Source organism: Canis lupus, chromosome 4 (genome assembly GCF_048164855.1).
Source record: "Canis lupus baileyi chromosome 4, mCanLup2.hap1, whole genome shotgun sequence".
Classification (NCBI taxonomy): Eukaryota; Metazoa; Chordata; class Mammalia; order Carnivora; family Canidae; genus Canis; species Canis lupus.
Genome location: NC_132841.1, coordinates 21,932,842 through 22,074,582, shown reverse-complemented (window position 1 = coordinate 22,074,582; position 141,741 = coordinate 21,932,842). Strand labels below are relative to the sequence as shown.

The window sequence follows — 141,741 nt, the reverse complement described above, 5'->3', positions numbered from 1 at the left end:
GAACACAAGAGGTGATGATGTGTGCTATCAGACAGCAATGAAAGGCACTGCAGATTCCTTCTTGCCCTCTCCCTGGGATCACCTGCTCAGGGGGGAGCCAGCTGCTATGGTGTGAGGACACGTGTGCTGCTCTACAGAGCGACCCATATGGACAGAACCCAGGCATCCTGCCAACAGCCACAAAAATGAGAGCACAGTAGATTCTCCAGCCCCAGATGACTGCAGTCCCTGCCAACATCTTGACTACAACTTCCTGCAACCCTGTGCCAGAACCATCCTGCTAAGCTGTTTCCCAATTCCTAACCTCCAGAAGCTGACAGAGGTTTGCTCTTTTAAGATTTAAAGTTTGGGGGTAATCTGCTACACAGCAATAGAGAACCAATACAGGTGGAAGAATAAAACTCTGGGCTTCACAGCCCAGCACCAAAAAGCCAGCTGCTCGGCAGTATGATCTTGAGGACATTTAGCTAAACAATACAAAGAAGTGGTGATCTCAGCAAACCATAGTGTAGCACAGACACTTACTTGTACCAAGACAATTGCATGTCTCTTGCTGGAATTTGGAGGGACAAGGTCATTTCTCATTAAGATGGATTGTCCTCAAAGGTACAGAAACATGGTTTCCTCATCAAAAGAGCAAATGATCACTAAGATTTTATGAACCATTTCATGCTAATTGTCCCCTAAGGGTTCTCCCTCCCCATGAGAAGGCCAGGACAGATCACTTTCTTCTGGATGTGGCTCGCCCTAAGAAAAAAAAACATTTTGTGATGCATGGCACAAAGGTGTCATCCATTACAAGTTAATCTGTTGCCTTCTCAAACCATCTTTAAAATGCAGATTCATGCAGGTCACAGTATCTCTCAGCAGTGGCCTCCAGGACAGAAGAGTACCAACCAGTCAGTAGGTCCTTGCAGCAAAGGCTGAAGGATCAGGCCGCTGCTCTATCATGCAGCTGACGCTCGCTCGCCACAAATACTAGAAAAACGGCCTCCGATTAGGGAGCTATGTGGAGAGATTCCCCAAGATGGCAGAAAAGGGGGAAAAGGGCACCTCAATATTACTCAAGCTGGCATGTTTTAAATCCACTCCCCCGCTGCTCAGCGAGGAGGCCAAGTTTTCATGTGTACCGATGAAGATCAAGAAGGGGCAAACCTCTGCTCACTGCTCGACCTGCTGGAGTTGGAGCTGGGTTCCACAGGATGCCAAAGCCAGCTATGAAGGACAAGAAGCTTCATTCCCAAAGAATCAAGCTTCCAGGGGACAGAGGGGTGCTGATTAAGTTTCTCATGCAAATGACAGTGCAACTCAAGTTTTTCCAAGAGTAGGGAAAGCGAAATTCGGAGTTTAATTAAAATCAGAACAAGGATACATTACAAAAAGACAAGAAAATGCTTCTCTGATTAATTTTTTTAGTCTGAAAGCATCCCCCAAATTTTGGAGAGCCAGCTTATTCCTGAGAAACATCAACCATCACAAAAGGTTCACTCTCTGAACTATTCACATTTTGTAGTAGAAAACAGAACAAAGTTCCTCAGACAGCCTTCCTCTCTTCTAAAATGTGTTCATAAACAGGGTCTTTTCAGAGTTCAAAAGAAAAACTAACAGCTCTCTTTCTTAAGCCAATTGGCCTGTTCCTCTCACCCTGGGATGTGATCTCTTAATGAGAGGGTTCAGGGCACCAAATGCAACCAGAAATTCCCAGGACACCAGAGGCTACTTTACTGGTCTAGGAGACAGAGGTGTTAGTCTTTCTACGAGGGGGTCACCGTCCCGGGATTATCGTGCCAGTCAACAGCTGGGAGGGCGTGGCGGGGGGGTACGGGGGACATGAAAAAGCGAGGGGGGGTGAAGAACGAGGCTTCTCGTGAACAACCCACGGCAAGGCATAATGGTCCAGTTTTACAAACCACCCACTACAAATTGCAAACATGCACACCCCAAACGAGAGGGAGAAGCAAAGAGCTCATCAGGGACTGGCGGAGACAAAGGATGGTGACATGGAACAGCAGACTCGCCTGTGGACGTTTCTCACCTCCCTAACACTGGAAGATGTGTAATCAAAAAGTTGCTGTTCAAAATCGTATTGAAAACATATCGAAAAATAGGTCTGTAGTCATCTTAAAAATAAAAGATCACTCCTCAGATAAGAGGAGTGAGATATTATCAGATACCAACACTTGAGGTATCTTTGATGTGTACTTGAAAAATGGCCTGGCAGAGAGAGAGAGAGAGAGAGAGAGAGGAGGGAGGGAGGGAGGGAGGGAGGGAGAGGGAGGAAGAGGGACAACCCCAAGTCCGATGGGGGAAAGGCAAGAGAACTGGGAGGAACCCACTTGCAAGCCCGTGCCTATCTATCCCAGCAGCCTGAGCAGGTCCACAAAGGAAAAGTTTTGTTCTTTCTTAAGAGCATTCTGAAAGTCACCTTTTTAAATTCCAAATATAAGAAACTGCAGGAAGACAGCAAGCATGGCAAAGCTCAGGAGACTAGAAGGCAAGGACTACTGAGACTGAGTACCTGGTTCCGCATACTCCCACGGTCACTCTCCAGTGTCACTGGCAGATTATGACCAGGCCTCCCCCAAAGCACCTGTCACTTGGCCTGTTCTGGGAGCAGCAGAATCACCCTGGTGGCTCAGATACAAGGGCACAGGCGAGCAACAGGACACCAGCAGGGAGGAAGGAGAAGAGGAGAGCCCCGCTGCTTACCGAGGCCTCCCCACTGGGGTAGGGCTCAGACCTTCCCACTCAGATGTGCTAAGTGAAGGACTGGGAAGCTGAACCAGAAGATCAAAGACAGGAGACACTCCTGCCGGAGGAAGAGGGGGAAGGGGACCTCACAAGAGCGTCACATGCTACCAGAGCTTTATAAACTGTGTTCTGCCCCTAGGGACAAACAGCTCAAGGTAAGAGGGAGAGTGGCTCTCTTTTCATTTATCATTTCCCTCTGATGGTTGTGAAGACCCCAAACACGCAGACTCTTGCAGCTCTGAACCACAGGTGGGGGGCAAGGATGGGGAAGGCAGGTAGAGGGTCAGAACACAGATAATGCTGAACCCACCAAAACTTCAATATTGCTTCCCCAGACTTCCCAGCCAGGCGATTGTTGACAGGCTGATATTCGATTGGGGATTTGAAAAAAAAATGAGGGGTGGGAGCGGGGAGGACAGGTTTTTTCCCAAATGTAAAGTGACTACGGAAGCCAGAGTTGTAACTGTTTCCCTCTGTGGGCTGCTTATGTCTACAAAAATATGTCAAGGACTTGGGATCGAATCTGTGTGACTGGGAAGGGGGACAGGAAACAGAGAGGAAATGGTCAGATGAAGTTCATCTTCGCATCATTTGGCACCCAGAGGGAAGGAAGAAGAGGGAGACATGGGGGCTGCATTGGGACTGCTGGCACTGCCCCTTGTCTGTTCATGTTGATCCTATGGGCCCAATCCGGTGCACACAGCCTTGGCGCTGCTGCTTTTCTGCGATCCTGCAGGGCAGTCAGATGTCCATCTCAAACTGAGCATCATCCCCTAGTAAGAATCAAGACAAAGGTTAGCACAAAAAGAGAAAGCCAAGCAGCCCCAACATTCCTCTGCATGAGGGTCAAAAAATAATCCAAACTTTCCCATTCTCTGCTGCCTTAAAACAATTATTTGTTTGCTTTGGCTGGTCTTTTTAATCTGGGGGGGCGGGGGGTGGGGGTGGAGAATGGCATGGCAGCCAAACAACCCACAAGGAGTAGCACCTGGGGGAAGAGATCCAGGTGAAAACTCGCCTAGCATGCCCCTGTCTGCAGATGCCCCAGGGGGAGCTCCTTGCCATCTATCACGTCAGCAAACTCTTCTGGAGGCTCTCAACTTTGGCCCTGCTCTGAATCAACACTTTGTCTATTAAAGGCTCATTTGGAATCTGAGGAGGCAGACTGTTGGCCTGAGCACAGAGGTCGCAGGGTACAACTCAGGGCGTACCTCTCGGGAGCTGGCCATTTCCACCTCCCTCCTTCCACAGAGACAGAGTGGACTCATTACTCCGTGAGTGTGTGTGTGTGTAGGTATCACAGGCAGTCCTGGAGAATGGGGGAAACAAACCACATTTCCCCCTGCACCACAGAAAGGACACTGTTCTTGTAAGAATCAGGTCTACTTCCAAGAGGCAGTGGAAATGGGGCCTCTTCGGTATGTTGCTCTGAGTCCAGGACAGCCCAAGCTAAGCAGGCTCTGAGGCTTGGCTCAAGGACTCATCTAAGGACTTCCTTTGCCCTGAGTCTGGATTTCCCGCCACGCCTGGATTAGATTCGCTTATGATTTAGAACTTAGGATTTCCAGAACATTTCAGTAAACCTTAGTGATGGGAGCTGGGGGAGGCAGGAACTTTACAGACATGTAAATGAATGCTGGTTATAACCGAGGCATCAATTTTTCAACCTGTGATCGACCATTTGAATTCCCAGGGCTACCCACTTGGCCCCCAAACCAGCATTCTCTTACCAACTGCGTGCTTCCTGTCATGATTGTTCAAGTTGTTCAAATTGTTTACTTCTACTTTGGAGTCTTCGATTAAGGTGCCAGGGCTGGTGACCCCTGGGATATTGGGCAGATGGCAGGGCGGGGTCTGAGCCATGGGAGAATTGCGACGATCCAACAGAAATTTCCGATCATAAATGATTCGGGTTCCTGGAAAACAGGATTGAAGAGTCTGAAATCAATTAAGGGGCTATGAACATATATTACCTGAGAATTTATTTTAAATTCCATCTACACCTAACCTGAGGGTTCACAGTTCAAGCAAAAAGGACAAGTTCTACCCTCCTTGCCTGGGACCAGGCTCCTTGCCAGAGGAGTGCCTTTTCCTCTTCCGCTCATCTTTAAGGCTCAATCCCAGCATCATTTCTTTTACAGAAAAAATTAAAAAAAAAAAAAAAATCTTTCCCCCATCTGACTCAATACACATCATCTCTTGTAGGAACCCATTTATCGATCTGCCTCTCCTCTAAAGATTGTGACTTGCTTATGCTGGGCCTGTGTCTTCTTTCTATATGACTTTGGTTCTACCATTTAGAAAGTTTTAAATGAAGAAATAAACAAGTGAAAAAAATCACCAACAGACAGCTGCCTTTAAGTTAAAGGCTTTCCAAAGGCACAGAGACCAACCAACATTCTTCCCCGACAGAGTTGTGGGAGAAGTTGGACTGGGCAGCCCTTCTTTATTTTATGAAAAGATCTGCATACCGTAAGTGCTACCAGAGTGTCTTGCAACAATCCTTCTAAAGAGTGCATTGGACTTGATGAACAGTTAAGAAAACCTGCTACTTCTTCTGTCATGGCTGGCCAAAGTTATGAATTACTATAAATAAGATATAGTGACAAGTTAAAGATGCTTGATGTTGGCTTAATGTAGTTGATGCCTGGGGCTCTACTATTGAACCTAGAGTACAGCTGGCTCAGTGATACAGAACGTGGCCACCATTCAGTGACGTCTGCTGAACGAGGGAGAAGAAGGAATGGTTGCCCAACACACTTGCCACCCCTGCCTACAAACAAAGCAAAGTGGTCAGGTGGAGGCATCTTGCCCAAACTAAGCTTAAAACCAGAGGAGGGAAAGATTCAGGCATCTAAGTTAAAAATAGTATTATATGAAAACTAGATTGTGTACAAAGTTACCCATTTAAAGAGGTAGATAGTATCTGCTGGTCAATGCTTGTGGATTCTCAAGTGAAAATATTCCTGTCATAATGAGTCTGGTTCAGGCAGATTTTCTCAAATACCATGTGACAGCTACATCCCGGGAAATGGAAAAACAAATAAAAACAGATAATAAATCTACCTGAAATGAGTGGAAGCAGGTGGAAAAAAGCAAGGCGTCTACTGCAAGAGGAATGGAAATTCTGGAGTCTTCCCGAAGAAGGAAGGAGATGAATATTTAATCTAAAGAGATGATACCAATATTCTGCTAAATAGCTGGGAAGTAGAATTACAAACTCAGTGTTTTCTTGGGATTCCTATCTGCAGTGGTACCATGACACTTTCATGCAAATGCTAGTAAGTTATTTCTTTTTCACTAGATGGAAAATAAGCGTCAAACTAGTGACTCCTAGGTGAGAAAATGGCCAAGAGACTCTACCCTCCAAACTGCCCCTGCCCCCATCCTTGCTTTTACAACCAGAATCAAGTGCTAAACACACTCTTCTCTCGATACTACAAAACCTGTCACAGGAAAGAATGACTCAGTGTCTCAAAATGGAAGAAATGTTCTCAGGGGGGCATCCTCAAAACACAACCCTTTGGTTTCAAACCAACTCTAAAGGTTATCAATTTTCCCCTTTACTATCTAGTTCTGTTATAGCTACACTGCATACACAATCATATTTACAATTTATAAGAGGTGAAAATAAAGTATCTGGCTCTCAGCCTCTCCAAGATAGAGTACTATGAAAAATGCTGTGCCATATTTGGAACCTATCACAACAGTATTTCTTGCAGGTATCTGCATCTGAATCCTCTGGAAAGCTTGTTTTAAAATGTCCTATCTGAATCAAAATCCCTGGGATTAGAACCTGGAAATCTATATTTTTAAGTTCCTCGGGCCATTCTCCTGTTCATTAAAAAGTGAAGAATCCAACTTCAGGGCCGTCTGGCTGGCTCAGGGGATGGAGCATGTGACTCTTGGGTCTAGGGGTTGTGACTGCGAGCCCTGCACTGGGGTGTAGAGATTACTTAAAAATAAATCTTAAACAAAAACAAAAACAACCTGATTTCAATCTTCTACCAAAAGCCTAGTAATAGTCCATCTGAAAACAGGCAAAATATCAAAGAATTAGTGAGAGAACAAGGGAAGGGGTTACCGGGGTCACCTTGACAGATGAAGCAGACACCCAGAAAGTAACTGAATAGAGCTCACAGAGCAAAGCAGAGGCAAAATCAGAACAGAGGAGCCCCTGGTCTCCAGACTCCCAGTGTAGCCCTCTCTCTACTCTGCCTCAGTCCCCAGGGACATCCACACCAGGGGCACATTGTCTGAAGCCAAAGGACTGGGCAGGTAACTGTCACTTCCACATCAACACCATAGTGAAGGGCAATTTTCATCCAGAGGCCACCTTGCTGGCCCTGGAGCACTGCACTCCCAGAGGGAAGCGTGAGATGGTGGTGCTGTTCCTGGTCCTCGGGAGTGTTACAGAATTGGGGAGAGATGGGTTCTGTTTCTTGGTTTTCCAGTTCACCAAGGCCCAAGGACTTACTTATGTATCTGACAAAGTAGTCATCCCTTCATTTTTGCATATGTAGCAGAAATACGCAATTCTCGTAATTACCTGAGTAGATAGGTCCTGTAATGTAAGTTCGTTTCAGAGCAGCAGGGGGGCCTCGCAGACTACTGGTAGTAAAAGGGGATGCTGGAGGATAATCTCTGAAGGACAGCGTGGCACAAACCTGGGCAGCAGCTCTAATTACTTAAGTGCCAGTTCTTTCATTTTTCCGCCTAGGCGAGAAAGGTAAAGGCTGAGAACTTCACAGACAAAGTCTCTGGGTTCTAGAGCTAGAATTAGCTTCCTTATTTTTACTTGTAGAGTGACAGAGGCAAAGGCCCACAGCCTGTCTGTGACAGGACTCACACCATAAACCTCACCTTGGCAGAGCAGTTCTGTGTGCCTCCCTCCAGCCCCTGGAGGGCACTTGGAAAAGTTGGAAATCCTTCATTCCCAGTTGAAAGAAGCCACAAGTCTTACATCCTGTCTCAAATATTATTTTAGGACAAGGAGAGTACAAAATTTTCTTTGCCTTCTTTACTTTGAAAAATAAGAACTAGAGCGACAACTTTAAAAAAGTGTCTGGAAATTATGATGAAGGTGTCATTTTGGACAGCAGAAAACTTAGTTCAACTTCCAAAAAGTGAAGAATGTGAATTATTTTGGATGGAAAATTTTCTTGTACAGACTTAAAACTTTTTACTTTATTTTTATTTTTTTAAAGATTTTATTTATTTATTCACGAGAGACAGAGAGAGAGACAGAGAGAGAGAGAGAGAGAGAGAGGCAGAGACACACAGGCAGAGGGAGGAGAAGCAGGTTCCATGCAGGGAGCCTGGTGCAGGACTCAATCCTGGACCCCAGGATCACGACCCGAGCCAAAGGCAGACAGACACTCAACCACTGAGCCACCCAGGTGTCCCACTTTTTACCATTTTAAACAGAAAACAATCCAACCCTTTCTTGACGAACTGGGGCTACTATTATAAAGATCACTCTAGGGATCCCTGGGTGGCGCAGCGGGTTAGCGCCTGCCTTTGGCCCAGGGCACGATCCTGGAGACCTGGGATCGAATCCCACATCGGGCTCTCGGTGCATGGAGCCTGCTTCTTCCTCTGCCTGTGTCTCTGCCTCTCTCTCTCTCTCTCTGTGACTATCATAAATTAAAAAAAGAAAAAAAAAAAAAAAAGATCACTCTATAAACTGTTGTGGCTGATAAAGTCTTGGAGCCTAGGCTCTACATTTTCCTTCTACTGGACAGAATTCAAAGAACCTGCGCTTGTCCCTTCCCTCATTCATAGTTTCTTCCCTCACTATTAGGCTTAAGAACCCCCCTTTCTTCCAAGTCTCACTCAGCTTGGGCTGCTACAACAAAATAGCATAGACAGGGTGGCTTAAACAGAATGTATTTTCTCAGTTCTTGAGAAGTCCTAGACCAAGATGACAGTGTGGTCTGTTTCTGCTGAGAGCTCTCTTCAGCGTGTATACACAGTCACATTTTCAATATGTCCTTGGATGCAGCAGGATGGGGGAGCAAGCTCCCTGGTGCCTTTTTCTTTTTTTCTTTCTTTTTTTTACAAGGGTACTAATCCCTCATGAGGGCCTCACGCCCTCATCTAAACCTAATTACATCCCAAGGCCCCATCTGCAAATATCAACACATTGGTGGTTAGGGCTTCGATTTAGGAACTTGGGGATGGAGATGGGGCACAATTCACTTATCCTAACCCGATGCTCCTAACCTTGTAGGGACTCCGAAATCACTGATACACTTATTAGAACACTATGTAAAATAAAAGCAGACGGGCTGAGAAAGGGGCCTGATGGCTTTCCAAGGAACCAAGGGAAGAAGCTTTAGTGGATGGACTTTGCATATTTGCTGTGTCACCACCACTTTTGTTCATGGCTAGGTTTCAAAAGAGTGAAGTTTCACTGTCAGATGTTCTTAAACTAACATTCAACTTGCAAGTCAGAACAAGATTATTCTTCTGCAGGATGTCAAGCTTGGAACTCTGGGGATGAGACGGTAAAAAAAAAAAAAAAAAAGCACAGGATAAAAGCAAGCTTTCTATGTCTAAATTATATATTAGCAATAGCATATGCATTAAAGAACTGTAATTGGACCAACTGGGAAATAAGCAGTAGAGAGCCCACTTAAATATGTGAGGTATAAGAGAAACTCTGAAGAACCTCTATGACTCTGCAGAAACGATAAAATACATATTTTTACAGCTTTACTGAGATATAATTTACAGAGCTGCGCAAACATCACCACAATCAACTTTAGAACACCACAACTATCCAAAAGATAACCCATCTGTATTGAGCAGTCCCTTCCCGTTGTCCTCCAACCCCTGTAGCCCTAGGCAACCACTGTTTTTTGTCTAAAGATTTGCCTATTCTGGACATCTCATATAAACAGAATCATACGTGATCTTTTGACTGCTTCCTTTACTTGCCTCTATTTTCAAGGTTCGTTCATGTTTAGCATTTCTCCAGTACTTTTCTTTTTATTGCCAAACAATATTCCATTACATGTATATGTCACATTTTATCAATTAATCGGTTGATGGATGTGTGGGGTGTTTCTACTCTGAGTAATGCTGCTATAAAAGTTCATGTACCTGTCTTTGTGTGGACATATGTTTTCATTTCTCTTGGGTAAGCAAAGAATTGCTGGATCATATGGTAACTCTGTGTTTAATCTTTTGAGGAAACACCAGACTGTTTTCCAAGGTGGCTGCACCAATTTTCCACTCCCACCAGCAGTGTGTGAGGGTTCCAATGTATACACATTGCAGCCAACGCTTGCTGTTTTTTATTATAGCTATCTTGTGGGTGTAAAGTGGTATCTCATTGTGGTTTGATTTTTTTTTAAGTTTTTATTTAAATTCCAGTTAGTTAACACATAGTGTAATATTAAGTTTCTGGTGTACAATATAGTGAAATTCAACAATTCCATACAACACCTGGTGTTCATCACAACAGGTGTACTTCTTAATCCCCATCACCTATTTCACCCCTCCACCCACCTACCTCCCCTTTGGTTTGTTCTCTATAGTTAAAAGTTTGTTTCTTGGTTTGCCTCTCTCCTTTTTTCCCCTTTGCTCATTTGTTTTATTTCTTAAATTTCATTGTGATTTAATTTGCATTTCCCTGACAGAAAATGGTGTTGAACATCTTTTCAGGCTTATTGGTCATTCCAATGGACATTTTTGGGAAAATATCTTTTTAGATCCTTTGCCCATTTTTTAGTGGGCTGTTTACTATTGAGTTTTGAGTTCTTTATATTTATTAATACAAGCCCTTTCTTCATATATGACTTGCAATATTTTCCCCTATTCTGTGGGTTGCTTTTTCACTTTCTTGTTGGTATTCTTTGAAGCACAAAAATTTTTAATTTTGATAAAGTCCAATTTATGTCTTTTTCTTTTGTTGTTTGTGCTTTTTTTTTAAGATTTTATTTATTTATGAGAGACACAGAGAGAAAAAAAAGAGAGAGAGAGAGAGAGAAGTAGAGAGACATAGACAGAGGGAAAAGCAGGCTCCATGTAGGGTGCCCGAATGTGGGACTTGATCCCAGGTCTCCAGGATCACGCCCTGGGCTGAAGGCGGCACTAAACCACTGAGCCACCCGGGCTGCCCCGTTGCTTGTGCTTTTGGTGCCATACACAAGAAACTATTTGCTAACCAAGGTTATAAAGATTTGTGCCCATGTTTTTTTCCTAAAGGTTTTATAGTTTTAAGCTCCTAAATTTAGGTCTTCAAGCCAGGGGGTCCAACTTCAGTTTTTGTGTGCAGATATCCAGTTGTACCAGTATCATTTGTTGAAAAGACTATTTTTCCCCCATTTAATTGTCTTGGCATCCTTGTAAAAGATCAAGTGCCACAACTGTGAGGGTTTATTTCTGAACTCTCAATTCTATACCACTGTTCTATGTTTATCCTTATGGCAGTTCCGTACTGTTTTTATTTGTAATAATTTTTGAAATGTAAGTCTGCCAACTTTTTCTTTCTTTTTTGGAATTGTTTAGGCTATTTTAAGTCTCTTAAAATTCCCTATTAACTTTAGGATCAGCTTATCAACTTATGCAAAGAAGCCAGCTGGGATTTTGATGGGACTGTGTTGAACGTGTAGATCAATTGGGAAAGTAAAGTCATCTTGACACTCTCACTTTCCAATCCATGAATGTGCAATATCTTTCCATTTATTTAGGTTTTCTTCAATTTCTTTCAACCATGTTTTGTAGTTTCCACAGTGTAAGTTTTATATTCTTTTCATTAAATGTATGCCTTGGGATCCCTGGGTGGCTCAGCAGTTTAGTGCCTGCTTTTGGCCCAGGGCATGATCCTGGAGACCCGGGATCGAGTCCCACATTGGGTTCCCTGCATGGAGCCTGCTTCTTCCTCTGCCTGTGTCTCTGCCTCTCTCTCTCTCTCTGTGTCTCTCATGAATAAATAAATAAAATATTTTTTTAAAAATGTATGCCTATATATTTTATTATTTTTAGGTTATTAGAAATGGAATTGTTTCTATTTTTGCATTGTCCACTGAAAGTATATAGAAGTTACAATTGGTTTTTGTATACCAATCTTGTATCCTGCAACCTTGCTAAACTCAATTAGTTTCAATAGTCTTTTAGTGGATCCCTAAAACACATTTGATTTTGAATGCAAACAAAGTAAATTAATTCAGAAGACAAGACACCCTGAAGAGCTGGAGTCTTAAGTGATGCCATTAATGTTCTCAAGTATGGCCAAGAAAAATAGGAGTACAAAAGGATAGTATTTTAGGTGTTTGAATTTTAGATCAATGCAAGCGAAAAAGTTTCATTGTAGCAGATACAGGGCAAAAATGGGCAATCAGCCTGTCAGTGACTAAGGATCTATGGCATCTGACCATTCAAAAAATCAAAACTATTCAAAGAAAAACATTAAGACTCAACTATGAATAAAATGGCAAGAAAAAAAACCTTTGTTTCTTTGTCCTATATTGTGTTTACCATGAGATTATATTTATTCCAAGACAAAAAACTAAAGAAATCTACAATCCTCAAGGTCTCTTATACATGTGCACACAGAGACATCTATTTTCTGAAGCAAGAACTTCCTGGTGATCCACGTTTCATCCAAACTGCCTGCCACATTTATGTCAGGCCAATTTCATGTCAACCAACACAGCTACAAGTAACTAGAAGTTAATCCTCAATTCCCGAAGAAGGAAAACAAAGACCATAGAAGAAATCCAACCTTGAATATAACATATTAAAATGGGGCGTGGGGTGCCTGGGTGGCTCAGTCAGTTAAGCATCTGACTCTGATTTGGGCTCAGATCATGATCTCAGGGTGGTGAGATCAAGCCCCAGGTGGGGCTCCATGCTCAGCAAGGAGTCTCCCTGAGAGTCTCTCTCAGCCCCTCCCCCAGGTGCTCTCTCTAAAAATAAATAAAATCTTTTTTAAAAATGGACCATGATTTTGATCAACTGATGGACTGTAAAAGAAAAAAAAGTTTTTCTATTTCACCTTGATGATGGATGCTTTTCCTTTCAGTGAGTTAGTTTTCCATTTCCTTTTCTATAAAAATAATCATGCCCCTTGGTTTTATATTAAAAAGTTAAGAACCAAACTATCACATGTGCTATATACTGGTTTCACTGTTTGTGATCAAACTATAATAAAAGTAAAGAATAACTACAAGAGAGTATGTAAATGTTACAGGCCCTAATATTGTAAAAATAATGGAAAAGTTGACCTACCAGGGAAGTAGAGACAAGATGTATTATATAATTTTATACAGCAGAGAGCTAAATTGACAGATTGAGACAGAGGTTTTGACTCTATTATTTTCCATTTTAAAGGCAGCTACCAGAAGAATCAGAACCAGTAACACAATTTACAAAAACTGGTAAATAAAGAGGGAGTGGAAACCAGGGAGAGAGTAATGGAAGTGCTCCAGATTACTCATCTTTCATAACAGGGAATCAATGGTTATCATCTAAAGTTAACAAACCAAGAAACTGTGGTATACATATATAGCAATAGTGGTGACCAATAAAAACACTACAAACTGAAACTGTTAAAAGCAGTCATGTACCGGCATTTTACTTTACATTTCAGGTGCTTCTGTTTTGTTTTTTTTTTTCCATATTATTTTTCAAATGTGCATATATTACCTCAGTCTTCATGTTTAGATTTAGGAACAAAGATGAAGTTTTAAATCTTTTAACAGTAGGTATTTATAAATTTTTCTTTATCCCTTGATTACCAGAGATACTAAGATAAATCTAATACCACGATCCAGTACTTTTTAGATGCTGACATTACCAGGAAAACAGGGGAGTAAGAGTTCTTTTGGTGGAGAATAGAAAGAAGGGGGAGAAAAGCATCTACCCTTTGATCTAAAAACTAGTGATTTTCAAATGGCAAGGAACAAAACCAATAAAAGAGGCTCAAAATTACACTTGCCAAGATGGTTAGGTACATAAACAAGGTCATTCAAGCCTAAGGGTCTCTTTTAAGACCAAGTGGCTTAGTTAAATAATTAACCCAGGAATTAAGCTATATACATTCAAGAAATTGTATTAACCTCAAATTAAACCACCTACAGAAAGAAAGCCCACTGTAATGTGGTTAACTGAAGAGGGTAGTCATTACTGTACTTTCATAGGGTCCCCAGCAGAAAGTTGTTTAACTACAGCTGCTTCCCGTATTAGAATAAAGCACACACTCATGCCAAATGACAGCTTGGAACAAGAAACATCAAGTAACTTGCCTAAATCGCACAGCTTGAATAAGCTGGTGACAAATCCTCCAAAGGCTAAGAGGGACCTAATATCCCCATACAACAGTGTTCAAAGAGGAAGGGAGAATGTGGAGTCAAACAGGGCTTACCTCAGGGCATTCTCTCCAACCAAGAGAAAATCTTTCTCAGCAAACCTTTAGCGACTTGCCCCTCATCTCATTTAGCCAGAACTGGGTCAGATGCACACCAGACCAGACACTAGGGGAAGCCATGACTGGTAACTATGGTATATATCCGGGGGCTTGGCACACTGCCACTTAAAAAAAAAAAAGTCTGTTTAAACATCTGTTCTTTATGGAGACTCTGGATGAAAAGACAGACTCCAATAAAGCTCTATGCTATATAAACCAGAGGAAACTAAAAGCTGCCCAAGCCAGCATCCTCTGGGGAGGTTGATGGTGGTCAGACCACATTCAGTTTGTGCACACATCAAAATCCCTAAAGTGCTAATAAAATCAAGAGAGGGACAACTTTTTTACATCAACTGAAGGTAAAACTGGAACCTGGGGAGCTTATAACTTAGTGACTAAAGTACTATGGCAAATGGGAGACGTCTAAGGTTTGTGAAAAGCCAATCCTACTGTTCTTTGTTTAACTCCAAGTCTCAATAACTGGGAGCAGATTTCCAAGATATTGTCAAAGGATGGCTTCTGGCCCAGTCACTTAGGACACTGCCATCAAAGAACACACGCCTAGGCTGAAAGGGAATGGATAATGACCGTGTTTCTATTCTGAAGGTCTAGTGTTTAGAACAGGCTTAAAGAACATCTGGCAAAAGCCTGTCATTTTAGACTTGAAGAAACTAATATCTAGAGAAGTTAAAAGTATTTGTGAAAAGACACATAGTGACCCAGGAATCAGGAGACCAATACAAATAAGCTAGGTACACTAAGCAAATTTGGTTCTCTTGAGTCTCGGCTGTAACATGATTTGAAAAGATCTTTTTAGCTAGCATCAGGAACAAAATGGTATACAAACCACAACTAATCTTAAATAAATGTCAAAAGTTTTTAAGTCTGTCTAGGCTTGACCATCGGAAAATCTGGGTCAAAATAAAGCATATCAAATGTACTTTTTTTTTTTTAAGAATTTATTTATTTGAGTGAGAGAACGCAAGTGCACATGTGTTTGTGCAAGGAGTAAAACAGAGGGAGAGGGAGTAGCAGACTCCCTGCAGGGAGCCCCAGGCAGGGCTCAATCCCAGGACCCTGAGATCATGACCTGAGCTGAAGGCAGATGCTTAACAGACTGCGCTACCCAGGAGCCCCTCAAATACACATACTTCTGTTTGGGCTTGAACATTCATCTTGAAATAAATCTCTACAAAAATGTCTCGCTCTGATTCCAGGAAAATGTTGATTGGATCTGCCAGGTTGCTAGCTGTGTCCTGGATCAATTCTTTGGAATAGATTTCACAGATGTGGTTCAGCCTCTGTCTGTAATACTAGTAATTAATCACTGCTATTGGTATGGAGAAAACATTCAGATTCAAACCTGGCTTTCATTCCAACTGTATGCTTTCTTCCAAAGTTCACTGCTTGTGGACACTTATTTTAAAAAATAAAAATGATGCCTATCTACTAACATCTTCCACTTTTCACTTACTTTCAAGTAAGGAGCTTGAAGTCTACCAACAAAGTCTGTGAGAGGCAAGAGTCTATTGGAGATCCCTGGTCCAGGTCACTGTTTTCATCTGCTGCCTAGTCATGATTTTAGGAACTTACCTGCCCAGAGAATAGTTTCATTTCAACCTAAAAACAGCCTGACTCTAATATAAATAGTCTCTGGTGGTGACATGGGCTCCTCTGAGGCCCAAATGATTCATTATGACACCCTGAAATGAAGAATCACAAGCCTCTCACACTTTCTGAAAAGTGTCTAACACTAGAGCAATGGTCTACCTTCACCAATAAATAGCATTTCTGCTCTAAATTCAGCAGGCCATTTCTAAAATAATTAGAATTGAATGAGGCCAGTATTATCTTGGTTCTAAAACCAAAGACACCACAAGAAAAAACAGACTAATACGCCTTATGAATAGAGATGCAAAAACCCTCAACCAAATAGTGGCACAACAAATTTAGCAACATATAAAAAGGATTATATACCATGACTAAGTGGGATTTATCCCAAGAATACGAGGCTGGTTCACCAGTCAAAAATCAATTGACCGGGACACCTGGGTGGCTCAGCGGTTGGGCACCTGCCTGTGGCTCAGGGCATGATCTCGGCATCCAGGATGGAGTCCCACATCAGGCTCCCTGAGAGAAGCCTGCTTCTCCCTCTGCCTGTGTCTCTGCCTTTCTCTCTGTGTCTCTCATGAATAAATAAATAAATCTTAAAAAAAAAAAATCAATTGACATAATATGTCATGTCCACAAGATAAAAAACAAAAATACAATACATACAATCAACTCAGTAAGTGAAAAAAAAAAAAAAATGCATTTGACAAAATCCAACCCCCTCTTTCATGACAGAAACACCCAACAGACCAGGAATAAAAGGGAATTTCCTCAATCAGATAAAGGGTATCTATGAAAAACCTACAGCTAACATCTTACCAAATGGTGAAAGATGTTTTCTAACGCTGAAAACAAGTGAAAGGTATCTGTTTGCACTATCTTGCCACTTCTGTTCAGCACTGTACTGAAAGTTCTAGCCAGAGCAATTGGGCACGAAAAAAATAAAAGGCACCCAGATAGACCAGGAAGACAAAACTATCACTATTTACAGGTGACAGGCTCTCGTCTATCAGAAGTCCCATGGAATCTACATGAACTGAATTGCCTTCTCCTGTTCATTTGTCCTTGCTTACTAAGGTTTTTTACTTTCTCAAACCACTCAATGAACTGAACAGCTTCTGTTTGTCAGGGCATGCGTCCTGAAGATCTGAAAGATTATTTACTTAGATGTAAACGCTCAGGGATTTCTGAGCTTTGGCCTAAGAACAGGTGCAGGGGACCTTTAAAAACTAGGCGCCCATGGGACAGACAGCTGCTGTCATTTAAAACACAGGTTCTCAGGGGCCTTCACAAAATGAAGTTCCACCATGAACAAATTGAACATGAAAGTCTAGGCCTTACCTATTCCATAAGTCGAATGACTACAATTCTCAATGGATTTTTGTTCTGTTATACAGTAGCAAAAATCTTTTAAATATTCCCTTACTCATCAAAAGACTTGGAAGCCAAGAAAAAGTTCTGCCGCACACCAACAAACCAGTCTGCTCAGGCTGTCTTCTCTAACCCAATGAACAACTGGCTTACTCCACATTAACTGTACTTTATCTGATCTGCATATTTTTACGCACACATAATCAAGCCTACGGTGCAGCCAACCCATGCAAGACTGCTCCCCCCCTCCCATATTAAGTAGGCTCCATGCCCCACACGGGGCTTGAACTCACGACCCTTATATTAACAGTCACATGTAGGATCCCTGGGTGGCTCAGCAGTTTGGCGCCTGCCTTCTGCCCAGGGTGTGATCCTGGAGTCTCGGGATCGAGTCCCAAGTCAGGCTCCCTGCATGGAGCCTGCTTCTCCCTCTGCCTGTGTCTCTGCCTCTGCCTCTCTCTCTCTCTCATGAATAAATATAATCTTTAAAAAAAAAAATAACAGTCGCATGCTCTACCTACTAAGCCATCCAGGTACCCCTTTGCAAGACCCCTCTTATGAAACTGTCGTTAAGAATCAGTCATCTTTCCTGAGTAACCCTGCAGGTGCTGGTTTTCAGACTGATCACTTTTCCCTCTTCCTATTGTCCACAACAAGCCACCACAAGCTGAAGGAGCTGTGCACATGGCCTTCATACACGCAACACTATTGACTCGTAAGAACCATTCCTCCCTGGTCAGACTGCATCTAACTCAGGACAGGCAGAGGTGTGCCCTTCCATATAATGCATTGCTGTATGCCTTGAGGACACAGACTGCTGCCTCCCCCAGGCTCAGAATTCAATCTTTTGTGAGCAAAAAATGCACCCAATACAAAAACTAGAGTACATCTTCTTTAATAGATACTTTGGCAGCTGATGACTATGAGACCACAGCTGAATCGCCCACAGAATGACAAACATGTGAATAACTTGGGTTACTCTGAGATAAATAAATGCCTTCTTCCTCGAACACTAGGTACAGGGACTGAACACCCTTCATTATGTTTTTCATGGACTTCTCACTTCTCACGTCATAATGAAGTTCGTTGGTTAATAACTGAAGCTGGAGAGCCAAATATGTACATTTGTTGGTTCAGAAGTTTTTGGCCTAGAATAAACTCAACCCAAGGTTATGGAGTTAGAAATTTCACGACAATCAGAAACTGACCTTCTTTCCCCATTATCTACATAGAGCTCTACTTGTCTCCCAAGAAAGGAACCAGATTAAAACTTAGAACTTCCTGCAAATGCTATTATTGTAGCTCACTCCAAGTGGATTATTTTCCCTTCTTCCTACCTTCTCCTTTAATTCCAGACCCTTCCAATGGCCTTCAGGTAATTCTGACCCAATGAACCAATCAGAGGAATACTCCAGCTGGCAGAGAGGAAGCACAGCAGTACAATTTTAGACCGTCAGTTAGTTCCCCTCTGGTGCTCTTGTTATGGCAACAGCACTTTTCCACAGCTGATGAGGATGTTATGCAGGAAAAGAAAGGCAGAAAGGCTGAAAGAGTTCTCTATGTTTCTGCTCATTTCTCAGAGCACAACACTCCCAAAAAGAGAAAGTTCAGAACTTACGAAAGCTTTAGGTTCCTTCCAGCTAACCAGTGTTATAAAAGTGAAGACAACTACAGTCACTTTCCCTTCCACTGAGGATAGATGTAGCTTCTCAAAGAACCAAGTATCATCCTCACTCCTCCAAAGACAGATAAAACAAAACAAAATCCAAGGGCATTATTTTTTTGCCTTGAATTTTACTCAATAAAAATTTCCTCCTCCTTAACAATGAGAACAGGGACTCTTCTAGCAATTTGAGAAATCCAAAGGTCAGAGAGTGTTTCCACCCACCTCTCATTTCCTAAACCACGAGAAGGCAATTTTGAGAAATCTTTCCCAAGGGGTAAGCTGTAACCTCTGATCCCCAATGAAGAAAAAGACTCTCAAAGGAGAAGAAATCATAAGTTCACTATGTTGTGAATGTCCCTGCCCAGTCTGATCATTCAGAGCATTCAGCACATCAACTGCTATTCTGGAATGCTGCAACACGTGTATGACACTCCAGAAGGTTTCCAGAAGTTTAAGACAGGTCATGCTAATCCCCTTCCTTTCCACTAAATAGATTTCCAGTCCAAACTTACTATCATTTTTCTAAATGATTTCACACCTGAAATGTATCTTAGCACTGGATTCTATACATTTTTTTATTCCAGAAAAATCTTTATCAGTCCCCAACCCCCTTTAGGATTTTAAGACCACTGAGAGCAAAGATTCCATTTCCTACTTTTGTCTGTGGTTCCCTTTTGCGCAAAGCAATGAGCTAGGCCCACAGAACTCATTTAAAATACCTAACCATATTACTCAGGTGCCTGGAGGTGACCAAATAACAAACTATCTTACCCTGGCTCAATTACATGGTGTGTGTGTGTGTGTGTGTGTGTGTGTGTGTGTGTGAGAGAGAGAGAGAGGGGAATATAACGAGAGAGATGAACAAACCATCAGAGGGGAAAATTTCCAAAGGGGGAAAATTATATCAGTAAAGTATTGAGCATCTAAACAGCAGAGTTAACAGTGATTAAATCCAATCCCAACAGTGCAATATCCCATAAACACATTATGTAAGTCTTTGTGCTAAAAATCCAAAGACTACAACCTATTCTACCAATAAATACGAGTTCAATATAATCGATGAGCTAAGATGACAAGTATTTAAATCTGAAACAAAGAGCTGTATACAAAAAATATCTGGAGACAGGTTAAGTGGTATTTGAGAAAGCAGCAGTGACTGTAAGTTGGAAGGAAGGGTAAATGAATCAGTATTTCTGGCAAAATCTTTCCAAGCATTTTAGGAACTAATCCAGACTATGAGACAGGCTTCTATCTTTAAAGCAATCCTTAAAGACTATGCCCTTATCCTAAAAGCAACGTAGCTTGGCTGTTAGAAATATGTCCAAAAGGTAACCCCTCTGGGGCTCTTCCATCAGGGGAAAACAAGGACTAATAAAGAGCTGAAAGCTTGATTCCCTCCCCCACATAAATAATAGCTGAGTGCAGTTGTTACTGGGACATATGTTCTCAAATGCTGGGAGTACGGGCATTTACTGACCAGTACCACAAAGACTTCTGCAAGTTATAAACCCCTTTCTATCGCCTTGGGAAAGAATATCCATTTCTTAAAAGCTGTCGGTCCAAAGTTCAGGACAACCTGATCTGGAGCAGATACCGGTCTGCCAAAATCTTTCATGATCAAAAAGCAAGATCACCCACGGCATGCTCCGGGGCTGGCCTTGAACAGACAAGGTCAGGAGGGAGGGTTCTCCAGTGAAGCAAGCTGCCTCAGGAGTCACCATCCCATTGTCCTGCAAAGTTACAGCCTCTCTTAAGCCCAGCTCTCCAAAAATACTGATGGTTTCCTCCTGCTTGGGTCATTTTGAAGTCTTCCAAGGCAGCTACCGCTCCCCTAGACTGGCCTGGATGGATTCCCCTATGGAGCTCTCTCCTAGATTTTTATCCTTTGTTGGCAAGAAGGTCTCCCTACTCTGTGGGTCTTTGCTATTGTGCAACCAATGCAAGGATCACCCGGCCTGACTGCACCGGATTGGTTGTAGTCCACAACTGGGGCGGCCAGCCCACAGCAATGAAACTAGCAATCTCCCAGGGCAAGGGCTGCCAGCAAAGTTCAACCCCCTAGAAAGAGGCCGCCCCATCGCCGAACCAAGGCAAAGTTCCTTAGTTAAAATGAAGCGCGGTCCCCTTTCAATAAGATCCTGCAAGATCGCCCTCCCGCGTCCTCGCTCTGGAGAACCGCCCAGCCAGGGACAGACAACCTTTGAGCTCCCTGGTCTCGTGACCGATTCAACGTGGTTCACCTCTCCCCCAGTGTTCTTCCTTGTAAACAGTTCCAGGTCATACTCGGAAAAGCAATGCTCGGGGAACTGCGCTGCCCCTTCCCCGGGATGGATCCATCCTACCGATTCGGGTGCCCTTCTCCATAATGCCCCCTCCACATCTATCCCCAAAGGCCTCATCGTCAAAATCCGATCCTCAGGGCTGCCAGCGCTGCACTACCCTCCCCCCGTCTTCCCCGGGGGCTATTACTTGAGTATTATCTTATTCTCTCCCCCTAGCCTGTGCCTGGGGACTCCCCCCCCCCCAACTCCACTCGTGGGGCAGCCTCATCCAGCAAGTAAACAATGCTGTCAAAGCAGGATAATGCTGGGCGAGGCGTCCGAACTCTGCATTCCAGCCTCCTCCGGCCGTTCTAAAAGCGGCAAAACAAGTCCTCGCACGGTCCCAGGAGCGAATTACTTTGCTTCCTTTCTAAAAAGGCCCGGGAGAGAGCTCCGGAACCGGGCATCAACGTGCACAAATGCACGACGTGCAAGAGGCAGCAGGCGATGCAGGAGTGAGAGCAACGCCGAGTGCAGACGAATTTGCCCAGGAGGAGGCAGAGAGGGGGGAGAAAAGTGGGTCGAGCGCGGAAGGCTGCCACGAAGCGGGAACAAGGGCTTTTTTTTTTTTTTCCTCCGCCCCAGCGACGGGAGAGCCACGTTCCCAGAGCGGCGCGCTGCTGAGCCGAGGGGCATGCAGCCGAGGGGGACGCGCGAAGTGAGGGCTCCCGACAGCAGGGTCCCCGGGCTCCGGCGGAGCTGGGGGGCGCGGGGGCGGCGGCGCGGCTCGGGCACGACCTGAGTCCGAGGCCCGCGGCGGAGGAGACGGGCTGCGGGCGCTCACCTCCCGGCGTGGTGGAGAAGAGCGTCCCCCCGGGCGTGGTGCAATAGTCATGAGGTAGCTGCGCGGCGTCGCTGATGGGCACGGTGCGCGTGGGGATGGCGCGGCTCTGGCTGGGCTGGTGGCCGCTGCCGGCGGACGAGGACATGGCTCTGGGCGCGGGCTCTCGGGCTTTGTCCGGCGGGCGGGCGGGCTGGCGGCGGCGGCGGCGGCGGCTGGGGGCCCGGGCTGCTCCGGCTGCTCCGGCTGCTCCGGCGAGCGGAAGGGCGGGCGGGGCTGGGCGCGCTCCGCTCGCTCCACGCTTGCTTCCTCTCGCTCCCTCGTCCCGCTCCGCTCCCGCCGCCGCCCTCTCAGCCGCCGCCGCCGCCGCCGCCCGATCCTCCGGCCTCCGCCAGCAGCCCCAGCAGCAGCAGCAGCGGCAGCAGCGGCGACGACGACGACCGGAAGCGGGCGAAGGCGGGAGCCAGAGGGAGTTCGGGGAAGCTGGTCGGCGGAAGTGACGTGAGGGGCGGGGCCGAGGAGGGGGCGGGGCCGAGGAGGGGCGGGGCCACGGAGGGGCGGGGCCGAGCCCCTGCGGGCCGGACGCGAGTTCGCGGTCCTTAGCGCCGAGTGTTTGAGAGCTACGCCAGGGTGGGGGTGGAGAACCCAGTAAGCTTTTTTTTTTTTTTTTTTTTAATATTAATTTATGAGAGAGGCAGAGACACAGGCAGAGGGAGAAGCAGGCTCCATGCAGGGAACCTGATGTGGGACTTGATCCCGGGTCTCCAGGACCACGCTGTGGGCCGAAGGTGGCGCTGAACTGCTGAGCCAAAAAGGGCAGCCCTTTTTTTTTTTTTTTTTTTTGCCAATCGCTGGTCAACACCACTTTACTTGAGCCAACTTCTGTTTTCTAGCCATCTAAACAAAAGTGTAATTTTACTTTTAATTGCCCCATAGTAGGTATAGGCGATGCATGCATAATGCATTAGAAAAAGAATCAGGAAAAAAGAAAAAAAGAAAAAGAATCAGGACTGCTGTCTGGACTGGTTTCCCAATTCCCCTTTCCCGGGGAGAGCCCTGGTACCAGCTGTGCACTTCTGTATACTTGTGTATCCTGCCAGAGACAGTCCCTTCCAGACCCACGTAATGCAAAATCTACACATTAAGAAAACAAAGAGATTAATAGCTACTCATGTCACAAGGGTGAGTATTGTGTTAGAAAGGAACTGAAGCACAAGGAAAGATTAAGGACACAAGGTACCTGAAAAATCTAGTTTTGAAACGCTGGTCTTTCCTCTGAGGTTCTCAAACTTTTCAAAGTTTACATTCCTAAGAATAACTGAGGATTCCCAAGAGCTTTTCTTGGTGTGGGTTATAGCTATTGATAATTACTGTATTCGAAATTAAAACTGAGAATTCTAAATAGGTTGCTTGATAAAATAATGTCATTACATTTAACGTATTTTTATTTTAAAAATTCTATTTTTCAAAACAAAAAGAAATTACTGAGAACAGTGGCATTGTTTTACATTTTGGCAGACATTTTAACATGTGATTCGTAGAAGACAGCTGGAGCCTCACATCTGTTTCTGCACTCGATCTGTTGTGATGTGTTGTTTTGATTCAAGTGCATGAAGGAAAGCCAGATTCACACAGGTAAGTAGTTGAAAATAGGAAACCTCACAGAATCTTGGAAAGGGTCTCAGGGACCCCCCCCCCCCCAGGGATCTCCAGATCACATTTTGAGATCTGCTGCTCTAGGCAGCATTGTCTCTGCCTACAACATACCCTAAATGGAATTGGAAAGAGAATCACAGGTACCACCAACATAGCTATCATTCCCATTTTGCGAATGAGGAAATTGAAGCTAAGAGATATTGAGTGTTTAACCCAAATAAAATAGCTACTAGTCCTCACTACCGAGAGCGCCAATCAATTGCTTAGTAAGCAAGCAAGAAAACAAGCAAGAAAACTTACACAGTGAAGCAAACATTGTTATTGGTGGTCAGGTTGGGCCAGAGCATGACATGGAACTGATTTTGTGATAAGCGTCCAAGAATTCAGAAAGAAGAACCCCTCCTGCCCTGCACCATAGAGGTCCCCAGAGTTGGAGGAGCCTGAGCTCAACCATGAAAGTTTCCATGGCTTTGCATATGTCCTTTGCATATGGCGCCTGGCTGGCTCAGTAGGTGGTGGAGCTTGCAACTCTTGATCTTGGAGCTGTAAATTCAAGCCCCAGGTTGGGTATAGAGATTACATAAATAAATAAATCTTTTTAAAGATTTTATTTATTTTAGAGAGAGCAAACATGAGTGGGGAGAGGACAGAGGAGGAAGGAGAGAGAGAGAATATCAAGCAGATTCCACACTGAGCTTGGAGCCCAACACAGGGCTCAATTCCACAACCCAGATATCATTACCTGAGCTGAAACAAAGAGTCAACCACTCAATGGACTGAACCACTCAGATGCTCCTAAATAAATTAAAAGAGAAAGAGAGAGAGAGAGAAGGGGCACCTGGGTGCCTCAGTAGTTGAGCATCTGCCTTTGGCTCAGATTGTGATCCTGAGGTCCTGGGATTGAGTTCCACATCAGGCTCCCAGTAGGGTGCCTGCTTCTCCCTGCCTATGTCTCTGTCTCTCTGTCTGTGTGTCTCTCATGAATAAATGAATAAAATATTTTTTTAAAAATTCAAAAAATTGGGGCAACCCTGGTGGCTCAGAGGTTTGGTGCTGCCTTCGGCCTAAGGTGTGATCCTGGAGACCAGGGATCGAGTCCCACATCAGGCTCCCTGCATGGGGCCTGCTTCTCCCTCTGCCTGTGTCTCTGCCTCTCTCTCTCTCTCTCTCTCTGTGTGTGTGTGTCTCTCATGAATAAATAAATAAAATCTTTTTTAAAAATTTAAAAATTCAAATTTCAAAAAATTAAAATTAAAAAAGAAAGAAAGAGGCACTTTCTAGAGGAAGGAAAAGGTGAGATACTATTTTACAACTGTATAAAGCTTACAAAGTATATGATTACAACATGCTCCCCTCCTTGATCTCTCTTTGATTATGGATTTTGGGGTGTTCTGGGAAGAACAGGGAGATCTTTCTGCCCAAAGACTGGGTTGGAATATGGAATGAAATAAACTAAATAAGGTTGACAATTTTGAAATCACAAAGACAGGGAAGTATCATCTGTTTTTTAAATTCATTTTGACAGTCAACCTGAAGTACAGAAAGGAGCTCTCCTGTTAACAGCTATGTGACCATAAGCAAGATACTTACACTCTCTGAGCCTCATCCATATTATGGACATAACACTGTTACCTCACTGAGTAGTCCTGTAAGTGAAGCATATAAACTGTTTAACACAGTTAACAGATAATGTTTTTAAAGATTTTTATTTATTTATTCATGAAAGACAGAGAGAGAGAGAGGAGCAGAGACACAGGCAGAGGGAGAAGCAGGGTCCACGCAGGGAGCCTGACACAGGACTCAATCCTGGGACTCCAGGATCACACCCTGGGCAAAAGGCAGACGCTAAACCGCTGAGCCACCCAGGGATTCCCCACAGTTAACAAATAATTATCTTCTAGGAAGGTCATATTGAAATTAATGGAGGTCTAGAATTTTTGTTTTTTAAAAAATTAAAAAATCTTGATCTTAGAGCTGTAAATTCAAGCCCCAGGTTGGGTGTAGAGATTACATAAATAAATAAATATTTTTATTTTTTAAAAAAGATTTTATTTATTTTAGAGAGAGCAAACATGAGTGGGGAGAGGACAGAGGAGGAGGGAGAGAGAGAGAATATCAAGCAGTGTGTCTGAGGAGCTCTGGTGTGTCTTCTTTCCCCAAACAGAAGGCATCATAGTCACCTGTTCTGGTTTCTGGCCTAGAATTAAATGTGTGTGTGTATGTGCACGCATGCATATGGTTGTGTATGTGCATGTATGGATGGATTTCATCACCTCTACACTACCCTAAAAAAAAAAACCCAAAAACTTAGTCAAATAATTTTTCACACTCTTTCTAAAAACGTGTTCTTTACTTGTGTGACAGCTTTATTGGGATATAATAGTTTACCATAAATTTTAGCCTTTTAAAATATACAACTCAGTGGTTTTTTAGTCATTCACAAACTCGTTCAACTGTCATCACCACCATCTGCTTTCAGAACATTTTTTCACCCTGAAAAGATACCCAATATGCACTAGCAGTGGCTCACATTTACCTCCAACCTCCTCAGCCCTAGGCAACCAATAATCTACTTTCTGGTTATATAGCTTTCCTTATTTTGCAACTGGTCTCTTCCATTTCACACATTTTCAAAGTTCAACTATAAGTAGCACATGTCAATACTTTGTTCCTTTTTTTTTTAAAGATATATTTTTTTAAGATTGTATTTATTTATTCACGAGAACACACACAGAGAGAGAGGCAAAGACACAGGCAGAGGGAGAAGCAGGCTCCATGCAGGGAGAGCCAGATGTAGGACTCAATCTTGGGTTTCCAGGATCATGCCCTGTGCTGAAAGTGGCGCTAAACCACTGAGCCACCCAGGCTGCCCTACTTTGTTCCTTTTAATGGCTATTACAAATTGCACTGCTATGAACATTTGTGTACAAGTGTTGTGTGAGTACGTTTTCAATTCTCTTGGGTGAACACTTAGGGATAGAATTGTAAATGTAGATTTAACCATTTGGGGAACTCCCAGGCTGTTTTTCAGAGTGGCTGTGCCGTTTCACATTGCCATCAATGGTGTATACAGGTTCTTTGCCAATACTTGTTATTATCTGTCTTCTTCATTATAGCCTCTTGTGGATGTAAAGAGGTATCTCATTGTGGTTTTGATTTGCATTCCCTGATGACTAATGGTATTGAGCACCCATCAGAGTTCCAGAGTGTATCTTGTTGGAGAAATGTTTATTCAAATAATTTGCCCATTTTATTTTTTTTAAGATTTTGTTTATTTATTCATGAGAGACACAGACAGAGAGAGAGAGGGGCAGAGACACAGGCAGAGGGAGAAGCAGGCTCCACGCAGGGAGCCCGACGTGTGACTCGATCCCGGGACTCCAGGTCACGCCCTGGGCCAAAGGCAGGCACTAAACCACTGAGCCACCCAGGGATCCCCCCTAATTTGCCCATTTTAAAATTGGGTTGTTTTTTATTGAGTTTTAAGTGTTTTTTGTTAATATTCCAAAAACTGGAACCTCATCAGATGTAAGACCTGCAAATAATTTCTCTCATTCTATGGATTATCTTCACTTTTTTTTTGTTTTTTTTTTGTTGTTGTTGTTTGTTTGTTTTTTATCTTCACTTTTTTGATGGTAATCTTTGAAACACAAGTTTTTTATTTCAGTAATGTCCTATTTTTTTTCCTTTAGTTGCTTGTGCATTTGGTATCATATCTAAGAAACCATTGCTTAATCTAAGATTACAGAAATTCATGCCTGTGTTTCTAAGTTTATAATTTTAGCTCTTACTTTTAGATCTTTGTTCCATTTTAAGTTAATTTTTGTATATGGAGTGAGGTAGGGATTCACCTTCATTCTTTTGCATGTGGCTAACCAGTCCACCTGGCACTATTTGTTGAAAAGGCTGTTTTCCCACCCCATTGAATAGTCTTGGCAAAAATTTGCTGCTTAAAGTGACATTCTCTGGTGAAAGCTACTCCTAGATGAGGAATTTAAGGAAGTGGGACCATTCTAGGTCAGCAGAGTATTTTTAGAAGCAACTGAGCAATAACCATGACAGCAACTAATGTCCAATGTCTCACTCTTTTAAATAATTTATGCATACCACCGTTTCATATATTCCTGACAACAACCCTGTACAGTAGCCTCCATTATTATAACCATTTTACAGATGGGGAACTGAGGCTCAAGGAAGTTGAATGACTTGCATAACAAATCACTCCAAACTCCTGGCTTGAAACAATACATAGTTACTATCTCTCAATCTTTGAAGGTCAGAAATGTGAAAGCCAGTTACTCACAAGGTTGCAGTGAGGATGTTTGCCAGGTCTGTCCTCATCTGAAGGCTTGACTGGGGTCAGAGGATTTGCTTCCAAGCTCACTCACATGGCAGGGGACAGGAGGCCCCAATTCTTCACCATGTGGACCTCTCCAGAGCCACCTGAATGTCCTTGTGAGATGGCTGCTGGCTTCTGCCTGAGTGATTGCACTGTGAGAGGGAACAAGGAATAAGCTACAGTGACTCTTACGAACTGGCCATAGAAATCACCTATCATGTTGTTACATCTGCCACATTCTGTTTATTAGAATCAAGTCACTAAGTAAGACCAATATTTTCTAGGGAGGGAATTAGGCTCCACCTTTTGTTTTGTTTTGTTTTTTAAGATTTTATTTATTTATTCATGAGAGACACAGAGAGAAAGAGAGGCAGAGACACAGGCAGAGGGAGAAGCAGGCTTCATACAGGGAGCCCGATGTGGGACTCGATCCCGGATCTCCAGGATCATGCCCTGGGCTAAAGGCAGCGCTAAACCACTGAGCCAGGGCAGCCCCGGTGGCGCAGCGGTTTAGCGCCGCCTGCAGACCAGGGCGTGATCTGGAGACCCTGGATTGAGTCCCAAGTCAGGCTCTCTGCATGGAGCCTGCTTCTCCCTCTGCCTGTGTCTCTGCCTCTCTCTCTATCTCTATGAATAAATAAATAAAATCTTAAAAAAAATAATAAACCACTGAGCCACCTGGGCTGCCCAGGCTCCACCTTTTGAAGGGAGACATCAAGGATTTATGGACATATTTTAAAACCACCACACTTGCCCAAGGTCTCAAAGATTGCAAGTGTTTTAACAGGAGAAGCACAGTGTGAAAGCACTGATAAATCTCTGCTTGCACCACACTTGTTAATGTCCATTTGGCTAAAGCAAATCACATGGCCAAGCCCAGAAGTAATGGTGAAGGGGACAGGATCCCACTTACTGGGAGTTAGAGCTCACTGGGGGCTGCCAATGTAACAGTCTAACACAATGCACTAACTTTCATCTCCTTGAAATATTGGAGTCTTTTTGGAGTTGTCTTTTCCAACTTGCATTGTCTCTATTTCCTTGAATTTGCTTTCTCTGACTGTTTTTAAGCTCCCTTTTTCAGGTTAAAAGCATTCCTCACGTGCCTGATGATCTTCAGCTGTCCATTCATGAGGGGCTGAAATACTTAAAGGAAGCTCTGAGGTGGAGGGGGGGCTAATCTCAGGATGAGATTCTCTGTGTGGTCATCTGATCCAGACCATCTATTTCACTAGGGGTCACCCAAATGTCAGTATCTATAAATATTTTATCTTCTGCTGATCATTGTTCCCCCCAAAAAGCAGCCTACATTCTCCTGCCTGGGGAGTACAAGTCTGGGTCCAGGTTCTGAAAGCCAAGCTGGGGCCAGGCAGAGAGCAGGGACTCTCTCTATTCAGAATGCAGACTTTCACTTTCTTTCAGTATAGCACCTTCCTAAGGCTACACCTGCAGTGTGTCTCTGAAGCCCAAGGGGTCCCCAACCTGCTGTATCTCTTGTTCAACCTGTCTCAAAGATAAACCTCACATCACCTGCTGGTGTCACGGAGGGAAAGGTGGCTGGCTGGGTAGGATAGTGGAAGAGATTTGTGGGTTCCAGCTGTTCCTTTTAAAGACGTTAAGCCAGTCTTTCTCTCTCCAACCACACCTTGCACCCCTGATCGCAGAGGTACCTGGAACCTCTGATCTGTGAGCCTCCCTGGAGTGCTGATAAAAACTGGCCTTTTTCTTGTTAGCTGCTCCGCCCCCACTGTTCCCACTCTATGGAGTCAGTCACCATGAGTCTCTCTGCTTTCCAGCTTCCAGAATGTTGTTGCTATCACTGGTTCTGTGCCATATCCTTTTCTGACTTCTTAGTCCTTATGGGTTTATGCTTAAAAAAAAAAATCGGCTCTCACTTTGGGGGGGGGTGTCTAATGTGAATACACATAAAGAGCTAAATATATGTTTACCTGGTTTTATTTAAAGTATATAACACATCGTTTGTTTATGTATTTATTTGACAGGGAGAGAAAGAGCACAGCAGAGGGGAGGGACAGAGGGAGAGGGAGAAGCAGGCTCCCTGATGAGCCCCAATGCAGGGCTCGATCCCAGAACGCTGGAATCATGACCTGAACCCAAGGCAGACTCTTAAACAGCTGAGCCACTCAGGTGCCCCAACACATTTTTATTTTATTTTTTCTTATTTATTCATGAGAGACAGAGAGAGGCAGAGAGACACAGGCAGAGGGAGAAGCAGGCTCCATGCAGGGAGCCCGACATGGGACTCGATCCTGGGTCTCCAGGATCACACCCTGGGCCAAAGGCAGCACTAAACTGCTAAGCCACCCAGGCTGCCCGCCCCAACACATTTTTAAATAGCCTTTCAGTTAGGAGGCAGAGAAGTAGGTGCGTAAAACAAAGAATGACCCTCAGAACCCTGCAGAACTGACCTAGGAGATCTGCTACCCTGACCAGAGTCAGGAAGCTGGGGAGTAAACAGCTACTGGCCCAGCCACCCGCCCCACCTTTGCCACGATCAAGGATCAGAGAGCTGCTGTCTGATGGGACTTCAGAGCCACGCAGAGCCTGCTGGATCCATCCAGATAGTGGTGCCTGAAACAACACCGCACCCCACTCTCCACCCCCACCTAACTCACTTCTGAATTCAAGTGTTACGTGAAGGCATCTGCTGATATAATCTTGACCTCTGAAACACATCTGGTGGTCTTGCTTTCAGGGAATGTGAAAATGACATTTTTTAGTTTTCCAGCTTCTGTAGTGTGAGAAGGCACAGCAGAAGAAAGTTAGAAAAGGCGTTGAGTGCACCAATCTACCTATCCACCACAAACAGTAAGGAAATGTATATAAACATTTTGTCACTGAACACTAGCATTCATTCCCACTGTTCTCACCTCACTTAATTTCCTTTCTCCTAGTCTGTAATTAAGGGTTAAACTCCACAAGCATCCCCTCCTGCCTTTGGTCAGGAGTTAGCAAACTCTTTCTATAAGAGATCAGAGGGTAAATATTTTACCATTTGCAGACTAGATGGTTTCTGTCACAAGTATTCAACTTCATTATTGTAGCAAGAGGGAAGCCATAGACAATGTGTGAACAAATGAGTATGGGTCCAGTAAGACGTTTGTTTGTTCTTTCTTTTCTTTTCTCTTTCTTTCTTTCTTTCTTTCTTTCTTTCTTTCTTTCTTTCTTTCTTTCTTTCTTTCTTTCTTTCTTTCTTTCTTTCTTTCTTTCTTTCTTTCTTTCTTTCTTTCCTTCCTTTCTTTCTTTCTTTCTTTCTTTCTTCCATTTTTTCTTTTAAAAAGATTTTATCTATGTATCTGACAGAGAGAGAACAAGCAGAGGAAGCGACAGAGGGAGAGGAAGAAGCAGGCTCCTCGCCAAGCAGGGAGCCTGATGTGAGGCTCCACTGCAGGACCCTGGGATCATGACCTAAACCAAAGACAAAAGCTGAACCGACTGAGCCCCCCAGAAGCCCCCAGTAAGACTTTCTTAACAAAAGCAGGCAGCCAGATGTATTTGTCCCACAGGCTATAGTTTGCAGACTCCCATATTGGTCATACTGTCCTTTAACAAATCCTTAATGAACACCTACTATATGTCAGGTACTTTCTGGAGGAGGGGATATAGCAGTACACAAGACAGAGGCGCCCCAGATCCCATGGAGTGAATGAACATCCCACCTGGACAGATGGTCTCCTCCCCCACTTCCTTGCCTAGCCCACACTCTTACTTAATACTCCGTTTAGGTTGACCTTCCTTGACTTTCATTTCCCCAGCCAGGGTTGGTTCCTTCCCTCTGAGCTCCCGCAGTGCCCTGTGTACACTGAGGTCACTTGTACCCACCTTGTGCAGGAGCGTTGTTTGCTTTTGCATCTGGTCCCCTGCAGGACTGCTAACTCTACAAGGACAAGGACTTCCTTGCCTCCCATCCCATGGGGCCTGGCTCAGAACCAGCCTGTGGTCTGTACGTGCCGAACTGACTTTATAAAGCTTTTGTGGAAGCTGAGATATAAACAGGAGACACAGTTGCAGGCAGATTGGTCTGGTGTAGGCCCTCCCTATTCAGATGAGAATTTTTGTTTCTCAGTTGGGTTATGGTGTAATTGGTATGCACTCCTCTCAAGTGTGCTTGCCTATGAGTTTTGACAGATGTCTCCATTCTTGCAAATACCACCATAGTCAAGATAAAGGACATTTCATCACACCAGAAGTCCCCCAAACCTTTTTGTAATCAAACCCCCCCACATCAAAGCCCAAACCCCAGGCAAGAATCATTGATTTGCTTTTTATCACAACTGATTCACTTTATCTGTTCTGAAACTTTATATAAATGGAATCATACCATATGTATTGTTTAATATGTCATGCAGCATAACATTTTGCTTGTATGAGTAGTCCATTCCTTTTTATGACTGAGTAGTAGTCCATTTATGGATATACCACAGTCTATCTGTCAGATGAAAATTTAAAGATATCTCTGCCTCCTCTCCCAGAGCCTACCATGAGGAACAAGGAGGGCCTCATGTGGCCTCAAATATACTATTTGGGTATTATCTCATAATAAGTTTATCTAGGTAGTTGGCGATTGGGAAGCTGCCAGGGCAATTGTGACCCCACAGACACACACCCCTAGGTCCATACCTGATGTCCCGCCATTGAACTTGCAAAGTATGGATTGAATATGCAAAACACACCACATTTGGGCAGCCCTTCCTTGGAAAATTGAACATTTATTGATATAATTGTAGTTGCAAAAAATGGAAGTGGCCTGGGGGTGCCCAACCCAGGGATGCCCTTCCTATAATCTTTTTTTTTAAGATTTTTGTTTATTTATTTGAGAGTGTGTACACACACAAATGGGGAGAGGGGCAGGGGAAGAGGGAGAAGCGGGCTCCCTGCTGAGCAAGGATGCGGGGCTTGATCCCAGAACTCCGGGATCATGACCTGAACCGAAGGTAGCCACTTAACTGACTGAGCACACAGGTGCCCCGCTATCGCCTAATATTTCAGGGATTGGCCACCTAGGCCTTCTAAAACTCATTCCTTCTCCCTGCATTTATCAGGTGCCTGTGTGCCCTCTGTCTCTGTCTTCCGCAGGGGCAATGAGAGGCTGGCCCCACCCTCTGTAATGAGGCCATCCATGCAAAATCTATATCATCAAAAGGATAATCACCCCTTACCTTTGGATAACACTTTTCCACTTTACAAAGCACTTTCAGACCATTATCTCACATAAGCTGACCCACAGCCCTATGATGGAGGCTGCTTATTATTCTCCACTTGATCTTAGCCAAAAGGCTGAGAAGTGATTATTATTATTCTCATCTACATCTCACAGATAAAGAAACTGAGGTTCAAAGAGGTTATGACTTCACTGAAACCATGCAGCCAGGACCCATGGAGCTAGGACCAGTGTTCCTGCTTCTGGCTGGCCATCTTGTACATTTTCTCCTTCATCTTAGGTGAAGGCGCCCCTTGGGTACCGATTCTTTATCATCACATTTCTGAATACATTGGGCAATGAACAGCATCCATTTCCGGAGCGCCTGAAATACAAGAGACAGATTGTGTTCAGAAGGTGATAACAATCATAGATAACTTTTATAGGCATCCAGACTGAGTCAGGTGTTGTATGAGGCTTCTAGAGATCTTATCTGTATATTCCCAGCTGCTATACAAGGTAGGTATTATTATGCCTGTTTTACAGGTGAGGGAGCAGCCTTAGAGAAACTAGCTTGCCCAAGGTCACCTGCTGTATCTCTAGAAATTCTCTAGCCTCTTGCTGTGGTTGGGAACAGTCTACTGTGTATAGGCTTTGACATTCCTTGGTTCAAATGCTGGCTTTCCCACCTGCTTGATGTATGACCATGAGCTTTGAAGCTATTCTGTCCTCTGAAAAATGGGAAGGCGAACCCCTCATACACAGAGTGCTCTTCTAAAGATGACATGTCAGGCCCAGCCAAGGTTTGGCCAACAAGAATGGTGATTAGGCACCAATCCAGATCCAAGAAGGTGCCAGGGGCCATGAGGCTGGGAGAAGAGGAGCAGGTGGCGTAGCAGCATGTGTGACTGTTGAGTATGCCAGAGGGGCCATGCTTCAGCCTCAGCATTTCCTCTTTTGGAGGTTTTGTTGGGTGATGCCAACAGAAGTCGGTAGTTTACTTCAGAAAATGAGGTTTGGTTTGTTCAAGGTTACTTTGGCATAATAAAGTCCTCCATTGAAGCCAGTTTATCATCTGCCTATTTACTACAATTCAACATCTGTCTTTCTCCTTGTCTATCCCAGTATTAAGGAGAAGATTCTTCATGATACAATCTTCCCTGTATTACCCCTGGCCTGCAGGGAGAAAGTGGGCAGTACACTTAATGCCACACCACATCCAGTGGGATGTTCTGGTTTTGATAGCTTGACCTCCAACCAGAGAGAGCACTTTTGAAATGGAAATGTCCTGTCATCCAAACAGTGAATGGTGTGCATGCCCTGTGCTAGCCACAGCCCAAAGGCAAAGCACACAGTCTACAGAGCCTCAGAGCCAAGAGCCAAGAGTGGGGGCTTGCCACACTGAAGCAAGAGGTACTCTGCCCCAGGGAGCTTCTACTCTCTCTTGGGTGGAGCCCAGGGTTTTCAATGAGAATCTTTTTTTTTTCTCTCTCTCTCTCAGTGAGAATCCTTTTTTGATGACTAGGTAGGTGCTGTGAGATTCAGGGTGAAAAACTCTGACTCCCAGGATCTCATTCTCCATGCAGACTCTAAACAAGATACCTGGCTTCTATCTCTCCATCAACAAATTCATTCAGAAATATCTGTTCAGATGCTAGTATAGCCCCAACTCTGGGTTCAGGAGTGAACAAGAACAGACCTCATGGAGCTTCTAGCTATGGGACTTACCTGCCTTGGTGACAATTCCTTGTATCCAGGTCTTCTGGCTGGATTTAGGTGGGGTTATTCATCCATCCACTCTGAATTCAGCTCAGAAGCCCTGGGATAGTACTGACCAGAAGTGCAAATTGGATTATGTCGCCACTCTCTCTTCCATGGCTTCCCACAGAATCTTGAGTAAGGCCCTGCATGGTCTGGCCTCAGCTTCTGTGTTTCTCCCTCTCATTTTCTGTGCTCCTGTTCTTCACATGGACCACACTGTCTCCCATCACAAGGCCTTTGCATGTGCCATTCCCTTTGCCTGGTTGTTCTCTGTGGTGAAGAGATTTTAAGGTGACTGCCATGACACTCCTCTCCTGGCATTCACACCCTTGATGTAAGGGGAACTGTGACTTGTTTCTAACCAACAGATTATGGCAAGGGTGATGGAATGTCACTGCTGTGATTGTGTTTGTAGGACTCCATCTTGCTAGCACACTTACTTTAGAGTCCTCCCCTACCCCAGCTGGTCTTGCTCTTGCTCTCACTGGCTTTAAAGAAACAAGCTGCCATGAATCCTGTTGCCACAAAAAAAAAAAAAAAAAAAAAAAAAAAAATCCACTTCCAAGCCTGAATGAGCTTGGAAGTGGATCCTTCCCCAGTCAAGCCTCCATGTGAAAAATGCAGCCTTGTATCATACCTTGATCTCAGCTTTGCAGAGGATCCAGCTAAGCCGTGCTATTATTCTTGACCCATAGAAACTGTGAGATAATCTATGTCTTGTTTTAAGTCACTAAGTTTTTGTTCAAAAAAATAAAGCTGTATAAATGTGTTACTATTTTCTATATGCAGCATAGAAAACCAATATATTCTCTCATAGTCACCTCGTTGACTTCTACTCATTCCTTATCCCCATCCCCACTCAGATGCATTTTCTCAGGGCAGCCTTCCCTTCCCTATCTAACAGGGCTCAGTCTCCTGTTAGAGGCTCTCAGGTCACCGTGTGCCTCACATGCATATGACTTGTCCAGGCATAGTTGTATGATTAATTACTATCCGGCCCTTCTCTAGACTGTAAGGTCCATAAAAGCAGCCTGCTTTACCCCAGGGACTAGTGCAGTGCCTGGCACATGAGTGTGTTCAGTACTATTTGGTGAATAAATAAATAACTTAGCGGGTGGACTCAGGATGAGTGTAGTGAGAGACAGAGATTGTTCAGCGATTAGACTTGGGAGAAAGTGGTTTCTATAATACTAAGAACTCACTTTTATCATGACATAACTGAACAACTGAAGCTGAGAGTGTATTGGGGGCATCCTTGGTGGGAATAATGTGTCTATACAGCAGTCACACTGAGCCAGACTCAGGGCTTGGAATGAGTGGGTTTCTCTTGGAAGCTCCAGACTCCTTCCTCCTTTCAGGAGAACATCTTGTATTTTGATCACCAGGCAACTCTCTTAGCAATGTCCTCCCTTTGAGTTTCTACTTTGAGGACAGAAAATGCAGGGGGAGAAAGGAAGGGTGAGTAAGGTAAAGGGAGCTCCAGCTTGGCAGTTCCAAGAAGGCCCACAAAATGCCAAATAGCTTGTCCCCATAATAGGTAGGTGAGTACATGGTGCTAGGACCTGGATTGTATCTGCTCTCCTCCGATCCAGGTGTTGAAGTTCTAATCCATGTGTTGAAGTTCTAACCAAATACAATACAGCATTGTATTTGGAGATGGGGTGACTGTATCTGGAGATGGAACCTATAAGGAGGTAATTAAGGTTAAAAAAAAGTCATAAGAATAAGGCTTTAATCCATAAGGCTGGTGCCTTTATAAGAGGAGGAAGAGAGGGACGCCTGGGTGGCTTAGCAGTTGAGCATCTGCCTTTGGCTCAGGGCGTGATCCCGGAGTCCTGGGACTGAGTCCCACATCGGGCTTCCTGCATGGAGCCTGCTTCTCCCTCTGCCTGTGTCTCTGCCTCTCTCTGTGTGTCTCTCATGAATAAATTAATAAAATATTTTTTTTAAAAAGAGAAGGAAGAGATACCAGAGCTCTCTCTGCCACATGAAGATGCAGTAAGAAGGTAGTCGTTTACTGCCAGGAAAAGAGATCTCACCAGAAACCAAATTAACTGGCACCTTCCTCTTGAACTTCCAAGCCTCCAGGACTATAAGACAATACATTTCTACTGTTTAAGTCACCCAACCTATGGTATTTTTGTTATGGAAGCCTGAGAAGATTAAGACATGGGGTTATCTAGAAGGCATTTTATGCTATAAAAATAAGGTTTAGCAACCTCAGAGTTTAGGCTTATATTTTCCTGTCTCTTCAAGTGGACTTTTCCTGTCTCTTCTGATTTTATTTTATTTTATTATTTATTTATTTATTTAGGCATCAGAGTTTAAACATGCCCAAGTCTTTACAGCTTTAAACATCCCTCTCTGGATCCCAACATCCTTCCTAGCTATGGCCATGTTTTCCTCCCTACTTTCCAGCCATGCTTCTGACATCTACACTTGCTGATGTATCATGCTCTCGCTTCTATTTATTCACTCTTCAATCCCTTCAGCTGGGCCTCCACCCTGCAGTAGCTCAGAAGCTACTTTGATGTAACATCCAGCAGACACTTTTTTGGTCCTCATCTGACTGTTCACTTTTTCTCAGCCCTTTCTCATCCTTTGAGTTTCTGGACACTGCTCTCTTCTGAATCCTTTTGTCTCTTCCTGGGATCTCCTTGCTGGTCTTCATATGCCCCCTGCTACCCTACTGCCCCTCATGGAAATGTTGACATTCTCCGAGTTTTGCCTTTGGTCTCCTTACCTTCTCACCCCACATCTCTGTCCACTAAGCTTTCCCACTCCTTTTGCTCCAGCATCTGCTCAGGGCTCCCAAACCCATATCTTCAGCCCAGGTTCCTTGTTGCTGCCTGGATGTCCCTCAAGCACATCTAACTATACATCCTGTGAGTCAGCACACAATGCTGCCCCCTTTCCCCCCTGCATGCCCTTTCCTAGAACGTGGCACCATCAGAGGCTAAAGGTCAACCTCCAGGGGCACCTGGATGGCTCAGTGGTTGAGTGTCTGCCTTTGGCTCAGGTCATGATCCTGGGATCCTGGGATTGAGTCCTGCATCGGGCTTCCTACAGGGAGCCTGCTTCTCCCTCTGCCTATGTCTCTGCCTCTCTCTTTGTATCTCTCATGAATAAATAAAATAAATAAAATAAAGGTCAGCCTCCGTTCCTCTTTTCCTCACTTCTTAGCTCTAACCAGTCACAGTGACCTGCCTTCTTGGCTTCCTAAATATTTATATGCACCCATCTCCTCTGCCTCTTATTCCATATAGAGAGCCTAAAAGACACTGATTTGGCTGTTGCCTCTGTATGGGAATGATTTTAACAGGCAAAGGAAAAGCTACAATGGGTGCACCAAGGAAATAGTCTTTTGCTCTTCTAGAGCTGCTGGAGAAAAGTGGATTGATGTCTGGAGGTGCAGGGTTTAGTGGATTTTTTAATGAAATCTGAGTCAGTGGAGGGGCTCAAGGCAAGGTCTACAGTGGAGGGGCTGTAATGTGGTCTCCTGCTTTGGATGTGATGTGGGGCTGGTGACCACAACTAGCTCACAGAGGCATTCTGTGTGGCTCATACATAGTTCAAAACTGTTTGATGAATTTCCAACATTAAAAGCCTGGAGATTTTGGGCAGCCCGGGTGGCTCAGCAGTTTAGTACTGCCTTCAGCCTAGGGCCTGATCCTGGAGACCTGAGATCGAGTCCCACATTGGGTTCCCTGCATGGAGCCTGCTTCTCCCTCTGCCTGTGTCTCTGCCTCTCTCTGTCTCTCATGAATAAATAAATAAAACATTAAAAAAATAAATACAAGCCTGGAGATTTCAACATAAGAAAATGGATTTCTAGCTTTTCTGGAAAAATCAGATTTAGCGGTTCTGAGCCCAGCACGCGCAGGATCAAGACTGGAAGCTGACTTCCAGCTGCTGCACCAGTGGATGGTTCTCCACAGTGTTCACTTGCAAATTTGCTCACTCATGCTACTGCCCGGACCCTGGAAGCATCTGAGTTTGCTAAACCTGAACTAGATATTCTCCAGTTTGCATCCAGCCTGTGATTTTGCACTATCGTATTTCAGCAATGGAGGAAGTTCCCTTAGGATTTCCTCCAAGCCCTGCCATGTTGCTAATCCTAGAAAATCCCCTTTCCCTCGTCTTCACAGTAACAAGTGTTACTGGACCTGTCCGCTTTTTGCCTCTACCCCCCACTTCCCTTTCCTGTCCACCCTACTCGTCCCCTGTTCCAAAAATTCTTCTGGTTCGGGTCTTCAGTCCTCTGTGGCCTTCTCAGCTCCAATATTGCATCTCTTCAAAGCCCAGCCTCCTCAGGCACTTTGGTGGAGGATGTATGCCTGTGCCTCGCCATTGTTCTGGAAGTTACATGGCTCTCGAAATGAGACATTGGAAGATAAATGAGTGAGGAAGTCCTTACATGAAGTTCTGAATGTTCACTAACAGGTGCAGGGGAACGAACAACCATCTGGGAAGATGCTGGACTGGTTAGGAGTGCTTTCGGCTGCAGATAAGAGAAACATCTCCTCAAAATCCTGAATAAAAGCCATGTGACAAGATGTCCGGAGTCCTGAGGTTACTGGAGTTGGTTCAGGGCCTCTGTCACAGTCAGAGATGGCAGCTGAGGCTACAACGATCATAGTCACATTCAAGGCAGGAAGAAAGTGGTCTCGTTTTATCAGGAAAGTAAACACGTGTCCAAATACCCCCAGCTGAGTTCTGTTTTTATTTCACTTCTGTCATGGATGTCCTTCCAAAACAGATGGGTTGGAGTCCTGAGCACCAGTAGCTCAGAATGTGACCTTATTTGGGGACTGTATCTTTAAAGAGGCGGTCAGAGTAAAAAGAGGTTGTTAGGGTGGGTTCTAACCCCATATGACAGTGTCCGAGTAAAACAGGGAAATTTGGACAGAGCCAGACAGGCAGGGAGGGAAGGCGATATAAAGGAACAGTGGAAGAAGGTGGCCATCTACAGGCCAAGGAGAGAGGGCTGGAGCAGAGCCTCCCCTCGCAGCCCCCAGAAGGAACCAGTCCTGCAGAACTGCAGAACTGTGTGACAATAAATGCCCATTGTTCAAGTGACCCAGTCTGTGGTACCTTGTTATGGCAGCCCTAGGACACTAACGAGCAGACCATGACACATAGCTTCCTCTGGTTTCAAGGGAGGCAAGGAAAGCAGGTTCTTCATTGTCATATGGCTGCCCCAAACAAAATTGGATTCTTTTGATGAGAAAAGGGAAGGGAGTGGATGCTGGAATGGCCACCAATAGCATCTGCCAATATCCTGCAGAGTCAGGAACCGGAAAAACCGATCTACGAGAAAGGGTGAAGAGAATGGACGCATTAATAATTCCCTGGCCCACTGATAAATAAACAGTTTGTTAACAAGCACTCCCTAAGCATGTAGAGTCTCCAGCCCCGTGCCAGGTAGAGGCTCCTTCCGCTGTCAATCTCTGCCCTTCCCTCAAGCAGCTCATAAGTAGACTGCAGACATAAGATCTGTATTAATGAATCATATTTTCCTGGGCCCCAGGAGTCTGAGCATGAGAAACAAGGCTTATTTCTTTGGCTTAGTCCCCACGTACTGAACTGTAGGAAACTCTACCCCAAATCCTTCCCTCAGGCAGACATGCTAATTATTCCCTAGGATCCATTTCCATCTTCTTCTTTTTCATAATAAAATTCACAAGTTTTAACTGAGCACATGATCACTCAGCCATAGATTATAGTCCCAGCCTCCCCCAAGTTAGGTATGGTCACCTGACCAAGTTGGGGCTGTGGCTTTTGAAGGAGAGGGATGCAGGCAATATTTGGGTCATCCCCTTAAAGGCAAAGTGGCTTGCTCTGGATGTTTCCTTTTCTCCAATTCAGAAATTATATAACTTCAGGAGTGGCCTGGGCCCCAGAGGTGGAAGAAGCATATTGAAGATGACATGGGAACTGGCCAGCTTGGTTTTTAGATGACATTTTCAGAACAGAGCTGTCAACCTTCCCTAGGTCACCTGTTTCAGGAGAGAGGGAACGAAATTATTTTATTTAAGTTGAAGTATTTTCTGGTCTTTTTTTACGGTGGGCTCACTGTGTGCTAGTTGATATACTCCCCGAGAATAGAGTAGAGGTGTCCCATGTGTACTTGCATACATAGTGATCTCCAACGCTGTCAGGGGAGGAATACTCTCCACTGTGACATTTCTTCCAAATGCTTTGTTTCCAAGTCCCATAGCAGGCCTGTCTCTGGCTTCCAGTTTTTCAGGAGGAGCCAGGAGCTAGGGGCAGGCCTAGGGCAAGACAAGAACTAAAGAGGCACTCTTAGGCTATGCGAGTATGGGATTGGCAGCAGACAGCGGCTCCTTAAATTTTGCACCCTGAGAGCCTCTGGTACCACCCCCTAGTCTAGGACTGCCAGTAGCCATAGCTTCATTGTGGCTGCCCTCTTTGTCTATGAGGGTTATTCTCCTATCACATGCTTTCAACCAGGGCTGGGGACTGGTGACACTGCCACCTGAGCTCCAGCCCTGGTCTGTCTCTGAAGCTCCTGACTCTACATCCAAGACCTTGTTAGATGGCTCCCAGTAGATGTACCCTTAACTATCTTCTCAACCCTAAATTCTCCTGTTCTTTAGTCACCCCTAGACCCCTATGTCCTTTGTTCCATACAGGGCACAGGCCACTCCCCTGCACTGATCCCTCTCCCACACAGTTTTCTCCTTCATCTCCACATCATTCCAAGTGCTGTCCTGTCTATTCTGGAAGTATCTCTTGCATCTGTTCCTTTTCTGTTCTCTCTCTTTTTTTAAGATTTTATTTATTCATGAGACACAGAGAGGGGGGGTGGGGGCAGAGACACAGACAGAGGGAGAAGCAGGCTCCATGCAGGGAGCCTGACATGGGACTAGATCCCAGGTCTCCAGGATCACGCCCTGGGCTGAAGGCGGCGCTAAACCGCTGTGCCACCCGGGCTGCCCCCTTTTCTGTTCTCTTTACAGCTACCTTAAATCCTTGTCTTTCTCATGTTGCCCACCAACAGGGCTTTGCATGGGACCTTCCAGAATTTGGCCACGATACACGTAGGCTGTGGAATTGGGCTACCTGAGGTTGAATTCTAACTCTACCACTTAGAAGCTACGTGACCTTTGACAAACTCTAACTTCTGTGTGCCTTCATTTCCTAATCTTTAAAATGGGGCTGCTGGCAGTTGAGTGTGTGTAAAGATGGACTAGCAGTTGAGTGTGTGTAAAGATGGACTAGATAATATAAAGCATGTGGTAGAAAAAGTGACATTTTAGGCATGATCCATTATTGTTTCTGTTATTGATATATTTCCAACCATCCTGTGCTCTGTTCCTTCCTTCCAGAGTGTTTCTCTCATCAGGTCACTTCCTTGCCCAGTATGTTTACTCCTCCCTGTGTCTACTCCCTCAGTGGCCCTTCCATGTTGTATCTGGGGTTGGCCCCATTTTGCCAACAGAATGTTTGTACCACTAGCTGGGGCTGGAAAAGTGCTTTCACTATGGGCTTGCCTTTTAGACTGGGCCAGTCCCCCGGGAGGTAAGAGACCATTTGGAGCAGAGGTCCCAGTCTGTTCCCCACTGAGGCCCCTCTGCCAACAGCCTGCTGACTGCCAGATGCAGGAGTGAGGTTGTTCTAGACCATCCGGCCCCAGCTGGGTGCCAGCTGACTGCAGAGCTCAGCCCAGCCAGTTCAGACCAGAACTGCCCAGCTGACCTACAGAATTGTGAGAAATAACACACATTTGTTGCTGTAAGCTGCTAAATTTCAGAGTGGTTTGTTGCAAAGCAAAAGCTAACTGAAATACCCAAGAAGTCAAGTACTACCTTGTCATCCCAGCAGTAAAGGCTCTCACGATGGCTCAATGTACCTTTGCGTACCATTCCCATAGCTCCTTATCCCCTAGGCTGCAGCCAGAGGTGAGCACTTGGCTGTTCCCAGGAATGCTTTATGCTTTCTGGCAGCTAAACCCGTGCTCAATTTGGGCCTCACTCTGGGAGTGCTCTTTCCCTCCCTACTCCTTTCCCTCTCTCATGTCTTCTTGGTCTTCTGTGCCTATTTCAATTCAACTGATCCTTGAAGACTTCTTCAAGTGGTTGGTGGGCCAATCAGGAGCAGCCCATCCTTGAAACCTTTCACTTGATATTGCTGAACTCCTAGTTCTCTGTTGTGGTGGGACAGTTTTTCCCAGAGTGGGACCTATATTCTTGGAGGTCCAAGAGCACTGTTTTGAGAGTGTGATTCCCTTTTTAATTTCTTCCAAGTGTTTTAAATTAACCAAGGCACTGCCATGTCTTTACTATCTGGGTAGCACTTGCTAGCCTCCTTTTTTTTAAAAAAAAAGATCTTATTTATTTGAGAGAGAGAGAGCACAAGCAGCGGAGGGGCAGAGGGAGAGGGAAAAGCAGACTCCCCACTGAGCAGGGAGCCCGGCTGAGAGCTCAGTCCCAGGACCCTGGGACCATAACCTGAGTCAAAGGTAGACACCTAATCTACTGAGCCACCCAGAAGCCCCTAGCCTCCTTTTATTACAAAGAGAACAGCTTCGGGGATCCCTGGGTGGCTCAGTGGTTTCGCGCCTGCCTTTGGCCCAGGGAGTGATCCTGGAGTCCCAGAATTGAGTCCCACGTCAGGCTCCCGGCATGGAGACTGCTTCTCTCTCTTCCTGTGTCTCTGCCTCTCTCTCTCTCTCTCTCTCTGTCTATCATAAATAAGTAAATAATAAATAAATAAATAAATCTTAAAACAAACAAACAAACAAAGAGAACAGCCTCCGGAGCAGGCCTTTAGCAGGCAACAATAATGTTGTTTCATTTTATTCACTTAATTATATTCAAATGTTATTCCAGTTCTATTGGGATATAATTGACATACAGTATTTATTTTTCAGGTTACTTTCTATCTATACCAAATGATATTACTTCCCATTTGTAGTTAGGATATGAAATTTTATTTTTCTTCTTCTTCTTTTTTTTAAGAAAGGAGGGTGTACAGGGGCAGAGTGAATCCCAAGCAGACTCCACACCCAGCATGGAGCCCTATGTGGGGCTCCATCTCACCACCCTGAGATCATGGCCTGAGCCGAAATCAAGAGTTGGACGCTTAACTGACTGAGCTGCCCAGGTGCCCCTAAAGTTTTTTTTAAAGTAAATATTTTTAAGTTAAACCATGAATCAATTTAAAGGAAAACAAAGTAAATGATAGTATCATGTGCTGGTAAATTGTCCAAAAAAAAGTCCTGATTTGGAGCGTGGGCTGATTTCTATGGTATCAACCTTCTAACTGTGCTATTTCCAATGGTCAAGGTGGCACCACTGAATGCAGAGCTGGGAAGAAGTGTGTAGAATGAGCTCTCTGAGTCTGCACAGACAGCTCAAGCTCATCACCAGGTGGGCTCAGGTACAGCAGATGTCAGCAATGACTGAAGCTTGAGAAACATGTATTAAAGTCACTTTTTGTGTGAATCTTTTTTGTCATAGCAGAGTGCTTTTGTGTCTTGAAGGTATTGCCTGCTTCCTGTTCCTTTTTGTGAACCTTGCAGTACTGGAGAGATCCCTACAGTGGGTACCTGTGACCAGGTTGAAAATCTGGAAGAGGGACTGAGTGAATTGCTCTTCTGCATAGGATGACAGTGACTTGGAGTGACTTTGAGTTCCTGCCTGTTGCTAACTCAGCTCCAGACAGAGTCACAGCTCCAGGCGGAAGACTCAGGAGGACACAGGTTGATGCATAGGATCCGGCTCATGCATGTCAATAGGACTTCATATTTTGTTTCTACCCGAATGTACTTTTCCATCAAGGGGTGTACGATAAGGACAAATACGAGGAGACTACAATAGAAAAGGAGAGATTTGGGCAGCCCTGGTGGTGCAGCGGTTTAGCGCTGCCTTTGGCTCAGGGCGGGATCCTGGAGACCCAGGGTCGAGTCCCGTGTCGAGCTCCCTGCATGGAGCCTGCTTCTCCCTCTGCCTGTGTCTCTGCCTCTCTTTCTCCCTCTGAATAAATAAATAAATCTTAAAAAAAAAAAAAAGAAAAGGAGAGATTTAAGGCCTTGTATTAGTTTTCTAGGGCTGCTCTAACCAAGTGCCACAAATGTCTCACAGTTCTGGGAGCTGGAAGTCTGAAATCAAGGTGCTGGCAGGACTGGTTCCTTCTGAGGCTGAGGGAGGATCTCTTCTAGGCCTCAGTCCTTGGCTTGTAGATGACCCTCTTCTCTGTGTGTCTCTTCACACTTCCCTTTACTCATATTTATCTGTGTCTAAATTTCCCCTTTTTACAAGGACACTAGTCATATTGGACTAGAATCCACCTTAATGATGTCTTTTTAATTTGATTACCTCTGTAAAGACCCTATCTTGGGATCCCTGGGTGGCGCAGTGGTTTCGTGCCTGTCTTTGGCCCAGGGCGCCATCCTGGAGACCTGGGATCGAATCCCATGTCGGGCTCCCGGTGCATGGAGCCTGCTTCTCCCTCTGCCTGTGTCTCTGCCTCTCTCTGTGTGTGTGTGACTATCATAAATAAATAAATAAAAATCTTTAAAAAAAAAAAAGACCCTATCTTGAAATAAGATCACAGTGTGGGATCCTAGGGGTTGGGACTCTAACATACCTTTATTGGGGGATATAAGTCAACACACAACAGGCCTTGAGACTGATTCCAGTAATTTTTTTTTCATTCATTTGAAATAGACAGACAGAAGGAGCATCAGCAGGGGAAGGGACAGAGGGAGAGAGAGAAGCAGACTCACCGCTGAGCAGGGAGCCCGATGCAGGGCTGATCCCAGGACCCTGGGTTCATGACCTGAGCCAAAGGCAGATGCTTAACCATCTGAGCCACCCAGGCGCCTCTGATTCTAGTCATTTTTTATGGGAAGTAGACCCCATTCGGGCTCTTAGTCAGTGGAGTTGAGCTGCTGGCTTTGACCACAGGATACTGTCCCTTCCACAAGTATCCTGAGAATTTATCCTGCTTGGCAAGGGGCAGACCCTCAGGAAGTAGCCAGATAACAAGTTGCCATGGCACAAAGGTTTTCCTATTCTGCAGGCAGCTGCAAGGCTTTCAGGAAATCAACAGGGGCTGTGTTCAAGCTCTGGCAAATAAGCTTCTCTCTGTTTATAGGTGAAGGTGTATGACTTCCATCTCATGTGACCAGGCCTCCAAAGATGCTCTGTTTAGGAGCAGGAGCCTGTGTGGAGCCCACAGAACTTCTTCACCGAGAAGCTTCAGTGGGGTTTTCTCTTGCACAGCCCTGTCCTCCTGATCCTCTTGTTTGTTATTCTGAAACTGAAGGTGGCAATGGATATCTTGTGAGTGAGAGAATTTTGCTTGTTGACTATGTTGAATGAGATCAGGAAATATCACGATTGAAAATCTTAGCACCATGTTAAATATTGACTGAGCATCCACTATGTGCCGGGTGTCTTGGGAATACTTATTGAGCACTGCAGTCAGTTGCAAAACTAGCCTTGATTCTCGCTACTCATTCCTGTATTCATGTTCCTTGCGATATGACTTTGCTCCTCCTACCATCAGAAGATGGAGTCTATTTCCCCACCCTTGGACCTGGGTTGGACTTGTGACTTGGTTTAGTCTTGACTATGGAAGTGATGTAGTGCCAGTTTTGAGCCCAGACCTTTAGAGACTTTGTGTGATTCCAGTCTTGCTCTTGGAACCGCACAGCTCCAAGTGAACCAGCCCGGGCTAGCCTGCTGGTGGAAGAGAGACATGTAACCCTGTTACCTCAGTTGGCAGCTATCCATCTCCCCAGAAGCAGTGGCTTCTGGCTGCCTAGCTACTGATGCCAGCTGTATGAGGGAGTCCAGCTGAGACCAGAAGAACTGCCCAGCTGAGCCCAACCTAAAATACTGACCCATAAAATCATAAGCTAAATAAATATCTATTATTTTAAGACACTTCTGGGGTGCCTGGGTGGCTCAGTTGGTTAAGCGTCTGTTGATTTTGGCTCAGGTCATGATCTCAGGGTCATGAGATCAAGCCTCACATTGGGCTCTGGGCTGGGTATGGAGCCAACTTAAAATATTCTCTCTCCCTCTACTCCTCCCTCAGGCCCTTAAATAAATAAATAAATAAATAAATAAATAAATAAATAAATTTATGCACTTTGGGGTGTTTCATGATGCAGGAAAAGAAGGTGCTTACTATGTGCCAAGCTGTGGTTGATCTGAAAAGAGGCAGAGTCTTGGGAGAAAAGACACGTGCAGAGATGGCATAGTAATGGGCACAGTGCAATAAGTGTTCTGGAGAAGCAAACGCACTAGCAACAGTAGATGTGGCATCTGAGCTGGGCAGGAGTCCTGTCTATGTGGAGGTGGGGAATCCAGGATGAAATTCCTGGGAGAGAGGACTGGGTATGATAAGGCGTGAATGTGAGATGCCTCAGGGTGGGGCCGTCAGTCAGTGGTCTTTACTGAGCCCTTACTACGTGTACAGAAGCGTTGGACTGGCGATCTCAAGTCTGCTTATGGCCCGGCGGGGAAGAGAAGTCATCCATCTGTGGAAATTGGACAGAGATATAAGGCTATTTCTTTTTCCTTTTTTTTTTTTTTTTTTTTAAGTAAGCTCTACTTCCAACATGGGGCTGGAACTCACAGCCCAGTGATTAAGAGTCACATGCTGTACTGACCGAGCCAAGCAGGCACTCAGTAAGGGTGGGTTTAAGTGACACAAAGTGGCAGGGTCCACTTTGTCCAGAGAAGGATCTTGGCTTGGGCAGAACAGGGTTTGATCCGTCTGTTATTTATATCTGGTACCTGGTATATATGTGGCAGGGATAGAGCAAAGATGAGGTTAGGGAAAGGCTTCCATTGATAGTCCTCCTGGGAAGGAGTCAGAAAACATGGATGCTCAGACATCCGCCTGAGTGGTAACCCCTTGAGGGCAGGGTCTGTGTCTAATTGATCTTGGAATACCCCAAGACACGGGACGTTGCATAAACGGGGCATTCAGGTTTAAAGACTTTCTTGCAGGTGGTTTTCATCCCCTTCCCTGTATTCCTACTTACCATCATATTAGTTCCCTAGGGCTGTGATAACAAATTGCCACACACTGTGTCACTTAAAAGAAATATATTTTCTCATAGTTCTGGAGGCTGGAAGTGCAAAACCAAGGTGTTTGCGGAGTTGTTTCCTTTCTTGTCTCTGCCTAGCTTTGGGTCCTTGCCTACACAGTCCTTGGGATTCCTTGTGGCTTATAGGCACATCACTACCATCTCTGCCTCGGTCTTCTGAGTCCCTTCTCCTTGTGTGTCTGTGTCTCTTCTCATCAGAACACCACGTACATCCTACTCCAGCATGAACTTATCTCTTTTTTTTTTAAGATTTTTAAAATTTATTTATTCACAAGACACACAGAGAGAGAGGCAGAGGAAGAAACAAGCTCCCCTTGGGGAGCCCAATTCGGGACTCGATCCCAGGACCTGGGATCACACCCTGAGCGGAAAGCAGATGCTCTGCCTGAGCAGACCCAGGTGTCCCTGGTATGAGCTTCTCTCTGCAATGACCGTATTTCCAAATAAGGTCACATTCTTAGGTACTGGGGGTTAAGAGTTCAAGATACCTCTTTTAGGGGAGACCATTCAACCCATAACATCCCTCAGGACCCAGGGGAATGTGTGTTCCTTATCCGACTGCCCTAATACCCAGAGACAGAATTAGGACTCCTGCATATTTAAGACACGCTTCTGTTTATTAGAGCATTAGACATGTTCGTCGTCACGGGCTGAGCCCGGGGCCTGGCCTCTTTTGAGCTCTCCAAAGTGCCTTGGAAAGGGGTAGATGGTGAGCTCTTCATAAATGAAGCAAGCCCTGCGAAGCAGCCCCCCTTCCATAAGCGGACGTGCTCTCAGCACTGTGCGAAACATTCCCTGTAGTAGTCCTCGCAATGACTCCTGTAAAGTATTTATGCGTTGTCACTCCTCTTTTATAGTGGAGAATGTTGGGATTTAGGGAGGCGAGAGAGCTCTAAACCTGAAAAGGCGCCCGAAGGCATCCCATGAAGTTCCCCATCCCCCACCTTCACATCTCCCAAAGTACCCCTGATCTGGCTAATTCGGCTCTCTTCCCTTGAGAACCTGGAGCCCCACTCAGTCCTACTGCCCCCGGGATCTGTGCGGCGCGTTCGGGTCCACACGTCCGCCCTCCCGAGCCGCGTCCGTCCCGCAGCCGCACACAAAGCGGATCCACCCTGCGCACGAGAGCGCGCTGTCCGGTTCTCCGCGCGGGCAGCTCCCGGGCGCGGCGGGAGGCCCGGAGCGCTGATTGGCTGCGCGCGGCCCCGGCCCGATGCTGGCGCGGCGATTGGCCGAGCGGCCCCGCGCGCCCCGCCCCGCCCCGCCCCGCCCCGCCCCGCTCCGGCGCGAGGCTGTTGCATGGGCGCCGCCGGCGGCGGAGGGAGCGTGAGTGCGCTGCGCAGGGCGCTGGGAGGCTTTGTCGCTGTAAGTGGAGCCGAAAGCGGCCTGCATCGGGGCCCACGCTGCGCGCCCCGCAAAGTAGCCGCAGGCTGAGGCCGAGGCCGAGGCTGGAGGGCCGGGGGCGCGGGGATGGCAGCGCCCCGGTCCTGCAGCGGCCCCTCCCCTCCCCCAGGTCACCGGGTGGAAAGGGCAGCGATGCGTCAGCCGCGGCTTCCGCAGCGCCCCGGGGCCCGGAGCCCGGAGCCTGGAGCCCGGGAACGCGCCGGCTCCTGCTCGCGTCCACTGTCGCTGGACCCGGCCGGCCGCGGGGTGGGCGCGGCGGCGGCAGGGAGTGGGGAGCCCGGGGGCGCGGGCCGGGCCTCCGCCTCCGCCCCGCGGGAGGTGCGGCCGAAGCAGCGCTGTCCGGGCTCGCTCCCGCCCTGGGAGCACGTGCCCCGGCCCTCCGCGCTGCCCGCGTTCGCCCCTCTCCCCGCTTTATTGCCCCCAGTCCCCGCCTGCCGCGCGAGCGGAGGCCCGGCGGCGAGGAGCCATTGGCTGCGGGCTCGGGGGTGGGTAGACGCGGGAGGCGGGCCCCTTGCGCGCGGCGCGGAGACCCTGGCCCGCCCCGCCCCGCCCCGCCGCGCCTTCCCGGGAGGCGCTGCCGGGCGCCTGGAGCGGAGGGAGCGGAGCGCGCGGCGCTGCGAACCCCAAGGCCCAAACCCAGGCGCCAGCCCGTCCGCTCGCGCCCCAGCGGCTGCTCTCCCTGGGGTGAAAAAGTGGGTCAGCTCTGCCCAGGTCTCGAGGGCTTTCGGGGCTACTTGGATACCGTCCAGCTTCCGCCGCTCCCCTTCCCCACCTGCTCCCCCCACCTGGCCTGGCCTGAAGGACCCGCAGGAGCCAGCGGTCGGGGAGCTTGCACACATGGCTCGGGAGGCTCGAGTTGCCCTTCGGAGCGGATGCCAGGCTCTAAAGTTCCCAAGGGACCACAACAGTAACTAAATATAGGAGCAGCTGGTGCGGACGGGGTGTCGCAGCAGCTCCTTTGCACAGATCTCGAGGCTCCAGATAAGGTGGAGTTCTCACGAGTGAGGACAGGAGCTCCAGCAGGGGGCTGCAGTCAGGGTTTAGGCAGAAATCACCCCAACTCCAGCCTCGTTTCCGGATGAAACTAGGTTATAGATCCAGAAGGGCCTATCGCCAAGCTCCCACAGAGGAAGGCAGCTTTTCTGGCATTCAGTTGATGATATCCTAACTTACTGTCTGTACCTGTCACCTATGCATTTTGTGGGAAGTGCTTAACATTTGCAAAGACTCTGCTCAAAAGTTCTATATCATTTACTTGTCAAAACAACTCAACAAGGTAGGTGGTATTTCCATTTTACAGATGGCGCTGCTCACAAACACCTGGATAACTTTCCAAACTGGCCTTAGGCTGCTGCCCTCCGAAAACTTCCCCTAGCTGCCGGCAGAGAAACAGAGGACAGAGTTAGGGGAGTGCCTACAGCCCCCTCCCCCAGTAACCTGGGGACAGATTGGCTACCTGTCTGCCTCTTTCTCTCATCTCTTTGGGTCCCTCTGCTCAGATATGTCATATCTGTCCCTTTATACAGAGGGAATACACGCTCCTTCCAGTTGGCATCACAGCCCTACTAGCATCTAGCTCATTCTTTGTCTTGTCACTAAGTTTCTCCTGGTTGGGGGAACCTCATTCTGGCTCATGCCCCATCTCTATAACTCTGCTCCCCTGGGTGGCCCTTCTAGAAGGTGCCCAGGAGATGTTTGTTGGATTTAAACATTTCCTGAGGCTATGATGTCCACTCTGAGGAAAGGGGAGTTGGGGATGTATAGAGAGGGATGTGTTGCTGGGGCAGCAGCAGTGTGAATATGGCTTTGGATCCTGTGCTGAAGGATCTCTAGGATTTGGAGCACTTGCTTTGAAATTAGCTAAGGCTTCCCTGCAGTCCCTTGGGGGACATTCTCTGACTTTCTTCTGCTATGGACTTTGCCTGTGGGTTTGGCCAGATGCCTCAAGGAGCCCAACACTTGCGTCTGTGGTGTTACCCTGGAGCCCTGTAGTTGGCTTCTGGTTCCAGGAGGGCTCTTTCAGGGACCCAATCCAGACTCCTGTCATCCTGTTTGTTCTTCCCTCAGTCTGGCACCCCCCTACCCCATCTTGGGCCTTCTACCCCATGCGGCCCTGCCATGCTCCTCTCTCACTGCCCTGACTGTGCCAGAGTGACCAGCCTTTGTTGTCTGACCTCAGAGAGGGACAGCCAGCTGGACTGTAGGAAGGAATTCTCCCTTGGGAGGGAAGGAGTAGTGTTAGGTGAAGTGAGGTGGTGTCCTGGCCAATTAGTGAGGGTGGCGATTTTAGGCAGAAGGTAGTTCTAGGGGGTCTAGGGCCCATCTGTGAGGTACCCAGAGCATCCTCTGGGATTTAAGTCCGTCTAGTCTGGCTGTCAGATTGCTCCTGTTCCTGCTCTGATGTCCATTCTCTGACCCACACCATAGAGTGTCTTTGCTTGCCACCAGGGGTGAGATTTTTAATTTGATTAGTTATCATCAGTGGGCTCTATCCCTAAGATCCTCCTGCCCTGCTCCCCCTACCCCCCAACCTGGTGACAGCTAGTAGAATTGTAAGCATAGTGCCTGGCTGAAAGTCATCAGCCCAGACAGTCCCACTTAGGGTTATTAAAACAGACCCTGGGCAGCTTGGAGATCTATCTTTCCCTTGTGCAGGGAGGACAGGATTGCCTCAGTGATGTTTCCTAAAAAGCTGTCCATCGGAATCACAAGTCAGAGCTTTTTCCTGTGTTTCTATCCTCTTTATTCTTATATGCCCTATACCTAGTAGCTGCTCAGTACATGTTTGTGGTTATTGATAAGTAATGGAGATAGGGCAAGGAAGGAGCATGGTGTAGTAGGAAGAAGACTAGGCTGGGAGTTAGGAGACCCAGGGTTTTTGTTTCCCATCTAAGCTCATTTATCTCCCCTCTTGGGGTTCAGTTTTCCCATTCACAGGGATAAGCCACCAAGATCCCAGCAACATTGCTGTGCCCTAGACTTTGGGGATGGTCCTAAGGGCAGCATGGTGGAGGTGTTGGGTTTAGTTTGCCATAATCATCACTATTCCCTACTTTCTTATCCTGGCCTACCTCATACAAGTTGTCTACTTAACACCATTAGGCATTTGACTATATGACCCTTCTTATTTAAACGGTATCTTAGATTTATTATGAGAGTCCACATTGACTTGTATTTAGATTTGAAACCCAAATGATGGCTGTTGATCATCATCACCATTGCGGTATCCTAACTAGGCATTTATATTCAGCTTATGGTGTAAAGTGCTGGGAGAAAGCACAGTATAGATCCGCTCCCTGTGCCAAGCTGCCCACAGGCCAATTAGGGAGACAAGTATATTTATTTTAAAAAGCTCATAAACAACCCAAGTGGCTTGTACTAAGTCTGTAAGTGGTGCTGAAACTCAGAGGGAGGAGAAAACACTGAGAGATGAGGCAATCAGGGAAGACTTCCTGGAGATGGCAAAGGAAATCCTAGTCATTCCTTAAAGATGAGTACATGTTCCACTGAGTTATTTGTTTGAAGTCACATGGGTATGAAACTGGGTTCAGGGGCCAGTGTCCTGTCTGCATGTGTACCGTTTTATCCTCCTTTTTTTCTTTTTTTTAAATATTTTATTTATTTATTCATGAGAGAGAATGAGAGGCAGAGGAAGAAGCAGGCTCCCTGTGGGGAGCCTGATGCAGGACTCGATTCCAGGACTCCAGGATCACGCCCTGAGCCGAAGGCAGATGCTCAACTGCTGAGCCACCCGGGTGCCCCCTGTTTTATCCTCGACTAGAATCTGTTGAGACCTACATGTCCTGGGCCCTGGCCTGGAAAGATATAAATATTTTTGTTCAACCCTCATGTGAATTCAGTGAGATGGATATTACTAGACCTCCACTCAGATGAAGAGACTACAGATCAGAGTAGTTAAAAAGCTTTCCCAGGCTCCTGAACTAGCAAATGGCAGAGTTGGGCACTAGGCTTGTCTTCAAAAACCCAGACTGTTTCCACCGCACTGAGTGTCTCAAGTCTTGAGTGTCAGCCTCTGTGGGGAGATACACCCACATATTCACCGCTAACACGCTCAGCACATGGGTGGGTTTGACTAGCCGGGGCAGCCTTGTCTGCCCCACCTGTGTCGTTGAGCACGTTTGGACTTCTACGTGGTATCTATTAGCAGCACCGAGTACTACCCTCACCCCCTTCTTTCTGTCCTCCCGTTCTTTGGCCTCTGACCCTCAGAATGAGCGCATTAGAGCTCCCTGAGCCATTTTTGAAGCTGGGATTGGGATCCAGAGGCAAAAAAGAGTCCTGACCTTGGCCCTAAGTTCATTCTGTCCCCGGGGTGCTGCGGCCTTGTGGGCGACTCTCGTAAAGAGGTGATGGCTGGATATGGAGCTGGGCTGTTAACATTGTTGCCAGTGACTCACTTTGACCTTGGCCAGGTATCTAGTCCCTCTCTGTGCCTCAGTTTCCTTCTCTGTAATAAACAGGGAGTTGGAGACATTTCTAGAGTCCCTCATGTCTTTAACACCAAATAACTTTGATTGTGTTCCTCACCTGTCTTGAAGCCTTTTCTCCCCCAGGGATCCAATTTCCCTTCTCTCCTTTCCTTGCCCTGCCCCCGCCCCCTTCTCCCTCTGGGTCTGGCAGATAAACTCTGCACCAGGCTGATCGTCAGGTCTGCGGCCTAAAACTGTAATCAACCTGTAGCCTTCCCTCCATGTTGACAGGTAGGAAGGGAATTCTTAGAGACCCCCCACCCCTATCCCACCCCTTGCCTGTGAGCTGGCTGGCTGGCTGGATTTGCCTCTGTGCCCCCACTTCCCAGCACACAGAAGGTGCCTGGCAGAGGTGGGTGAGATGAACCGGGGCTGGAGGACTTGTCTGTGTGTGTATGGACAGGGCAGCCGCCCAGAGGCTGTAGGATGGAGGGACACGCATCTCCCCCCTGCGGTTGGCTGTTCTCTGCCTCTTCCCTGCTGCTCCACCTGTTAAGTGAGTCACAGGCGGCACACACCTGAGTCCTCACACACACCTGGCCGCTGTTTGAAGCGCTTGCCCTGAGTCTGGTGAGGTCACGAGTGGATCACCCAGGAAAGTGGTTAGGCTGGGCTGCCCCGACCCTCTGATGGGCAGATTGGCTGCTCCAAAGGCCAAGCTGTACGTGGCCTGGTCTCCGGGCCTCTTGGAAGAAAGTGAGTGGCTTGGGGCTCTCCCTGAAGGCTTCCTGCAGCCTGGGTCCCTGGGGAGGACAGATTCAGGGGCATTTCTCTGGCTGGCGGGTGGGCGCTTCATGGCCCTGTGTCTTCCCCAGGCACAGGCCCCCTTGTGAGCAGCAGACCGGCCTGGTGGCTGGCAGCAGGACCCCCTCGCCTGCATGCTGAAGAAGATGGGTGAGGCTGTGGCCAGAGTTGCAAGGAAGGTCAACGAGACCGTGGAGAGCGGCTCTGATACCCTGGGTGAGTGAGGGCAGGGCGCCCCTCAGGCAGCATGTGATATCAGTGTCGATGTGGATTAAAAGAGAAGAGTGTTGGTGTGTCCCCTCCACACCAGGAGAAGTGTTTTATGGAGTTTTATCGCACTTGTGCTTGGTTTTCGCCTAAGAAAATAGGCGAAACCAAAATAGGCTGCGTAAGACCTATTTCTTATTATGGGTCACAGTCAGAGAGGTTTGAAAAACATTGAGCGAGGGCTTCCATCTGCTGGGAGCCTGTCTGCACTGCCACTGACTCTGAGTGTGTGTGCCCTTGGTCCAGGTGACAAAAGCTGGCACTGCCGAGTAGCCCCAGGTACCAGGCCCTGTGCAGGTGCCTCGTGAGTGTTGCCATATTGAATCTTCAGCGCGGCCTCGTGATAGAGGAGACCCACCAAGCATGACTAACCTTGATCTTCAGATGAGGCGATGGAGGGTCAGAGGCAAAGTGGGCTTTTTCCAGGTCACCCAGCCTGGAGGCCCCTTTTCACTACATTGCTTTCCTTGAATTGCATCCTGTATGTTTTTTGCTTTCACTTGGTCGTAGCATTTTAGCCCATACAGCTATGCCAAGCCTTCAAGCATCTGAGCAAACCATCCTATTTAATTGAATTCAACAGATACTTATTGACCATTCGCATGTGCAAGGATTGCGTGTGTACGTGTGTCTCACCCGCTGGAATGTGTGTACCCCCTTAGAACCATTAGCATGTTGTGGGAACCCAGAGCGAGGGGAGCACCATCTCACCTTGGGGATGATTGCGTAGATAGGGTGGGATTTGAATGGGGACTTTGGCACACAGAGAGGAATTCCACAGGAGGGTAGGGATGTGTGTGTGTGCCCGTGTGCGTTTGTGTCTGTCTCTCCAAGGAGCATTTCCATGGAGGTTATTGCCTGACCAAAGATCCAGAGACTGGGAAGATAGAATATTTCTGTGAACAGCCATTGGTCAGGTGTGTCTGGGGCTACTGGGCAGGGGTGGTGGCCCAGAAAGTGGAGGGGCACTCAGCCTTCAAGATGAGCTTGGTCACCACCTCTTTCAGGAAGCCCTCAGCTCTACACCATTCACCCCTCGCTCCTTTCCTCCTCTATGTAACATTCCCTCGGTGTCCCTAGAGGGCAGGGACTTTTGCCCCCACCCCCCACCCCAAGAGCTGTGTTAGGTACTTTGTAAGCACATAGCATTTGGTGAACTGGGTGGGCTAAAGCGAGAGAAGCATCTTCCTCTGCCAGCGGACAAACTTGAAGGTTGTCTTTGGTTTTGGAGGGAAGTTTCTGGGGGATGCCTTCAGCTGGTGAGCGAATGGCCATGGGCCCTCAGGAAAAGAACTCTGGAATCTTGTGCTGGTTACTGATGTTTTCATGCTTAGCCCAGTGTTCAGAGCTCTCTACCACTCATACGGCCTGGATTCGAATCCCCACTCTGCACCAACTAGGCCACTATCTTAGCAGGTAGCTTAACTTCTAACTGAACCTGGGTTCTCTGTGTCTGTAATGGGGATGGTAACTGTGCCTATCTCATCAAGAGAACGGGGATGTCTGTAAGGCACTGGCCTTCCCAGTTCAGTGAATGGCAGCTGTTACTGTCTCACCTCCAGGGGCTGGGGGTGGCACCGAAGTCCTGCTCTGCCACAAACATACCTCCTCCAGGGTCAGCTGGCCACCTGGCTGGATCTCTTCATGTTGTTTTCAAATGGGGAGCTCAGTGCAAATCAACAAGTCTCTGCAGGGTATAACATACCCCTGCCTTAAAATGTTGCAGGGAGGAAGACACAGGTGCAGCGCGGCCTCGTCCACATGTCTCATGGGGGCAAGGATGGAGGAGCAACATTTTGACCTCCTGGGGCTGTTGTTGCTAGATAAAGGACTCTAGGAGGCAGTAGTGAGGAGGCTGGGGCCCCAGGAAGCTGCGCAGTTGCCACTGTGACATGGAGAAGGGGATGGGGGAATGGGGGATGGCACGCAGCAGGTAGGGAACCTGGAAAGCTGCATGGAGTCTAGACTTAAATGTCTGTGGACCGGAGATTACAGTTCTCTCCAGGCCAGGTGAGGAATTTCTGGAACTGAAGCGGAGCTGCCCTGCTGCCGGGGTGCAGTGTGTAAGGGGTCTAAGGTGGGGTGTGCTGTGACCAGTTCCTTTGTCGTGCCTAGGGCTGTGCCCACTGAAGAACCCAAAGGCAGGCCTCTGTCATCCTGCCTGGCCACTGCTGTACTAGGATTGGAACCCTGGCTGTCCAGTGCCAGGGCTCAGGCAGGCCCTTTCCACACCACGCTGTCCTGGGGTGGGGGCACGGATGGTTGCCAAGCCCCAGGGTTGTGAGCACTGTAAAGCTTTAGCCAGCTTTGGAGAGGAATTCATCCTTTTAGTCCTGGATGTCTTGATTAGAGCTCGAAACTTTCACAGGGACGTCTTTAAAGTTAGAGCACATTGATGGGGGCCTACCTACCTCTTCAGTGCCCAGTGAAGAAGCAAAATGCCAGACCATGCCACTATGGGCACCCTGTAGTCCTGACCCTTTGGCAAGTGGAGTTTACTGAGCTTATGCAATCTGAGGGGTCTGGGGGTCTGAGCTCTCTGTATTGAGCATCTGGTGTGTGCAAAGTGCTGGGGGGCTCCCTTGGGCTATGTGCAATAGAGTTCTGGATGTGAGACCAGCCTACCACTGTGGGATACAGAGCAGTGAGTGACACAAGGTTTCCATGCTGAGCCATGTGGGATACACTGCAGGTGGTCGGAGTTCAGAGGTAGGAAATGTTACGGGTATTAAAGGCATTCTGGAGGAGGTGGGAATTGAAATGGGTCTTGAAAGATGGGCGAAGTAACCCACTATGATTCTCATGTAAAACAGCAAGCAATCTGAAGCAGCCTAAAAAAACCAGGACCAGAAAATTGCTTAAATAGGTTTTGTTAGAGCTGTACAATGCAATTTATGTAGCTATTAAAAGTGGCGCATAAAATTTCATTACATGCTTGAATGAAGACTGGCAGCTTGTTCTGTATAACATGAATTGGAAAAAAAGTAAAGATCCCAAAACTGTATAGGCAGCACGATGCCAGTTAAACGTGTGTCTATAGGGGAACTAATTGAAACAAAATAAAACAAGATACAAATGGATGTTAGAAAATACCATTGTGCACTTTCTGAATGTCCTGTGATAAACATATTACTCTTTTAAGTAGAGAAGTCTAGGGACGCCTCGGTGGCTCAGTGTTTGGGTGCCTGCCTTTGGCTCGGGTCATGATCCCAGAGTCCTGGGATCAAGTCCCACATTGGGCTCCACGTGGGGAACCTGCTTCTCCCTCTGCCTGTGTCTCTGCCTCTCTCTGTGTGTCTCTCTCATGAATAAATAAAATCTTAAAAAAATAAAATAAGTAGAGAAGTCTAGATTTTGGAGAAAGGACCACCTGCCGCTATAGGAGGTGGAAATAACCCTTGCCAACAGCAGAGGAGAGTTTTGGGGCTACCTCCATCTCAGCCCTGGGGTGTGGGCCAGGCTTCTCTGGCTTCTTCCCATCTGCTGGCTTCCCCTCCCTGCTTACCTGGGTGCAGGCCCAGGGTGCAGCTCTAGGATGGCTACTCAGAAGACGCAGGTGTCTTGCTGCAGGGCGGAAGATCCAGACTGGGCTGGGAGAGCTCAGTTACAGGCTCTCACCTTACTTAGGTAAGCATCACGCGCACTCCCCCAGGTGCTTGCGGGTGCCCTCTGGAGCCAGGCTTGCTCCTCCTGCAACCTGAGCTGTGACTCCCAGCCCTGGTCTTCCCACACCAGGCCTCTTCATCCCCCCTGGCCCCTGGTCTGCCCCTCAGCCTGAGCTGAAGCCACTTTCCCCAGCCCCTCACCCCTCCTCAGCCTTTTTGAATGAGCTTGCACAGAGTTGGGAACTCTGCACCATCCTCAGGCTTTCCTCACCCTCCTCTCCTTGTGTCCCCAAATTAGTTCTTTATCTTTGTAAGGATCTCAGACCCATCTGGGCTTCCTGGGTCCTCAGATCCCTGGGGCCCTCTGTCTGACCTTACCGTTCCCCCTGGCCAGTGGATCGGCAGGCCAGGCCGTCCTGCACCCCACTCCTCTCCAGGGGAGAGATTCCCAGGCCTTTGCGGATGACTTGTAAAAACTGATCATGATTGCTGAGGAGCAGGACTTGGAAAGGTCTGGGAGAGTGTGGCTGGCTGGGACAGAGTCTGGCAAAGCTGGTGGGAAGGAGCACCCAGTAAGAGCTACAGAGGAAGGAGCCAGCATTTCCCAGGGCCTGCTGCGTGCTGAGCACAGATGTTTGAGTCCTCTTTTCATTCTTTCTGTGGTCTTTTGTACTTCCTGCCAGAGGATTCCTGTCTGTGTTCATTTCAAGTAAATTCTGAATCAGTAGCTCTAGGCACGTTGCCTTCCCCTCTTCCCTTGGGTTTCTTTTGCCTCGAATTTCTCTTGGGGCTTCCATCCTGTGCATTCGTCGCTCTAGTGTATTTCCTTTATCGTCATCTCTCCAGTACATTCTAGATCCATCTGCCATTTCACTGTTTGCTTCTCCATTTGTGTTCAATCTGCTCCTGAACCCATCGTTGAGTTTTAAGGCTACATACTTAGTTAGTTAGTTAGTTAGTTAGTTAGTTAGTTAGTTAGTTAGTTCAAAAGTTCTGGGGGATCAAAAAAAAAAAGTTCTGAGGGATCAGAACTCAGCCGATGAAGTGATTGACACTTGATCTCAGCTCAGGTCTTGAACTCAGAGTTGTGAATTCAAGCCCCATGTTGGGATCCACGCTAGGTGTGGAGCCTACTTTAAAAAAAGCTCTATTTTAGTTCTTTTAAGAAATCTGACTTTATATACTCTGATTTCTCTTTATATCTGATAAATCTTTTACCTTTTACTAAAAAAAAAAAAATCCTATTTTAGGGAATAATTTCTTGTTCCTTATGTGTTTAAATCTGCTTGTAATTTCTTTAATCTTTTTTTTTTTTTTTAATCTTTTGTACTACCTCTATCACAGGGCGTTCTCAGCAGCCCACGTCTGCTGTTCCTCTTGACTCTAACTCACACTGGGTTGTTCTGGATGAATTTGATGTCATTTTAGGCCCTATGCCTGGTAGAGCCTTGTCTGTGTGACCCTGGGTCAAAGGGGCTATCCTCCAGAGGGGCTGTGGTTGCTTCCAGCAGATACCTGCCTGCAACCAGGTTAGACACCTGTTTTGTTAGAAACACTCTTTCTGGGACGCCTGGGTGGCTCAGCGGTTGAGCGCCTGCTTTTGGCCCAGAGCATGATCCCAGAGTCCTGGGATCGAGTCCCACATTGCGCTCCTTGCAGGGAGCCTGCTTCTCCCTCTGCCTATGTCTGCCTCTGTGTGTGTGTGTGTGTGTGTGTGTGTGTGTGTGTGTGTGTGTCTCATAAATAAATAAATAAAATATTTTTTGAAAAGCCCTAGGGGCTTCTGGGCCTTAGGGGAAAGGACTCTTCAAACCCTACCATGAGGGTGGTGGTTTCAGAACCTGTGATTTCAGAACCTTACAGGGAACTTGTTTTTTTTAATTCAGCGCCCAGGCAAAGACAAAGCAGCATTCTAATTATGAAAAAGCGCGTCTTATCCCTAGTCCGCTCTTCCTCTGAAGTTAGTCCTTCAGAACTCCAGCTCCACGGGGTCTCAGCTTCAGCATCCCTCAGTCAGGCCCAGCACTGCATTCCTCACCCTTCTAGACCATTCAGCCCGGGCTCCCGGTAACCCAGATTCACAGCAGACGTGGTGGGCCGAGAGTCTGTAGCTGCCTGTCGCCGTATCTTGGCGCTCCTCTCTACTTTGGACGCCTGCAGCTCGCTCTCATTAAATGCCAGGCAGTGTTGTCAGCACTTGGCTGGTGTTGCCTCATTGAATCCTCGCAGTGACTGTGTGACAGGGGTGATCTTAATCCCCCCATTTCACAGATGAAAAAACCAAGGCACGGAGCTTTCTTAATCCAGAGTTTCTAAGTGGTGGCACTAGGGCGTTCAGCTTGTCTCCTCTGCCGTGTTGCTTTTGAAGTAGGAGTCTCCCTGTTTTCTAGAAGCTGGAGCTAAGGCTGAGGATGTGACACAGGTATCGAGAGGTGGAGCCAGTTCTGTCCCAGCCCCGGGTGGCCTTTCCCACTGAGGGCCAGGGGAGGAGATGAGAACTTGGAGCCCCTGCTCCCCCTCATGCTTGCCTCTCTGCTCGCACCGTGTCAGAACCACAGTCGGCCCTACCCTGTTCCTTGACAAGGAGGAGAATGATCAGAGCCTGATACCTGCCTGGTCAAGATGTCTCAGGTGGTGGTGAGAACAGCCGCCGTGAGCTGCTTCTGATTACAGACAGATTCATGGAGCCCATTCTAGAGCTTTAAAGGTGAAATCCCAGCATGGGCATGGTGATCTGCATTTGAACATGAACTTGTATGATTCTTCGCTGTCTTGAATAAACTACTGGCTTATGATTTACAGTCTGGAACTTCCTTCTCCTGGTGGGTTCTGGGGGGCTGCGTAGGGAGGGGTGTTGTCTGGGCAGGTCTCTGTGTGTTTATATGCGTCTGTGTGAGAGAGAGAGACAGAGACAGAGAGAGACAGAATGAATGTGAACGTGGGTGTGATCCATCCTCAGGGAACTGAGCAGCTGGGCCAGGAGCTGTGAGATAGGTGGGCAGACCAGAGCTAGTGAGAGAAGAGATGCATCTCCCCTTTGCAACTTACCCTCTCTCCCAGGCTTATCCCCACTTTGCTGGGGTGACTGCTTGTCTCCTCCCACTCTCACCAGCAGATGGTGCCCTGTCACCATGTGACAGGCAGCTGATGCCGGGTCTTGACCACACTGTTGCTAGGCAGGCATGAATGCCCACGTCCCACGTCCTCACCTCCTGTATTCACATTCCTAGCTGACTCCCATGGCAATCTGACTTTGTAGCCCCTTTCTTGAGCAAGGGTATTCAGGAAGCTCAGTATTCAAGAAGCACGTAATGTATCTATATATACTCACTAAATCAGAGTAATATCTTCCCTTGGGCCAGACACGGTCCCTTTTCAAGAAGTAACTACATTGAGCCCCTCCTTTGTGTACCTCACTTAGAGGAAGTGCCCCAGGAGTGCCCAGTCTGGAGGGGGAGGCAGACACACACAGACACGGACTCTCTCAGGCACATGTCAGGGAGGGGAGCAGCCAGGGGCTGTGGTAGAAGCAGTCTTTCTTGGTCCCAGGCAGGGGCCTGCATGCAGTTCCTGACCCTGAGCCCAGGAGGCTGGTGCTGGTGGCAATGACGGGTATGCCATTGCTCGGATGTATCCTGGCATGGGAAGTCCTGAGGTCAGCCAGGCTCAGGTCAGCTCTGAATGTGCGGAAGAGGGAGTGGGTCCTCACAGGGCAGCCCTCAGCCCGCTCAGGGCCACCTGTTCACCATGAGGGCTGGAAGCCTCTGATATGCTGTCCTTAGCTTCCTGCCTTTCAATTGGGAAGGCAGGCTGCTGTAGCTATAAACATTTGATTTAAAAAAAAAAAAAAAAAAGAGGCAGCCTGGGTGGCTCAGCGGTTTGGCACCACCGATCCTGGAGACCTGGGATCAAGTCCTGCGTCAGGCTCCCTGCATGGAGCCTGCTTCTCCCTCTGCCTGTGTCTCTGATTTTCTCTCTCTCTCTGTGTCTCTCATGAATAAATAAACAAACAAAGTGATGCCAAGGTGGCTCAGCAGTTGAGAGTCTGCCTTCGGCTCAGGGTGTGATCCCCAGATGGGGATCGCATCGGGCTCCCTGTGAGGAGCCTGCTTCTCCTTCTGCCTATGTCTCTGCCTCTCTGTGTGTGTGTCTCTCATGAATAAATCAATAAAATCTTTTAAAAAGAAAAACAAAAACTTGGTAGGTATTACATGCACCCGAGTACAAAGCATGAGACTCAGTGGATAAATAGTGGGAAGCCAGGCTTCCTCCTGCCCTGTCCTCTGTGCCCTGGCCCCTTGTCCCTCGCATAGTGTCTTGTGGAAGCAGAGGGTTAGTTATAAGGCCCTGTTGGGGCTAGACTGCCAAGCTCTGGAATTGTTAGGGGTGAAGATAGCTGGTGTCCTGAAGTTTTTCCAGGACTCTTTCTAGCAGTGGTGGGAGAGGATGCCAAAGCCCAACAGATATGGCCCAGGTCTCTCTACTGGGATTCCTTGAATCCCCTCCTGGAGCTTTGAGAACTCCATTGACCACGAGTCCCACCTGCCCCTACTGGAGCCCCGATGTGGACTTTAGACTTCTGGGTGGGAGATGGGGGGAGGTGGGGGTGGGGGTCAGTGCTGGGTGACTTCCAGCACGGCCAACCTGTATCTTGGGTTCCTGGTCACTGCAATGGTGCCCCATGTAGCAGTGTTCAGAAGGCATCTGCCAAGTGGATGGACAGGTACCCTCAGACCACTTAAGGCATTAGCCGTCCCCCCTCGTTCTTCTGTCTGCAGGAAGGAAATTGCTCAGCTGTGAGAACTGGCCCAACCCTGAGTGGTCTCCAGGGAGGTCCTGTGGGAGGCAGAGAGCCCTGCACAGCGAGGAGGCCATTAGCTGGGTGTCAAATACTTGCAGGATGGAAAATGAACCACATGGATGAGTCTGCCTTTACTGTCTTGGGTTCTACATACCCCGGGCATTGTTTGAGTGCCCGTGCTGAGGGGGTGGCACGGAAAAGGGGGCACTGCAGCTGAGCCCCTGAGGATAGAGCAGGTTTGAGGGTGTGGGTGAGGCATGAGGGGAAGGCTGTTCTAGGAGAGGGTGTCTCTGCGGGCAAAGGCATGGCTGTATGCAGGCAGGCTCCTGTGAGGGGTGACCCAGAGAGGAAGGAAGGCCCTCAAGTGTCACCTGCAGTAGTGCCTATAACAAAGTCCTGTTGTCAATACAAAATGAACAAACCTCTTAAAATCTCTTAAAAAAAAAGAAAAAGATTTTATTTATTTATTCATGAGAGACACAGAGAGAGAGAGAGAGAGGGAGAAGTAGGCTCCATGCAGGAGCCTGACGTGGGACTTGATCCCGGGACTCCAGGATCACGCCCTGGGCTGAAGGCTGAGCCACCCGGGCTGCCCCCCTTAAAATCTCTAAAAGCAAGGAAGAGAGTTTTATTAGAGCCCAGGTTAGGACAGCTGCCCAGGAAGCACGGCCTTTGCAGGGAAGAAAGTGCTCCGGAGAATGAGTGGTTTTTATTATAGGGTTATATACTTCTTACATCCTGCAAAATCTCAAAAGATTGGAGGTTTACATATAGGCAGGAGTCACAAGTTTTGAAGGAACGCAGGGAGGAGGAGTACTGATCGCTATCTCCAGGACAGGATGGTTTTTCTTGAAGCTGCTCACTCACAAAGCAAATGTACAGTGTACGCGTGGCAGGCTGTCAGCCCAGCTTTTGAACAAAGTCAGAACACGGTCATGTTGACTTAGAAATAAAAAATGGATTCCTTTGTATATCAGGCCTTTAGAGTTTTTCTCTCATCACTTTGTATGCAGGTTTTAGGTTCTAAAGACAGGTTCTAAAGACAGAAAATCACCTAGAGTCAGGGGCACCTGAGTGGCTCTGTTGGTTAGGTACCTGCCTTCAGCTCAGGTCATGATCTCAGGGTCCTGGGATCAAGCCCTGCATCAGGCTCTCTGCTCCCTGCTTGTGCTCTCTCTCTCTCTCTCTCTCTCTCTTTCTCTCTCTTTCTCTCAAATAAATAAAAATCTTTAAAAAAAAAAAAACCTTGAGTCAAAATGACCCATGAATTATAATGAGCTCACACTTAATTTACAACCCGCTATGTGCTAAACTGTCCCAACTGGTTTTTTTCAAGATTGATTTATTTATCCATGAGAGACAGAGAGAGGCAGAGACATAGAGGGAGAAGCAGGCTCCATGCAGAGAGCCCAATGTGGGACTCGGTCCCAGATCCCAGGATCATGCCCTGAGCCAAAGGCAGACGCCCAACCACTGAGCCACCCAGGTGTCTCCCAGCTGTTTTATATATGTCTCATTCCATCCTCACTGCAACCCTGTGATCTGTTCATCATTTAGCCTTGTGAGGGAGCTGCTGTTAACTCTCAACTTTCAGAGGAGGGAACCGGCTCAGAAAGGCTAAGCCGCTTGCTTCTCCAAGGGAGGGGATTCAAATCCATCACTCTAGCTGCAGAGTCCATGTTCTTACTGCTGGGTTAGCCAACAGCATGGGATAGTCCGCTTTGATGGCTGGCAATCAGGGGAAGTCACTGACTGTGATCAGCAGATCCATGTAGGGAAAGACATCCCATCAGATGCTAGTCACACTCAGCATCTGAGGCCAGTGAGTTCATTGGGACCTGAGTGCCTCTGCCGTGCTTAATCTAGCAGTTTCTTTCCTTCTTTCTTTTTTTTAAAGATTTTATTTATTTATTCATGAGAGACAGAGAGAGAGAGAGAGAGGCAGAGACACAGGCAGAGGAAGAAACAGACTGTGGGGAGTCTGATGTGGGACTTGATACCAGTACGTACCCCGGGATCACACCCTGAGCCAAAGGCAGACGCTCAACCACTGAGCCCCCCAGTCGCCCCAATCTGGCAGTTTCTGAGCAGGGAGTGACATGATCCAGGTGATGTTTAGGAGGATCACCACTAGGCAGAGGATGGATATGAGCACAGCGGGAGGGGAAACCAGGGAAGAGGCATCTTCTGTGGACCAGGCCTGTGCTGGTGTGGCTTTGTCCTGAGAAGGGCCCAGGGTCCAGGGGAGACAGGCTGTGTGTGGGGGTGGGCAGCTGATTGCTTGCGGGAGCATGCAGTCTGAAGCCTAGTGATGCCATAACAGAAAGAGGGAAATCTGGGCCATTTGGGGTAGATAAATGGATTCTGATGAGTTGGGGTCCCTAGGGGACATGTCCCTGAAGAAGTGCATGGCATGGACACTGGAAATATTAGCACAGCCAGAGAGAAGTGGAGATTTCTATGGAAGTGCTGCTGCCTGGGAGCAGTGCTGTCTCAGCCCCCACCCTCATTGTGGGGGGCACTGCCCACCCCCAGAGCACATCCTTCACCTCTCCAGCACAGACCCCTGGCCACCTGGCTGACCTCGTGTCACAGGTGCTCAAAGCAGCATTGTTTTGTTTTGTTTTGTTTTGTTTTGTTTTGTTTTTTGAAGGTGAAGAGAAATACTGAAATCACTTGGATAATTATGCAGCCTCAAAAGATACGTGTTGGCAGATGCCTGAAAATGTTCTGTCTCGGAGAGAGAACCACACAGAGCCTGTTGTGGCATCCAGGCTGGCGTTGCTCAAGTAGGAAAGTGTTAGCCTTGGGAAGGTGATTTAGTGAGACTGGGGAGTTTATGAAAATCAGATATTTCCAGAAACACCTCCGTGCCTCTGGCTGCCGAGACGGTGGGCGCCGGGGGCAGAGTACACAATGGAGGGAGCCTGGCTGTGGGGCTCCAGCAAACCCCACGCCGAGAAGGTGGTGACTGAGTGAAACTAGTGGTCTCTGCCTTCCGCTGCAGGCTAGGAAATGTGGTTCACCCGGAGAGACAAGTGCAGCAGAAGGTCATTATCTTTGAAGATGAGGCTGGATTCAATAGACTTGTCATTGGCGCCTGCCTCGTCTTGGTGGACTGTTTTGCTAAAGCGCCTATTTTTCTCATGCACCAATTTATCCCCAGGATTTCTTAGTCTGTCAAGTTCATTTCAGCAGACCTTTACTCGCTGTGTGCTGTGTCAGGCTCTGGAAGGCTCTGCGGAGGATGGGAAGGTGTGGGAAGGAGGAGGGAGCTGACTACTGAGCCCTGCCCGGGGTCCCTTTACACTGTGTGTGTGCTGGCGCTTGTGTTTCTGCCTGGGTTACCCTTTGTCTAGATCTTTGCATGCCCTGCTCCTTCCTAATCTTGTCTCAGCTAAGTGCCACTTCTTCCAAGAAGCCCTCCCTGACCACCCTAGTAAGGGTTGCCCCTGCGTCCGTCTCAGTCATCTGGTCTACCATCACATGGTCTTGAGAGTAGTACCGCCGCTTGACATTCCCTCAGGTATTCGTCTGTACTTAACTACTCTTCTCCCCGCACTATGGTGTAAGCTCCTTGAGGTCAGGGGCTCTGTCTTGCTCACCACCATCTGCCCGGCCAGTGCTAGCATGGAGCAAGGGCTCAGGAGACTTTGTCAAGTGAATGACTGCATCTGATCTTCTCAACAGCCCTGGACGGGTGGTGTCTTCACATCACTCATAGAAGGGGAAACTGAGGCTCTGTGAGCATCCGTGGTTTGCCAGGATTTTTACAGCCAGCAAATCTTGTGTTGGACTTCACACTTGAGTCTGTCAGGCTCCCATGCCCCCTGTAACCTCCCACTCGCCTCTGGGACTGATCCCCAGGGGAGCTCTCCGTCCAGCCAGGGAGGGTAAGACAAAGACACACATACAGCGTGAGCACCCTGACAGAGGGGGCAGATGCGTTAAGGGACCTGGAGGGCAGAAGACATGAGCAAAGCCTTCTTGGAAAGGCAGCCTTCAGGGGATCCCTGGGTGGCTCAGTGGTTTGGCGCCTGCCTTTGGCCCAGGGCGCGATCCTGGAGTCCCGGGATCGAGTCCCACATCAGGCTCCCGGCATGGAGCCTGCTTCTCCCTCCTCCTGTGTCTCTGCCTCTCTCTCTATGTCTCTCTCTCTCTGTGTCTATCATAAATAAATAAATACATCTTTAAAAAAAAAAAAAAAGGAAAGGCAGCCTTCAGAGGCGTCCTAATATGGTGCTGATGAGGGATGTTTTTGAGGCTAAGGGAATAGCGCCAGCAAAAATACAGAGGTGGGAAAGTAAAGGGAGGGAGGACTGAGGGAGGGAGCACTGAGCAGTCTGGCCAGGGTGGGGAGGGGCACCCAGACTCCTCGTTGGAAATGCAGGGCTGCAGAAGATGGGCTCCACTCATGTGATGTGAGGCGTCCTGGAGGTTCTCCAAGGAGCCAAGGGTATTGGGGGGCAGAGGGTGAGAATGGAAGGGTGGGGGCAGGGTGCAGAGCCAGGGAAAAGGATTCCTTAGTAAAGGACCAGCCACAGTCATTGTCAAGGTGGATTCCAGGATTATAAAGCTGGTTTCAGGTAACAAGCCCACATTAGTTGGGGCGGGGGGGGGCACCTGGGTGGCTTAGTCTGTTAAATGCCTGCCTTTGGCTCAGGTCATGATCCTGGGGTCCTGTAATCGAGCCCCACGTCAGGCTCCTTGCTCTGCAGGGAGCCTCCTTCTCCCTCTCACTCTGCCTGCCGCTCACACTGCTTGTTTTCCTCTCTGTCAAATAAATAAATGAAATCTTGAAAAAAAAAGATCTCACTAGTTGGAATCTTCACATCTTGGCCACAGAAGGCTTGATTCTTGCTGAGAACTCAAACCTTAGACAGATACTAGCTCGTTGTTTTCCTCATTCCCAAAAGGGCCTATGTGCCCCCGTTTTACAAAGGGAGAATCCCAAGACAAACTTCTCAGTGGTGCAGAGTATAGTTAAGTTCAGAAGTGTTTGGCTAGCTGAGTGCCAGGCCTGAGGGATCTTCAGCAGGATGCACATGTCTCCTGCCAAGTTCACCACTCATGCATCCCAGACACAAGTCTGTAGATCTTTAGCAGCTGGGAGAGGATGATCCAGGACAAGTAGTAAGGCAAGTGTCCTGGAGTTGGTCACCCTTCCTGGGGGGAGTTGGGACTGTCCAGCCGGAGGATTTGTGGGGGCTGAAGGGTGTTCTGGACTGTGGGAATGGCATGGACCAAGTCCAGGTGGTGAGTGAGCTCAACAACTGGCAGGTGGACAAGACAGGGTGTGCAGGCTGATGGCCCAGCACTGGTGTTTGACTAAGTCAGATGCTGAGAGCAGATGCTCTCTAGAGGCGTTTGCTGCTGTTCCCTGGTCCCTTCATCCAGCTGTGACCTCAGGAAGCCCAATTACTGCTCAGAGAATGAATTCCTTACAGGCCTGGATTCCTCACTGTTTCAAACCCTGATCGATTCTTGGAGGAGAAAAGGTGAAAATTTAGTCAGGGATTAAGCTTGCAGCTCTGTGGTGCCCAGGGCCCTGCCTTTGTTGTAAGCGTGCCCTCCCCGCTGTCAGCCGCAGCCCGCTCACCGTCTGCCCTGCTCAGAGGTGGGCTCCAGGCGAGCTGAGTTGTCTGCAATCTCATCACCCCCAGAGATGTCCACATGTGCATACATGTGGGCTCCTGCTCTGTGGCCAGCGCCTCAGCCACGGCAGGCATAGGTGAGACTCAAGGCTTCTCCTGGGCCCAACAAGTCAGGCCAAGGAGATTTATTCTGGAACATGCATTGGCCCCTACTGTGGATGAGGCATTGCGCTGGGCACTACAGATGTTGGGGATGATGAGGGGTGTATAGACACTGTTCTTGCCAGCAAGAAACAAGTGTTTGCCTCCCTTTGACCACGCGTAGGTGACGTTCACAAGTTCTTGCCACATCACAGGGCCAGCTGTACTCATTCATCAATGGAATAACATGGTCGACCCTAAAGTCGGGCTACCCTGATTTGAAGCCTGGCTCTGCCGCTTGTTGCTTGGGTGACTGTGGACAAGTTACTTGATCTCTCTGATCAAGTTAAGTTCTGATCTGAGTTAGGTTTCCATTTTCTCGTGTCTAAAAGGTCCTCACTTTCTGGAGTTGGAAGGATGAAAATTGTGTTATATTTAGAAGGGCGGCCAGCATATACACAGTGCTATAAAATTATTGCAATTATTGTTACTTAACATTTTTCTTGAAATGAAATGCACTTAAGTAAAATTTAAAATGACTTTATATCATTACTATAAATGGAAAGTCAATAACTGGTAGCCATAAAAGTAAATATAAAAAAAAAGTAAATATGAAAACAAAGCACCATTGGGGGGCGCCTGGTGGCTCAGCCAGTTAAAGGTCTGCCTTTGGCTCAGGTTGTGATTCCGGGGTCCTGGGATTGGGCCCCACGTCGGGCTCCCTGCTCAGTGGGGAGTCTGCTTTTCCCTCTCCTCCCTTCTCATGCTCTCTTCTCGTTCTCTCCGTCTCTCTCGCTGATCTCTAATAAAATAAATAAATCTTTTAAAAAAGAAAGAAAACGAAGCACCATCAGGAAATCTTAGGTATATAGATGGGCTTAAATCTCCTCCCCCCTTAGAAAGAGGGTAGAGCAAAGATGAGAGAGGTGATGGCCAGGTCCGGACGGGAGTTTGAAATAGGCGTTTTTCACCATGAGGCACATTGCCACTTGTATAGTGATTACCATCCATGTCCTGCTTCTCAAAGTGTGGTCAACATTAGCATCACCAGGAAGCTCATTAGAAGGGCAGATTCCCAGGTCCCATCCCAGACCTGCTGAATCAGAACCTGCATTCTAACAATATCTTGGGGTGACTCATGGGTACATTATGTTTTGGGAAGTCTGGTCCATAGTCACCAGTGTGTGTATTCCACACTTGAAGAGAGATGGACCAAGTTCATTTTTTTGTATTTGACACATGAGGAGCCTAAGGTTCAAGAGTGACCTGCCCATGAGTTAGGGGCAACAGCATTTCAGAATCCAGGTCTCCAGACTCACTGTGCAGGGCAGCATCCTCAGAGGAAGTCAGGCTCCACCCTGTCTTTACTTACTGTGTAACCTCGAGCAAATTTTTAACCTCTCTGAGCCTTAGTTTTCTTATCTGCAAAAGGAGACTGATAATATAATGCCCTTCCTTAGAGGATGTCCTCAGGATTATCTAGGGAAGATGCTCCATCGGTGTGCTTATCTTTGTAGAAGACCTCAGGGCCTGTCTTGCCTTCTCCGGGTCTGGCTCAGCCTGTGGCCTCCTCCTGGACCAGCGTTGGTTGCCTCTGAGGTGTTGGTGGCCACACTGTTGGCATCTTTATGGCTGCTACATCTATTCCCTTTTGTCCCAATGTGTTAGCAATGAGTCATCTATCAAATTAAAATAATTTAATATCTCAAATGGGAACTATGTGTCATTTGGTTGAATTCTGCGTGGGATTTATTTACTTTTGATTTTAATTAAATAGGTTTTTGTCGAATAGCTCGCTTGCTAGGAGGACATCAAGATTGTTTTGGCAAGTCCCAGACCCCACAATACCATGCACACTTGTCTCCTTGCTGTGAGGCTCTTAAAGTGGGTGAGTGCCAGGGGTCGTCTTCCTCCTTCAGCCAGTCACGGAGCTGGAGCTCATCCTTGTAATGAATTCTCACCTAGAAACAATGTCTACATCCCCGAAGCAGCACCTCCTCTTCCCTGAGTGACACCGTCTGCCACCTCTTGCACGGAGCTCCTCGAGGACAGTTTATTTCATGCTCAGAACAATTAATTGGATCATCTTATTCCCATTTTCTTTTAAATTAAGGACTAATTCATATCTGTAAAATTCTCCATTTTAAGCTGCAGTGTTCTGTGGTTTTTCACCAAATCCACAGGGTTGTGTAGCCATTACCACAATCCATTTAAGAACATTTTCGGGCACCTTGGTGGCCCAGGCAATTAAGCATCTGCCTTTGGCTCAGGTCATGATCCCAGGGTTTTGGAATCGAGCCCGGTGTCAGGCTCCCTGCTCAGCAGGGAGTCTGCTTCTCTCTCTCCCTCTGCCTGCACCCCCCCACCCCCGCTACACTCATGCTCACTTCTGCATTCTATCTCAAATAATTGTCTTAAAAAAAAAACAAAAAAACTATTTCATCATCCCCAAAAGAAACCCTGTACCGTTTAAGCAGTCATTCCCTATTTTTCCCATCTCCCCCAGCCCCTGGCAGTCTCCTTTCTGTCTCTACAGATTTGCATATTCTAGACATCTTATATCATGGAATTATATACTATGTGGTCTTTGTGACTGGCTTCTTTCAGGTTCATCCATGTTGTATCAGTACTTCTTGTCTTTTCACAACCACATAGTGTTCCATTGTATGGAGATAGCACATTTTGTTTGTCCCTCCACTGATAGGCATTTGAGCTATTTCTACTTTCTGACTATTGTGAATAGTGCTGCTATGAACATGCACCTGTAGGTTTTTACATGAATTCTTGTTCTCATTTTATCAAAGGGGAAACCAAGGCTGGGATCAAGTAACTTGCTTCAGATCACGTAGCAGGAAGGCCCTGGCACAAGGAAAGGCTCAGTTTGGATCCTGAGGAAGAACGAGCTCGCAGGCCCCACTGCAGGCCACCTCTTCCTTTTTAGGCCTCTGGCTCTCATGTGGTTAGAGCATGTTCTGACCTTTGGGTGTGATGGCCACTGGCTGGGGGACCAGAGTTCAGCTTTGTTCTCTAAGGCAGACACCCTGCAGTCGTGTCATTTCCCGGAGAGGCTGGGACTCCTGCAATAGTCCGTGAGGAAGCACGTCTGGATTCATGTATGTGTGGGATCTATCACAGGATTTCGGCTCAGTTCTGCGGTTAGCTCCTCTGAGCTTGATCCTGATGGGTTTGTAGCCCATCCCTTTGTCCCCATCAAGATGATCTCCACTGGCCCAGCATTCTTAGCACTTGAGGGAAGACATTCTTATGGGTAGGTAGCTGGATGGTAAGGATGTCACTCTCTTGAAATCGAGGTTATTAGTAAGAAACAATGAGTGCTTGTTATAAAAATATTAGACAATACAGAGATCCATAAAGTAGGAGGTGAAAGAAACAACTCTCCCAGACCCACAGCCACATTCAAGTTAAATGGTCTCCCCACATTCCCAGAAGGCACCCTACCCATTTCCCCCTTCTCCTCAAATGCCTTTCTCCTCTTCCCTAACTACTGGCCGGGCCCCAGTATAAATGCCATTGTGGTGGAACTTTCTGGACTTCTGCGGTCCTTGGTGAGTTCCTCCTCCTGTGACCTTTTCTCTCCACGTGGCATGACACCTGGACTGACTAGGGAACTCTGCTCTAGAGATGGGAATTTGAACACCGGAAAAATCCCTGAAAAGACCTGGAAGCAGTCGTCTGTGGGGAAGGAGATTTGTGAAGAGGAAGTAGTGCCAGGCCACTTTTTTGTCTTCAGTCTTCTAGAGCTAGTTAGCTCAGTAAACACTGTGCACAAGTAACTCTGCTAAAATCCTGGCGAATTGTGCACAGTGGTGCATTGGTGCTAGTCCTTGATGACTGGTGTGTTTTGCTTGCTCTGGGTGTCCCGCACCTCGCAGCTTTGGAGACCAGGTGGCATTTCAGAGATGGGCAGCCAAGTCAGAGAGGCCCGGCTATCTACGGGGTTGCCTCTTGTTCCAGGGTGCCATACCTGGAGGTGCTGGGAATTTGATCTTCTGGAAGGGGTGCAGGCACCAGCCTAAGTTTTCATTTTCACGTTCCAGAAAAATCTCTTTTCTCTCCATCAGCCTCCTGAATGGGAGCCCCATGCCTCACAGGACTTCTGTTCCAAAGCCCTCACACAATCCCACAGGATAGGGGAGCTGGGTTTGGGTCACAGCTCTTCTATTTACACTCTGTGCCTAGGTTCCACGGTGGTAAAATGGGGACGAACATAATAACACCTATGTCATGGATTGGCAAATTAGACAAAGTGTGTCAGGTGCATGGATACATATGGTACAGAGGAAGGACCACGTAAGGGTAAGAAGCTATTAATACTTTTTGTTTTTAGGACTGTCTCTGACCATGGTAAGAAGAGTGAGCATAGCGTAGTGTAGACTGTGTCACAGAAAGATCATGGGCTGTGGAGTTGGGTTACTCTGGGTTCTAATCCCAGCTCTATACTCGTGAGCATCGGTAGCCAACTTCAAGAAGCTTCTGATCTCCCCATGATAGTCCGCATTCTAGCATGTTCTGAGGCAGACAGCTTAGAAGCATTTGACTGCAACTTGCAGCCTCTCCTCTTTGATGGGAGCATTGGCCAAAGAGCCTTTGTCTAGAAAATCATGGATTCACAGAATGTCCAGCCTGGTTGAGACACCCCAAATCCCCATGGTTCCAGCCCTCATTTTACAGAAGAGGAGAGACCAGGTCCTGAGACCCCATGGCTGTTAGAACAGGGGCCAGGATGAGAACGGGGATCTCCAGAGCCTCGCCCACTGCTGCTTCCACATCGAGGGTCGCCTGTGCCCCTTCCAGAGCTGGAAACACAAACCAGGCCAGTGAGAAGAATGGTTTGTGCCACCAGACAGTGGCTCTGTTTTGAAATAGCCTGGTCTGAGGGGAAACAAGAGGTGGGCAAGGCAAACCTAAGCCCCCTGCACAGGCCTGGACCAGCCAGCCCTTAGTAAATGTGCGTTACTGTCATTACTGCCACCATTATTGTCCTCAAGGCCAAGTAGCCACAGCTGATGGGAGGCCCTGTGCCAGTGACTTTCAAACATGGCTGCACACCAGAGGTAGAGGGCTTGTTAAAACACAGATGGGTGGGACCTGATCCCAGAGCTTCTGATTCTACAGGTCTGGGTGGGGCCTGACAATGTGCATTTTTAGCAAGGTCTGGGGTGTTACTGATGCCATGCTGTAGGTCCAGGGTTCCCACTTTGAGAACCACTGTGTGAGCCTGGCCCTTACTACTGAGCATGGTCCTGGGACCTGCCTGGGAGAAATGCAGAATCTCAGGCCCCACCCCAGAAGCCTTGCCTAGCAGGATCCCCAGTCGTCTGTGTTCATGGTGTGGTTTGAGAAGCAATAGTACAGTGCACAGTTCCCCACTGTGGCTTCAGAGTAGAATTACCCAGAGAGCTTTGGAACCCCCTGATTTCCAAGCTCCAGCTCCCACTAATTAAGTCAGAGTCTCTGGGAGTAAGACTCGACGATCAAGAGTCTGTAAAGCTCTCCAGGTGATTCCAGTGTGGCCAAGTCTGAAAACCACCAGCTAGAGTCCACAGTGGCAGTCAGGAGGCATCTCAGGGACCAGAAGTTCCAACCCTGGCATTTGACCGAGATGCAAACCAGAGCAGTAAGGGCCACAGCCGCCTGCCTGAGGTCCCACAGTGGTAAGTGACACATCCCAGGCTCCTGATGCCAGATAATTCTTTCACCAGCTCTTTCAATTCTAAGTCTCTTTACTCTCTAATAGCTCCGTGGCAGCTGCTATTAATAGACCAGTGTCCCTGGGAATCCATCACACCTTGGGAGATTGGTCTGCTCGTTGGAAAACAGTCTCCTGTTGTATTGCAGAGCAGATGTCTGTGCTGAGTGAGTTGTCCATTTTAGGCAGGCAGTGTGCATAGTGATCAGGGGCATGCACTGAAGGCCACCTCTGCCACTTAGTAACCAAGGCCGGTGGCTTCGTGCCTCGGATTCTTCCTCTAACAACGGGGACGGTGATAATAGTATTCATCCATGGAGCTGTGGGGAGGACTAAGGGTTAATGGGACCATGCCAAGATCAGTGACTTGCACATGGGGAGCCCTTCATAAATGTTAATTATTATTTCATTAACGGGGTGACCTTGGATAAGTCACGTGATCTTGTGCAGTCCAGTCCTTTAACTTCTCTGTGACTCAGATTCCTCCTTTGTTAAGTGAGGCAAGCAGAGAACTGACCTTACGGGGTGGTTGTGAAGAATAGGGGAAATTGTAAGTCTGAGGCCCCAAACACAGTTTCCTGCACACAGCTGGCATCCGTGAATAGTGGCTGCGGCTCTGTGTTGTAGACTGAAAGCCTGAATGACCGTAAGTTCTGGCTGAGGCAGGATCTGAGTTGAGCCAGTCCTGGCTCCCTAGAGGGAGCATCTAAAACCGTGGGGCTTCAAGGTTCCTGGGATGTTTTTGTCCAGAGAAAATCTTATAATGTCCCTTATCCTCATTGATGTAAAAGATTGCCATGCCAGGGCAGATATACTGTGTGATCCAAGAGGGTAGAGTAGCAGTTATCACGTAGTTCATGAAAGAAGTCTCTAACAGTTAAAACCATTCTGTAGAAGGGAGGGTGAGCTCCCCATCACCAGAGGTACTCGAGAACTTTATGCCCTCTGGTGGAGATATTAAGAGAATTTCGGATCTGAGATTAGAGGCTACATTACTTAGTATTTCCCAAGTTCGCTTATTGCTAAGAATCACCTGGGAATATTTATTAAAAACATTCCAGTGGTCATGGCAGACACTGAAGCAGAATTTCAGGGGTAAGGGATCTAGGATTTGCCTCTTCACATGATTCTTACTGGGAAGTTTGGAAAACATGGACCAAATGACCTCCATTCTCCTTCTAACTCTGAGATTCTGTGGGTCAAAAAAGGTTATTTGGAAACAAGACATTCTGGGCAGGATCAGGTCACACTCCTGCAGCCTTGGGAGTCCTGCTTCTTGGCCAGGCCACAGAGCCGGTGTGCATGCCAGCGGAGTCCCTAACACTGTCTCCTTTTGGCCTGGAACTGGGTCGGCCAGGGCTGTGCCACCCTCTCTGCCTCCCCGCAATAGGGCCCCATCACCACCAGGCCCAGCTCTCAGCAGGGACCAAGCAGGGGGCACAATTCTGTGTTTCTCCGAAACACACGAGTTTGACCCAGCCCTCCTGACTCCCCTCAGTACATTTGGTTTACTTCTTGGATTTTGCTTGTTTTGCCCTGGAGCTGCCCACCAGCTACTTTTCATTAGGCATTTACTAGAATTAACAAGATGACCTTTAATGAAAGACCTGTGCATTGTGCATAAAAGCTGCTTTATTAACAAAAGGTACTGTCCTAATTAGAATTTTAGGGAGGAGCAGTTTGGCCTTCTTGCAATAATAGTTACAATGATGAGAATTATTTTGCCTCGTGTTTATTACCAAGCCTTTCTGCAGGCTTCTCTGTTCTCTGCTGCAGCTAAGGTCTCTGCCTCTGTGGGGGAGGACACTGGGGAAAGGCATGCTGGTGTCCCACTGCTGTCCAGATGCTGTCCAGATGTTGTCTCCTGGTGCTAGTACCCCCGAGCCCCACTTGGGGTCTCTGGGCCTGCATGCACCACCCCGTAGCATGAAATGGTCCCATGCCAGACCCTCCCTTGTGAGGACTTGCTGAGTGAGGGCCGGGCTCTAGGAAATTGTAGCTCCTGGCAGGAATGAAGGTCTCCAGGGCCTTTGCTTGTGCCATGGCCTGCATCTGGGTTTCCCTTCCCTCTCTCCCCCTACTCTAGTATAACCTCTAGTATAACCTCTCACTCATCAGCATCTAGCCCGAATCAAGGAGGACTAAGTCTCCGGAATTTCCCGGGACTGAGGAGCGGTCCCCCAGGACTTGCAGTGCCAAAATGGGGAACGTTCTGAGCCAACCAGCACAGGTTGGTCACTCTAGTGGGATCTTTGCATTCAGATTCTTTGCCCTTTATCATCTTGCCAATATGACCTTGGACAGTTTACCTATCAATGCAGGCCTCACTTTGTACCTGTGAGGGTAACTCGTGGTTGCTATGGGAATTTAATGAGTTACTATATAAAAAGTACCTATTACCATGCCCGGCCCATACCGAATACTCAGTGATGTTAGCTATGTTTGGTTGAGTTGAGGGAGAACTTTGAGGTCGCCTGGCCTCCATGTGGTTTGTGAATCCTCTGGGTGGTGACTCCTAGATCATCCCCCACAATGTGGCCCTCACCATCTTGGGTGGGAGCCCTTCCTGTATGGCTGGCTGAATGATTCTCTGTACTATCAACTATTGCGTAGAGAATGGGATCCTTTTCTTGAAGACATCCCCTGGCTCCTTGAGGAGGACTCACCTGTCTCCAGTCTGGGGCTTCTCTTACCTGGGTGGGATACACCCTCCACCAGTGAGACCTGTCTCCTAGCCATAAATAGTGCTCCTGTAAGCCCCAGGGCCCAGCATCGATCTTAGCTCAGTGTAGGAGGCTTTTCTCTACTGTAGACAGGTGTAGCGGGTATAAATGGTGTCCATCCTCTGAATTAGATCTGAGAAGAATTTCCTGAGAACAAAAGGCCTCTTCCCCAGAACCACATGCTCTGAACTAGATAGAAAGGCCTAGTAAAAAGGATTTTTTAGCCACGGCCCTGGTTTCCCTTTGAGATGTTCTGCAGACTCCCCTTTCTCTGGCTTGGCCTAGAGACAGGCATCTAGGTACTTCTTAACTCAAGGGGGGAGGATAGTACAATGGTTAGGACCCATGGCTTCCTGAACAGCTTAACCATCTCAATCTTAACTCCCCTACTTTTAGCTGTATGACCTTGGGCAAGTCACTGCATTGCAGTTTCCTCATGTGTACAGAGAGGATAGCTCTTACAACCTAGCACATGTGAAATAGGAAGTGGTATTATTTATGGTTATTTTTACCCCCCATCCCACAAGGAATGAATGTGAGCTACATTGTTCCTAGGGCACAGGCTGGGAGAAGATGGGACAGGGCTGAGATCTGTTCCCACATGTCTGGGTACCTGGATCTCCATATTCTTGTTCCAGGGACCATGGAAAACTATTTTGGAGATCATGGACCTGTCCTCTCAGCAGGGATTGGAGTCCCTGTGCAGTGTTAGTGGCTGGTGATGAGGCCTGGTCGTTTGCCTCGCATCCCAGCAGAGGCCTTTACCATCAGTGGCAGCCAGATTGTGCTGGGCGGGAGCTTTGGGCTCTACCCCTCCCACACGCACACCAGGCTTTAAGAGGTCGTTCTGGGGTCAAAAGATAGGTGGAACAGATGGCATTGCTAAGAACAACAACAACAACAATGCTAGGGAAGTCGCTAGGCACAGTGGGGAACATTGCGTGGCACACAGTAGGGCTATTATGGAGAATGAAGGAGAGCAGCAGGCATGAATACATTCCAAGCCTTCAGCACCCTTCAGATGTTGGGGCGGGGGCGGTGCACGTGCTTCTGTGACTTCGGCCTGTGTTGCTTGAATGGGAGACTGGGAAAGGGGAGAGTGTACAGTTGGGATGGTGTGTGGGTGGCCCAGGTGGCAGGACAGAGGTTGTGGGCTGGGAGTGTCTGGGCTGATGTACTCTGGGAAGACAGCTGCTTTGAGGACCCTTGGAAAGAACTGGAATGGCTTTATGGCTTTATGTCTCTTCTGCCTCTATTGTGAGCACTTTCTCTCCCCACCATGAGGAATGTGGGTGCATTGCACGATTGATTCTTGGTGCTTGAGTCCTGAAAGGTCCATCTCCTAGCTTTTGCTCCACCCGAGTACACCAGGGTTTCTTTCTTTTATGGGTCTTGTTTGTTTGTTTGTTTCTCTTATTGATGAAGAGCTGGCTGCCCTCAGTTTATACTTGAATCTGCCAGATTTATTTTTTCCAATAAAAGCTGTTTTGGGGGATGCCTGGGTGGCTCAGGGGTTGGGCACCTGCCTTTGGCTTGGGTCATGATCGCAGGATACGGGATCGAGTCCCACATCAGGCTCTCTGCGGGGGTCCTGCTGCTACCTCTGCCTGTGTCTCTGCCTCTCTTTGTCCCTGTGTCTCTCATGAATAAATAAATAAATCTTAAAAAAAAAAAGCTGTTTCTGTGATAAATTAATTTTTCTATTTTATTTTATTTTTTTTAAGATTGTATTTATTTATTCATGAGAGACACAGAGAGAGAGAGAGAAAGGCAGAGACATAGGCAGAGGGAGAAGCAGGCTCCATGCAGGGAGCCCGACGTGGGACTCGATCCCAGGTCTCCAGGACCACACCCTGGGCCAAAGGTGGCGCTAAACCACTGAGCTACCTGGGGTTCCCTAATTTTTCTATTTTAAAAGTAAAGTATCACCATATATGCCTCAGAAATATTTTTGTTTAAATATGCTGTGGTACTTTGCCTATTTTATATAAAATAAACATCAGAACCATAAGTAGTACTAAATTCTCAAATCCTTTGTAATAACTATTCAATGTGCTTATTTTCCTTTTGATCTTCTTTCCCAGGCATATGCACTTTATAACCTAGTTTTACAGTATTACAGAGTGCATATACTTTTTATTAATTGTGCTTTAAAAAATGCTATAACTTGCATTATTAAACAAGAGAAACAATGGACGTAGGTCGATAATACTATTTACGAAGGTCTACCAACATTGGGAGGGGTGGAGAGAAATGCCAGAACTCCAAATAGAAGAACGGCCAGAGATGTGAACAGGATTTGCCACCAGGGAAATAAAAATGGTTGATTACCCATGAATGATAATCCATCTCATTATTGAAAGGCTTGCGGATTAAAAGCAAGGAATGCCATTTCCCCTGATCATATTAGCAAAGATCTTTTTTTTTAATGATCCTGTTACTTACTGGGCAAAATGTATGGTAAGTGACATAAATTCTCTGGAAAGCAGTTTGGCAGTACATTTCAGGAACCATGTTTATTTGTTTACTAGTTTTCCCCCTTGTGAACATCTTTATGTTCTTTTCTCGTCTCTCCACTGGTGGTCTTAATTTTTTTATTTGAATTATATTGAGACTGCTAAATAAATAAGGATAGCTTTTTAAAAAGATCTTATTTATGTAAGAGAAAGAGTGAGCATGAGCAGGAGGGGCAGAGGGAGAGGGAGAGAGAATCTTAAGCAGACTCCATACTGAACACAGAACCCAGTGGGGGCTTGATCTCATGACTCTGAGATCACAACCTGAGCCAAACTCAAGAATCAGAGGCTTAACCAACTGAGCCATCCAGGCACCCCAAAGATAATTTTTTTTAAAGTTTTTTAGTTAAGTAATCTTTATACCCAACATGGTCTCGAACTCATGACCCTGTGATGATCAAGAAGAGTTGCGTGCTCCACCAACTAAGTTAGTCAGGCTCCCCTAAAGATAACTTATCATCCTATTTATAGACCCTTTTCACAATCTATAGCCCTATTTTTTTTAAAACATCCAGGTGTTCTATATGGTTTATATGGTAGGTTTGTTGATCTGTTCTTTGTGATTCTTTTATTGCTCCTAGGTTTAGAAAGTCATCTTCACTTAAGAGGTTGTATAAATATTGAATTCTGTTTACTTCTGATTTTTTTAAAGATTTTATTTATTTGAGAGAGAGAGGGTGAGTGAAAAGAAGAGAGAGCACAAGCAGGGGGAGCAGCAGAGGGTCGGGAAGAAGAAGGCTCCCCACTGAGCAGGGAGCCCGACACAGGGCTCGATCCCATGACTCCGGGATCACAACCCAAGCCGATGGCAGACACTTAACCAACTGAGCCACCCAGGTGCCCCTGCTTCTGATTTTTTTGTTGTTTGATTTCAAAAATATTTCAAGTGTAATTCTCTCTAGAGTTTACTTTCTTTTTTTTCTTTTTTTTTTTTTTTTAAGAGAGGAAAGGGGAGGGGCAGAGGGAAAGGGAGAGAGAGAATCTTGAAGCAGGTTCCCCTGCCCTGCCTGGAGCTGAACGTGGGGGCTCTGTCTCAACGACCCTGAGATCATGGCCTGAACCGAAATCAAGAGTTGGACACTTAACTGACTGAGCCACCCAAGTGTCCCAAGTTTACTTTGATTCTTAGGTTAATTAAGAGTCTCTCTTATTTTCCCAGAATTAATTGGCTATTCTGATATCAGTTATTAATCCTTCCCTTCCCCAATTTATTTGTGAGACCTCTTTGGGCATTCATTAAATTATGATATGTTCTTTATCAACTACATTTCCTAGACTGTTTTCTTTCTATAATCTATTTTTCCTGTTGTCCTCTGTTTTAATTATTGTAGTCTTTTTTTTTTTTTTTAAGATTTTATTTATTCATTCATGAGAGACACAGAGGGGGCAGGCAGAGACACAGGCAGAGGAGGAGCAGGCTCCATGCAGGGAGCCCCATGTGGAACTCAATCCCGGGACCCCAGGATCACACCCTGGGCCGAAGGCAGACACTAAACCACTGAGCCACCCAGGGATCCCTAATTATTATAGTCTTAGAATATTGGTTATCACCCTATCTTCTGCTCTTTTGAGGGAGCCTTGCTTACGTAATCCCCTAGCTGAAATTTAAAACCATTTCAAAAATAGTTTTGGGGGATCCCTGGGTGGCACAGCGGTTTGGCGCCTGCCTTTGGCCCAGGGCGCGATCCTGGAGTCCCGGGATCGAGTCCCGTGTCAGGCTCCTGGTGCATGGAGCCTGCTTCTCCCTCTGCCTGAGTCTCTGCCTCTCTGTCTCTCTGTGTGTGACTATTGTAGATTTAAAAAAAAATAGTTTTGGATTTTTTTTAAAGATTTTATTTATTTATTCATAGAGTCAGAGAGAGAGAGAGGCAGAGACACAGGCAGAGGGAGAAGCAGGCATCATACAGAGAGCCCGATGTGGGACTTGATCCAGGCTCCCCAGGATCACGCCCTGGGCTGCAGGCAGCACTAAACCGCTGCGCCACCGGGGCTGCCCAGTTTTGGATTTTAAAGTTAAAAAGAACTTTCTGAATGAAAAGTAAGGAATTACATTAAACAATCTATAAACCAATTTCTGAAAAAAATCACTATCATTTTAGTCTTTTGACTTATCATGAATGAGCAGGTTCTATATCTTCACTTACAAATCTATTTTTTTTTGCATTCCTTAATTTTAAAAATATTTTTGAAATTTAATTTAGTTAACATATAGTGTATTATTAGTTTCAGGGGTAGAGTCTAGTGATTCTCCAGTTGCATATAACACCCAGTGCTCATTACATCACCTAGTTACCCTGTCCCCCCACCTCCACACCTCCAGTGACTCTCAATTTGTTTCCTATGATTAAGAATCTCTTAAGGTTTGTCCCTCTCTCTGATTTTGCCTTGTTTTATTTTTCCCTTCCTTCCCCTATGCTCCTCTGTCTTGCTTCTTAAATTCCACACATGAGTAAAATCGTATATTTGTCTTTCTCTGACTTAAATCGCTTAGCATAATACTCTCTACTTCCAAAGACAGCTTTGTGAACTTTTCTACTTAATATTGGTCAGACACAATTTCCATTCCGATTATATGTTTTATATTATTGTTGCTGTTTGAAATAGGATCTTTAAAAATTATATATTATTGCTGACATTGGGAATATTACTGAATTTTGTGTATGCATTTTGATTAGCCACATTGCTGAGACCTTTTTGATTTGCATAGTTTGTCAGATGACTACTTTGGTTTTTCAAGGTTATGCAGGCATTTCATGTGCACTTAATCATCATTCTGTCTGTTTCTAGTGTTTACGTTTTCTGTTTCTTTGGCCAGAACCTCCCAGACCATATTCAGGGATACTGGTGATGGAAGGCACCCTTATTTTGCTCTTTGCTTTAAAGGGAAAGCTTCTGATGTTTTCCTTGATGTTGCTTCTACCTTGAATGAGATCTGCCAATTTTACCCAAAAGGACCATTATGATTTACAACCACAACAAAGATTCCTTTCTAGCCCTAGCCCATCTGGCACAAAGCACTAGGAGACTAATTGAAAGCATTTGCTCTTTTCTTCTTTCTTTCTTTCTTTCTTTCTTTCTTTCTTTCTTTCTTTCTTTCTCTCTCTCTCTCTCTCTCTCTCTCTCTCTCTTCTTTCTTTCTTTCTTTCTTTCTTTCTTTCTTTCTTTCTTTCTTTCTTTCTTTCTTTCAGATCTTATTTATTTATTTGACAGAGCAAGGGAGCACAAGCAGGGGAAACAGCAGAGAGAGAGGGAAAGCAGGCTTCTTGCTGAGCAGGGAGCCCGATGTGGGCCTCCATCCCAGGACTCCAGGATCATGACCTAGCTGAAGGCAGATGCTTAACAAACTGAGCCACCCAGCACCCCATGTTTGTTTTTCTAGAATCCCCAGCCTGCCCCAAACTTTGAGCCTACAGGGCTAGCTAGTCCATTTCCAGATCCTTGATCTCCCTTTACTAAAAGACTGACTTCTGGAGTCATTCCTCCGTGGCAGGACCTCGTGCTGTCTTCTGCTAGCCCTACTGGCTGACAGAACCAGTGCCTGACATGGGACAGTGGCAGGGCTAGAGTCACCTAGCACAGCCCTGGACCAGGGGAAGCAGTAAAGATACTTTTTTTTCTTAAGATGTATTTACTTATATGAGAAGGGTGGGAGGGAGAGAGAACATGTGTGAGTGGGAAGAGGGGGAGAGGGAGGGAGAGAATCTCAAGTGGACTCCCCACTGAGCACACAGCCTGATGTAGAGCCCAGCCCCACAACCCCGAGACCATGATCCAAGCTGAAATCAAGAGCCAGATGCTTAATGGACAGAGCCACCCAGGCACCCAAAGACACTTCTTAACAAGTTGCCCTGCACAAGACCTGTGGATCCTCAGTCATCTGTACTAGCCCCACCTGTCCCCTTTCTTTTCTCAGACCTGCTCTGTGAGGTTCCATACCCCTGCCTTGCCCTCTGAGCCTGCTGGAGCTCTGCTGACCCTGTGCTCTGGAGGTGTTCCCAGTCCAGTGGGAAACCAGACACAAAAAGAGGTTAATACAGTGCTGGATGAAGTCTCGTTCGTACTGTATGAGACTCAGAAATCAGAGCACCTAACTACTTAGAGCAGTCAGAGGAGGCTTTTAGAGGAGGTGACATTTGAGCTGGTCTTAGAGCAAGAGTAGGAATTCTATGAGGCAGATAAAGAAGGGCTTCAGTTATGATTATTTTGATGGACTTTGCATTATTGTTGCTTTTCAGAATTGGATCTTTAAAAATGATGTATTATTACTGGCATGTAGGAACATTAATTGAATTTTGCATATTTATTTTGGAGCAATCTTTAAAGGCTTAGGGACTTAGGGGAGTCCGACCTCTTTGGGGAAAAGAAAAGTTTGTAGAGAGATGGGATAGTGTTGTTTGATTGGTTAGTGCTCCTGGGGTTCAGGGATTGGAGGGTGACCACCAATAACGGGGATGATCCAGGCAGATTTTCAACCAGGTGGAATGGGAGCTGCTTTGAGGCATAGAGAGAATTTGGGTAGAGTGGGAAGGGAAGGGTAAAGTGGAGTAGACAGAGAGAAACAACATCCCCCCTGTGCACCTGCCAGATACTTTGTTAGCACATTTAGTACTTTTCATATTTAATTTCCATGACAGCTCTGCTCAGGTAGATAATAATACCCCTGTTTTGCAGATAAGGAAACTGAGGCTCAGCGAATTTAAATGTCTTAGAGCAGCTGGAGAGCCTAATTTCTGAGCTTCCAGGCTTTCAGTGCCTCCCTGCTACCATATGTACAGAAAAAAAATTGCTTTATTGGAATAGAATTAACAAGTACCCAGGTGGTTCAGTGGTTGAGCATTTGCCTTTGGCTCAGGTCGTGATCCCAGGGTCCTGGGACCAAGTCCCACATCAGCTCCCCATGGGGAGCCTGCTTTGTCCTCTGCCTGTGTCTCTGTCTCTCTGTCTCTCTCTCTATCATGAATAAATAAATAAAACCTTTAAAAAATAAAAATAAATAAAATAAAAAAGAAATAGAATTCAAATATCATACAGTTCACTTGAAGTGTACAATTCAGTGGTTTTTGTAGATTCCCAGAGTTGTGCAGCTATCATCACAATCAGGTTTTAGAGCCTCACCTGTTAGTTGCCAACCCCCAGCCCCCCTGGCTCTAGGCAACCACTACTCTACTTTCTGTGTCTATACATTTGCCTGGACATTTCATATAAATGATCTCATAAAATATATGGTTGTTTGTGGGTCACTTCCATCACTGAGCATCTTGTTTTCAAGGTTTATCCACATTGTAGCATGTATTGGTACTTAGCTTCTTTTTATGGCCAAATAACATCCTTTTTTATGAATGATACCACATTTTGCTTCTCCACTCAGTCTGTGGATAGACATCTGGGTCGTTTGCACTTTGGAGCTATTGTCCTGTGTGATGTGTTTCTGCGTGGACACGTGTTGACAGTTTTCTCTGGTGTATACCTAGGGGTGAAATTGCTGGGTCATGTGGTAACAACAGGCTTAACCATTTGGGAAACTGCCAGACTGTGCTCCACGGCGGCCTCCCGGCTGCCTCTTGCACAGGCTTGCCTTTAAGTGACAGGGCTGGGAAGGAGGTCAGACCACAAAGTCTATGTGAATCGCCTGTTTTCAGAGTCAACTGTTAAAAAGCAGCGTTAAAAAAAATAAATAAATAAATAAATAATTTTTAAAAAGCAGTGTTAAGACGGCTTCACCGTTGAGCCTTTGGCTGTTGCAGAGGGCAATTACTGCAGGAGCCCCAGGACGCTGCCGTGAGTGCCGGTCAGTCCTGTGCCTGCAGAGCAGCTCCCTCTGCACGTCAGCTCACAGGCTGTGCTACTAGTGAGGTGCTGCACTAAACCCAAAGGTTCAGGGCACGAGAGAGGGGCAAGTGTGACCCATGGTGATGACGGCTCTCAGGAGAGGGAGGGCAGGGTTTCGAGCCTGGCACAGGGGAGACGGGTGAGAGAGAAAGGGGTGGAGAAGAGAGCCGGGTCGGGGGCTGTGTGGTTTGGGGTAAGTCCCTAAGTGACTGTGGCTAACTCTGCTCTCTGTTCTTTGGTTGCAGACCTGGCCGAGTGCAAGCTGGTTTCCTTCCCCATTGGCATCTACAAGGTCTTGCGGAACGTCACTGACCAGATCCACCTCATCACGCTGGCCAACAACGAGCTCAAGTCCCTCACCAGCAAGTTTATGACCACATTTTGTCAGCTCCGAGGTAGGCCCCGACCAGTGCAGGCCGGGAGGGCATGGCCAGTCCTGGTCCTTCAGGCCCCAGCCCGGTCTACATAGTGTCCGCCGGGGCCAGCATCTGGTTGGCGACACTCAGGAAATCATTCCTGAGGGAGACTTCATGGCTGGACCTGTGTGCTCCCTACAGCCGGGAAGTCTCTAAGTGATGCTCCTACCTCTAGCTGGCTGTGAATTAGATCCATCGTGGCAAGGGTGTGGGTCCAGGAGTGATTGTCTTGTTTAGAAGAGAGCAGCAAATCGTGTGGGGTCCTGAGCCCCACAAGTAGTTACCTTTTTTAAAAAAAAGATTTTATTTATTTGTTCATGACAGACAGAGAGAGAGACAGGCAGAGACACAGGCAGAGGGAGAAGCAGGCTCCCCGCAGGGAGCCCAATGTGGAACTGGATCCCAGGGCCCCGGGATCATGCCCTGAACTGAAGGCAGACGCTCAACCGCTGAGCCACCCAGGCATCCCAAATAGTTACTGCTCAGTAGACGTGAGCAAGCCCCTTTCCTACCCTGCCACCCTAACACTGGTTTCCTGTGCTGCTGGCTTGGTTCAGGAGTGATGGATGTTGGTGTATCCTATACTGGGCACACACACAGCAAGTGGACAAGGGTGCTTGGCAGGGAGATGGGCAGGAGGCCAGCAGGTGGGCATTGTGGATTCTCTTGAAACGGCCCCTCCAGATGGGCAAGCAGGATGCGGTGGCTGCTGCGGTGCCCACTCCCGGCTCCATAGAGCAGCCCCTCTATCCTTCCACGAGAATCCACTGCCGCTCAGTGAGCCATAGGGTAGGAGAATTGGGGAGGGCACAGGGGGCATGGGGGAGGTGATTCCTGTCTTCTGGAATTCTCTTTGGTAGAGGCATGGAACGGGTCTCAGGGCCTGCTTGGAGAAACCAGTAAATGAAATGCTGATGGAGCAGGAGAGACATGAGCCAGCAGACCTCACTCGGCCAGCCGATCTGAGGCCTCCTAGAGGAGGCAAGGGCCTCAGGCAGAGCCCAGAGGGGCGAGGGAGGCATGAATTGACAAACGCAGCTGCCCAGGGACAAGAAACAGCTTGTATAGTGCTCAGGTGCAAGTTACAGGCAGGGCCTGCAAAGGCCACCGACTAGCTGCAAGCACAGGGGCCAAGGAGGATGGATTGATCTGTGTAGTTGTTTCTGAGATGCGCTCAGGACTCACTGCGTCTGTGCCTAAACCTCTGGGAGGTGGAGGATCCTGGGCAACACTTGGCTCCTGGAAGCCCCGTGGACACTTTTGACCAGGTTAACTTTACCCATTCTTCCTTTTCTGGTGGCTGCTGCTCTGCACAGATGAGATGGGGCCTCATGGCCAGCAGGCCCTGTGGACCACAGCTCTCAGCCCTGGCAGAAATTAGAATCATGTGAGGAACTTTTCTACAAACATAGTTGCCTTGGCTCTACCCCATGACCGTTGAGTCAGAATGTCTAAGTATGGGCCTGGGCCTTGCGCATGTCTTGGAAAGCCTGTTCTATTCATCCTGAAGTGCCGAGGTCGAGGCCATGGCCTAGGGGTTATACATGCAAATACCTAAGAGATTAGCATGTCAGTGATGAGCGTCTGGGCATGAGAGTGGTGGGGACTGTGGCAAACTAGAACGTGCCATGCTCAGCTTCTGCCAGAGGAGCCCTGAGAGTGTTCTGCTTTATTCGATAGAAACTAGATGGGGGGTGGGGGTTATGTGGATCTTACCAATTTTTATATAACATGGAACCTAATAAAACACACTTGCACAGTAGATTTAGCCCATGGGCCATCAATCTCCCATAATATATTAGAGCTGTCTCTGTCATGTCCTTTCATGGATGGACAAGGAATGTTGGGGAGAGGAGGCTCGTCAGGCATCTCAGAGCAGCACGCCTACATCGTCCACCGTGCAGGCCAGAGCTGCCTTTCCAGGCCACTCGCGTCAGCTCAAGGGCCCTCTAGAAATATTTGCTTCCCAGAGGAGGGCAGAAAGATGGAAAATGGATAGTGGTGGGGGGTTAGCTCAGACCCCTAGGAAGGGCAGTCAGGTAATGAGCTGCCTTTGGGTAAGCAGAGCGTTCATTTGTGTTCCCTTCATTTAGCTTTCCCTTGAGCCCCTGCTGTAATCCAGACCCGTGTTTAGAGGCTGGGGAACAGAGACCAGTAGACCAGGTCTCTCCCTAAAGGAGCCCAGGGTTGCAGAACAGAGTTGTTAATAACCCCAAGTCCCATGATGCCGGTGTAGACAACATGCTGAGACCGCTGGGAAGAAAGCTTCATGCTCCCTGCGAGTGGCCTGGGCAGCGGGTGGGCACAGAAGCAAAGACTTTCAAAGGACTTGACATTTGGCATTGCCTTGGGGGATGAATAAAGAGGCCTTCTCCAGGGGACACAGTGACACATGCCAGAGAAATGTGCCCGGAGCCCCCAGGCATGTGTGCCTTAGCTATGGAAACGTCTTTATCATAATACCCTTCCGGTCAGAAGTCCATTGAAGGATGCAGTTTGAACTCCCTCCGTGCAGCTGGCATCTCCTGACTCCCCCGCACTGGCCTGGATTACAAAAGGAAAGCTGTGCTGTGCGTGGTAATTAGACTTTGCAGATGTGGTGATGGCGGCAGCAGATCCAAGAGCTGGTGACTAGGGGCGGGGAGGCGCTAGTGCTGAGAGCTGCACCTGGCTCCCAAAGAGATGGCTCTGGACCCCAGCCTTTATTTATGGTTTCTCTTTCAAATAGAAAAACTCTCTCCTTTTATGTGCGAAGGAGAAGCTTAAATAGGCTTTGCTGGCTTGCCAGCTTCCTCTTCTTGCTTCTTGCCGAGGAGGTGGACTGCCTTGATGCTGGGGAGAAAGCCCTCTGCCTACTTCCCACCTGCCTCATTGTGTCCTGGGGGTGCCCTGGGGACTATCTTCTACTGGGCTTATGGCCCCCGCAGAGTTGGGTCATCTTTAAATTATTCCATCCCTTTATACCCTTCACCTATTTTATAGACAAAAAAACAAAACCTGAGAAAGCCTGTGGCACAAATGGGATCTGTCCATAGGGCAGGTGTGTCCTGTGGTGTGGATTTCATTGTCTGACTCTGGCTCTCCTGTCCTCTCTTCTCCTATGTCCCTATCTCCACACTTCCTCCTGATACCAGTCATTGAACCCTTTTTATTGATTGTGTCTTGGGCCTGCCAGGCCCCAGGTGTGTGAGACACACCTGTGGAAGTCAACAAAGACCATGCAGATGAGAAGCAGAGGCTGTTTATTCAGAACTGGCTCTAGCGGAGGAGCCAGCAGCTGTCACAGGCATTTGGCAGAGACTCAAAGGCAGGCAGAGGTGGGGGATAAAAGGGAAGCCTGTGCCCCAGATCGGAGGCCTTTGGTGGAAGGGGAGCTTGATGCCGGCCAGCTCCCAGCAGGTATCCTATGGGATTGGTTAGGGTGCATTTTAGCTTTTTCCAGGTGACCCACAGTTGGAAGTTGGAAGAAAAATTAGAGAAACTGTCAGTTGACAATCAAGGCCTGGCTACCTGGGCTGATTGTTACGGGAGCATCATTTGGCTTCCTGGACTGTCAGTGGAGATGGCTGGTCCCTGCAAGCGTGGCCTAGAGCAGATTGGCTTCCTGGCCGGTCCCCACCGCTGATGGGTTGGTTCCCCGGGCAAGGTGCTGCAGGTTGTGAGCCGGAGTTCTGTTTTTATATTTGGCCTGGCCATTGTCTGCATGTCTATTCAGTCACTCACAGCCTGCCTTTCAACTCAATTCAGCAGCTCCGCAGGAGCACCTGTTGTGGCCCTGCTGTGGGCACGGACAGATGAGTAATAACCTGAGGGTCCGAATTTGTGGGGCACTTAGCCCTCAAAGCTTCACTCAGAGGGCCTGACATGTGTCATCTCCGTTAACCCTCCTAGTCCTGGCTCTTTAGGGTAGGTAGGACAACAAGGACCTAGACACAGTCTCTGAGGAGTCTCCAGTCTCTCAGGGGAGGCAGGTGTCCAAGCAGACACCCACCTTAACGCACGGGAGGGGCGACACAGCAGTTGTTCGCTCAAAGTCTGGTGGGCATGTGGAAGTCGAGTCTGCCCTGGGTGGGTGCGTGTACCAGTTCGCTAGGGCTGCCAAATACAGTACCACAACCCAGGGGTACCAGGGAGCTCAACAACAGGCATTCGTCGCCCATAGTCCCAGAGCCTGGGAGTCAGACATCAGGGTGGAAGCAGGCTTGGTTTCTCCTCAGGCCTCTCTCTCCAGCTTGGGGGTGGCCACTTTCTCGCAGTGTCCTCGAGTGGCCATCCCGTGCACGTGTGTTCCCACAGTCTCTGTATGTCTTCACTTCCTCTTCTTGGGAGGACCCTGGTCAGATTGGATTAGGGCCACCCTGACAGCCTCACTTGAACTTGAGCACCTCTTTAAAGACCTCACCTCCAAACGCAGCCACCCCTGTGAGGTTCTGGGGGCTAGGGCTTCAATATAGGAAATTGGGGCATTGGACATCATGCAGCCCAAAATACTGGGGAGTCAGGAACCTCCAGGGAGAACGGCCTAGAAGGGTCAGAAAGGGGAAACTGCCATGGCATCTTTCAGGAAGATGGGGGTGTGCTTGGGAAATAGACAAAAATAAAAACATTACAAGACTGTTAGAAAGCAGGGGGATATGGTGTGACGTCAGCAACTGGCCCGAGCGAATGAGTGGTCCTCAGAGAGTCCACCAGGAGGGAGCCCGGGCAAGTGACCCAAAAGCAGCGGTAGACAAGGCGGAGGTGGGTGTGTCTCCTTCTGCTTCCTGCTTTGTCCCGGACCCGCTGGCTTACCTTTTTTTTTTTTTTTTTTTTTAGCTGATGGCACTTTAGCTGATAGATGAAGAGAGAGAGAAGAGGGCATCTGGAGGTGTGCTGGGAAAGCAGGGCAGAACTGAAGCCTTGCAGTGGTCAATTGCGTGCTAGCGTCTTGGTTTTAGTCTAGGATCAGGCATGTCTACTCTGTTGGGTGCACATCCTCTGCTCCCTCTGCACAGCCCACCCCTGGAACAGTGTGGGCCAGGAGGGTCTGTCTCTCCTGAGTCATTCACAGCTGCTGACGATCAAGAGCTCCTACCTGATACCGTGTTAGTGATCAGATTGTGGCCTTTTGCATCAGTTTTTGCCATTGGGCTTCAAGGATGCCTGTCCTCTAGGGAGCCGAGCTCAGTGGGCCAAATGCCAAGCTCTTAGTGACCTCTGTGTGCACGCTTATGGGCAGTAGGTCAGCCCTCCCGAGCAGAGAATTAAAGGAATCCCAAGTGTTATGGGTTTTAGCATCCGTAGGATGGAATTGCAGAGGTAGAAGCACCAAGGCCAGCATTTTAAGGCTGTTGGTCTATCCTAGGAGGTCATCAAGCCCTGATGTTACCCTGAGCCTGGGACCCAGCACGGTGAGGAGCAGCCCGCCTTGTGGTCAGGCTGTACCAGGACCTGCAAGATGGGAGGCTGGGCTGTTTGTTGTGCAAGGTACAGACACCAGTTCTGGGGCGTGCTGCCTTATGTTTCCCTTGATCCTACTCTAGCCCCCTGGCTGTGGCTGGATGCGGCCAATAGGGATTAGAGAAGAGAGAGAAGAGACACAGTGAATATACCCCCTTGGCCACCTCCCCATGAGGTCCCATGCCCCTCGTCCCGAGGTCACCTCCCTCTAGGCAGCCTCCACACGACTCTCTCATCCCAGGGTTCCTGTGGGTGGTGACAGCTCCCTGCTCTGAACCTAGGACTCCTACACGATCTCTTGAGGTACCCCCACAGCTCCCTATACCTTTGTAAACAGCTCATTGCAAATAAACCCTCCATGGTTATCCTAATTTGAGTGTGCCATCTGTTTCTGGTTGGCACCCTGACCGCTCTTTGCCACTTGTTAGCTCTGTAAGAATGGGCAGGTTGTTGAGCTGCTCCGTGCCTCAGTTTCCCCCTTGGTGTTGTGGGATAATAAAGGTGAAGGCTCTACCTCCTAGAGCTCCTTGGAAGATTGACTGAGTTCATCCCTGTACAACCTGGCTCTGAGATTTAGAAGTGTCCGTCCCCACTCTGCCCTTCTTACCCTCTTCCCATACATTCCTCTAGTCGTTACAAGACTCTAAGGCTTCATTCGAGGTTCCTGTTATATGTTTTGAGTGGGCAATGGATGCACACAGTACAATATTCCAAGGGTCAGAGAGGGACATAGGGAAAAATAAGTCTCCCTCTGATCCCTGTCCCCAGATAGCCATTTCTTCCACCCAGAGGCAGCTACTTCCCAGTCCTAGAGGTAATCTGTGCCAACGTGAACCTAAATGTACCTATAGGCCCTATATCACAATGGGCCAGCGCTGATAGAGCACTTTGCCAGTATAAAATCATTTAAATCTGTGCAACCCTGCGAGGTCAGTAGTGTTCTCGTCACGTTTCAGATGAGGAACCTGAGGCAGAACGGGGATCTGGAACTTTCCCAGGGCCCCAGAGCGAGAAAGAAGGGGTCAGGACAGCAGGTCCACAGCCAGGCCCCTTTGTAGAGTGTGTGCCCTGCTCTGTAACTTGTCTCTCCCACTGAGCAATATATTTTAGCAAGTGGCATACAATGAGAGTCACCTTGTTCTTTTCATGAGGCAGACGGTTAGCACTTTGCTTTAATTACTTCTAGACTAGACCCAGTTAGAGTTTTCTCGACCTTTCCTGTGTCCATGTAGATGTGGCTTTTGGAAACTTCACTTTTGTCTCTTCGGCCCTCTGTCTGCTGTGGACGGCAGCTGTCTTTGTGCTCAGCATGGGCCAAGGGAAGGACACCTATTTGCCTCACCCCAATGACTGGCTGCCCTGTGGGGGGCCCCTTGCAGGCAGCAACATGATTGCTCATTGATGCAGGGTCACGGCCGAGATGCTGGTGGATCCTCAGCGGGCAGGTATTTTTGGAGCTGGCACATTCCCTCGCTGCCTGGCTACATAATTACTGCAGACCGGCCTCATCTGTGCTTTCATGGAATCAGCAGGCTTCCTCTGTCCGCTGAGGTCAAGCCAAGGCCTCTGAGTCAGACCTGGCAGTTGCCCAAGATGAGGATGATGCGGAAATAATAAGAAGAACTTGGGGAAGGAGAGGTCCATTAAACAGACACCGGAAACCACACTTCAGTAGGGTTAATAAATAAGGGAATGTCATGATGGGCTGTTCTCAGGCTGTGGACAGCCGTGGGAGCCGGATGGAACAAGGTCTCCTCCCAGAGCCCCTGTCCATCCTGGGAGCCTAGGTTGTTCGACTGAACTGTGGCATAAGAGAGCAGAAAGAAACACATGGGGCCAGCCCCCACTGACGCAGCCCCCTGGCACCAGAAGACCACAGCCCTCTGTGTCTCAAGAGAGAGGCTGGGGAGGCCTGGGCATTGTTGTGACACCACATGTATAAGAGTGTACCATGGCCCCAGGGGTGAGAAGTAGGGCTAGCCGTGGCTGCTGCTGTGGGTTGTTGGAAGCTTAGCACACCAGCCCATCAGGTGGCTTGGCTCTTGCCATACTTCTGTTCTTCCTCTGAAGTAGAGACAACAGAGATAAGCTCAGGCACCCAGGGTGGGGTCACAGAAAGTGTTGGAGCTAGACGGGACTAGGACTTGGACAGGTATGGTGGATTTGATCCCAAGAAACCTGTGCTCTTTGCCCTCCCCTCATGAGGGGGGCCTAAAGGCTGCTGTTCCGTGGTTTGGTTCCCACTCAAAACTTACCAAGTCTATTGTAAACAAGTTGCACTCATTAACTTCACATAAATTCTCTAGGCCGGGATCCCTGGGTGGCGCAGCGGTTTGGTGCCTGCCTTTGGCCCAGGGCGCGATCCTGGAGACCCGGGATCGAATCCCACGTCGGGCTCCCGGTGCATGGAGCCTGCTTCTCCCTCTGCCTGTGTCTCTGCCTCTCTCTCTCTCTCTGTGTGACTATCATAAGTAAATAAAAGTTTAAAAAAAAAAAAATTCTCTAGGCCCAGATGATTTCACTGGAGAATTCTATCAAACATTTAAACAAAAATTAACATCTATTTTATATAGATTTTTCCCAAAAAGTGAAGAGAAGAGCTTGCTTTCCAACCTGTGATATACAGCCAGTAGTGCTTTGATTTCAAATTTAGATAAAGATGATACGAGAAGAAAACTATAGGCCAATGTCTCTCATAAACTAAGTAAGACAAAAATTGTCACTGATCAAATACAGCAAAGGATAAAAAGAATTCTACGCCATGACCAAGTGGGATTTGCTAATTTTTCCAGATGTGCGAGTTTGGCTCAACATTTGCAAAGCGCTTGAAAAATCGATGTTTTCTATCATATTAAAGGTTAAAGAAGAAGAATCATACGATCCTATCTGTTGACTAGGAATACAAGAGAAGTGCTGTAAATTGGTAAAGAATATCTATAAAAATCGTATAGCTGGGCAGCCCTGGTGGCTCAGCGGTTTAGCGCCACCTTCAGCCCAGTGTGATCCTGGAATCCTGGGATCAAGTCTGACATCGGGCTTCCTGCATGGAGCCTGCTTCTCCCTCTGCCTGTCTCTGCCTCTCTCTCTCTCTCTCTCTCTCTCTCTCATGAATAAATAAATTAAAAATCTTAAAAAAAAATCCTATAGCTAACATCAGACTTAATGATGAAATCTTTTCCCTGTAAATTTGAGAACAAGGTCATGATATTTGCCCTCATCCGGAAAGTTTTAACTATTGCAGCAGGACAAGAAAAGAAAGGAAGGCATATAGATTGGAAATGAAGAAAAATAAAACTGCCCCTATTTGGGGCATCTGGGTGGCTTAGTCGGTTAAGCATCTGCCTTCAGCTCGGGTCATGGTCTCAGGGTCCTAGAATCGAGTCCCAGGTGAGGCTCCCTACTCAGCGGGGAGTCTGCTTCTCCCTCTTCCTCTGCCCCTTCCCCTGCTCGCACTCTCTTTCTCTCTCTCTCTCTCAAATAAATAAATAAAATCTTTTTTTTTAACTGCCCCTACTTGCACACAAAATGATTGTCTGCATAGGAGACTCCAAGGAATCTATAAAAAAAACAAAAAGCAAACCCTCCTAGAACCCATCAACGAGTTCAGCAAGTTCCCAGGGATACAAAATCAACAAAACATGCACACTCATTCTCGAAATGCTTCCCCTGGCTTCCTCTTTCACGTAGAGTAAATCCACTCTCTTCCAGAGGTCTCTGAGGCCCTGCCTAACCTGGTTCCGGCCTCACCTCTACTATGTTCTTCTTTCACTCCCCTGTCCTGGCACATTGACCCTTCCGTGTTCCTTGGATGTGTTACATCTTTCCTACTTCTGGGCCTTGTACTCATGATTTCCTGATAGCTTCCCCCCGGGCTCTTCCCTTCTCATCCTTCGCTCTGATCTTAAGTGCCTTCCTAGCAATATGAAATAATCTCACTTATTTATTTGTCTCTCTCCCTCCACCCCCGCTCTCATGTGTAAGCTTGTTAGGGGGAGGCACTAGTATTCCCCGAAGTCACACAGTAGTTGCCCCATGGCAGGTGCCCAGTGAGCGTGGGTTGAGCAAGGGACTGCAAGCTGTTCTCGTGTCACTGTGTCTCAGTGACTTTGCTGTAAGTCATGTGTCCAGGCTACATTCACCTTCTCTTATTTTCCCTTTCAATTCCTGCTGTAATGTTAGCTTTCAGTTTTGTTTCCAGAAAAGCCTTCAGAATCCAAGAATTAAGTCTCATGGCTCTTGTACCTCCCTAACAGAAAGAATTCCATCGATTGAGTGCTTTTACTTTTCAAAGAGTATCCTTTTCATGTCCAAGTGGAGGGCTGAGCATCCAGGGGGTGCTTGAGAAATGATCTTCGTCATGCGGCACGTCTGCCAATCACAGCACTCTGTCAGGGCATCCTCATAGCCCTGCTGTACTTGGGCAGGGAAGACCTCCTCAGGGGGCCGATCACAGGGTGGGGGGCCCACGACACAAGAGGAGATGGACCAGAAGCAGGTCAGAAGCAGGGATTTGCTGAGTATCTGCTCTGAGAATAGGTACTTCAGGGTTAGGGAAGCCACACTGGAGAAAGCTGGGTACCCCGAGTGGCCCACTTCTCTCGGGGAATCTGGCTGGGGTTCAAACCCAGGTTTGGGAGTTGGGGGAGGAAAGTCAAATATCTGGAGGAGAGGTTGAAATGTGACCTGGGATGAGTTACTTTATGTTTCTGCAAACTGGGGCTAATGGGTTAGGAGAAAATTAAAATGCTAACTGCAGGCGCACCCCAAGAACAAGCACCTGGAGCCTAGCAATGCCCAAGAGCTGCTGGCTGGCCTTACTGATTTTTTGTTAACCAGCCCCAGACCCCGTGTCCAGCAGAAGAGCCCTTTCCTGGAATCCTCCCCAACTCAAGTCTAGCACCTCCACACTTAGCCGACATAGTGGAGCCTGAGTCACCCGAGTGGGCGGACACTGCCTCGCCAGTGCACCCCCGTTGAAGCTCAGTGGTGGAAAGCCTCCCCTTCTATCCAGCCTCCATGTAGCCCCTGTGATGACCCTAATGCAGTGAAGGACTGGACCGCTGAGGGAGCAAGCCCAGCAAGCCCAGCCAGCCCAGCCACTACTCCCTCAGCACCTTTTGCTTTTCAGAAAAGCTTCTGAGCTGTGGGAGAGGCCACTTTCCAGGCAGATCCATCCCCTCCTCCTAGTAGCTGAGCCTTCCCTCAGAGCCTGCCTCGCTAAAAGAAGGCCAGACTTCAGAGAGCAGCCTTCCCCGGGGCACAGGAAGCTGGGGCCAGGGGTGATTTCGTATTTACAAGTTTCTTAATCTTTAGAGCAGTGATCTCCAGAGGAGGCACCAAGCAATAACTTGAAAACTGCCTCAGCCCTGTGGAGTGAAAAAGGCAGGTCTCAAAAGAGTCTATAGTCTGTAGTTGCATTTGTTTTTTTTTTAAGATTGATTGATTTCAGAGGCAGAGGTGGGACCGGGGAGGGCAGAGGGAGATGGGATGCAGACTCCCTGCTCTCATGGGGCTCCATCTCCTGGGAGATCATGACCGGAGTCAAAACCAAGAGTCCCAGTACCCCTGCATTTTTGTTTTTTTAAAACAATACCTGTGGGGCACCTGGCTGGCTCAGTTGGTTAAGCGTCTGCCATCTACTTAGATCATGATCCCGGGGTCCTGGAATCGAGCCTTGCATCAGGCTTCCTGCTCAGCAGAGAGCCTGCTTCTCCCTCTCCCTCTGCTGCTCCCCCTCTGCTTGTGCATGCTCGCTCGCTCTCTCTCTCTCTCTCTCTCAAATAAATAAATGAAATCTTTTTAAAAAATAGAACAATACCTGTCTATCCATCTGTCTGCCCATCTATCCATCCATCTGTGAGTATGTACATGGAGAAATACCGAAGAAGAATAGCAAACAACTCTGGTGCTGTCTAGGGGTAGAAGTACATGAGATTTTCATTTTTCTCTGTTCCACATTTTTGGGATGTCTATATTTTTTCAATGAGCATGCACTGCTTTCATAAGCAGAAAATGCATTTGGGGTTAAACCATATCAGTCAGGATAGCCAGTGGATCACATTTGGTTTTTGTGATAGTTATCAGCACTGCCCAATGCTAGGCTACCTGCCACCTTCAGGAACGATCAAGGACTGGACCATGACTTGTCTTGAGCATATAGCTTCCACAGTAGCACAGACAGTGTCTATGTACAGATGTTCCCTGCGTTCCTTCCGATTTACAGATAAGGGAAGGGGGACCTTTCCTTTCCTCAGGGAAGGTGGGTGGGGTGGGGACACATCCAGATACCAAGATAGGACCAGGACTGGGGGAGCAGAGTCCGAGGAAGGCTGAAGACACTTCTGTGGGAAGCTCAGTTGGCACATCCTCAGGACAGAAGAGCAGCGTGAGCCACTCTGCTGGGGAGCCATGTCAGGATCAACCAGGGGCTGCTCCAGAGCTGGGGAGCTGGAAAGCTTTTCATCTGATTGATGTTGTTTTAATATATGCTCAGTGTGTCCTGCCAGGTCCCTTTCCTGCTGTTTAGCTTTTCTCTATATCTCTGTCTTTCTCCAGCTATGACTCAAGGGCTCTGCATATCTCCTTCCCTCACATGCTCTTAGAATGAACACATCCAGAGGCTTTTGCAGGATCACAGCCCCTCCTCTTCGGGCTGGGGGAGGAACAGGAGGACAGGAGCCCCCCTCTTCTCGTAATGCTCAATACACATTCCTTGAGCCGAGCCTGGAACTACCCAACAGTGCTTATGGCTCAGTGAATGCTAAGACCTGCCCCTAATCCAACCCCTGCTTTCTCCAGTTCCTGGTCACCCAGGGCAACAGGCTACCACGCTTCTACGATGTAGGTTTACTTGACTGTGAAATGATTTATGTCATTTTTCTTTCCTATACCTTAGGAAAGGACAGAGTTAAATATTTGAGCACCTACTATATGCCAGGCACAGTAGACATATCATCTCCTTCAATTTTCCTAGCACATCAGAGGTGAGTTTTATCAGCTCTTTTTTAATTCATTATTTTTAAAAAGATTTATTTATTTATTTATTTATTTATTTATTTGAGAGAGAGTAAGAGAGCAAGCACATGAGCAGAGGGGAGAGATAGAGGGAGATGCCAAAGCAGACTCCCCACTGAGCAGGGAGCCCGATGTGGGGGTCTATCCCAGGACCTGGGGATCATGACCTTAGCCAAAAGCAGTCACTTAACTGAGCCACCCAGGTGCCCCTCATCTCTCTCTCTCTCTCTCTCTCTCTCTCTCTCAAGAGATGAAAGAAAGGACTCAGGTTCAGTATTTGCCCAACGAAACACAGCTAGCAAAGTGGGGCAGCTAAAATCTGACACTGGATCTGTCTAGCTCCAAAACACCATGGGCTGTCTCCAAAAGGGTGGGCGAAGGATTCATAAGTAGAATCTATTGCAGAGGGTGGTTGCTCTGAGATTGGAGAGTCTCAAAGCCTGACAGACCCGGGAAAAGCTTACTCTTACAAGATTTACAAAATGCCAAGTCCCTACATGTCGAGGCCCCAGGTATCAGAAGGCCAAGACTGCTCTGTCACCCAGCATAGTTAATTAAAAAGTAAAAGTCCAGCAGGGCATTCCTGCCTCCAGAAAGGTTTGCTCAAGAACCACTCAACAGCAGGCTCTTCTTCCTAAGCTCTTTTAACCCTCATGACTTTCCATTTTGACTCCATTTGGTTGGACCCCATTCTGGGAAAGGGCAACACTCATTTCTATCAAATCAGAGACTAATTGCTCACATTCATGCACCCCATGCATAATGCAGGGTTAGCCCGTGCCAGGCTGGGAGCAGCGGGAAGAATTTGTGGCATTTGTGGTCACATTAGCCTATGGCAATCCACTGGTTCCTTATTTGTCAAGGCTTTCCCCAGCGCCCTCTCTGTGTCAGGCCTTGTGCTGGGCACCCGGGTGGGATACAAGGATGAACCTCACTGATCCAAACCCTTAAGGGTTCTGGTCTGGCCTTGTCCTAGTTTGGTAACTTGGCTTCAGTCTTTTTCCTTGGAGCTCAGCTGGGACCTGTTCTAACACGTTTCATGGACCTTCCCCAGAGCATCACTGTCCTTGTCACTGGGTCTTGCGAACGCTGCCCACCTGCTGCCTGGGGTTCTCATGCCTCCATGGCCAGCTCTACCTGGTTCCCCATTTGCTGTTCCTTGGCCCCTGCCCTCTCTTTCTGACCCAGTGGTACCTGTTACCCCCAGTATAAAAGCAGTGCCCCGTTGGTCTGGACTGTGTCTGTGAGACTTTGGAGCCAGGCCACACATGCACCCACTCCCCATCCTCAGTATGATCACCCCCACCCTGGATGTAAGCAGCAGGTGCCAACAGCCTACAAGGCAAGCCTATTTGAGGTACAGGAAAGAAGGCCCCTCTGGTCATTCTGGGTATCTCTGTTCAAGGATGTCATGGCCCCTACACCAGCCTCAGGAATGACATCTAATCTGCTACCCTGAGCAGGGGGAATGATGTTGAGGGCTTCCCAGACTGGCCATGACCCTCGGGTTTTGTGTTCAGGGCACTGGGCAGAGCCTTCTTGCAGCTCACTTTCCCAGACTAGATGGCCTGACTCCACCATCCCTGAGCTGACTGATGGCAGGTTGTTCCTGCCCTGAGCAGCAGAACGGCAGGCAGGTGAGGCTCCTGCTAGTCAGGGATGCTCCCTCAGAGCCCCCTATGCTCGGAGCAGGCCTCTGAGACACCCCCCTCCCAGGGAGCACCCTCCTGTCAGCTTTCGTGATCCCATTGGCCCTGACTATTCAGGCTGCACATAGAGGCAAGCTCCTCAGAGGCTCTCAGAAGTTGTCTGTCGCACTGGATGCTTTTGCATTTCTGAGCCACTTTGGGACTGTCATTAGACTCAGGCCTAAAATGGTTTCATAAAAGGTTCTTTAAAAAAAATTTTGTATATATAGTGATTTAAAACATGTCAAGAATTGAGGATAACAAAACCAAGAAGGGGAGATTCTCTTCCCCACACCCTGCACCAGTTACCCCAGTCGCCACCACCCCCCACTGTGGGTTCTGGCCCTGGGGTGTCAGGGGATAGGGTCAGCAGGTGGCAGTAAGGTCAGCAAGCTCACATGCTATGCCGCTGTGATGCTGGGGCCTTGCTTCTCGGCTCTCCACTACTCGTTGCTGCAGACACCTGCTCCCCAAAAGCCTCAGGATTCCGCGAGGCTATCCAAAGCAGTAGAGGACGGTCTTGTGTTCACTGTAGCTTCAGGCAAAGAACATTTTCTTCTAAGCCCAAGTTAAAGTGGTTAAAAATACAAACCTAGCAGCTAATTCCTTCCTATCTGGATTCCTCCATTTACCGGGTGCCTGACCTGGTTTGCTGTATCTGTCTTCCTGTTCTTCTGTCTACCTCACGTACTTACACAGTACTTACTGTGTGGCTAGTGCTGTTCAAAGCCTTTTTCGTGTATAAATGCACTGAAATCCACAGCCATCCTATAGAAGAGTCTAGTACTGTCTTCATCTTAACAGATGAAGAAACTGAGGCAAAGATGAACAATTTGCCCAAAGTCACATAGTCAGGAAGTGGCAGGTCTGACTCTGAATCTGCAGATACCAGGCCCCAGAACCTGGCTTTGTCACACCCGTACCAAATGGTCTCTCACCCCAAGCCATGGCGGGGGGTGGGGGTTGCTGAAGGGCCTCCCCGTCTATGCGGGGCGTTACCCCAATCTCATCTGTGTAACCCAGCAGGCGAGATCTGCTGGGGGGAATGTGGCAGGTCTCAGGAGGGGAGGATCCAGCACCCAAGTGTGAGGAAGCCTTCCCAGAGTTGACATTCTTGACTTTGGGAATGAAAACAAACCTGAGGACAGTTGAGGATGTTGGCTACCTCCCTGTCTATAACACCATCTGGCACCTGCCACAAAGCTCAGCAGATGGAGTTATACCCTCAGAACTGCCCTGTTAATCACCAGCAGCTGCCCCGTGGAGGCCAGACTGGCTCCCTAAGTGGCCCATTGCAAGCCCCACTGGCAGATGGCCTGTGAACTGGGGATTTGGGGGCGTGGCAGCAGCCAGACCACACAGAACACAGCAGGCACATTGTTAGAAAATGAGAGGAGGCACCTGAATGGCTTAGTCAGTTAAGCGTCTGCCTTCAGCTCAGGTCATGATCTTGGGGTCCTGTGATTGAGCCCCATGTCAGGCTCCCTGCTCAGCAAGGAGTCTGCTTTTCCCTCTCCTACTTGTACACTCCATCTCAATTTCTCTTTCTCTCCCTCAAATAAATAAATAAATAAATAAATAAATAATAAATAAATAAAAAGGAAAGAAAGAAAACAAGGGCTCAGGGAAATGTACCAAATAGGAACCGAACAGCCAGGAAAATTGGGCCAATTTTCATCTGAGAACAAATGTCCATTCTAGGCAAGTGGCTTCTGAGAGCCTCCAGGAGGAGCCTTCTGCCTGGAATGTGCCCTCTACACCCCCATCCGCTGTGTAAATGCACCTGGGGCCCAGATTCCTCATCTGGCAACAGCGTCCAGTGAAAATTGAATATTATTCTTATGGAAAGTAATAACTTTTTCCATTTTTATGTAATAAAAAAGAACAACCTAATTTAAGGAAAAACAGTGTATATGTGGAACAGAAGTTTGGCAAAACTGTGAGGGTGATACTCAGATTCATTTGTTTATTTATTCACAGTCTCATCCAATACTGAATCAATCCTCTGCGTGTACTGTGCTGTGGGCACCTTTCCACGGCAGAGCAAAGCCCCCACTGTCATGGGGGAGACAGCTGGTTTCCAAACAGGCCTGCGTGTTAGGTTAGACAGGGTGACATTTGAGCAAGGACACTCACTGGAAATATACTGGTCAAGAGCATGCTAGAAAGAGAGAACTCCAAATGCAAAGACTCTGAGGCAGCAGCACGCTCAGAGTGTCTGGCAAAGGCATACCTGGGAAGCACCGGACTGAACGCTGGCCAGCATCCCTTCCAATATGGTGGCCTTGTAAGTGTGATCTGGATGGGGACAGTTCCTGGTTTAAGACATGGCTGTCTAAGAACCTGGCTGCTGGGGGGATGGGGGGACTGGGTTTGGTGGGGGAACAAGCGGTGGTTCTGCTGATGGAGCTTTGGGTTCAGGATGTCCCTGAAGGTGGGAGAATGAGAGGCAGACAAGCCAGCCCCTGCACACACACATTATCTGTTTGCCTCCTGGGTTGGGGGGTGGGAAGAGTCACTATTCATCCAGTGTTTGCTGGAGGGGTGGCTGTTGGGAACAAGTCAGTCAGATGCAGTTCCTGTCCCACCAGAGCCCCGGCATGGTGGAACAGGGGCCCAGGTGTGGTTGGCACCCAGGCATGTGGGTAGAGAGAGTACATAGGGACAGGTCTACCTTCCCTGCTGAACCCTGTCTCACCTGAGAGCAGCTCACCTCCGGCAGCTCAGGGCTGCATCCTGGAGGGCCCAAGGGAGGAGCAGGGCCAGCCAGCGCAGAATGAAAATGCAGGATCTTCATTCAAAAACCAGGAGAACAGGGGATCCCTTGGTGGCTCAGCAGTTTAGTGCCTGCCTTCGGCCCAGGATGTGATCCTGGGGTCCCAGGATCGAGTCCCACATCGGGCTCCCTGCACAGAGCCTGCTTCTCCCTCTGCCTCTGTCTCTCATGAATAAATAAATAAAATCTTTAAAAAAACAGGAGAACAGTGCCATTAAAGGGACATAAGTGTTTCCCTTTTTCCCTCGAGGTCGCTCTCAGGGTGTCATGGTACTTTACATTTGCTGTTTAAGGTCTTTCTGAGTAAGGAGAAATTAACACTTTATTTTAAATTATTAGTGTTAAAAAATTATTAGTGTGAATTTTACCTTTCATCTTTATACCATACCAGGCCAGCTTGAGATGCAAGTATCAGAGCATTTAACTCATTTGTATTAAGAAATCACACAATTCGTGTTTTGCGGCCTGCTTCTCGAGGGTGCCTTGAGTGGGCCGGGACAAATTCAAGCCAGGCTCGTGAAGGTTGGACAGAGGGAAGGAAGTGCAGCTTCTCAGAAGTCCTAGGGTTTCTCTGTCCCCATGATGCAGGGCACACACGCATGAACCTTCAGGCCTGACAGCTCTGTACTCTGCTCTGGCCAGGGAGGGATAGGATCTGGGGAGGTGCAGCAGGCAGCTCAAGGATTTTTTTTTTTTTTTTTTTTTAAGATTTGTTTATTTTAGAGAGAGTATGTGTGAGCAGGGGTGGAAGCAGAGAGAGAGAGAGAGAGAGAGAGAGAGAGAGAAAGAAGGAGAGAACCTCAAGCAGACTCCCTGCTGAGCACAGAGCCAGACACAGCAGGGCTTGATCCCATAACTCCAAGATCACAACCTGAGCTGAAATCAAAAGTTGGACGCTGGGCAGCCCGGGTGGCTCAGCAGTTTAGCGCCGCCTTCAGCCCGGGGCCTGATCCTGGAGACCCGGGATTGAGTCCCACGTCGGGCTCTCTGCATGGAGCCTGCTTCTCCTCCTGCCTGTGTCTCTGTCTCTCATGAATAAATAAATAAAATATTAAAAAAAAAAAAAAAGTTGGATGCTTAACTGACTGAACCACCCAGGCATCCCTCAAGGATCTTTAAGCCTCTATCTCAGAACATGCCCTAACCTGGGTCGGAGTGGATGAGATTGCCTAGATTCAGCCTCCAGGCACCACCCACTAGACAGACTTTGGTGATGCCAGCCCAAGGGCAGGGAGTGCGGGGGGACTGCTGGCACCATGCTCCACCTGAGATGCCATGGGTATGTGTGGCCAACTGATGCTCATGCCTGGGCCCCTGCTGGGGATGGAGAGCTGCCACAGCTCCAGAGAAGGAGGCCAGCCTGTCCTGGAGTGTCAGGGGCAGGAGAGCAGGCTGCTTGAGAATGTGTCCTGGGGAGGCAGTGGGAGGCAGGACCAGGAGGGACCTGACACTCCATGACTCCAGCTCTATTTATAAAACACAGATTCTGGGATAGAATTAAGACTTTTAAAATGGGAGCATAGAACATTCAGTCTCCAGTGTGGGACCCCTCTGAGCCTTGGACCCCATGTGACTGCACCGGTTGCAGGCCCATGAAGCAGGCCCTGGTCATCGTTCAAGTCCCTTGGCACTTCTGGGCCTCAGTTTCCTTCAGGTCAGACAGGGTGACCAGGTGCCCCTGCGTCATGTAGTGAAGGACATCTGCAAGGTCGCATGTGGATGGGGGCCAGGAAAGCAGCAGGAATCAAGGCCTCTGCTGGCCCAGCCTCTTTATCTCAGGCTTTCCCGTTCTGCTGCTGCCAGCTGGCTTCCTCTGCTGCCTTACGTTCTTCCCCAGTGTTTTTGAGCACCGACTGTGTGCAAGACATGGGCTAATAAGCACATTGCATAGCCCTGATGTTCACAACCCCGTGCTGTGGTGGTAACAGCAGCGTGCATGAATGCTTATTGTGTGCCGGGGCACCGCACCACGTGCTTTACCCTCGCCGACACAGTGACCGCTCCAGCCACCAGCACTACGAGGCAGGTAGTAGTATTATTAGTCTCTGTTTGCAGATGGGGAAATTGAGATGAACACAGTTAAATAACTGAGGGAACAGCTTTGAGGCAGCACAGCTGGGGTTTGAAGCAGGCAGTGGGAGCCCCAGATCCCCCGCTATTCAACCCTGCTTTACGCTACCTCCCCCTTGACTCTTGGTTTCTGCCCGCCATTCCTCTCCCTGCCCAGGGCTCCCACCCCACCCTCCTGCCTGCCCCCCAGAGCTCCCTGGCTTCTCTTTCCAAAACACAGCATTTCAGCTTAGCTTCCACCATGCCCAGCAGAGGGACTACTGGGCCCAGCTCACCTTCTCCCCTGAGCTCTGTCGCTGGTCTAGTCGGCTTTCAGAGCAGCCACCTGCCATAGGGCGCAACCCCACGCTCATCCAGCCAGCTGGGGTTCAGCAGGGGAGCGGGGACATGTGACCCAGAAGGAGCAGGGAGAGTGCTAGAAAGCAGGACCCTCAGCTGAGCAGCAGGGACTGCCCGCCCTGACCTGTCCTATTGAGGCCCAGAGTCAATGCCCTGTCTGAGGGAGGAGCCAGGCTCTCCGACCCTTTGTCTAGGCCACGCTTCTGCAGGAGAGCCCAAAGCAGGGAGCCCTGCTGACATAGTGGGGCAGGACCCCCTCCTGCATATACATGGAACGTGTCCCTAGGTGGGGAACTGCCTATGACTGGGGTGACCTTGCTGCCTTCCTGGCCCAGGCGCTACTGTCCCTGTGATCTGTCGGTTGCCTCCTCTCAGCCCTTTTTCTCTTCCCCCCATATGGCAGAGCTCCACCTGGAAGGGAACTTCCTGCACCGCCTCCCCAACGAGGTCAGCACCCTGCGGCACCTCCAGGCCATCGACCTCTCCCGGAACCAGTTCCGTGACTTCCCTGAGCAGCTCACCACCCTGCCAGCACTGGAGACCATCAACCTGGAAGAGAACAACATCGTGGGTGAGTGGCCCCAGCCCTCTGGCCCCCGTGCCTCCTGCCATCTGCCATTCCTCCCTCTGGTCTCCCGGGGCCCACACGTGGGGCTCTGCAGTCAGACTTTCACAGACATGCTGGCAAGGTCGGAGACCCTGGAGCTCAGGCCACTGGGCCTGGAAGGGGAGCCATTATGAGGCCCTGCCACCTGCTGCAGGTTGGGCTGGACAGCTGCCTTCACCTGGCAGGTAGGAGGCCCCAGTGTCCTCACCACCTGCCCTGAGCCAGCAGACCACCGTGGCTTACAAGCTCTGTCTTGCATCTCTGTTTGCCGGTCTGGGCTGCCTCCCAGACTCTCCAGTTTGGACCCAGTATATGTCTGCTTCCACCTAAGTCCCCCCACAAACCCTGTCTCCCTCCCTGGCCTTCATCATGAGCCCTTCACCATTAGTACTTAGGCACCGCTAGGCAGACGTGTCCAGAGCAGCCTCTCCATGCTTCGCAGTGCACAGATACGCTCCCCCCAGGGAACCTGGGGGTCTCCCACCGCAGGCTCAGAGTGCCTTCTGCAAAGGGCAGGCCCAGGGAGTGGTCCTCTCCTCCTCCTGAGGCAGTTCCACATGAGCATCCTCTCCAGCTGCCCAGGGATCTCCCCAGAGAGAACCAGCTCTCAGCAGGGCCCCTCTGTGCCCCTCCTCCTCGGCCCCCTCCTCCGGCTGCCTTGGCTCCCTCAGAAGTGCATCTTCAGCCCTGTTTGGTGCCCCCTCATGTTGCCTCTGATGTTGGCAGTGCCAATAATAACCCCCTTCAGTGCCGCTTTTATTTTTGTAATTGCTTTCACAGCCATTATGCCATTTGACTAAAAGCAATGGCTCTCCAGTGGTTTGGAGCTAGATGGAGAGTAGCCTGCCTTCTGCATGGGGTGCTGAGTATCCCGTCTGTCAGCAGTGCTGCCAGCAGGACTCTGGCCCTGGCTGAGGGGGCGTGGGATCAGTTTACCCCTGAGGCTTGAGATCCACTTTTTTACAGATGAGTAAACTAAGGCTCAGAGAGGTCAGGAGAATGCATCAGGTTGCACAGGGAGATGATAGAAGCGTCCAGGACTCTCAAACTCGGGCCGGTGCCTTGGATGAGGTTTCTTGTCTGACCCAGGATCACTGTGTGCCTCGCCCCTGGGTTGGCCCCTCTGTCACTTGAGCCCTCGTGCTGTCTTCAGCTGGAAGAGGCACGCCCAGAAGTGCCTTTTCACCCCGAGGCTCTCCCTCCCGTGCTGCCCTCACTATCTGGGGTCTTGCCCTGAGCCCTTCATTCTCGGCCAGGCCCTCCTTGCTGCGCCTTCCCTCCCCTGCCTCTTATTCTTGAGACCATTACTGATGCAGCCAGTTCCTCCTGCTGCCTATCCGAACGGGGCGGTTCCCAAGCAGGGGCTACTACGTGCTGACACCAAGACCAGAGCTGGGCATGTAACTGCGGGCAGGCAGGTCAGGAGGAGTGTCGGCCATTGGCTTCCCCACCTCCCCACTGCAGCCTCAGTAGACTCACGTCACCTGTCTGAGCCCCAGCTCCTTCTCAGCTTTTAAACAGGAGTTCTCCCCCAATCCCCACCCAGGAAGGGAGCTTTGCCCCCTCCATGCTGGCTGCGGTACAAAGTGGGGCGTACAAGGGGGGACAGATCCCCCAATCCCTTCCCTCCCCAAGGCCAACAACATCCCTTCACAGCAACAGTTCCCAAAATAAAGATCAGCTTTTTTAAAAAAATATTTTATTTATTTATTCATGAGAGACACAGAGGCAGAGACATAGGCAGAGGGAGAAGCAAGCCCCTCACAGGGAGCCCAATGTGGGACTCGATCCCAGGACCCCAGGATCTCACCCGGAGCCGAAGGCAGACGCTCAACCACTGAGCCACCCAGGCATCCGCTGTTTTGACTCATTCTGTTGTATAGATATCTCTTCCTTTCTGTTGAGGGACAGCAATAACGACACATGGGAGCCTCTTACAGTTTATCAAGAATGCTCATGCACAGGCCCAAGGCCCATTTGATAGCTGTAGAAACTTAGGCTCTAAGGGATTTCCCTTCACCTTCATGGCCAAGTGTCTGCTGTGCACCTAGCCAGGTGAGCCAGGAAAGAGATGTCAGTCAACCCCTGGGCTATTTCCCAGCCAGTTCCACCTGTAGCAGAGCCTCCTGGTGCCAGCCTGGGCCAGGCACAGGGGATCCCAAGATGCAGGGGCCACTCCTGTGCAGCAGAGGCACCTGCTTTCTGCCAAGTGCACGGAGGCTCCCAGAAGTGCCCATTGATCTCAGGGCCTGCGCCACTGCACGAGGGCTTTCCGAGGGCACTGGGGCCTCCTTCTGTCCTCCCACATGCCCCACATGGAGAGAAGGGGCACGTGGAGGCAGCACCTGTTCCCTTGCCGGAGTCTCCTCTCTTCCATTCTCTGCCTCTCCTGATCCATCCTGCTTACTTGGATCACCTCTAACTCCCGAAGCCATGGCAGGCCGGGCCCTCACCTTCATAGCCCAGCTGCACGGAGGGGGCTGTGATCATGGTGAGGAAGGTGAGGACTGCGTCGTCCTTCATTATGGAAGTAGCTCTGCACCTGTCGCCAGCTGTAGCTTATCTCCTGTAGAATCTCATTAGGAAAATTGTAGTAGGAGCTTAGGATGTCTTAAGAGTGGCTAATTTTTCCCCTTCAGAGCCCACAGAAGGTGTTGGAAACATTTTTCTTTTTTCTGAGAAATAAATCTGAGATGCATGAGTTGCTCTAAAGCTTTAGTTCAGCGAGAAGACAACAAGTAGCTCCAAAGCAAGCTCCCAAGTGCATCAGAAGGAGTCTCAGTCTGAAGGGACAGCCCCTAAGGATGCCCCCAACCTGGGCTCAGGAAGCATCCGGGGGCGGGGGGGCGGGGAGAGCAAGGACAGCTCTGTCATCTTTTGCCTTCTCAGCAGTGCTGCACCCAATCTTCCTCCACTCTGGGCCACAGTGGGGCTCCAGTTCACAGAGGAGGGGGCCCTCAATAGGGTACGTAGGCTGACAGAGCTGGGGACGCTTGGTCTGCTCTGTGATGCCAGCTGCCAGCAGGTGGTGGTGCTGCTGCTGGACCTCAGTGCTCACCCATAGCTGAGTGTCCTCAGGTCATGTGTCCGGGTGGCCCTGGTGGCCTCATTGCCATTCCTGGTACAGATAGTCCGGTCCACGCGCATGATCTCTATAGCCTCATCCCAGGAGCTGCCCTGCCCCCTGCTTCCACCCAGCACCTAGCGTGCTGTCTGCCCTACAGCACGTCCTCGGGTGCTCAGAGACCTGAGTGAAGCAGAAGTTCCTAAGCACCAAAGGCCCTCTGAAATGACTGACACACAATACAGCGGATTGTTTCCAGTTGCCGGCTGTGACCCACTCATGAGTCACAAAGTCAGGTGGGAAGGTTGAGGCCAGTGTGTGATGAAGTACACCTGTAGCATGGTACTAGTGCTTTGTGACTTTCATTTCAGGTTTATGTACATGCGCAGCTGTATGTACTGGTTTGTGATGTAAAACGTATTTCTTACGGTGGGTCACCATGAAGAAGTATCAGAAGCCACTCCCTTAAGATGTCCTGCAGAGATGCGGGGTCTTTTCATGGCCAGCCTAGCTCCTTAGCCTCCCCCCCCAGCTCACACTGCCAGCCACACAATACATCCTTCCCTCCTCTCTTCTCCATCCATGGCCACAACCTTCGGCACCTTCCTGGTGACTGGTGGGGGTGGAGTGAGGATGGCCATGGAGGCCTCGGCTGAGGGGAGGAGCTTGCCACCCACCTGACTATAGAATCAGACGACAGGGTCAGTGCCACCTGTTTATCCCTGCCCATCCCACCTCACCCATGCTGCCAGCCTGCATGCGCAGTCTGAAAGTCCTTCCTTGTGTCTCACCGTTTTCTCTGCCTGTGGCCACACACACACACACACACACACACACACACACCCCTGGCCCCCCACCCCACAGTCTGTGGGTCTGGGCCAGGTTCAGGTGAATGGGAAGTAGCACAGATCAAGACGTCTCACTCCTCTGCCTCTTCCTCTGTGGAAGGCGTCCTGGAGACAAGCTACCAGGACATAGTTGTGGTTGGCCATGTGTCCCTGTGAGGTGGGGCTCCCAGGAGAGCCCAGGAGGGGTTTCAGAGGAGGTGGAGGTATTTGGTCTGAATGACAATGACAATATGCTGGATCACCCATCTTCTGAAAAAACCCAGAAGCCAGGTCTCTCACCCTGGCAGCTGCCACATGTGACTTGAAGGAGGTTGGGTAGGAGCCACATGAAGTTCTCATTAGAACTCGATCCTGCATGGTCTTTCACTGTATCCCAGAATGTGTGGGGGGTGAGGAGAAAATTAAGTACTTAGGAGACTTCATTTTGCTAAGCAGGGGACTCTTTCAGTTAATCTGGAATTAATTTTCCATAACTCTCAACTCACCAGGGTTTTTCCCAGTGTTCCAGAGGGAGCCAGAGATCATAGGAAAACAAGCTCTTGCTAAGAATTTAATAGAACAATAGCACTTTGAAAAAGCTAAGTCACATGGGGATGCTATTTCATCCTGCTCCATACTGTTTCGCCTCTTACCGTGGAAGGCCATATCTCCTCAAGTAGGGCCTCAGGGGCAGCACCTGAGAACTTGTTAGAAATGTATTTTCACAGGGCGCCCTGCTGGCTTGGTTGGTTAAGTGTCCGACTCCGATCTCAGCTCAGGTCTTGATTTTAGGGTCCTGAGTTCAGGGCCCTGACTTGGGCTCCATGCTGGGTGAAAGAAAGAAAGAAATGCACATTCCCAGGCCCTTCCTCAGTTAGAAATTGGGAGGAGGCGATTTGTTTTAACAAGCTGCCCCCACCGGTGATACGGCTCCATGCTGAAGCCCCCGCCGAGGCTATGGCTTCTCAAAGCTTCATCCACAGACCAGCAGCATGGGCATCGCCTGGGAGCTTTTTAGAAATGCAGAGCCATAGACTCTACCCTCTGTCCTCCAGGGTCAGAATCTGCAACTGAGCAAGGTCCCCAAGTGATTTCTGTGCACACAGCAGGCTAGGAAGTGCTGGTGAGGTGTGTGTGTGTGGGGGGGGGCTTTTCCTAAATAACCAGGTGCATCTCCGGGCTGCAGGCTACTCTCTTGTCCCACCCCTCCCACCCAAGCACAACTGCTCTGTAAGCCTCACAGAATGCCACAGGGTACAGGCCACAGATCCCACATCCCAATCCCCTGGGAGTGCTGGCTAGAGAGGAAGCCTCCCAGGTTCTCTTTTCAGACCTACTGAATCAGAACCTCTGCGGATGGGCCCAGGAACCTACATTTCTAACAAGCGACCTAGGCAGAGACAGCAGTGTGCTGATTGAGAATCTGTGTTAGACCCTCACCCCGGGCTTCAGTCTTTTGGTATAGTTTACCTGGACCATGGCTCCAGCCCTTATCCGTCAGTACAGGATCCTTGTCCCTGCAATACAAAGATGGGAATGGGGGCACCATGGGGACTTGGAGGGAGCATGGCTGGCCCAGGGGTCCCCTACACCCCTGCCATGACCCAGTGTATCACAGGGTGCCTGGGCCCTGTATCGTACCATCCTCGCCCTTCTCCAGCAGGCAAGGGAGGGCAGATCCTTCCAGGGAGCCGCAGCTTCACTCTGGCCTCTGTCAAGAGAAGAGATCCACCAGAATGCAGCCTCCACTGTCCTAGCCTGGGGGCACAGATGCCAGGACCTCAGGATAGCCCTCCTGGGATGTTCACATGGCTGTTCCAGCCTCACCTGGTACCACAGAATGAATTGATCAGTGTCACAGGGGCAGAGGGAATGCGGCTTTGTTTCTCTTTGAGGGCTCTACCCATAGTGAGAGGTTCTGCAGGCTCTGGGTGCTCTCAGAACTCACCTGTGTGGCGAGAAGGCTGATGCGCTGGAGTTCCATCCCAGTTCCGGGTACTGGGATGGAACTCCAGTTCCAGTACCTGGAGGTGGGCCTAGGAGGATTTCCTGGAGGAGGCAGAATGGGCGGGACTGGTCCTTCTCCACAGCACAGCCCTTTGTCCCTCTGGTGGAATGGGAGGGGAGTCTCCCTAGTTCTTTCACTAGGGCCCAGAAAATGTTGTTTTAAACATAGAAAACTGGACAAGCAGAGGTGGAAATGATACTCTATTTGACCTAAAAAGAAGTGCAGAGACTTTTCAAAACCTGATTGCTGTAGGTGCCTAGCATAGCTCTCCTGCCATGATCTTGTTTAACCTGCCTAAGCGTCCCTTCTGGATAGGAAGCATGATCACCACTTGACAGCTGAGAAGAGAGGCTCACAGAGGTCAAGCAGCCTGCACGAGGACATGATAGAATCAGGATTTTAACCCAGGTCTCTGGTCATCCAAGCCTATATATCTTCAGTGTCCCCAAGCCTATCCCATGCTCCTTCAATAGGAGAGCTACATGAAGTGACAGGTGCAGGTGCCACCTGTCTGGTAGGCACCCATCAATAAGTTGGCAGGTTACAAAGCAATAGCTTTTGCCCACTACCTTGCCCAGCCCTTGAAAGAGCCCTGAACCTGCAGAGAAAGCTCCTCCGGGAGAGGGCATGCTGCAAGGCCTCATTTGCTGGTGGCTCGCTAGAGGCTGGTTAGCAGACAGACCTCCTGTAGCTCGCTGCCTGCTGTGACAGGCCTGTCAGCCCCTAAGACAGGTCAGAGCTGAGAAGCCGGCCTCTCGCCCTCCTCACCCTTCGCCATGAGGCTTCCAGGCTCTGCTTGGGGAGAGGCTGGTCTAACCTGACCACGGTTGAGTAAATGGTGTGCTTTGAACCCTCCGATGCCAACATACTGCTCCGTCAGTCAGCGGCCTGTGTCCAGAGCTGTAAAAGTAACCTGTGGAATCAGCTGGCTATATCTTTTGAGCTCCTCCATTTTCCACCATGTACCACTTGGGGTTTAGCTAGGCTCTGATCCTGGGTGATCTGAATTGCCAGGCTAGGAAGAGGCTATGTCAAGGCCTCAAGGGCTTTGAGAGGTCAGGCTTGCTGCCCACCCTGCAGACCCACCAATGCTCAGTAGGGTGAGGAAGCAGCAAGTAGAGAATCTCGGCCAAAGCAAATGCTTCTGGACGCAAGGCCCTGCCTCCTCTTAGACCAGGCAGGGGCATAGTGGGACTGTTCACCAGCTGCCTTCCGAACTTCCTCTGGGCCCAAGAGGCAGCTTGAACCACAAGCAGGGAAGGCTTCTTAGAATTTCCCAGGCCTGCCTGCCTGTCTTCACTCTGGACAGAAGGGGAGCCCCCCGTGGTGATAGCAAAAGCAGAGTCTGTTTTTAGCAGGAAAGGCATAGGCCTGAAGCCCCACTTATATCATTAGCATAAGCAAGTCGCCTCACCTCTGTGCACCCGTTTCATCCCTGCTGCAGTGTGGGGAGGACGGCTCCATCCTTTGGGTTGACTGGGTTCACTGCGGTCGCTCCCCACCAGTTGCTTGTCCTCCTGCCATTCAGCCAGCCTGGGGTCCTGACCACATGCTACCTGCTGGGCCACTTGCACTTACCCAGGGACCAGGACAGAGGAGCCAAGGGACCTAGCTAAAGAATTGGATAGAGACTACGGAGTGGACCACAGCATCGAGGACAGGGCTCAACTAGCCAAGGAAGGTTTGCCCAAATTGTCCTTCCAGAGGATTCTGAGTGGCCAGCCCCTGTGGCACCCGGGATCTCTGGGTGGCGCAGCGGTTTAGCGCCTGCCTTTGGCCCAGGGCGCGATCCTGGAGACCCTGGATCGAATCCCACATCGGGCTCCCGGTGCATGGAGCCTGCTTCTCCCTCCGCCTGTGTCTCTGCCTCTCTCTCTCTCTCTCTCTCTCTCTCTCTCTCTGTGTGACTATCATAAATAAATAAAAAATTAAAAAAAAAATTGTGGCACCCACCCAGGTCCCTTGAAATCCACTCCACTTACCCCCCACCAGCACCCTGAAGCAGGCTGCTGTACCATTCCCAGTACCACTCTTGCTTCTGGTGAGGAAGATATTTGAGACAGGTACTTAGTAGCTGAGAAAAGGGAGCAATCACCATGTGCAGCTTTAAGCCTGGCAAGATTTTGACTAGGCTGGCAGGTTTGGGAGGCCAAAGTCACACCCCTGGCACCTTTCTCCTGAGTCTGGACCTGGAGCTCCAAACCTATCTGGGGAGAAACAGAGCCAGTCCCCTCCTTGGGCACTGGGTTTGGATTTCTCTTGAGCACGGCCACCTGTAGCAGTCTGAGCCTTGCCCTGTCACAGGACCCAGGGGAGAATGACTTGCCCTCCACATGGCAGCTGCCAGAGTGCCACAGCAGATGCATGCTCTCTCCCGGCATGCCCTTGTCCAGCACAACAGAGTACCATGCTGTGCCATGGGTAGCAAGCAGTCGGTGCAGGCATCCCTCGAGCTGGCAGGCGGCTTGGGAGGTAATTACCAGACACACAACACAGGGAGCACTGACCGCCCGCGGAGCCTGGATGACGGAAAGGCTGGCAGTAAACAAACAGGCTTTAATAGCAATTAGTGCAAGTTAGACATGCCCCCCTTTGACATGGGAGGAAAGGAGCTCATGTGTGTCTGCCCACAGGGAGTGAGCAAGTGAGTCTCTGGGCAAAAGACCTCTCACACACTTGGTCTCTGCCCAAATGGAATGACATTCTCTGTGCCAACCACTGTGTGGTAAAGCCTTGATTACTCGGAACCTCCAATTATCCAGGATGCTCTTGGCATTCTGTTGGTAGCACACAGGGAAACAGCAAGAAAGGAGTTATTTGACGTTTGTTTAAAATAAAACACTTGCACGCTCCATTAGCCAGCCGGCCAGTCTCCAGCCAGTCTCCTGTCCCTGTCCAGAGTGCTGGAGAGCAGCCCCTAGGCTCTGAACCTCAGAGCTCAGCCTTGCCAGGTGCCTTACTCAGGGAACAAGGCCTGCAGGGGTACAGACACAAATCGAGGCATTGGAAATGTGCATTCATTCACCAGTGGTTCATTTGATTGAACAGCTTGCTGTGTGCCAAGCTCTGTGCTGGAGACAGAGATGTACAAAGCACGTTCTCTGGGGTCCTGGAGCTCGTGGCATGGTCCGTTAATACTAGCTGATACTCAGTGACCATTTACTTCACATCTGATCTCTAAGCATTTTTCAAGTGTGCTCCTGTTTAGTCCTCATGACAACCTTGGAAGGCAGGTATCGTCCTCCTCCCCAGGTAAGGAAACAGAGGCGCAGGGAAGTTGAGTGACTTGGCCAAGGCCATGGGTCTAGGTCGCTGCCTAGGCAGAGCCAGGGTTCAGGCCCAAACAGTCTTGCTCCAGAACTCCAGCTCTTTGGGACTTTGTGTAGGGGAGAGATTTTTGCATAGAGCTGTGGAGAGATAGAAAGCCACAGTGAGGGACACCCAAGTGGCTCAGCGGTTGAGCATCTGCCTTTGGCTCAGGGCATGATCCTGGAGTCCCAGAATCGAGTCCCACGTCGGGCTCCCTGCATGGAGCCTGCTTCTCCCTCTGCCTGTGTCTCTGCCTCTGTGTGTGTGTGTGTGTGTGTGTGTGTGTGTGTGTCTCATGAATAAATAAATAAATAAATCTTTAAAAAAAAAGCCACAATGAAGTCACAATGGAAGCAAATAACTTTAGTTGGAAGGAAGCTCCCGTGGGGTGGAGAGAAGGGTATTAGGTAGTGAGGCAGGATTCCCTAGGCCACGTGGGCCATCTGCCTCGCTCCTGACAGCTCTCCCTCACAGAGCAGAACAGGTGGGCAGCATCCCAGGATGGAAGTGCTATGTGCGTATTTTTGCCAAATTCTCCCATTAAACGACATTGGGAAGACCGGCAGTGCTCAAGCTAGCTGTACATTCAAATCATTTGGAGAGCTTTTAAAAGCCCTCGTGTCCAGACGACACTCCATGCCAATTAAATCAGAATCTCTGATGGTAGATTTTGATTTTTTAAACTCCCCAGATGATTCGAAAGAGCAGGCGTGATAGAACCATTGAGCTAGGGGCGCCTGAGTGGCTCAGTTGGTTCAGTGTCTGCCTTTAGCTCAGATCATGATCTCAGGGTCCTGGGATCCAGTGCCACACCGGGCTCCCTGCTCCACAGGGAGTCTGCTTCTCCCTCTCCCTCTGCCTGTCGCTCCCTCTGTTTGTGCTGTCTCTGTCAAATAAATAAATAAAATCTTAAAAAAGAAAAGAACCATTGAGCTAGACCCAGACCTTCCAGCAACACCAGCATTCCATCCTGAAGAAGCTGTAACTTTCCTCTTCTTCCCAGCGTCTGTCTGCTATGTGTGTCTGTAGCTTTATCAGGATGAGAAAAGCAACAGCCTGGCCATGACAGCAGACACTTGGCTGGAAGGGTGGCAGGAGTGAGCTCTGTGGACTTGCATCTTTCCCTTGGGACTCCCCTTTTACACTGACCCTACTGGACCCTGGGCATGGTGCTCTGCTGCCAAAGTGCCCACAAAATCCTCTCTCCTCCCTGTAGCACAGCAAGCTTACCTAACATTTTCTCAAGGAACTTCTAGAAGCCAAAAGCAACTGAGAACATAGGGGTGATAAAACAGTGGGCTGGTGCCCAGAGCACAAGTTTATGCCAGAGAATCCTAGTTTAAGTGTGGAGTTGGACTGAGCACCAGCACCTTTCATGCAGGAGCCTGCAGTCCTGCTGGGGTGGGCTACTCAGCTCGGCTCCCCACTGGCCTGCTGGGGTGCTCAGTCAGGTTAGTAGCTGGAAATTGGCCCTGGTGGGAGTATTTGCACCACAAAGCATCAGCAGATGCTACACATGGGATATGTGGGATATTTTCCTCCTCCGGGAGTAGATTGTGAGCTGTTAGGCTGCACGCCGCTGGCTCAGCTCTCTCCACCTCCTTGCTGTCATTAGCATCCTGACCACTCTCCCCAACTCCCACCTTCTTTTTTAAAAAAATATTTTATGGGGATCCCTGGGTGGTGCAGCGGTTTGGCGCCTGCCTTTGGCCCAGGGCGCGATCCTGGAGACCCGGGATCGAATCCCACGTCGGGCTCCCGGTGCATGGAGCCTGCTTCTCCCTCTGCCTGTGTCTCTGCCTCTCTCTCTCTCTCCCTCTCTCTGTGACTATCATAAAAAAAAAAAAAAAAGAAGAAGAAAAAAATATTTTATTTATGTATTCATGAGAGACACAGAGAGAGAGGGGGGCAGATACAGGCAGAGGGAAAAGCAGGCTCCATGCAGGGAGCCCGACGCGGGACTCGATCCCGGGTCTCTAGGATCACACCCTGGGCTGAAGGCGGCGCTAAAGTACTGAGCCACCCGGGCTGCCCCAACTACCACCTTCAACCCAAGTTTTGTTTCCCAGAAGCTGGTTTCCCTGGGGGCGGGGGTAGGGGAGGCTGCAGAGCTCATTCCTACCTGGTGGTTATCTTCAGAGCCTTGCTTCTTATTTTTCCGACAGTAAGGGAAGTCTTAGTTCTGACAGTGGTCGGAAATCTGAGCAGGAAGTTTTGTAGAGTTAGGCCTGGCAACCTCAGTTTGCAGGCACAGAGGAGGATTTTCCAAGGCGCCACTCTCACTTCTGTCCCCCACGCCAGGGAGAAGAACCTTTAGGGGAGGTGATCACTTTTCCATCTGCAAGTCCCATGACCCGCCCCCACGCCCCAGACCTCGCTGGGGGCCGGGTGGGGGCTCAGGAGGCGCCTTCCGGGGGCCCAGTGAGGGGGCCGTGGGGGGAGAGTAGGGACTTCAGCAGGGAGGAAGGATAGGCACAGGGATGGAGGGGGGGTGCAGAGACCACCGGAAATCTGACTGGGAAGATAAATGCCAGGCAAGGGCCAGGCAATTTCATTTACTTTTTTAGCTGTCTCCGGAGCAGCCAGCGAGGCTGAGTCATTTATGAAGAAAATTATTATGATCGTCTTTGCCCATCAGCCTGGCCTGAGGACGCGCGGCAGGAGGCGCCTGGCAGCCCACCTTTGCTGGCCAACCCGGACATGGCAAGGAGGGCTCTCGGCAGGCACTTTTCTCCTCCTTTGTTCTTCTTTCCTGGAAGCTTTTTTTTTTTTTTTAATTTTTCTTTTTAAGATTTTATTTATTTATTCATGAGAGACACAGAGAGAGGCAGAGACACAGGCGGAGGGAGAAGCAGGCTCCATGCAGGGAGCCCGATGCGGGACTCGATCCCGGGTCCCCGGGGTCACACCCTGGGCCCAAGGCGGGAGCTCATCCTCTGAGCCACCCAGGCGTCCCTTTCCTGGAAGCTTGTAGTGAAGGGCGGAAAAAAGTGTCTCTAGGTTCATTAACGGATTTTCTTTTTTTCTTTCTTTTTTTTTGGAGTACAGTTGACGCACTATAGGACCTTAGTTCCAGGTGTACAACATAGCGAATGCACACATCTACACGTTACGCTGTGCTCACCACCACCAAGGTAGCCACCATCTGCTGTTCCAGTCGTGGATTCTTAACACTCTGCACTCCCTGTCCTCTCACTGGGACGCCCGCTGCACTCTCCACAGCTTGGTATCCCTGTCCTCCTTAGGGGTGCACCTCACGGCCCCTCCGTAATGGCCCCTGTGTCTCCATGAGGCAGAGGACCCCTTGAAAGATGAAAGGTGAAGCTCCAGGGAGGTTAAGGGGCCTGCCTGAGGTTGCACACCTTTTTTTTTTTTTTTTTTTTTCATGAGACACAGAGAGACAGAGGCAGAGGGAGAAGCAGACTTCCTGCAGGGAGCCCAATGCGGGACTCGATCCCAGGACCCTGGGATCATGACCTGAGCCAAAGGCAGATGCTCAACCACTGAGCCACCCAGGTGCCCCTAGGTTGTACAACTTGAAATGGCAGATCAGAGGTTAAGGACCGGGTCTTTACCCTGTCTGCTCCCCCCACCCCCATGGACTCTCTTTCAGCAGGGGGCTTGCTGATCCAGTCTTCCCCGAGGGCCGAGGGCCGTGGGACTCAGCTTGCAGGATTATGAGGGGCATGCCTTGTCCTCTGTGCCTCCCAAAGGCAAGGGCTACTTCCATGTCCTTCCTGCCCCACCCTCCCCACCTCACACCCCCAGTGTGGGGCTCCGTGGGGTAGGGAAGGCTCAGCCACTGCCCCCGCTTGGCTCCTTCCAAGCCTTCGAGAGTGACAGACCCAGCCATGAGTGAGGGATGTGAATGAGTGTGCCCCATGAGCTTTCCTATTATAGGCATGATTCTCTGTCCTGCTAGGTTACCATAGTTTGTCTGCTTGTCTCTTGTGGCATTTTGAGTGGTGACATGAAGCTCGGCTCAGCTTAGCACAGCATCCTTGATCTTGGCTGGTTAGGTTTCCAGGCACCAAGTGTTGCATCAAGCCTGAGGGATGGGGACAGCCTGGATTCTCGACTGTGTGTCCAGTCACCTGGAGAGGTCCACAAACCTCAGGCAGCAGGCCTGGGGCGCTACCCCTGCATCGTTATCCAGCACTCCAGGTGCCATTGTGAGGTGTCCCAAAGGTGCAGATTCCACACTCCCCAGAGTCCTGCAAAACCAAGAATTCTGGCCACAGGAGATTGCCCAGGTCAGAGGTGGGACAGCCAGCTGCATGGAAACTCTCTAGTGCACTCCAGCCTGCAGCAGGGTATGGGGCGCCATGGTGTTGCCAGGGAAGCCAGACAACTTGCATCCTGGGCCACCAGGGTGGGGAGCCTCAGACCCTAATTCCAGAAGGGACCTTAGAGGTCATGGGGCTTGGCCCCACCCAAAGCAGAAATCAGAGAGCTGGTCTCTGCTGGCTTCTGTGCTGGGAGGCTCCCTCAGTCTCCTTTACCACTTCCCTGGGCCCAGACCCCTCCTCTTCTCAGGGTCTTTTTAGACTATGGGCACCACGTGTGAAGACTAGTGCTCTGGAGTGATCGTTTGATCATCCTGTCTCCAGAGATCCCACTGGCACAAAACAGGTTTGCTAGGCAGTAGTGCTAATGACGAGTGAGGTAGATAAGGTCAAGCCGACCTCAGGGAAGTAATTTCCTCTAAATACTGCCCACTCTGATTCTACTATTGATTACTTGAAGCTTCCAGACATAGGCAAGAGCCTGGGCTGGCTGTCTGCAGTGTGAGGAGGGTCAGGCAGGGTATGGGGTCCCCAGCTGCAGCCTCGAGGGGACAGGATGATGCAGTGGACTGTGCCCCCATCCATCCTGCATTCATGGTGTCCAGCTCAGATTGGGGGGTCTTCTTCTCCACCATGGGCTTCTGTGTGGCCTCACTGTGGAAGTTCATCACCATCATAATCATGCAGTTGGGGCCCTGAGAAAGTTGGAGGAGCATTACTCTGGCTTCATTAAAGGATTCTAGAAGTTCCCATCCTACATTCTGCAGTCACAGGCTGAGAGATGAAGTGACCCCAGAGCCCAGTGGACTCTGCCTCTCATCATCTGTCATAGTGAAAATTGGAAACCTGAATGTTCCTCTGGATACCATGGGCTACGACCCAGTCATGAAAATGTTGGACTTCCAGCCTGAAAAGATACTTATGATACATCACTGAGAAAAGCCCATGATGGCATAGAATCAAGGAGGCCATTTTTCAAATCTAGATGCACCAAGGCACACATGCAGATTGCTAAGTCGGGAAGACCATATGCCAGCACACTGCCAGTGGTTGATTCTAGATGGTGGGACATGGGTGGTTTTGGTTTTGCACATCAGTGTTTTCTCATTTTCTGAATTGACTGACTGGTGCTAATGGGCCTGTGACCTATCACAACCTTGGTGCACAGACACCTGGTTCCGACTGGCAGATGGGCACAGAGCGAGTCAGGCTGGGGCAAGGGCCCCAACTCTTGAATGTGCTGTGGTCAGAGTTGCTTAGGCAAGTGGTGCCAAGCCTGAAGGAGCTTATAATCTAGTTTAGGAGCCAAAAAATTCATTCATTCGTTCACCCAGGGATCCCTGGGTGGCGCAGCGGTTTGGCGCCTGCCTTTGGCCCAGGGCGCGATCCTGGAGACCCGGGATCGAGTCCCACGTCTGGCTCCCGGTGCATGAAGCCTGCTTCTCCCTCTGCCTGTGTCTCTGCCTCTCTCTCTCTCTCTCTCTCTCTCTGTGACTATCATAAAAAAAAAAATTAAAAACATTCATCCACCCAACAGAGTTATTGAGCCCCCTGTAGGCACTGCACTAGGTGTTGCATTTACAGGGTGAGCAAGCACACTGACTGGGCACAGAGCACGATGCATGATGCGTGTCTGGTGTAAAGTGTTCTGGGCATTTGGTTGGGGACCACAGGGAATGATGGAGGAGGCAGCCTTAGTGCTGGAATATGAGGGTGAGAAGGACGTCACCCGATGGTAACTGGGGTGTGGCCCTCGGGAGAAGGGAGATTGGAGGCCCTGTTCTTCTCCACATGTGCCAAAGTCCAAAGATTAGCTTCTATTACTTTCATGCTGCTGATGTGTCTTGTGGCCTTGGGAAGCTTACTTAACCTTTCCAGCCTCAGTTTCCCCATCCACAAAATGCAGGTCATTTCATGTCCACCTCCACCCTCCAGCCATCTCTCTCTCATCAGGATGCTGTGAGTGTAAATTTTGTGCTTTTAAGCCTTATCCAGAAACTTCTATTTGGCCTCTTGGGCTTATGCTTGCTAGCTTGGTTGCTCCAGTTCATTGAGTCCACTGGTTTTGACAGCCTGGTGGCCCCATTGCTTCTTCCTCCGAGCTGTGTCTGTGACTTGAGCAGTTACATCAGGGCAAAGAGCTACACCTACTCCCAGGTCTGTACCCGAGAAGCCGTCACTGTCTGTGGCAGAGTGGTTTGGAGAGCATTGCAGACCCTGGAGAGGCCCGCCTGGTAGTAGATTTGGGAATGACAGCTGGGAACTCAAGTAGCACTGCTGTCTCTAAGCCTGGAGTCGTGGGGACTTGCTCCAAGGCGGGGCCGCACCTGGTCTTCATGTCACATCCAGCAGACCTACTGCAGGGACCTCACAGAAAGATCACCCCCCCCCTTCCCAGCTGCTCTCATGAACACCAGCAACTCTGTAGGCCACTGGCCTCCCTGGCCACTCTGTAGGTCACTGGCCACTCTCCCCCTTGGGGATGGGGGAGTCAGGAGTCCAGAGAGAGGAATGTCCTAGTCCAACCCCCTCTGGAGAAACTGAGTCAGGACCAGTGGTCCCCAGTGGCAGGTGAGATGAGGTGACAGCAGCTCTGAGCCTCAGCCCCCATCTCTGAATTGAGGCTGTATTGACAGTTGAGATTATGTCACCCTCAGCCCGGGGTCCAGCCCTAGTGAGTTGCTCAGCAAAACCTGCCCATCATGATTACCTTTGTGGGGTGAGGAGGGGCCGCTGGATGGAGACTAGCTCTGGCCTTGGCCTTGACCCTCAGTGTTGTAGGATGAAGCACAAGGACTCTGGGATCAGGAACTGTCCGGCCTTCACCACTCACAGTCTTGGTGACCTGTCAAAGAAAAACCAGAGCTGGGCAGTAGTGAAAGCTGTAAAAGCAAGACTATTGCAGCAGAGGAGAAGAGACCTCAGTGCAGAACCAGGCTCAATCCCAAAGGCAGCATGGGCGGCAGTGGATGGAAATTACAAAAGGGGGTGAGTGAGGCTGAACTGACCTCACAGGCTTCTTGCAGCAGGAGGCCGGGGTAAGCGGACATCACCTGGGGGACGGTGGAGCGCGAAGAACCCAATCAGATATCAAGGGTGGAGGGTTCCGGCTAAACCGTTTAGCAGGATTCTAAACAAGACCATGAGAGTCGAACATTGAAGCCCAAAAGTCAGGCTTTTCGTTTGAATTGAAAAACTCAGGGGAGCTGGAGTAGAGCTAGAGAATCGTCAGCACCAAGAATCGGAGCCTGTTTTCTTATCTACAAAATGGGTTTTTGTTAGAAACAAGGTGCTCCACCCCCATGGGCCTTGATGCCCTTCTGTGTCACATGCAGGTTGCAATACACTGTGAAGTGACTTTAGCTCTTCAAAGCCCAATGCAAAGGGGTTTTCTTATCTGAGTGATCTGGGGCAGAAAGCCTGGTGTCACCCCCCCACCCCCTACCCCCATTGCTGGCTGTGTTGGTGGCCATGACCTTTACAGAGCTGCTGCCAATTAGTGTAGACGGTATAGCTTCCAATTAAGGAGCCCCTTTGTTCCCAGCTGTGGGGCAGGAGAAATGGGGGCCCAGCTCACGTGGAAGCCCTAAAGTGCGGTGGGCAGCCCCTCGAGCCCCCCTCCCGCCGTGCCGGCCCACTGAGCCCACTGAGCAGTAGGGAGGAGTCTGCTGGCAGGGGGGACCGTGACATCAGCAGACAGTCGAGAGCAGGGGAGAGCACTGGGTGGCGGGTGGGGACTGGGGTCGGTGCATCTCGTTTCCTCCCCTCCCTGGAGGAAGTCGGCTCCCAACCCTGAGTTCTGGAAAAGCCTGGCTTTGCTTCCTTCTCCACCGGAGCCTTCAGTGTGGTTGGGCTCCGGGTCCCTGGCACCACCTCCTTCCCGGTCTGTGCTGACCAGTCCCTGCCCGCCGCCCCGGGGATTCAAGGACAGAGAAGAGCCCCTGCCTTCCCGAGCCCCAGAAAAAAAGCACACTGGGACCTCAGGGAGCTCTGAGCCTGGTCCCCCAAAGTGCCAATGAGGGTGGGCTCCCTGTTCCAGCCCCAGGACTCCTGCACTTGCCTCCCCCGCATACCGAGCAGGCCTCAGTCTCCGCATCAGCCCGGCCACCCAGGGCCTGGGTCAGACTTGTCCCCCCCACTGTGCCTCAGTTGCCGGCTGCCGCCCAGCCCTGATGGCCCCTCTGCCATAATCTGTGCAGCCCCTGACCAGCAAGCCGTGAAAAGGAGGAAGTACCTGAGGGCCTTTCAGGTTGGTTCTCTCCACGGAGGCCACGTCCCGGGCTTTAACCTTTTCTGAGTAGTGGTGGGGGATGTCGTTTGGGGTTGTCGGTGAAGTCGGTGGGGTCCGGAGGCGCCAAGGAAAAATGCTTGAGACGTCTTCGCTGTACAAAGGTGGTTTTATTAAAGCAGAGAGACAGGACCTGTGGCAGAAGGAGCTGCAGCCCCAGGGTTGTGAGGAGTCTACATACGTGGGGGTTGAAGAAGTAAAGATAAGGGACGTTTCCAAAGGATCTTCATATGCTAGAGAAGATTCTGGGGAAAGCTGAGGCCTGGCTATTGTCAAGCCAAGGTTCTTTTTCCCTCTGGCGAGGCATTAACAGCAGACAGGAGCTTCCTGGAGGAACTGGCTACTCTGCCGGCCTCAAGTGTTTGTCAATGGGCTGCAGGTTATCTGAACATTTAGTTTTATCTGCATTTCCTTCCGCCTTTGTTTCCCAGATCCATGGGGGGCTCGGGGAGCGTGGCGCCGGCAGGGAAGTCTGGGGCTCAGCACCTCTGCGGCGCTGGGTCTTCCATCCGTGTCATCTGGTGAGCTCCGCGACCCCGCTGGCCAGGCTGGCCAAGCTCAGCCCTGGGCCCGAAGCTGAAGCCGGGGTGCTTGTCCCAGGGCACGGAGGTGGTGCTGGGCTGCGGGGCTCAGCGCAGGGACCAGACCCGTGAGAGGGAGCAAGGGCGGCCAGGGCACTGTGCGGGGCATCGCGGCACCCCCTCGTCATCCCCTCGCCTTCACGGTCTCCCTGCATTTCACAGGCGAGATAGCCCAGATTCAGAGATCCCACCTGGGGCAACCATCAGGCACCGGGAAAGTTCTCTTTCTGATGCCAAAGCTCTGTTCAGCATCCTAACCACCACCTACCCCAACTGCCCCCGCCCCCCCGACACTTAACCACATGAAGTAAAGGCTCTGGGGTTGCATTCACCCCAAAAGACGTTTTGGGCAGCAAGTTTCAGAAACGTTATCATGAACGAGAAGGGACAGGTTTGTTCTGCACTGTGACCCAGAGCAGAACAAGGAGGCATGGAAGATTCTGGAATGAATCCGAGAAATCTCCAGGAAGCCCTTTCTCTCAGGGCAGGTCAGCAAAAATGCCACACCTGCCGAGGGGGCCTTAGGGAGCTCAGAAATTCTGTGTCCCTGGCTTCCCCTGGGCTGTGGGAGGGAGCTGCTCCTGGCTGGGTGGCCCCGAGAGCTGTGAGTGACCTGCCCAGGGTCGGAAAGCCACCCACTCCTGCTGGAGCCCCGGGAGCCCTGCAGGAAGGCTGTTTTCTGTTTTCTGTTACTAAGGGAATCTGGAGGGTTCTCCTGGCTGGTGGAGGCCTGGGGGGGTGGGATTCCAGGCTGGAGGGCCAGGTGGTGATACAGGAGAGCTTGGTTCTTCTCTCACAGAGGCGAAGAATGAATCTCGCTGACAAAGGAGATTGAATAAAGCAGTAGAGCTTTATTAAGCAAAGATAGAGAGAAAGCTCTCAGAAGTGAGATGGGTCCTAACAGGGTTGCCACTGAGGGCTTGTAAGGTTGGTCTTTTATTGAAAGCCAACCTGGGAACCTAAATCTTTTAACATATCTATTGATATCACCATTGAGTAAGGACTAATGATAACACCTTTAATGGCTTACTTCCTTTTTAAGGTCCTTTTTGGGTAATTCTTTGTTGGTCACAAGTAGCTGTTGTAACAAGACCCCACCTCTGGCACCTGGGACAGGATGGTCTGGTTTATATATCTCTGGTTTCCTTTCATCTCCAAATTTTTGGGATTTTCGTGAGCCTGATTCCGTGGCCCCCTGCCTAGCCCTGCCTAGCTCCATTTGTCCCTAACTCAGTGGGAGGGTGCATGAGAAGCACGGACTCAAGCCAGCCGGCCCTGGCTTCATATCCTAGCTCTAGCACTTTCCATGGGTGTGACCACGACCAGGCTACCAAACTCTCCACTATTTTCCTCATCTAAGGAATGGGGAGAAGATGGTACTCAGCTACAGGACTGCTGTGAGGATCTAGAAACTTAAAGAGCTTAGGTCACCAAGCCCTCAATGTTCACTGGTTAAACAAAAACCACTGACCCACTGGCAGAGATCCCAAATGGCTGCAAACTCCCACTTTGCTAGGAGCACCTTGGGCAGATGGCTTTGGAGGGAAGAGCCCCCCCCCCCCCCCCCCCCCCCCCCCCCGCCACCATGGGTACCCTATCACCAACTGATGCAGGTTTAAGGCCTCTGAGTTGCTTTCTCCCCTCCCACAACAAGCATCAGCTGATGCTCCGTTTGGACTCTAAGTGCTGGGTGGATGCTGTGAATGAGCAAGCAGCCCCGGGGCATCAGTTGCCTCATCTGTAAAGTGGGTTGAGGAGCCCCTGTGGTGCTCCACTCCATGGCTCTGGGAAGGATCAAATATGGAAGTGCTTTGTAAACTTGAGTGACAGGCCTCCCCTTCCCTTCTCCTGGAAGAGCAAGGAGGTAGCCATGTCCCACTCACCAAGTCCACAAAGGAGGGGAATAGATGTCTTCAGAGGATTCCATTGTGGAAGCACTTTAGTTTTCCAAAGGGGGGCAGCAGAGCCCAATGTGGGTCCTGCTCACCCTCTCCCTGGGCCGTGGAGCCCCAGGTACTGCCCACCCCTCACTGGGCAACTCCAGGGCAATGGGAAGAGAAGAACACATGGAACTCTTGCTGAAGATCAAGGACTCATCAGCCTGGAGGTTGGGGCAGGCAGACCTGGGGCAGCCTCATTTGAAAGTTCTGAAACTAGGGTGGCTAGAGCTCCTCATAGACTCAGCATGGTTTCTAGAGAGCAATTTTTTAAAAATGTATTTATTCATGAGAGACCCACAGAGAGAGAGAGCAAGAGAGAGAGAGACATAGGCAGAGGAAGAAGCAGGCTCCCCTCAGGGAACCCGATGTGGGACTCGATCCCTGAACTCCAGGCTCATGCCCTGAGCCAAAAGCAGAGCTTAACCACTGAGCCATCCAGGTGTCCCTCTAGAGATCAATTAGATGAAGTATACACACATATCCTTTGACAGAGCAATCAACTCTGCTACTGGGCATACACCCAAAGACATTGTCACACCGACCCTTAAGGACAGAGGCCACCTGGCTGTCCATCACTGGCACAGTAGAGAGGGAGAGTGTGGGAGGACACAGGATGGTGTTCTAGGCAGCAGTCCAAAGCAGATAGATCAGATGTACACTGGGCCTCCTGGGTGGCTTGTAAAACATGGTTTGGTCACCAGCACTGTTAGTATTGGCCCTATACCCTTCTCACTGAGAGGAAGCAGGACTTCCTGATGGCTGATGCTAGGGGCTGGGGCAGCAAAGCTTTGAGATGAGCCTTATTGCAAAGTCAGGAAGTGCATCTAAAGTGGGGGGAAGCGGGGTTCATCACAAGACCCTGGAGCCAGATTAGAGGGCCTCCCGCTAGCTGGATCAGGGGCAATTTGAGCACTAAAATGATGAAATACAGCAAGGAACTATAAGCCGCTAGAAATATGAGAGTCCATTAGATAAATGGGAGAGAAGAGAAGGCTCTTGCCTACAGTAAAATGCTAAGGTGCTGCAGGAGTTGGAAGGTCAATTTGCAGCAGATTAGGCAAGAATCAGCAGGAGTTAAATCTAGGGGTGATGGATTTTAATTTTGACAGGAGCAAGATAGTTACAGGCTCTTAAAGTGTGTCCCCACAGACTTCTTTTAAGTTACAAAGGAGGGAAAAAACAAAACAGTAATTACACAGTGGAGAAATTAATGCCTGGACTGGGTGATGACAGTTAACATCACGTATGAGGAGGGACAGGGATGGGATACTGTGTGCCTCGGGTGTGATACCCCTAGACCTACCACCTCGGCAGTCTTTCATCATGGGGAAGCTCCCGACAACCACAAAATGTGGGGCTCTTTTTTTTTTTTTTTACAATTTTTTTTTTTAAGATTTTATTTATTCATGAGAGAGAAGCAGGCTCCATGCAGGGAGCCCAACGTGGGACTCGATCCCAGGACTCGATCCCGGGACTCCAGGATCACGCCCTGGACTGAAGGTGGTGCTAAACCGCTGAGCCACCTGGGCTGCCCCTAGGATTTTTTTTTTAAGTAGGCTCCACGTCCAGCTTGGGGCTTAAACTCACAACCCTGAGATCATGAGTCATTTGCTATACCGACTGAGCCAGCCAGGCGTCCCAAAACATGGGACTCTATTAAAAAGACAGAGATGATGGTCCTGATATTCTTCCAAAATGTCAGTGTCACAAAAGACAGAAAGGAGTACAAGGAGACAGGACAACATGTGACCGCTGGATCCTGTACTGGAGGGGGTTGCTAGAAAAGACATGATTAGGCCACCTGAGAAAACTGAAATATGTGCCATATGTTAGGTAAGGGTTCTATCAACTTACAAAATCCATAGCTGTGGTTATGGCAGAGAATGTCTTTATTCTTAGGAAATACACAGTGAGGGCAGCCCGGGTGGCTCAGGGGTTTAGTGCCGCCTTCAGCCCAGGGCCTGATCCTGGAGACCTGGGATCAAGTCCCATGTCCAGCTCCCTGCATGGAGCCTGCTTCTCCCTCTGCCTGTGTCTCTGCCTCTCTCTCTCTCTCTCTGTCTGTCATGAATAAGTAAATAAAATCTTAAAAAAAAAAAAAAAAGGAAATACACAGTGAAATAAGGATGAAGGGCCATGGCATATGTATATTATCCTCAGATAATTCAGGAAAAAAGTGTGTATGTGTGTCTGTGTGTCTGTGTCCAGAGAAGGCGCAGCAGGTACAAATGATAAAGCAAAGAGGGTAAAATGCTAACAATTTGTGAATCTTGGTGAAAGGTTATGTGGTATTCTCTGTACGGGTTTTACCTTTGCAGCTTTTTATAAGACATTATTTCCAAGTAAAAAGGTAAAAAGAGTAACTTGAGAAAATTATATTTAAAATGTCCCCAAGTGTAAAATTGTTACACTAAAGGTCTAAAGCGAGACATACAAGTAGGTTCCACTTGTATTAAGTTCAAGAGCAGGCAAGTGAATCAGTGGTGAGAAAAGCCAAGGAGGGATTAACGAGAAAGAGGCACAAGAGAGCCCTAGGGGAATCCTTGAAGTGTATCATAGCCTGATCTGGTCACCGGAGTATTTACCTATTTGTATTATCTATTTGTAATTTACCTATTTGAGGCATGTTGCTGTACGTATATCTCAAAAAATTTTTCAGTGCTTATTAAAAAAAACAAAACAACAGAATGAGATCTATAACAAAGTACCATTTACCTAAGTTAAAAATATGCATATAACATGCCAAAGTGGTCAAAAATTAAAAACAAAACAAGCACAAAAACAGAAAACCCTCCATCTTCCCAATGCAAGGCACCCAAAAGAGGGAGGAGTTGGTTCTTGCCATTACTGTTGGCTGGAGGTTGTGCAGGACTCAGGGGTGAAGCCCTGGTCCTGTCCTGGACTGGGGTGGGGTGGGAGGTCACATGCTGTATGGGCTGCTCGCAGAGTTGGATCAAGGTGCAGGGGATGTTTGCATCCAGGGCAGCTGAGCCCTGAGCCTCTGTGTCATGGCATTGGCTCCTGGTTGTTGGCGTCTGCTCTTGTGTCCAGCCGTTGCTCTGAGAGCCTTGAATTAACTCCTCTGAGCCTTACAACAGCCCCATTAGATAGGTGATATTACTTCCCCCATTCCACAGATGACAAAACTGAATCACAGAAAGTTGGATTAATTTGCCCAAGGATGCACAGCTAGAAAATGCCAGAACTGGGATCTGAATCCAGGTGGCCCAGAACACTCTAAACCACAACATGCACACTCCTAAGTAGAGACTCCGCCACATGGTGGTCCAAAGTGGGGAACAGAAGCACAGCTTGGTTGTCCCACAGGTCTCCCTGGGCCCAGATGGGCTGAGAGGTCCTCCAGGCTTTGGTGTTCTAAACTCCCTGCAAGACTGCACCCTCATGGGGATCCCTGAGTGGCTCAGCGGTTGAGCACCTGCCTTTGGCCGAGGGCGTGATCCTAGAGTCCCAGGATCAAGTCCCACATCAGGCTCCTTGCATGGAGCCTGCTTCTACTGCCTATGTCTCTGCCACTCTTTCTTTCTGTGTCTCTCATAAATAAATAAATAAAATCTTAAAAAAAAAAAAAAAAAAAGACGACTGCACTCTCAGGATCTGGGCCTGGACGGTGCCATTCTAGATGCCATTGACAGAACCTTCCAGTTCTCCTGCTGCCCCCAGCTCTTGGTCTGGCATCCTGTCCCTACTCTTTGGCCTCTACTTCCCTCCAGCCACAAGTGCCCTCTCCCCTCATTCAATCCTGCCCACCCTTCAAGCCCTAGCCCAGCTGCCCCCTCTGTGTCCAGCCTGGCCCCTTCCCCCCGTGGACTCTTGCACTCTTTTTGAAAACTTGGATTCTGGGAGATCCCTGGGTGGCGCAGCGGTTTAGCGCCTGCCTTTGGCCCAGGGCGCGATCCTGGAGACCCGGGATCGAATCCCATGTCGGGCTCCCGGTGCATGGAGCCTGCTTCTCCCCCTGCCTGTGTCTCTGCCTCTCTCTCTCTCTCTCACTGTGTGCCTATCATAAATTAAAAAAAAAAAAAAAAAACTTGGATTCCAACCTGGGCTCTGCTCATTATGAGTTTGGGGCCTTAAGCAAGTTATTTAACTTCTCTGGCCTCGGTTCCCTTCAGTCGTCGTATCCGATGGCCACGGAGTACTGTGCAGGTGCCTATACTCTCCCATCCATCCTTGAGCAACCCTGTGAGGTAGATCTAGCCTGTAAGATGATGAAGGTTAGGAATTTGCTTTAGGCTCACAGCGGTTACCGTGACCTAGAGGGACCTGATCCAAAGACTGAGTGGTCCTAAAGTTTAGGTATGAGATGCTGTACAGTGTTAGCAAGACCTCACGCAGCTGCTGCCTTGTTCTGTTTTTTTCTTTCTTTTAATGGAGGCAAAACTCATGTAACATAAAACCAGCCATTTTAAAGTGTACAGTTCAATGGGATTTAGTGCATTCACAGTGTTCTGCAGCCATCGCCTTACCTAGTTCCAAAGTACTTTCCTCACCCCAAGGGAGACCCCACTCCCATTCCCCAGCCCCCAGCAACCCCTCATCTACCCTCTGCCTCATGGAGTAGCCCGTTCTGTACGTTTCCTACAAATGGAATCCTACGCCGTGTTAACTTTTGGATCTGGCTTTTTTCATTCAGCATAATGTTTTTGGGATCCAGGGCACGTACCAAGGCTTCATTCCCTTTCCTGGCTGAGTAATACTCTGCTGCTTGGCTAGAACCACACTGAGTTTATCCGCTTACCTGTGGCTGGACACGTGGCTGCTGGGAGTAGCGCTGTGGGGGATGTTTGTGCCCAAGTCTTCAAGAACCTGTTTTCCCTTATTCCAATTCTACCCAGGAGTGGCCGTGCTGGGATAAATGGAAATCCCCATGGTTAGCTGTATTTGGGGGGATGCTTCCCTGAATGTGGTTGTAGTGGTGCGGTGGTCCCCAGGGCCCCCCCACCCTGGGCTGGGTGCCTGCAGCGAAGCCCCACATGCAGTGGGCAGTGGAGAGCTGTAGCAGCGTCTTCCTGTTCCCTGTCCTTCTCTGCCTGCTGGCCCCCCAACCTGCCCTCTCTCCCCCACAGATGTGCCCGTGGAGAAGCTGGCCGCCATGCCCGCCTTGCGCAGCATCAACCTCCGCTTCAACCCCCTGAGCGCTGAGGTGCGCGTCATCGCTCCGCCACTCATCAAGTTTGACATGCTCATGTCTCCTGAGGGCGCCCGGGCCCCCCCACCTTAGGCCTCCCTCCTCATGCCCACCCAGCAAGGGACAGAGGCCACCTGAGCTGGCACCCTGAGGGGAGGGCATCCCACGGGCCCATGGGAGGCCAAGCCTGGGGGGGTGGCTGGGGGCGGGTGGGCCAAAGAGCACACGTGGTGGGAGGGGGTGCAGCTGGTCCGAGATAGATAGCTTAGAGCAGTAGGGGGCCCAGGAGGAGGGGGCCAGGTGGGGCCAGAGCCCGGATGCTGGGCACGCACAGTTTCTGTTCACATTTGGGCAGACCCCCACCCTCTCCGAGCCTTGTTATTTGGGAAAAGGGGCAGTGGGGGCGGGGGGGCTTTGCCTCCTTTGAGCTCCTTGGAGGCTTTTTGGGCAACACATGCCTTCAAGTTACCTTCAAACCATCAGGCACCATCTGAGCTCACAGATGGCCATTGCCAAGCGCTTTCCGGGCCACTGTGGGGTTCGAGGCCTTGTTTCTGGTGCCGAAAGCCAGCCACTGGCCTGAGAGGAATAGAAGACAACCTCCATCTGTTTATTGCTTCCTGAGGATTGACCCGCATGAGGCCTTCTACCGGGACCCATCCTCGGCCCTGTGGGTCTCTGGATTGGCAGGAGCCTGAACCAGCAGTTGTGGGAAAGTTATGGAGAGAGTGTGGCCCTGTGCTCTAGCCAGGGCTGAGAAGGTTTATAGAGGAGCCCAAGGCCCATCAGGCCAGGAAACCAGAGGAGCAAATCAGGTCGGCTCTGTCCTTCCTCAAGATGAAGATATCAGCGGGGTAAAGAGTTCTGAGTGTGCCTCAGGACAGACCAGGTGTGCCTGCATCACCCCTTGAGCCGAGGGAGAGGTGGCCCAAGAGAAGCAAAGCCGACTGTGCCTATGGCTCTGGGACAGGTGATTGGCCGCAGCCTGGCTGCCTCCTCATTGGTCCAGCTGGGGGCACTTTGGACCATTGGATTTGTGGCTGGCCAGCTCCCAAGCCTCCACCCAAAGCCCTGATGACCTAGTCATTTCTGGGCCCTCCATCTGGAGTCTGGGATGTGGCCAGGCCATGGGGCTACCAACCAACCCCATTCAACTGGGATGACTGAGGGTTTCCCAGGACACAGGACCTCAGTGCTCCCACTGGGACAGTACCTGGCAAACTGGGACAACTGGTTTCCTACGAGGAAAGGGCCTAGGGTTCTTGCTTTCTGATAATATCTGTGGGTTTGGAGAACTCCTGACTTCTTGATCCCTCCAAGTATCCACCTCCCACCTTCTCATCTGTGGAGCAAGCGGACTCAGAGCCCAGAACCCACCTGGCTTGGACCTTTGTCTTGGTCTGTGGGAGACACCTGAGGCCCCAGGACATGAGAGACAGGCCAGGCCACCCAACCCTACATCCATGCACCAGTAGCCACTCTTCTACTCCCAGGGTTAAGCCTCTCCCAGCCCAGACCCTTATCAGAATGCTGTGTTCCTTCTCTCCTCCTCAGCCCTGGAGCCTGCCCCTGCCCAGACGCCTTGTCTCTTGGCAAGGACCGACAGGTTGGACCATTGGTTGGCCCATCACTGCTCAGTGCCCCAAGAGATGCTGTATTTACTCTCTTGTGTCATAAGGCCTGGTTCACCAAGCTCTGGGAAAGGGCTTTGCAGGGCAAGGAGGTCCGGATGGATCTTCAGTGCTGCAGGGCTCAACTGTGGACAAGTGGGAACCATGGCCCAGTCCAGGCTGGCCTGGCCCCACCCACCCGGTGTCCCGGAGTGGGGTTACTCCTTGTCAAAGAATAGGTGCACTTTTCTTGCACAAAGGCACTGTATGGCCAGAGCCCTGCAACTCAAAGTGTGGCACTGGCATCCATGGGAACTTGTTAGAAATGCAGAATCCAGGACCCACCTTAGACCTCCAGAATCAGAACCTGCATTTCAACAAGATCCCTGGGTAATTCCTAGAAGCACTTTACCGTTTGAGAAGCCAGGGCCTAGGGCTGACCCAGGGAATATCCTTGGAGTAGAGGATGGAGGTTCTCAGCCCTCCCCCTGCTACTCCAGGCCCCTCTCCCTAAACCAGCCCCAGGACACCCTGGGTCTCTTAGATCTTTTCAGAGTCTGCGGGACTCTTGCAGCGAAGGGAGTGACCTGAAGTCACCAGATGAGGGTTGGCTTTGCCTGGCCCTCGGGACACTGGCTCTCTGGTTACCCTCTGCACACCCAGTCCTGCTTCCCCAGGTCCTCACATGAGGCTCTCTGAAGGGGTTGCTTCTGGAAGTTGTTTTCTACTCTGCTTGGGGAGTTTGCCCTTGCCTGTCTGGGAAGCTTGGGCAGTAAGAGAAGCCCCCAGATCAGAGCCCACCGTGTAAATGAGCCCTTAGCTTCAGTCTGCAATAAAGAACGCATTGGTTTCATCTGCCTGCTTGGTGCTCGATTCATTCTTTCCACACAGACCTCCAGGAGCCTGGGGGTCACACCTGAGGGGCTGCCTCTCTTATTGAAAGCTTGAGGTCAAAAGGCACCCTCTGGGGTGATACTCAGAATATTAGCAGGTGGGTGCCGAGGCCCTAGAACCCTGCCATTGCAGGGCAGCCAGAAATTACACCTTAGCAATGGATTCCTCAGGGTCTGTGGTTCTCAGGCAGACGTCTCTGGACCAGCAGCCGCGGAGCACCTAGAGAACTGGTCAGCCGTGCAAATTCCCCGTCCCAGCCCAGCTCTGCAGAATCAGACACCGGGTGGGGCCAGCACTCCGGATGGTCGACGCCTGCTCGAGTTCGGAGTTTGGTTTTCTCCATCCGAAGGGCCAGCCGAGTTTGTCTTGGGTTTTAGGCCACACGCTCCGTTATCTTTGTGTACTGAACAGTTTAGTGGGCACCAGGCGGTGCCTAGGCCTGTGGCACAGCTTAACTCCTTTAATCTTGGAACAACCCTAGCTAGTGCTGAGTTAGACAAATCCCTTTCCCTCTCCGGGCCGTTTCCTGTCTGTGAAGGGGCTGCACCAGAAGAACCCCGAAGAACCTCGAATCTGGGACCCTGCTGTAACTGCCCCTGCGGATTAGCCTGGACGCAGGCTGCCCATCCTCATCCCAAAGCTCAGGCACAGGACTCTGTTTCTTCTGGTCAAACCCTGGCTCTCCAAAATAGCACCACGTTGGCCCATTAAGACAGAACTCGAGATTCCTCATGGCAAAGGAAGCCCTGCCTCCAGACAGTCCGAATAGCGTGTCCCTGTGGGAGGACAGAGTCACAGTAGTTAAATATCAGGGTGTGGTTGCGTGGGCTTTCAGTGCAGTGGAGGATGGACACCTTCACCAAGACTGGATGAAGGTTATCCTCTGGTTTATTTTTATTTTTTTAAGGAATTTTATTTATTTGGGGGGTGGGGGTGACTGGGTGACGGGCACTGACAGGGGCACTTGATGGGATAAGCACTGGGTGTTATGCTATATGTTGGCAAATTGAACTCCAATAAAAAAAAAGATATTTATTCATTCGTGAGAGACACGGGGGGGGGGGGGTAGAGACACAGGCAGAGGGAGAAGCAGGCTCCATGCTGGGAGCCCGACACGGGACTCGATCCCAGGACCCCAGAATCACACCCTGGACCAAAGGCAGGTGCTAAACCGCTGAGCCCCCCGGGGATCCCTATCCTCTGGTTTAGGATGGGTGGGTGCAGCCAGGGGGCATTTTGAGGCAAGGAATTTGAAGAGTCTTAAGCTATACACTTTCTTTTGAAGGTATTTTCTAAAGAGCTGAGCCATTTTTCCTTTAAATGATTCTCAAAGCGCCCAGAATGAACAATAAAGGTATTTACAACTTTTATTACTTCCTGGGCGAGAGTTTTTTGGAATGGTGCCCTTACGCTGAAGAAGACGAGGATATAACCAAGTGTTAGCAGTGTAGACAGTGTGCAGTGTGGGAGCAGAGGGTTGGGGTTTTTTTTTTAATGATTATTGAGATATAATTGACATGACATTATATTAGCTTCAGCTCTTCAAGTGTATAAGAGAGTGATTCAGTGCATGCGTGTACTGTGAAAAGAGCACCCCAGGAAGTCTGGTTACCGTCCCTCACCACGCACAAGGGGTATTGGTTCTCAGTCTCTGAGAAATACCAGGTCAGAAGTGCAGGCCTGGGACAGCACATGACTCGGGGCCCAGGAGCAGCCAGGCCAGGCTGCGGACCTGTGTCTCAGGGCCAGGTGGGCCAGACCCCTTCCTCAGAAAAGGGCCATTAGCCCAGCTGCTTTAGGGCCAAGCAAGAACGTTCCACTGAGCTCCTGCTGTTGAGCAGCACTGGGCAGGCAGGTGTAGGTTCTCCTTTACTGTTAGCAGTGCCCCGCTGTGCAGATGCGGAAACAGGGTTATTGGGGGTTGGGGGAGAGGGATGGTTAGCAGGGGCCTGGAAGGAGCAGAGCTGGGGTCACAACCGAGAGGCCAGCTCAAACAGGAGAAAGGACGGCTTTCGCCAGCTCACATGTTGCTCATCCTCAGCCTTACTCTCCTCATCTATGGAATGGGCGCCACCACTGCCTGCCTTCCCTAATACCAGAGGGGGGTTAACAGCAGACGACGCAGGTAAGCAGCCCTGGGTGAGCAGCATCACGCCCATTTGGCACACCCGCCTGGTGTGAGCACAGCCCTTACTCCCAAGAACCTCTCCTGGATGGGGGCACTGGGTGCCTCCCTGTTTGTCACACAGCCCTGGAGCACATCTGGGTGCTGGTGGGACACTGACCATCACCCCCACACACCCCCACCCGGCTCACTCTGTCTTCACAGTTTGGGGATCTCTCAAGCTCCGCTGTAGGCCTCTGAGGACACCAAATGACTGGGGATGATGAGGCCCTCCAGGCCTTGGCTCGGGGCCAGCCTGGGCTCATGAGGCACCACGTGTGTACACCCAAATTCTTACAGCCAAGGGACCCGGGCACCCTCATTCCTGGAGACTGGAAGCACCTGAAGTGGGGGCACCTTCAAGGGTGGCCTTTGCGGGGCTGCCGCACTGCGCTGCCCCCGGGGATGTCGCTCACCATGCGCTCCAGCTGATCGGCACCAGTTACCTAGAGAACAATGTGAATGAGCCCCTGGAGTTAGTTGTGTGAGGGGTGGCCCTGGGTCTCTGGACCCCACAGAGTCCATTACTTGGGTATTTTAGAATAGAGGTTCCCAGGCCCACCTGAGCCCTGGTACACCAGACTCGAAGCAGAGCCCACCTTGAAGAGTGTTTCTCTCTCCTGCATTGCGCCCAGAGGGTCCTTTTATTTTTTTATTTTATTTTTAAATATTTTTTTTTTCAATTTTTATTTATTTATGATAGTCACAGAGAGAGAGAGAGAGGCAGAGACATAGGCCGAGGGAGAAGCAGGCTCCATGCACCGGGAGCCTGATGTGGGATTCGATCCCGGGTCTCCAGGATCGCGCCCTGGGCCAAAGGCAGGCGCCAAACCGCTGCGCCACCCAGGGATCCCTATTTTTTTATTTTAATTTTTTTTATGATTTATGTATTTAGAGAGAGAGCATAAGGGGGAGGGGCAGGGGGAGAATCTCAAGCTGACTCGATGAGTGCAGAGCCCAATGCTCAGCTCGATCTCACCGACCTGAGATCACAACCCTGAGATCACAACCCGAGCCAAAACCAAGCCAAACTCTTAACTGTCTCAGCCACCCAGGCACCCCCAGAAGATCCTCTTCAATCCTAAGCCACTCCTCTGGCCAAGTTCTGCAGCGTTCTCCATGGCACTTCAGCATGAAAGCCAAGTCCTTGTCATGGTCCTCAAGCCTAATGTTTTCTTCCCTGCGTCCGGGCTCTAGCTTGGGGCCTCCCACTCCTCCCCCGCACTCCGGGCACACGCGCTTCCGCTGTTCCTCGAATACTCCAGATTGCTCAGGCTTCTTCTCACAAGATTGCTTGTGTCTCACCAGGGGACCGACAAGCAGGAGGACATCTTCCTCACCGTGGTCCTCCCCCCAAGTCGTACCGTGGCCCCTAGCTCGTGCACACAGCCGAGAGCATGGGCAGCTCCCCAGTACCCCCAGTGGCCTACCACTGTGCCCGAAATCCCACCAGCAGGAGCCCCCTGCTGTGGATTAGGCTCTCCCCTGATCTTATTCCAACCCGATGGGATGGTGAGTGGGGGGGCCCTGCACACAACGCTGAGAGGTTGCCGGGGCCCTTGCCATCCAAAGTGTGGTCCTCGGGCGGCAGCATCGACAGCACCTGGGGACGAGCTGGGACTGCAGATGCTAGGTCCCCCCCTCTGAGAACTTCTGAGTCAGAGTCCCATTTTTTTTTTAAGATTTTATTTATTTATTCATGAGAGACACAGAGAGAGAGAGGCAGAGACACGGGCAGAAGGAGAAGCAGGCTCCATGCAGGGAGCCCGACGTGGGACTTGATCCTGGGTCTCCAGGATCAGGCCCTGGGCTGAAGGCAGGCGCTAAATCGCTGAGCCACCCAGGGATCCCCCAGAGTAGCATTTTAACACGACCCTCACGTGACTTGGGCACGTTGAGCTTTGAGGCCATGGCTTTGACCGCTGAGACCCTGTGTCATCCTCTGCAAGTCCCCGGGGTGCAGGTGGGGAGTAGGTGGTGCCAACGTGTAATATTCAGAGGCTAAAAACACGCATCTTACTATAGGATGAACAGGGGTCAAAGGTTCTATTCGATCTCATCCATCGCTGAGGGAACCAGCGGGGTGCTGAGGCCGGTTCCCAGAACATTCGGGGACCTGAAGCCAGTGTGCCTGGACTCAGCCTGCTGCTGCCTCCGACGCCCGTGAGCGTCTTCCAGAGCAACAAATAGCCACTTTGGGGCCAACGTCCTTTCCTGCTGGACACAAATGAACAAGTTCGCTTGTAACTTCTCAGAGTCTGTGCCCTTAATTCATGGGAACCAACCAACCCACAGTGGTGCCTTCTCAGGGGCCAGCCTGTTCGCCGGCGCTGGGAGCGCGCACGTGCCACCTTGGCCTCTTCTCTAGGTTTGGGTAAGATTTCCTAATAACGGATTCCCCTGGGAGGGTGTGACTGTTTCCGGAACCAAGAGGATTGCAGCTCTGGGTTTCTGTGAAAGGATCCAAAGCTCGAGGGAAAGGAAAGTAACCAGCGCTGCAAAAAAGGAACAGAAAGGTGGGGAGAGGAACAGAGGAGGTGAAAGCAGTAAAATCAAAATATACGCTAGCAGCTTACCCTGTGTCTGTGACTATGCCAGGTGCTTCCCATTTTTTAGTCCACTTAATCCCCACAACATCGCATGAGCTAGCTACTGTTTGTACCTTTTCTAGAGGAGGGTACTGAGGGGGCAGGAGTAAGCCAGGAACCTGGCCAAGGTCAGAGGAACCATTGGCCGTCAAACCCAGGCCTTTTGAGCCGAGTCCATGTTTCTTAGACTTGTTGTCCAGGGCCCTGGGGAAATGGTATATAAAGTCCCCACCTGACCCCCAGGAGGCCCTCGGGGCTGCCTCCAGAAAGCTGCACCTTTCCCAAGAGGCTTCGACACCTTTCCCCAACATGTGTCCTTCCTGTCCCTGGGGGGCCTCACCCGAACCTCACTTTGATCGAGAAGCCTACAGCACCACAGCCCAGGAATGTGGGACCCCAGCCAGACAGCTGGACCTGCTTGGGGGTGCCGCCCAGCCCCCCTCCTCAGGAAGAGACTTCTTCCCTGGGGTTCTCCAGAGGACAAGGTAAAAGGTCAGAGTGAGAAAGTTCTTCTGGCCCAAACCCCTCCTGTGTTAGGGATGGGGAAGGACACGGAGTTCCAGAGGGACTGTTGCAAAGGGCACCCAGAGTGACTTGCCCAAGAAGGAGCAGGGAGCCAGGGGCAGGGCCCAGACCAATGCGCAGGTTTCCTGGCTCCTGCCCCTGGGTTCTTTCTGGGGCCCCCACAGGGCCCTGACATTAGGGAGCTCTTCTGCTTAGCGCTCCCCCCTGCCAGCCTCTCCTCCACAACTGTGCTGCCCCGGCTGTGCTGGGGAAGTGAGTCAGTCCTCGGAGCCCTCCTTGTCATTTATAAATGCAGATAACAACTCTGGCCTCCTTCCTTGGGGAGAGCTCACTAATAAGCATTTGAAAGCATTCTGGAGGAAGTGCTCCTCGGAGGCTGGCTGGGGAGGAGGGGCACCTCCTGACGCCCATTACCACCAAATAGATGCTGATGACTCCAGCAGTGGGCTGGGCTCGGCCTCCCAGCCACCCTATCGCCACCAGGCTGAGTCCCCTTCCCCTTCCCTGTGGATTTGAGCCTTTTGAAAATGATGGCTCTGCCACCGGCCTTCCTTGCTTCAAAGGCCCAAGTGCCTTTCCATTTCCAGCCAAGGAGAGAGAGAGAGACTGGGACTCCCATCGGAGGCACTTGGCTTTCCCACCACCGGGGAGGTTTGCCACAGGGCCCTCCGTAGCTTCATGCCAACCCTCCCTCAGCTCCTACCAACCCTCTCAGGCATCTCCAAACACACCTCCGACCCGGCTGAGAGAAGGGGCTCATGTCTATTCCAGCCATACCCACTGTGACCAAGATGTTAAACCTCCAAAGAGAAAGGCAGTCCTCGAATCATGGAATTGTCCCCTTTGACCTCCCTCACTGCCCCCCAGAAAGCTTGATTCTAAGAAGATCGCTCTCTACCTCCTCCCCTGCTCCCTCTAGACCCATCTCCAAGCAGGTGTTTACATCCATTCTTCAGCACCGAAGGCTCTTCTCCGGTCAAGGACCTTTGCAATCCCACTGCCCTCAAGGACCTTTACAATCCCACTGCCCTCCAGCCACCTCTTGGTTCCCAGTTTTTCAGATGCAAATCAGTTTCCTGGATAGTGGGGCTTTCTGGAGAAGAATCCCCAGGTCACAGCTAATGGAGGTAGGTTGGGATGGGGAGCAATCCCATGAGGATGAGGCACCCGGACAAGAGTTTGGCCAGAATGGGCAGTCAGAGAGAGCCCTGCAGGGCAAGGAGGGGGTGGACCTCTGTTGTGCCCAAGATTGCGAATCCGAGAAACCACCAAGGAGCCGACACCGATGCAAGTACACAAGGGTTTATTTACAAGCTCGAGCTTGGGTCCAAGTGTACTCCACACAGCAGAGCAGGGGCTTGGATCCCGAAGCGGGTTACAGCTGGGTTTTTTATGGGCTGGTCTAGGGGACCTTCAGAAGGGGTGGAGGAATTTTTTCCATTCCAATATGGGGGAAAGGGTGGGGGGAGTTTCTTAAGATCTGATATGGGATTCTCTGCCGAGGGCATTCTGAGCTTTATTGTCTTTCCGATATGGGATTCCCTGCTGAGGACATTCTGCAGTTTTTCCTGTGAAGTTCAGCTCTTATTCCCAGGGGCCTAAGATGGCTGTACTTGTGCTAATGCTAAACTTCAGGTGGAATGGCCTTAATTTTTCTCGGCCTCCACACCTCCACCTTCTGTGCCCTGGGTGACTACACCTGCAGTTTCTCAGATGCTCCCAGAAGGCCAAGAACCTTGAGAGCAGGCTGGGGGGGGGGCAGCAGGGCAAATGCCCAGGAAGTCTGGAAGAGAGTTCCTCCTCTTTTCTGCCACCGTCCAGCTGTGCGGTGTTGGGTCAGCCACTGGGTAGTGCAATGGCTTCCCCTGCAAAATAGGAGCAGTGGTGCCTTGCTTGTCCGAAGGGCTCTGGATCCACAGTTCAGCATTGGGAAGTACCCCAGCCCTGCAGTCAGGTGGACCCAGGAGGAAGGTGTGATCTAAAATAAATCGTTTAAAAATAAAATAAAATAAAATAAAAATAAAATAAAAAATAAATAAAATTAATCGTTTAGGGGCACCTGGGTGGCTCAGTTGGTTCAGCCTCTGCCTTTGATTCAGGTCATGATCCCGGGGTCCTGGGATTGAGCCCCTTGTTGGGAGCCTGCTTCTCCCTCTTGCTCTCCCTCTTGCTCTGCTCTACCTGCTTGTGTGCGTGCTCTCTCTGTCAAATAAATAAAATCTTTAAAAAAAAAAAATAGGACATTGAGATCCCTCAGGTTTCCTGGGAGCCCCTTTGGGGTAAGGAGGAGAGTGAAAGGAGGCAATTTTTATTTTATTTTATTATTTTTAAGATTTTATTTATTTATTCATGAGAGACACACACACACACAGAGAGAGAGAGAGAGGCAGAGACACGAAGGCTGGTGCCCA

General features: G+C 49.3%; 2 protein-coding genes and 2 long non-coding RNA genes across 6 annotated transcripts in view; 2 read left to right on the top strand and 2 right to left on the bottom strand.

The window, feature by feature from the left end:
• Nucleotides 1–22,145, bottom strand: part of EIF4EBP2 (eukaryotic translation initiation factor 4E binding protein 2) — a 25,038-nt gene extending 2,893 nt beyond the window's left edge. Inside the window, exons 1-3 of the mRNA XM_072823442.1 lie at nucleotides 21,921–22,145; nucleotides 4,482–4,667; nucleotides 1–3,524 (exon numbers count right to left, since the gene is read on the bottom strand). The exon at nucleotides 1–3,524 is cut by the window's left edge and continues 2,893 nt beyond it. Of these exons, the coding sequence (XP_072679543.1) occupies nucleotides 3,493–3,524; nucleotides 4,482–4,667; nucleotides 21,921–22,065 (363 nt within the window). The 5' untranslated portion in view covers nucleotides 22,066–22,145 and the 3' untranslated portion in view covers nucleotides 1–3,492. The remainder of the gene's footprint in view (nucleotides 3,525–4,481; nucleotides 4,668–21,920) is intronic.
• A 333-nt stretch (nucleotides 22,146–22,478) lies between these two features.
• LOC140631512 (uncharacterized) lies at nucleotides 22,479–39,521 on the top strand. 2 transcript variants are annotated; one of them, XR_012029055.1, is made up of 3 exons: nucleotides 22,479–22,565; nucleotides 23,436–23,552; nucleotides 39,275–39,521. It is a non-coding gene; the product is annotated as an uncharacterized lncRNA (long non-coding RNA). The 2 variants fall into 2 exon arrangements; XR_012029056.1 differs by lacking the exon at nucleotides 22,479–22,565 and adding an exon at nucleotides 22,757–23,099.
• A 9,670-nt stretch (nucleotides 39,522–49,191) lies between these two features.
• On the top strand, nucleotides 49,192–134,016 carry LRRC20 (leucine rich repeat containing 20). 2 transcript variants are annotated; one of them, XM_072823440.1, is made up of 5 exons: nucleotides 49,192–49,289; nucleotides 54,634–54,778; nucleotides 85,994–86,143; nucleotides 105,894–106,061; nucleotides 131,488–134,016. In XM_072823440.1, the coding sequence occupies exons 2-5, from the start codon at nucleotides 54,697–54,699 to the stop codon at nucleotides 131,640–131,642; spliced, it is 555 nt and encodes a 184-aa protein (XP_072679541.1). In that variant the 5' UTR covers nucleotides 49,192–49,289; nucleotides 54,634–54,696; the 3' UTR covers nucleotides 131,643–134,016. The 2 variants fall into 2 exon arrangements, with proteins under 2 accessions (XP_072679541.1, XP_072679542.1); XM_072823441.1 differs by lacking the exon at nucleotides 54,634–54,778 and having other exon boundaries at nucleotides 49,197–49,289.
• LOC140631971 (uncharacterized) lies at nucleotides 110,583–112,361 on the bottom strand. Its single transcript, XR_012029496.1, has 3 exons — nucleotides 111,630–112,361; nucleotides 111,459–111,505; nucleotides 110,583–110,815 (listed from the first exon to the last, which is right to left on the bottom strand). It is a non-coding gene; the product is annotated as an uncharacterized lncRNA (long non-coding RNA).
• Nucleotides 134,017–141,741: the final 7,725 nt, after the last annotated feature.

Excerpts from the sequence above, each read along its gene's own strand:
- LRRC20 (XM_072823440.1), top strand. The coding sequence starts at position 54,697 with ATGCTGAAGAAGATGGGTGAGGCTGTGGCCAGAGTTGCAAGGAAGGTC. Across the intron at positions 54,779-85,993 it reads GAGCGGCTCTGATACCCTGG|ACCTGGCCGAGTGCAAGCTG; the intron begins GTGAGTGAGGGC and ends CTTTGGTTGCAG. Across the intron at positions 106,062-131,487 it reads GGAAGAGAACAACATCGTGG|ATGTGCCCGTGGAGAAGCTG; the intron begins GTGAGTGGCCCC and ends TCTCCCCCACAG.